This window comes from Callorhinus ursinus, unplaced genomic scaffold, assembly GCF_003265705.2.
Source record: "Callorhinus ursinus isolate GAN/ISIS: 27379988/994484 unplaced genomic scaffold, GSC_fseal_2.0 scaffold4, whole genome shotgun sequence".
In the NCBI taxonomy this organism is placed as follows: Eukaryota; Metazoa; Chordata; class Mammalia; order Carnivora; family Otariidae; genus Callorhinus; species Callorhinus ursinus.
In genome coordinates, this window is record NW_027397066.1 from 97,533,672 (window position 1) to 97,677,850 (window position 144,179).

Genomic DNA, 144,179 nt, shown 5'->3' on the forward strand with positions numbered 1-144,179 from the left:
CTTTGTGGTTAATTGTCTTATTTTAGGACATTTTGCAGAAGTCATTTCTGCAACGGCTGCAAAGCAGAATGTTAGTGCAGTCCTGTCTAAGCTGCAGAACAAGATGTCAGTGCTGTTTTATTTTAGCTGTCCTGACTCCATATTTTCCTGTTAGGGACCTTGGCCCTGATTACCAAACTGTCCAACTAACGCCTAGCAATATAATTATGAGTTTTAACATCTAGGTACCTAGGAAGCTTAGAACTAAAAGTCTGTTCAAAGAACCATAAAGCTCAAAATGTAAACAAACACACTATATGAGCTTCTGTCAATCACTGATTTGCAAACATGGAATGCATATAAATTATTGAAACTGTGCTTACTATGAAAAATATGCTTTGGTTTATAATAAAAGTGATAGCTAATGTGTATAGGACACTTATGGAGCAGGCATTTTCTAAGTGCTTTACATAAATAATGTCAAAGTAATTATTCAAGCTAGTACCATAATTACCCCTGGTCTCCAGATGCTACATTTGGGATACAAAGGGGTCAAGTAATTTGTTAAATTTACTATAACCAGTATGTGGTTAGAAACGGGATCCATTTTTGGACATAGGTGCTTTGAAAAGTGAACAGCTAAATAGATTTAAATTCCACTCTCCAGGTTTAAAATATCAATCTCAAAAATGATTCAAGGTTATATGAATAAATTCATAAAATTAGAGATAATCTTTCATAATTCCCCTCAGATGATGAAATCCCTTGAATAATTTCTACAAATCCTTTGAATTGTTATAAATTCCATTGCTATTTATTTTGATGAGGTCATCTTTCTAAATTCCTATGCAGCATATCTCCTCTTACTTTTCCAGACTTTTACAGAAGAATCCCACTTCTGTTTGACACTACTCGATCTTCAGTTTTCTTACCTGAGATGTGTTCTATAGACAGAGCACTTCAGCCTCTCCTTTGTAGCTCTTGAAATCACTAGACAATTGAGGTGATAGACAGCACTTATGTACCCAAGAAGAAAATGTCAAGCTACTCCTTCATTGTCAAAACTGTCAGAAATTGTTGAAGTTGAATCTGGAAGCTCAGCTTACAGTAAATGCGCTCGTTACAATATTCTTTTCCCAGCCCTGGTCTCAAGACCACACTCTGGGCTTGCCGCACTGCGCTGTACCCCACCGGTGTCCCCAGCAGTCACAGCAGAGAGAGGTTGAACATGAGGTGTTAAGAGTACAAAGAGGCTGGGGAAAGGTTACGCCGTCTCTCTAAAAGGAAGGAGCAAGCTGAAATAGCAATACATAATCCATTTTCATTAGAAGGAAGAGAGTGCCTATAGGAACTTCACTGGATACACGATTTGGAAAAAATAAAATAAAAATTCATACTTACCTTAGTCAGTCTCTCTTCATAAGCACAGTGCCATTGTGCATTAAACAGTTCCATTTTCTACCCTGGTTTTTGTATTGGTGGGAACATTCTAATCCTGTTACTCTTTGTTATTGTACAATGATAAAAATAGGCCCTATTTGTGAAGAAACAGTGACAATGGTGTATTTGATAGAAATGCAGTGACTCAGAAAGTCTCAAATTTATTGTCCAATAGAGACAAATTATTACTTAGGTAGCAATGGTAACAGCAGGATTAATATGGGTACTTGTTGTTTTAAAAGTTGGTCTATGGACCAAAACATTCCATGAATCAGATTTGCATTTAGTTTTTGTCAGTTTTTTTCTTTAATTTAGGAAAATACGTGATCAGATATGTCAGGGAGAGATTGTTACGTACTATCCTGATAGAGATGCTGGCCTCAGCATGCTGTGTGCCCTCAAATAAGTGTTCATAATATTACTAAAAGAAGTAAGTTGAACTCCTGACATGAAATGGGTATGCTACATGAAATGGGGAAGTTTGATTAGTTTATAATAAGACATTATAGTGTGTTTCTCCAGAATTTCTTTTTTATTATTATAATGTTATGTTAATCACCATACATTACATCATTAGTTTTTGTTTGTTTTTTTTGTTTTTTTAATTTTATATATTTTTAAAATTTTTTATTGTTATGTTAATCACCATACATTACATCATTAGTTTTTGATGTAGTGTTCCATGACTCATTGTTTGCGTATAACACCCAGTGCTCCATGCAGTACGTGCCCTCTTTAATACCCATCACCGGGCTAACCCATCCCCCCACCCCCCAAGCCTCTAGAACCCTCAGTTTGTTTCTCAGAGTCCATAGTCTCTCATGGTTCATCTCCCCCTCCAATTTCCAACCCCTTCATTCTTCCTTCTGCTATCTTCTTTTTTTTTTTTTAACATATAATGTATTGTTTCAGAGGTACAGGTCTGTGATTCAACAGTCTTACACAATTCACAGCGCTCACCATAGCACATACCCTCCCCAATATCTATCACCCAGCCACCCCATCCCTCCCACCCCCCACTACTCCAGCAACCCTCAATTTGTTTCCTGAGATTAAGAATTCCTCATATGAGTGAGGTCATATGATACATGTCTTTCTCTGGTTGACTTATGTTTCTCCAGAATTTCTTAAGGACACACTTTGGTTGATTTTTTTCCTAATCTGTACATTATTTCCTAATATATTTTCATGTCAGCATTTCTTCCCCCAAAATCCGAATATTTTTAAAAATTATGTGATTATAAATCTTTTAACTTAAAATCTGCTCTGCTAGTTGTGAAATTAATTGTGTAGGACACAATTATTAACCAGCATTTAATTTCTTTCTATAAAAATTCTGGATGACTAAGAGGAAAAAATAAATGGATTAAGGATTCTGTTTTAGTGCTTATAATTTTAATAGGGCATATGAAGTTATATAACTGATCTCTCTATCCGTTTAGTACCTACATTTATAATAAAATGTCAATACTTAAGAAGGAACTGATCTTTATGAAAATATCATTGTGTCGTGTGTGTTTTGCTGTTATGGTCAGCTCCTACTCTACGTCATTTTTACCCTCAAATGCATCCTTCAAAACCAAGCTTGATTCAACTTCTAGCTTCCGAAAGGACTCATCATCTAACATGAAGACAATCACTTTATTCTCAGATCTTCACTTCGTAATAAATTGCTGCAAGTTCTAGATTTGTGGCTTTATAACATCTTGCACATTGTTTCAAGAATACATGTTAATATGGTCATGAAGAACAAAGAGCAGGATTTAAAATTCTATTGTATTTGCCCCATAGTGACATGCTGTGCTTCTGGAAGTTGGAGCTCAATAAATGCTTTTTAAATAACCAAAATATATTTTCTGCTAGTAGCATGCTAGTTACGATTTCTCTGAATCAATTCATATTCCCCAAGAAATCAGAAACTCATCATTGCAAGAGACTCACCCAAATGATAAATATAACATTTCTGCAGAGAAAACCAACACAGTGATTAAAATCTGAAATTCTGCCCCAAAGCTGAATAGCCCCTTCTTACTAGATCTGTATAATCACAACAAAAATTAGTTTGGGCCTAAAGGTTTTGATCTCCCTGCAGCCCAGAATTCCTTTTACAGTGCATGTATGTGCCTTCTGGGTGCCTTGGTGCAGAAAACACTGAATCAATTATTTTACTTCTGTCTGATTTGGTCACAGTCGTGGGGCTGTGGACTAAGTTTGCTTCTGCTTTCTTTCTGAACAAAAATTATCCCTTTGACCAAAAAAAAAGCAGATATTACATTTATTTTTCTACATTATTTCTAACTATTAGTAGTACTAAGAGATAAATTAGCAAATCTGGAAGGAATGTTGTTAAATTGAATCCAAATAGAGTTAAAATTCAACTTATTCTCATTGTATTTTATAGTTAGTGATTTTTTTCTTCTCTTCAATGATTTCCTCAAAATCAAAAACATGTTAATTATCTTTGTGTCCTTAGTTTTATTTCTTATAATTGTGATAATAGGTATATTTTTTCCAAATTAGGAGGAGATATAATTCACACACCAAATGTGAGAAAGAAGTTGAAGAAAATTTAAATAATTTGGGCAATAATTAAAAATACATACTTGGAGTTCAGATTCTAGTTTGGCTATATAAAGCATGGCAGGCCGTTTGTAGCATTGTAAGAAGTAGAAAAAGGTATATTCAAACAAAGGAAAAAATTTAAGGCATCTGAGAGCTTTGTATGCAAAACAATCTAAACCAATTGGTGCTCTGAAAATTAGCAAAACTTGGCAACTTCTTACCTCCATGAGTTATTTCTAAGTATATGTGGGAGATTGTTCCTGCCACAGGTAAAGAACTCTTGAGACGTTAAGAACCAATCGGGAAATTTACTGGCCACTTAATCTGATGTGGTAGATAGGGACCTGGAGGATTTCCAAACTTAGAGCTAATTCTCCCTGATCACTGATTATCTGCCTTAGGCTTTAGCTGCGTGTGTGCCAGCATGAGAAGGAAAAGCAGACAGACCTGGCTCTCTTGCTACTTAGATCCCAAAGCTTTGCATGTTGCAATACACAGCGGACAAAGATTGCCATCATGTTTTGGGAATTAATTATTCCTTATTTCTGCCATTTTTTTCTTAATTCCATAATCAACATTTTCTTTAAGATGTTAATTTTTCTTAACACTAATTAGTCTTTAATTAAAGTATTAATACTGTTGGGGCCAAAGGCAGGCTACCCTAAGAGGGCCACTTTGGCATAAAGATTATTTTGAGTTAAAGGCCATCAAAATCCATCAGATTTAGGAAAAGTTCTTTCACCTCCCCATAACTGCCTAAAAAGAATGTAGAAGAGAGCTATCACTATAGATAACCACTTTATACCAGGAAATGTATAGTAGGTATGGTAATATGGTAGACAGGGAGGAACCTACCTGGCAAGGCCCAAGTTTGATCAAAGTCCTCTTTTGTCCCATGGTTTCTGAGTGGCCCAGTAAACATATTTTTACCAAACATTTTGTCTTTTTTTCATCTTCCTGTGAATTGAATTCCTTCCTTTTGAAGTCCCAGACTCCTACCCCTTCTCCTTAGTTGAAAATAAAATCTCCTTAGTTCAGAAAACCCATTTTGTCTGTCTTCGAAATTTCTTATCTGTGTGGATGCCTCCTATGTGGAAAATTAAATTTCATTTTTTCCTATTAACTTATCTCATGTCAATTCAACTCTTAGCCCAGCTAGAAGAACCTTGAAGGGGACAGGACATTCTTGCTCCCTGACAATACAAATTGCTACCTAGAACTTTTTAAAATTATGAAAAGTATTTCATCTAAAGTTAAAGATCTATAATTTTTCACTCTTATGTGAATTTTCCCCCTTTTTGCCTTGCTCTTTTAAGAATTTAATATATGATACTCATTAAAATCCATAAGTGTCAATCCTGAAAAAGGAATACGATTAGTTTTAAAACTAATTTCCAGAAATGGAAGAAACAGAGAGTAGAAGAATAAGAAAACACATTTTTCAATTATTTCAAAGGCTTAAATCCACAATACAAAAATCATGCTTAAAGATAATTTGCTTCTGGGGGCGCCTGGGTGGCTCAGTCGTTAAGTGTCTGCCTTCGGCTCAGGTCATGATCCCAGGGTCCTGGGATCGAGCCCCGCATCAGGCTCCCTGCTCAGCGGGAAGCCTGCTTCTCCCTCTCCCACTCCCCCTGCTTGTGTTCTCTCTCTTGCTGTCTCTCTCTCTGTCAAATAAATAAATAAAATCTTTAAAAAAAAAGATAATTTGCTTCTGGCACATTCTAACCCACAGACATCAAGATTATGGCAGGAAAATATTACTAAAGTAATTTAGAAAACTATGAAAAAACATTACAAAATAATCTGGAAGAAAATTTTACATAATGTAAAACATTTATATTGAAACTTTCAAGTAAAAGAATGATATATAAAAGAAATTTCTTTAAATTGAAATCTCTGTATACCCACAAATGTACCCCAGAACAGATGATAAAAAGGAACCAGATTGACACATTGCAAATAGCTGTGACACTTCTAATAACTTTAGAGAGACAATTGGCCTGTCACTGACGATTAGAAGATAGAAATTTTCTATCAGGAGATAAATTTTTCTAACTCATTTTCTCACTAGGCACTTTCAAAATTCTGGCACCTTCTTAAAACTCTTTTTCTCTTACCTAGAATATACATAGTATATGTTTGTACTCATCCACTATAGATTTTATTTTTTTTAATCCATTAACTTCCCAAATGAGGTGATGTTCCAATCTTTGAGGATCTAGAACAGTCCTATTTCTGAGGGAATTTCCCTGACCTGAGATTTTTATCATTTTTTGTTGTTGTTGTTTGTTTTAGTTCAGGTTTTGAGTTTTGGGGTTCTGGGGGTTTTGTTATATTTTTGCTGTAGGTTGTATTAAAAGAGCTATAGTCACTAATCAGGATACTTATAAGGACAGAAAATACACTCTCTGTCTTCCAACTTAGTTTTGAGGGTATTGGTAAAGATCTGTCATTTCCCTGAATGATGAAAACAGGATGCCAGCTAGAAGACCCTGATCTGAACCCCTGCCGTGGAGGGAAACCTCATCAACAGAGATAAGTAAGTGAGCTCGCCCCCCGAGAAAGTCTGCTGCAGAACTCCAGCTTGCAAGCAAACTTCATTCAGAGACAATAGCACCTGGGCAATGATAGGTAACTAACTAAAAGGTCTTATTGCAAGTACTGTTGGGAAGGAAGGAGCTTTCCTCTGTCTAAGATTTTTCTAGCTGGATGAAGAATCAAATTGACATAAGACAGATTAACAAGAGAAAATCAAATTTAATGTCCTACATATGAGAAATCGACACAGACAGGAAATCCCACAAACAGGTAAAATGAGGTAGATATATGTCATTCTAAATTAGGGAGACATGGGTAGGGGTCTGGGACTTCAAAGGGAAAGAATGCAATTCACAGGAAGATAAAAAAGAGTAAATGTTTAGTGAATGTTTGCTGGGCCACAGAGAATCAATGGGACATAGAGAAGGATTTTAACAAGCAGACTGAAAATTTCTCCTTGTCTACCACCCCTATAATATAGTTATCTGGGCCTCTAAATTCTTTTTAGGCAGTTGGTGGGGGGAAGGTCACAATAATCTTCATGTTAAAGTGGCCCATCTTGGGGTGGCCTGCCCTTGGCCTCTATACTACACAGCAAGTTTATTGCTTGATATAAAATCATGTATAAATAAATACATATTTACCAATTCTTAAGTAAATTATCTTTTGAGATGACATGACTATTGTACTTACAAGTGAAGGACTAGTTTTTCTCTAGATTTTGAGAAAACAAAACACACTTAGGGGCATCTGGGTGGCTCAGTTGGTTAAGCATCTGCCTTCAGCTCAGGTCATGATCCCGGGGTCCTGGGACGGAGTCCCGCATCAGGCTCCTTGCTCAGCGGGGAGTCTTCTTCTCCCTCTGCCACTTCCCCTGCTTGTACTCTCTCTCTCTCTCTCTGTCAAATAAATAAATAAAATATTTAAAAAAACACAGTTAATTTTTAGTGTAAACACTGTTTAATAAAGATGTTTCTTTTCCTCCAGGAAAGCTTTGCTCTGATAAGTAAAAATAAATGCTCTTTCTGAGTTTTATTAAATTCATACAGAATTGTAGGATTATTTTCACAAATAAGTAGATAATACTGATTGTTATGCCTCTGCTTCTCAATGGTCAGCTCATAAAAAACCTAAAATATGGGCTTGGGTGATCAAAGCCAGGCACTGTTAGGAGTCTGGCATCTGCCAGCACTGTTTGCTACAGTACCTATCACATTTAACATAATACTCTACCTGTTTATGTTGTTAATTGTCTCTCTTCTTAGAGGGTAATCCTGAAGTTCAGGTGTTCACATCTGTATTCTTCACTGTGGCATTCCTAGCTTCTCAAGCAATGCCTGCTTTATAAATATCTGTTGAAGGAATATTTAAAAGAAGGTCTGAGGTCATTTGAAGAGCTTTTTTTTAAATTTTTTTATTGTTATGTTAATCACCATATATTACATCATTAGTTTTTGGTGCAGTGTTCCATGATTCATTGTTTGTTCATAACACCCAGTGCTCCATGCAGAACGTGCCCTCCTCAATACCCATCACCAGGCTAACCCATCCCCCTACCCCCCTCCCCTCTAGAACCCTCAGTTTGTTTTTCAGAGTCCATCGTCTCTCATGGTTCGTCTCCCCCTCTGACATACTCCCCTTTTCTTCCTCTCCTGCTATCTTCTTCTTTTTCTTTTTTCTTAAAATATGTTGCGTTATTTGTTTCAGAAGTACAGATCTGTGATTCAACAGTCTTGCACAATTCACAGCGCTCACCATCGCACATAGCCTCCCCAATGTCTATCACCCAGCCACCCCATCCCTCCCACCCCCAACCACTCCAGTAACACTCAGTTTGTTTCCTGAGATTAAGAATTCCTCATATCAGTGAGCTCATGTGATACATGTCTTTCTCTGATTGACTTATTTCACTCAGCATAACACCCTCCAGTTCCATCCACGTCGTTGCAAATGGCAAGATCTCATTCCTTTTCATGGCTGCATAATATTCCATTGTGTATATATACCACATCTTATTATAAATACATCTAGATCATGACTGGGAGAAGTTCTTACGTGATCTAAAGAATCTCTCTAGTTACCTTCTGACTCAATGTTTCTTATGCAGTTACATTAATAATTCCAGATTGCTCCTTCTGGCATTTATCCCCATTTTGTCATCAAATAGCATTTGTGTTGCACTCCCTAGAAATTTTAAAAGAGTAAATAACAAATTAAAATCATGGAAACAGTATTTCTTGAGGTATCTGTCACATAACAACCAATATCCCTCCTCATTGCAGATCTTGCGTACATGCTGGGAAGCCAAATGTCAATATCTGACAAACTCTTGGGTGCAACAATATGCATCTTTCCTAGGGTTTTGAAGTCAGCCTCCATACTCACAATGGAGCTGAAATTGTGGAGGTATTAGTATTCACAGGTATATCAAGAAAAGGCCACTTTGTCCTTGTGCATCCCTACTGATGTGGAAATACTGGCCTTTGGAGCCAATGGCCAAGAAAGAATTCTTGAGATGTCTTTGGGTGAAAAAATTGTGTTTTCAATTAAAGCACAGGGACAGGACCTGTGGGCAGAAAGGGCTTCCCCGGGATTGTGAGGAGCAATGGATTATATACTATGGAGTTGGGGGAGGTAAAGACGAGGGAAGTTTCCAAAAGGATTGTCATATGCCAAAGAAGACTCACAGGATCCTGGAGGGCTAGCGATTATAAACTGAGGTTGTTTTTACCTCTAGCAAGCCATTAACATTAAGATTCTTGGAGGAGTGTTATACTCTGTTTGCCTCAAATATTTGTCAATGGACTGCATGTTATAAGGAAATTTAATATTATCTACATTTCTTTTGCTTTTATTCCCCACATCACCTATAAAATTTCATGTTGCTTTAAATGTTTTTCTTCAGTTCATCAGAACATAATTTTTAAATCTTGTGAATTAAACAGACTTTGATCTGATATCAAAATCTCAAGATTTTGATGGTCTAGTTTTATAAATTTTAAAATATCAGGTAATAAAGGTCAGGTGCCATCCATTTACTTATTTGTTTAAATCCAAGCATGGCAGATAAACAAAATAAATAACAAGATTGTTTTGAAGACAATTGGGCTGTTAAGTAATTTTATTTCCAAAAATTCTATATATGTAATTACATTTAGTTCTAAAAAATCCCTATACATTACACTTAAGGCAATTATTTTATTTAAAAATGTAACCATGGTCAACTAGGAATTACAAAGTTTTATGTAGCATGTTTCTTATCTTGTAAAAACTTAAAAATAAATCAGTGAACAAGATGTCAAGTTAATATCAACATCTTGCATGTCAAAATTTATTGACAAGAAAATGTTTTTGATGCATATCTAATAATCCAGGAGGCTTTATAGTCAAGGTTTTTTTTTTTTACTGTGTACGCAAACAAATACCATTTACAGTCCTACAATCTGCTAACTTTCACTTTCCTGTAAAATAAGTCATGCACAACACGTTTTTAAATATGATCTCTAATAGCAAAGTTTGACAAGGTGCTTGTTTTTAATCTTTCATGGGAGGTTTAACTCCAACCTGAAATGTTATTTACATTCAGCAGTGCAATCAATTCTATCACATTCTATTTTACTGGAAACAGTTTCATTGAAATGTGCTAGTGTAAATGGGTTTCAAGATATTTATTAAATATCTCATCAACCTCTTAGCCGTACTAGACTATAATATAGTTTTAAAATGTTTCAAAGCTGTGGGTCTACAAAATATAAAGTGAAATATTTGCAATTATGGTGAAATCTCACGTCATTTAAAATTTCTAATACTTTAAACTCATTGCTATTATGTCTGATTTCTTCTGGCTTCTGACCATAGTTTAATGGGGGAAAAAAAAGATTTTTAAGATTTATTTATTTATTTTAGAGTGAGAGAGCAGGGGGAAAGGGCAGATGGAGAGAGTGTCCCAGGCAGACTCCATTAAGTGCGAAGCCCTACACAGGGCTAGAGACCACGGCCTGAGCTAAAACCAAGAGTCCAACACTTAACAGACTGAGCCCCCCAGGCACCCCGGAAAAAAAAAAAATTTAAAGGAGAAGCAATTTACACATCTAGAATTCCTGACATTGTATTGCTGATATGGGAAACAAAGGCAAAAGAAATGTAGCTTAAATTAAAATCTCCTTACAGCTTGCCACCCACTGATAGATAACCCGAAACATGAAGACTGTGACCTTCCTCAAGGAAAGTGTGGCCGCCTCAGTGCCTTAATGTTTAAAAGTAACTTCATCTTGACAGCAGCGGCCCCTCAAGGTCCTGAAAGTCTTGCTTCCAGATTCCTTGGAGACTGGTGCTATCCCTCACCCCCACTTATTAAAAAGTAAACAATCAGTCATTCTTCACAATCCCAGTACAGCTCTTTCTGCCCACGGGTTCTGTCCTATGACTAGGGAAGGGGTTAAGTTCTAGGCAGGAGAGATAGGAGTCCCCTGAGTTCCCCTGACTGGGCTCTGGAACCATTCCCGGCAGGTGGAGACGCTGAGACAGAGAGAAACAAGAGATAAAGCAACAAACCAAGATGGCACAAGAATCTCAAGGCCAGGAGCTTCCCAGTCAGTTCTTAATAAAAGACTGCCACTAAAATTCCTCAGTGGCAACCCATTCAGGACCCCTCTCACTCTAGAGAGCTTTTTCTTTCCTTTCTGATCTCACCTTCACTTAATAAACTTCCACTTCACTTCACCCTTTTGTGTCCATAAGATTCATTCTTGGACTCTACAAGACAAGAACGCTACAATCCTGCAACATTATGACTACAAATTCCTGATTATAGAATTGTTAATATAGTTGTTTATCATTGGAAGGGCTAATTCACATCACTACTACTAAAGAAGTTGAGTTAGAGGCTGTCATATACAAAGCTAACATCTAATTCAGTAATTAAGAATTTTAATAGAACATTCTTAACGTTCTAAGAGATCCAAAACTCATAGCTCATGCCCAGATATAAAAGTATTTGCTTTCAATATTTAAAATTATCATATTTATGACTTATGGAAGAATTAATACTCAGATTGTTCTAGTATTCAATGAATTTATATTATACAGTTAAAATAAAACTCCCAGGTTGCATTATATATTTCCCACTGTTGCTATAACAAATTATTAGAAACGTAGCGAGTTAACACAATACAAATTTATTTTCTTACAGTTCTGGAGGTCAGAAGTCCACAATGAGTCTTACAGGGCTCCCATCAAGGTGTCAGTGGGCTGGTTCCTGCTGGAGGCTCTGTTGGAGAATCTGTTCCTTGCCCTTCCAGCTTCTTTGGCTCCTACTTTGCACTTTCCACCGTCAAAGCCAGCAATTTCGTCACTCCAGCCTGTTTTCACACCTTCTCTCACTTTCCTGCCTCCCTCTTTCCCTTAGAAGCACACTTGTGATTATATCAGGCCCACTCAGATAATCCAGAATAACCTCCGATGACAAAATATTTAACTTAATCATATCTGCAAAGCCCTTTGGCCATGTAAAGTAACATATTCCCAGATTCCAGGGACTGGAGAATGGAGCCCTTATTGTTTGCCACATACATAAAACTGAGTTGTTTTCTCATTTTTACTGGCCAGTTTTTTTTTTAAAAAAAGGCTTAGCCCTTTTAATTATACTATTAAATATACTGTCATATTTTATTTCTGCTCTGTTTTGATACTATATATTTTTTTCACAAATAGTTCTATTTCTTTCTTATCACTTCAGTTAATATAAGGTGAATATTATCATCCAACTGAGAGCAGAGCTAATAGCTATTTTGAACTGATACCGGACTTTTAAAATGTTCTTACCTGGTTGTGTGCACCATTTTCATTGTGTTTTTATAATAGTGTAACTTTTTTGTGAATCATTACCTTTCTCAGGAGAATAAGCCTTAGTAGTTCAGGTGAGACACTTCTTCCTCTTTTGCAGCTAAATCGCACACTTGGCCCCCACTTCAGATACCCCCTCCAGGTCATGTGAGCCTTGTTTTTAATGACATGAAAGAAATCAGGTGTTACTGTTAATTATTAAGACCTCACAGAAAATTCAGGTTTGTTTAGTGAGCAGTTCTGCACATTGAGTAGTGATCATTGTAAACTTTACCAAAAAATTAAATGTAAGATCTAGAGATGTTTTTCTCAACACAGTTATATGATAGCATAATGAACATTTTCCCACTAGGACTGCAAAGAATAAAATACTAAAGAAAACAGTCTATTATTGCAGAAGGAGGGAAAAGAAAGTGAAATGGTTTATCACTAAGTACAGTCTTTGTAGACAAGCCATTTAAAAAATAGTGAGAATTTGGGGCACCTGGGTGGCTCAGTCATTAAGCGTCTGCCTTCAGCTCAGGTCATGATCCCAGGGTCCTGGGCCCGAGCCCCGCAACGGGCTCCCTGCTCCGCGGGAAGCCTGCTTCTCCCTCTCCCACTCTCCTGCTTGTGTTCCCTCTCTCACTGTCTCTCTCTGTCAAATAAATAAATAAAATCTTAAAAAAAAAAATAGTGAGAATTTTATTGCTGTCCTTGTAAGAAATGGAATGCACCTCTTCTTTTCCTCCCTTGACTCTAGGTCAAGCATTACACATGGAAGAATACACAAGGGACAGCCTATAAAATTAGGATGTTTTATTGCTTTTCATGGTTCACTGGTTGGAAGGCAGTAGAAGATCCTGTACATAAGGACCACTGCCTGTATTAGGGAGAAGACTAGATAAGAAGTAGTCATTCTACTTATTGTTTATGCAAAGAATATTTGGAGTTATTTAGATTTCTATAATTCACATTGCTGAGAACAAACTTGGGCTTATGCGGTGAAAAAAAAAAAAAAAGAAAGAAAGAAAGAAAAGACAAAACTGTATCCAGAATAAAATTGAGAATCTGCACAGATCCTTCCCACAATTACACTTTCCTGCCACCCAAACTATTATCTGTGAGGATAAAACTATGCTTAGCTTTTAAATAAGCAGTTCATATGAAAGAAAACTTTATTTTTCAGTTGGCAACAAGTTCAAAATCCATTATCTTGGAGGGGAGGCTGCTAAAACTTTTAAGAACTTAGGCTTTATTTATTACCAGAAACATGTTTATCCAAAACAACAGATAGATGTATATAATATGATACAAAATAAATAATTTAACAAATCAATAATACTCTGTACTGGTCATGCCATATCTGGAGTGTTGTACTTAATACTGGACAGCTTTTCCCCCAAATCAGAGAGTATAAAGAAGATGAAGTCTATAGTATAAAACTTTTATGGTTCCAGAGCTCTTAATCCTTGAAAAGAAACAATTGAGTTTCATCATGGCCCCTGGGGGAAAGTTCTGCTCAGAAAAACATTTGAACAATTAGAGTTATTTGCATGGGCCACTCTGTAAACAAACAATTAATTAATTAATTAAAAAGCTATATTAAGTTCGCAGAGTTCTTAAGCCTCAATGTGTTTTAACACCTGCTGTTTCCTTAAACTTCTACAACTTTCAAAGAGATAGACAAAGCAACACTTGTTCCCATATTGCAGTTAAGGAAACCAAGTATTTAACAGGGAGTAAGTAATATGTCCAAGATCACACAGCGAGTGGGAGATCCACATCTCAAATATTGATATTCTCGTCCTAAGACCTGATTTCTTTCATGTCATTAAAAACATGGCTCACATGACCTGAAGGGGGTATCTGAAGTGGGGGCTAAGTGTGTGATTTAGCTGCAAAAGAGGAAGAAGGGTCTCAGCTGAACTATTAAGGCTTATTCTCCTGAGAAAGGTAATGATTCACACATAAGCAGTCTCTGTCACTTTTTTAATTGTTCTCTTAATATTTTTTCACCCCATATTTACCTCAGTAAATAAAAGGATACCCATACATTAGACACAGTAGTCTCTAGTGAGTGTGATATCATTGTGGGAATTAAATGATATATGTAGAAGCACATAGCATAATAAGAGACAATACAGTGGATAAAAACAAACACTGGACTCAGATTGCCTCAATTTCAGTCCCTGCCATCCCAATTTCTAGCTGTCTTATCATTTGTGAAATGGTGTTAATAATGCCACATATCCTACAGGGTATTTGGAGGAATAAAGGAGTGAGTATGTTGTAAAGCACTTTGTTGTAAGAGCTCTATCTGTGTTAATGACTATAAAAATCTATTATTGTCTGGCACATGAAAAGCACTCAATAAATGTTAACTGCATTAGCTCTCCAACATCAGAAGGGTTAATTCAGATGATGAATGATGTATTATTTGTCATGTTGTAGAAGATATTCTAGCAATGCAATTCTAGCAGTTCTAGCAGGGATTGGGAGAGAGTAGGAATTCGAATAAGCAATCTCCTGAGTTCCTTTGTAGAATTCTGTGAATCACTGCAATGTAGGGAATCAATCATCTGGAAGTTCTCTCCCACACCAAATATGTTCTTTTCCCATAAAGTTACATTCCATATGTATTGAATCTGTGTCTAATGTGCAATTAATTGAGTGGCTAAATATCAAAACTACCATAGACCTCAGTAAATAAAAGGATACCCATAGCTATAATTACATATTCATGATTTCCTGTTGTAGCAATTTCAATACCCGCCAATTTAAAGAAATTTTTGTCAAGTCTTATTTGCTGTTGTGTGGATAATGTGACCTCACTGCAAAAATTCTCCTAAAATATTCCGTTTTTTATTTAATATCATTTTTAAGTTTGCAAATTATGCTTTCTGTACTGGTGAAAATCAATTCCCCGTATTTGCTTGGATGTTCACACAGAACAAAATTCACAGGAAAAGAACTAAGTTTACATATTTCACTAGTAAAATCTAAACCAAGGTGAATTAGATGCATTTTTTCCCCCTCTAGGCACTGGAGCAAAGGCAGGCAGTAATTTAGTCACAGTACATCTCTAGAGGAAATTACAATTTGTAAATATGTCATGATCTGAGAAAAGGTGGATCCACTATACATATTTTACAACTATAATACTGTCCTCTGTGTGTGCAAATTTATAAACTGGATATACTGTGTTTTCTGCTGGATTCATGGTCTTATCTATGGTACAAATTTATTATTTTCCATATGAACTCAAGAATGATTACAGTAGGCCAAGGGAGTATGGCCATATATTCTGAAATAACTCTAATAAGCCATTACCATTGTTGGTGCCTTGAATGGTAAGTAATAAGTTTTTCAAATTGTTTTATTCTTTTGTCAAAAAAGGAAATTAATATTTAAGCTACTGTAGAAGAAAAAAGATGCCTACAAATTACTGACAATGGAAGATCCCTGTATAAATTTTACAAATCTGTATGATGTATTGAGCAAAATGTTTTCCATTTCCAAATTGCTGTTTTGTTTTGTTTTGTTTTTGATGGCTAATCCCTTTTTTCTTTTTTCTTTTTTTTTGTTTTTTTTTTCACATTATTCTTCCCAATTTTCTACTGCTTATAACTTTGTTGGTGTCTTACACACATGTATCTCTTTTTTAACAAAAATACTGAGGTACAATGTATATACAATAAACTACACACATTTAAATACTAAGTTTTCATAAATATACAGATATACTTTTTTTTTAAGGATTTATTTATTTATTTTGAGAGAGAGAGAGAGAGAGCATGAGCGGGAGGGGCAGAGGGAGAGAGAATACCAAGCAGACTCTGTGCTGAGCGTGGAGACCCAAGCGGGCTCCATCTCATGAACCTGAGATCAGGACCCGAGCCGAAACCAAGAATTGGACACTTGACTAACTGTGCCACCAAGGTGCCCCTGACAGATACACTTTTTTAATTGTCACTAAATTCAAGATACAGAAATTTCTCCCCAAAGTTTCTTTGTTCCTCTTTGCTATCCATTTCTCAAGCCACAGGTCCTCAGACAACTACTGATCTACTTTGTAAATCTGGATCAATTTCCATTTTCTAGAATTTTATGTAAAGTTTATGCTATATAAACTCTTTTTACCTGCTGTCTTTCACTTAATGTGATTTTAAGATCCATTCTTGTCATTGTATATATTAGCAGTTGGTTCCATTTTATAGCTGAGTAGTACTTTGTTATAAGGATTTACCATATCTTTACATATGCACCAGCTGATAAGTATTTGGGTTGTTCCCAGTTTGGGGTATTACAAATAAAGCTGCTATAAATATTGGTACACAAATCTTTATGTAGACCTATATATATATTTTTTTCTTTGTGGATAAATGCTTTGGAGTAGAATGGATGAGTTATATGCTAGGTAAATGTTTAATTTCACTAGAAACTGCCAAAATGTTTTTCAAAATAGTTGTACCATTTATAACCTAATCAACAATATATGAAAGTTTCAGGTTTCTATATCCTTACCATCTCTGAGCATTATCAATCTCTTTAATTTTCACCATCTAATGGGGATGTATCTAATTGTGGTTTATTTTGAATTTCCATGATGATTAATGATTTGAGCACATTGGCCATTCATAAATCTTCTTGAAGTGTCTTCTCAAATCCTTAGCTCATCTTTAATTGGGTTTATTATTTTCTTACTACTGAGTTGTAAACATTCTTCATATATTGTGGGTAAAAGTTCTTTGTCTAATATAAGTGTTGTGAACATCTTTCTTCAGTCTGTGGCTTACCTTTTTATTTTTTTAATGATATTTTTCAAAGAAAAATTGTTTTAATTTGGATAAAATACAGTTTATTATTATTTTTTCTTTTATGGATTGTGTTTTGTATTCTAGCTAAGAAATCTTTGCCTATCCCAAGGTCACACAGGTATTTTCTCATGTTTTTTTCTAGAAGTTTTGTAGTTTTACCTTTTACATTTAAATATGTGATCCCTTTTAAGTTAATTATCGTATGGCAGTGTGAAGTAAGATTGATCTTCATTATTTCTAGCATTATTTGTCAAAGACTATTGTTCTCATTGAACAGTCTTATTGTCTTTGTTATAAATCAATGACTATATATGTAGTATGGGTCTAATCTAATTCTGGATTTTTCATATTTATAAACATTATTTCTAAATATTTAAAATAGAATGGAATACTTAGAATGTAAATATATATAAATATATATAAATATATATATTTAGAATGTAAATATTTAGAAATCTATGTTTCTAAATATATATATATATCATGTGTGTGTTTATATATTCTTCTACCAATACCAACAAAATCCAGCAAGTAATAACATAATGTTCACAATGTCCATCAATAAAAAATTACTAGGCATGCAAAAAAAAAATATGATCTATAATCAGAGAAAAAAAACAATCAATAGAAACAAAACTAGAAACACATCGATAATTAAGTTTGAAGATAAGGATGTTAAACATCTAATGTAAGTACTCTCCTTATGCTTAAGAAAGTAGGGAAGCGCTGTGAATTGTGTAAGACTGTTGAATCACAGACCTGCACCTCTGAAACAAATAATACATTGTATGTTAAAAAAAAGAAGAAGAAGATAGCATGAGGGGAAGAATGAAGGGGGGGAATCGGAGAGGGAGATGAACCATGAGAGACTATGGACTCTGAGAAACAAACTAAGGGTTCTAGAGGGGAGGGGGGTGGGGGGATGGGTTAGCCTGGTGATGGGTATTAAAGAGGGCACATTCTGAGTGGAGCACTGGGTGTTATACACAAACAATGAATCATGGAACACTACATCAAAAACTAATGATGTAGTGTATGGTGATTAACATAACATAATAATAAAAAAATAGAAAAAAAATAAAACAAACAACAAACAGAAAGGGAAAACATGATTATGATGAGGCAATAAATGATATTAAAAAATAGTATGTCTAGAGATAGAAATAAAATGTAACTAATGAGATGGGATTAGCAGTGAAAAGGAAAATCTGTGTCCTAAGATGGCTGACCGAGCCAGCAAGAGAGTCCCAGTCCTTGCCCTGGGGCTCTTCCGGGTTCTTCTCCCTGCCCTGCTTCACGCACGTGCCAAAAGTTCCAAGTATGTGGAAGTAGAAGTGTATAAATTGCCCCCTTTGTGCTCAGGGCTCAGATTCTCCTCTGAGCCCACTGGCGTTAAATAAACCTCCTATCCTCCAAGATCTCCGGGTGCCGCTTGGTTCTTCCCTCGGGCGATCCAGTCCAGGTTCCGCAACGTTTGGTTCCCTGGCCGGGAAACCCAACCGCGCTGGCCCATTGTTGCCACCGGTTTGAGGAAATGGCAGGATGGTGACGGAACGAGGGATCATAACGGAGGAGGCGCACACTGCCTAATTTTCAGCAGTCTCTCACCCCAGTCACCTTGGGCCAGCCCTGCTCCACTGTTCCCACCGGACTCGAGGAGACTTGGCAGGTGAGGACCTGGTCCCAACATCAGATTCTGGTAAGGTCTGGGGCCCCAGGACCCAGACAGGCCCACCTGTCAGGGTAGAAGGGGAGCCTGATCACCTCCCAGAGACCTCTTAGAGGTCTCACAGGTAGGGATTGCCAGGGAGGGAACGTAATAACGTCTGGAGTGTGAATGTGTGAGTGAATGTGCAGTCCGATCCAGCTTGCTCAAGTGGACTGATTCTGTGACTCCACGGGCAGGCACCCTTAAGGTCCCCAGAAGCTTACAGTCTGAGTGGGCCCATCTGGCGATTCCATGGTGAATAGCATACAGTCTATGGCAGCATGGGAATAGTTTCCGATCATAAGTCACAACACTGAGACCGCTACGGCTAAGCCTCACCTAAGCTCCTTCAGGACACGGCCAGACGGGCATCTGATTGGTCTGTTCACCTCAGGAGGCAGCCCCCCTTTGTCTGTCTCTACATCACCACAAACAGGGACATCACCATGGGGTCAGGGCAGAGTAAACCTACGGTTCTAGAGACCATGATCAAAAATTTCAAGAAAGGGTTTTGGGAGACTATGGAGTCAGGATGAATCCCAGCAAGTTGGGAACCCTGTATGAATTAGAATGGCCCACCTTTGATGTCGGGTGGCCTTCAGAAGGGATATTGGATGTCCCAACGATTTGTCAAGTATGGCAAGTCATCACAGGAGAACCAGGACACCCTGACCATTTTCTGTACATTGACTCCTGGCTAGGAATGGCTCAGACCCTTCACCCGTGGGTGAGACTTGCTTGCAGTAGGCAGGGACAGGCCAGGGTCTTAATCACTTCATCCAACTGACCTAAAGAAAATCAACAAAAGCCCCAGTCTCCACAAATCCTAGCCAGAGATCCAGAGGACAAACTGACCCTGCCCCCACCGTATGTACCCCCAAGACCATCTACACCTGGCCCTTCACCTCCAGACACTCTGCCGCCATCAGTTTCACTGGTGCCCCCAGGCACAGAGGATCCACTGGTGCCACCAGGCCCAAAAGATCCACTTACTCCAGGACCAGCAGCCAGGCTGCGCCCCAGGCCAGGTGCAAGTGCCCTTCAAATGCCGGTACGAGAGACACGGGAACCCGAGAGGCGCAATGAAGATGGGGTGGTCCAACCCGGCCATTCCATGATGTAGTATCAGCCCTTCTCCACCACCAACCTCCTCAACTGGAAACATAACACCCCATCCTACTCTGAGAAACCACAGTCTATGGTAGACCTCATAGAATCCCTCTTCCAGATTCATCAGGCAACCTGGGAAGACTGCCAACAGCTACTCCTCACCCTGTTTAACACAGAGGAAAGGAGAATAATGAAAGGTATATGGCAGTACCTGGAAGAGCATGCACCAGAGTCATCAACCCTGCTGCCTAGGCTAATCCGGCTGCACCCGAAGACCACCCAGGATGGGACTTCACCACAACCGAGGGACAGGCCCACATCCACCGGTACCAGGAGGCCCTCCTCCAGGGAATCCGGGCAGGAGCTAAGAAACCCATAAACATGACTAAGGTATCCTTGGTCACTCAACAACCAGGGGAATCCCCCAGGGACTACTACGAATGACTATGTGAAGCCTACAGGATATACACTCCATTTGACCCCGAGGCACAGGAAAGCCAACAGATGGTAAACACCTCCTTCATGGCTCAGGCTACCCCAGACATCAGAAAAAATCTTCGGAAACTAGAGGGGTTTGCCAGGATGAACATCACCCAACTAACAGAGATTTCCAATAAGGTCTACATGAACGGGGAGGTCGTAACTGAACGGGAAGCCAACAAAAAGATGAAAAAGAAAGTCAGCCTCCTTGCCACCGCCCTGAAAGAAAAGGACAACACAAAGGCGGGGAGACCCTGCCCACTGAAAGGGGGGAAGCCCAGAACCCCCTTGGTAAGGGATCAATGTGCCTACTGTAAAGAGAAAGGGCACTGGAAAAATGAATGTCCCAACCAGGGAAAGGCTCAAAAGTCCAGCCACTACAAGGAAGAACCCCCAGAGGAGGACCTCATAGGCTTTGCAGGAATGCACTCAGACTGAGGGGGGCCGGGCTCTTTCCTCCTTGGCCCCCATGAGTCCACAGTCAAAATGAAGGTGGGGAGCCGATCAGTGATTTTATGGTTGATACTGGGGCCAAGCACTCTGTTGTCACCTCCCCACTTGCACTGTTCAGCAAAAGGCCTGTGACCATCCTCGGGGCCACTGGGATGCAGGTGATACAACAGCCCTTTTGCCAGGCTCACCAGTGTAAACTCGGGGGCCACAAGGTCAGACATGAATTCCTTTATCTGCCTGATTGTCCCATCCCTCTCCTGGGCCGAGACATACTCTCCAAGCTTGGGGCTCACATAATCTTTGAGCCCACTGGACACATTAGCCTCTGACTGAACCCAAGGCAAGAGGAGATGGGGTCTCTAATACTAGCAATTACCACACCAAGGGAAGAAGAATGGAGGCTATTCTGTGCCCAGGCCCAACTGAGCAGCCCGCCGGAGTTCAGACTCACCTTCCCTTCAGTATGGACTGAAAACAACCCATCCGGACTAGCCCGGAATTGGGCCTCTATCATTGTTGAACTGATCCCAGGAGCCCAACCTCAGAGGCAAAGGCAATACCCCCTTTCCACAAGAAGCTAAGATCGGCATCCAAGAACATCTGACCAAACTCAAAGAAGCAGGTATTCTAGTCGAGTGCCAGTCGGCCTGGAATATCCCACTCCTGCCAATCAAGAAGCCGGGAAGGGAATACCAACCAGTTGAAGACCTGCAGGCCATCAACAAGGTGACCATCTATCTGCACCCAGTGGTCCCGAATCCATACACCCTCCTTGGCCGAATCCCAGGGTCAGCCAGATGGTTCACTTGCCTAGATTTGAAGGATGCCTTCTTCTGCCTCCGCTAAGCTAAGTTTAGCTGCTTAGCTTTGAATGGTCTGAACCAGATATAGGGCGCCAGATGCAATTGGCTTGGACGCACCTCCCACAGGGGTTTAAAAAGTCATGAACCCTTTTTGGGGAAGGGCTGGCCACAGACCTTGCCAGCTTCTCAAGAGAGGCCACACAATGCACCCTCCTCCAGTATGTGGATGACCTCCTCCTTGCCAGTGACACACAAGAAGACTGCACAAAAGGCACCAAGGCCCTCCTACAGCTCCTGTCAGACTCGGGATACCAAGTCTTATAGAGGAAGGCACAAATCTGCTGACAAAAGGTCCGATACCTTGGTTTCCTCCTCACGCAAGGGAAAAGAGAACTAGGGTCGGAGAGGAAAAGGGTCATCATCTCCCTGCCACATCCCCAGACAAAAAGGGGCCTATGAGAATTCCTCGGGCCTGCAGATTCTGCTGCATCTGGATCCCTGGGTTCTTGGCAATAGCAAGACCCCTTTATGATCTCTTAGGGGGACCAGATCGAGAACCCCCTGCCTGGACTGAGGAAGCAAAAGCTGTTTTCACAGAGATAAAGACTGCCCTGAGGTGGGCTCCAGCCCTGGGCCTACCAGATGTAGAAAAACCCTTCAATCTCTTTTTGGACCCTGGCAACGGCCAGTTGCTTACCTGTCAAAGAAGCTGGACCCTGTGGCAGTGGGAAGGCCACAGTGCCTCAGGGCACTGGCAGCCACAGTCCTACTCATCAAGGAGGTGGACAAACTTACCCTGAGGCAAGAACTTAAAGTCAAGGTCCCTCTTGCAGTTGTGTCCCTCATGAATACACAGTGACACAACTTCCTTTCCAACTCTCGGCTGGCACAATACCAAGGGCTCCTCTGCGAATACCCATGGGTCATTATCGAAACAGTAAGGACATTAAATCCAGCAAACTTTTTCCCCACGGAAGAGGGGAAACCAGACCATGACTGCTCTGAGGTGACTGATGAAGTCTACACTAGCCGTCCAGATCTGCGGGATCAAGCCATAAAGAATCCAGAGCTCACGCTGTTCAGTGAAGGTAGCAGTTACCTACAGGAGGGTGCCCAGAAAGTGGGTTATGCAGTAACCACAACCACTGAAGTTTTAGAAGCTAAGGCATTACCAGCTGGGTGGTCAGCTCAGTGGGCTGAATTATATGCCTTAGTCCAAGACCTCACCCTCGGTGAAGGGAGGAGAGTCAACATCTATACTGACTCTCGGTATGCCTTTGCTACTGCACATATACATGGAGCCATCTACAAGGAAAGGGGCCTCTTAACTGCAGCAGGAAAAGCTATTAAGAACAAGGAGGAGATACTGAGACTCCTTGAAGCTGTCTGGCTTCCAAAGGAAGTAGCAATCCTGCACTGTAAGGGACACCAGAAAGGAGATGACCCCATAGCATGGGGAAATCATCTGAGAGATGAGGCAACCACGACCGCAGCCAGTGAGGACATGGACAGAGCCCCTTCCCTCACCATGGCCCTCACACACCCAGAAGAAGTCCCTCCACCCAGTTACACTAAAAAGGAAAAGGAATAGGCTGAGGGAGCCACCCTGACTGAAAAGGGATGGTGTATGATGCCAGACGGGCACATCTTTGTTCCAACACCAACTGGAGGGCATCTAGTCAAAGAATACCGCCAGCTCACTCATCTGGGAAAAACTGCATTAGAGGCCCTTCTCAAGAAGCACTACTACATCAGTCAGCAGCCAGCATTATGCCGAGCAATGAATGAACAATGCATAACATGTGCTAAAAATAATGTTCAGTCTGCACCACAGTCCCTGCCAGAGGATGGGAACAACCCCTTCCGAAGATCTAGAGGTAGACTTCACAGATGTGCAGCCAAGCAGGGGGTTCAGAAATCTCCTAGTAATAGTATGCACATACTCTGGGTGGGTTGAAACCTTCCTGACTAAGACAGAGCAAAGCTGGGAAGTAAGCTAAAATCCTCTTGTGGGACATCGTGCCCCAGTTCGGCCTGCCATTAACAATCCATAGTGATAATGGACCCGCATTTGTGGCAGACATTGTACAGGTCTTGACCAAATCTCTCAACATCACCTGGAGACTCCACACCGCTTACCGGCCCCAAAGTTCAGGGAAAGTAGAGCAAATGAATCGCACCCTCAAGGGAACCTTAGCAAAGTTTTGTCAGGAGACTAACCTCCCATGGCCAGAGTGCTACCCCTAGCTTTCCTGCATGCTTGCTGCATGCCCGGGACATCAGGTTTCTCTCCATTCGAATTAATACATGGACGGCCTCCCCCGTGTTTGGGAAGCCTTCCAGGAAACTTGCATCAGGTTGGAGATAAAGGGATAAAGGAGGAGCTTCAGGCCCTGGGGGCCACCCTAAATAAATTATAAAAGTACACCATTGAGAGGGCCCCAATCTCCTTAGGGTCTCAGGTACACTCCTTCCAGACAGGGGAGTCAGTTTGGGTCAAAGATTGGAAGAAAGACCCCCTCAAACCGCAGTGGACAGGGCTGCACACTGTTGTTCTAAATGCCACTACTGCCCCCAAGGTCTCAGGTGTCACCCCATGGGTCCACCACTCCAGAATGAAGAAAACTCATCATTCGGATGAGGAGCCATGCCAGTGGAGAGTCCAGCCAGACTTCGTGAACCCACTCTGGCTTCACCTTCGACAAGACCCACCTACTGATGGACACCTGCTCACCATGGTCCCCGGCTGTCATTGGCGTGATTACCCTCATCTTGGGAGTCAGATTCTACACTGTTGCCCCTCCTGACTGGACTTTCCCCCTGAGACTTACTATTGACATTGCTCATTGGATGTCCCTAGGGTTTATTACTGCACTTACTTGTCCATGGGTTTCATCTGCCGACGGGTTAGCCACGATGACTCCCTCTAACTAAGGTCATAGATCCCACTTTTATTGGCCCTCTGCTGTCTACTCCTGAGCACATTTCACCATGGTTTTCCTGGCCCCAGTCAGTCCCGGTCTTCTGCTGCCTGGTGTGTTGTTCATCCTCACTGCCTCTAGCTTGTCCAGCCTGGCACGGGGGGCAACTCTCATATCACGGTTACTGGCAAATGGACTTTCCAGCTTATTCCCCTCAATCCTGCACCAGCACCCCATTGGTTTCTTCCACCTGGGATGGCCACACACCAAAGGTTAACCTCCATTTTGATAGATGCCAGCTTCTTGATACCTCCTGGGAACCTCATAGATGGTGTTCCTACCATGGCCCTCACTCTGGTTACTGGCTGGTAGATATCTACATCTGTGGGGGCCCTATGCCTCAACAGCCAAACTCCTGCCCTCAGTTCTGCTTGCAAGCCTGGGGATGTGAGTCATGGGTGGCGACTTGGCTGTGAATGAAACAATGGCCCACCAGATGGCACCTCAAACAGCACAGTGACATCTGGATTTCCTTGTCACACAACGCCACCCCATCCTCTTGCCCCAACAATCACTGTATACCGCTCACCCTCTCAGTCTTAGAACCCAGTGCCACATCATGGGCTACAGGAATCATTCTCCTGTTGGGCCAATATCACTCTATGGGGACTGACCCCATGGCCAAATTTATGATTAAGTCCATGTTCACTCCACGCCTTACAGTCAAACCCCAGAGTCATACAAAAAATAACTCGCCCTGGTGCATCCCTGGGTCTCCCATCCATATGCAGCAAGCATCTAAAGCACAAATGTTAGGTATGATTAACGCCTCCCACCAAGTGCTTAACCACTTAAATCCACCTCTAGCATTTGACTGCTGGATCTGTATGAAGCCTGGTCCCATCCAATACCTAGGTGTCATCCTCAACCAATCTACTGGGTCACTTCCCACCTCGGCACCGGGGGCCTCAGATTATCCCTCTCTGGTCCTGGTACCGCTGTATGGCAAATCCTCCTCTCCCAACACAGGCCACAGTTGGGTCTATACACCTAACAACGCCTTTTTGGCTTGTGATCAAGGTGTATACATCTGCATCACCCCGTGTGATCAATCATGCATGCTTGTCAATCTCTTACCCGATCTTTCAGTCCTCCCCGGGAATGATACCCCACTCATATGGAGACCTCCTAGCTGACCTCAATGCTCCCCTGTGGCCATCCCTCTTATCGTAAGCCTGAAGGCCTCATCAGGCGTTGCCCCCAGCGCCACTGGCGTCAGGATGTCTCAAGTTTAGTACCAGGGGTTAACTCAACAACTCACAGTGGATTTTTCCACCCTCACTCAGTTTGCCCTGGCCCTACAGCAACAACTCGATTCACTGGCCTCAGTTGTCCTCCAAAACAGGCGTGGGCTTGACTTGCTCACGGTCGTACAAGGGGGGCTCTGCCTCTTCTTACAGGAGGAGTGTTGTTTTTCTGCTAATGAATCAGGGGTGGTCCAAGAAACTCTGACCCAATTACAGGAATGAGTACATCGCTGGTGGGAAACACTCCAGTGGACAACTTGGTGGGATACTCTCTCACAATGGTTCCCTTGGTTCACCCCCCTCGTCGGCCCCCTCCTATTGCTTCTCCTCATATTGGTATTTGGTTCTTGTATTCTTAATGCCCTTACTAGGTTTATTACTACTCAAATTGCTAAAATCAGACTCCAGTTACTCCTTACTCACTATCGCCCCTTAGAAGAGGAAGATGATGCCTTCTAAACTACGTGTTTAAAGGGGCCTCAAAGGGGGGAATGATAAGGAAAATCTGTGTCCTAAGATGGCTGACCGAGCCAGCAAGAGAGTCCCAGTCCTTGCCCTGGGGCTCTTCCAGGTTCTTCTCCCTGCTGCGCTTCCCACACGCACCAAAAGTTCCAAGTATGTGGAAGTAGAAGTGTATAAATTCTGCCCTTTGTTTGTGCTTGGGGCTCAGACCTTTGGAGACCACTCTCCTCTGAGCCTGCGAGAGTTAAATAAACCTCCTATCCTCCAAGATTTCCAGGTGCCACTTGGTTCTCCTGTCGGGCAATCATAGCAGCAGATTAAACAGTGCAGAAGAAAATATATTGGAATTGAAGATATAATAATCAGAAATATCCAAACCGAAGTACTGAAATAAAAACAAATATATATATATTTTTAATGAACAGAGCATTTGGAAAATAACTACTGATCTAGTAACTACTGGACTAATTTTACCAGAATCTCAGAAGAGAGGAGTGGGAAGAACAAAAATATGTTAAGACTTCATAGCTGAAAATTCTTCAAATTTGATGAAAAACATAAGCCCGCAGATCTAATAAGCTCAACAAACACGAATCAGAATAATAACAAAAATGCCTATGCACATTATAATCAGATTACTAAAGACAAATAAAAATGTACACATTAAGTGTAAAAGAACAAAGACAAATACAACAGCCTTACTGTCAGAAACAATGCCAGCCTGAAGACAATGGAGAGACATCTTTAAAGCAATGAAAGGAAAAGACCTGTCAACCTAGAACTTTTACCTGGTGAAATATCTTTCAGTAATGAAGAAAAAAGAAAGAATTTTTTAAATAAAAAATTTACAAATTTTATCCCTATTAGAACTAAAATACAAGAAATACTAAAGGAAGTTCCTTGAGCAGAAGGTAAATGATACCAGATGAAAATCTGGATCTACACATACGAATGAAGAGCACTAGAAATGATAAACAAGTATATTTTTCAACTAAAATGGTACAAAACTAAAGATCAGTAATAAAACAAAGCTGGAAAATCCATAATGTAAATATTTACATTTAACATGTAAATATTAAACGACACACTACTGCACAAGCAATGGGCCAAATAAGAAATCAAATGGCAAATCAAAATATGTCTCAAGACGAAAGAAAAAGAAAATACAATATTCCAAAACCTATGGGATGGAGCAAAAGCAGACTTTAGAGTGAAATTTATGGTATAAATGCTTGTATTAAGGAAAAAAGTTCAAATAAACAATTTAATGTTACACTACAAGGAATCAGAAAAAGAAGAAGCTTAGCTGAAATTCAGCAGAGGAAGGAAAAAACAAAGAAAACTCAGAAATAAATAAAATAGAGACCAGAATAAACAATAACATAACATTGAAAGTAATGATCAGTTTTTCCAAACAAATAAAACAAAATTGGCAATAATTTAACTACATTAATTAAGAAAAAAGAGAGAAGCCTTAAAAACCAAAATGGGAAATGGAAGAGAAAACAATACAACAGATAACCACAGAAATACATAGTGTGATAACTGTGATTACTATAAACAATTATATACTAACAGTTGGATAACTTAGAAAAAACAAAAACAAAAACAGACAATTTCCAAAGATGCATAAGTTACCAAGATTGAATCATGAATCTTGAATACAAGAAGTAGTAAATCTTCTTAAGCCAATAATAAGAATGAATAGTTGAATTAGGAATCAAAGTCTCCCAGCACAGAAAAGCCTAAGACCACATGATTTCATTGGTGAATTCTACCAAACTTTAAAAAAAAATGTAATTAATGACAAGCTTTAACAAAATCTTACAAATAATGAAATAGAGGGAACACATTCAAAATCATTCAATGAGGCCATTACTACCCTAATTCCAAAGCAGGATAAAAACAATACAACAACAAAAAAATCTAGGTTGTCCAATATACATATTATTACTCTGACTTTCTTTTAAACATCCATTTGTGTGATGTTTCTCCACCCCCTTGCTTTCAATCTACATGTATATTTAGGTCTAAAATGAGTCTCTGGTAGGCAGCATATAGACGGGTCTCATTTTTTTTGTCCATTCTGACACCCTATGTCATTTGAATGGAGTGTTTAATCTATTTATAAAGTAATTATGGATAGATATGTAATTATTGCCATTTTATTACTTGTTTTGTCATTTCTGGTGAGCTTCTCTGATCCTTTGATTGTCACTTTTGGTCTCTCCTTAGCACTCAAAGAGTACCCTTCAATATTTCTTGTAGGGCTGTGTTAGTGGTCATGAACTCCTTTAGTTTTTGTTTGTCTGGGAAACTATCTCTCCTTCTGTCCAACCTTGCTGGACAGAATATTCTTGGCTGCAGATTTTTCCCATTCAGCACTTTGAATATATCATGCCACTCTCTTCTGGCTTGCCAAGTTTTTGTTGAGAACTCTCCAGCTAGCCTTCTGGATTTTCCCTTGTAAGTTAATGATTTCTTTTTTATTCCTTCATTCAAGGTTTTTTCTTTATCACAATATTTTGAAAATGTAATTACAATATGTCTTGGTGTTGGCTTGCTTCTGTTGATTTTGATGAGAGTTCTCTGTGCTCCTGGATTTGGATGTCTGTTTCCTTCCCCAGATTAGGGTAGTTTTCAGATATTATTTTTTTAAACAAATTTTCTGCCCCCTTTTCTCTCCTTTTTCTGGAACTCCTATAATATGAATGTTATTATGTTTGTTGGAGTCACTGTGTTCCCTACATCTATTCTCAGGTTGCATAATTCTTTCTCTTTTGTTCAGCTTCATTATTTTCCATTATTTTGTCTTCTAGTCACTGATTCATTCCTCTGCTTTTTCCAACCTGCTGTTCATTGCATCAAGCCTGTTTCTAATCTCATTTATTGCATTCCTCATCTCTGATTCTTTTTTTAACTCTTTTATGTCTATTGTAAGGGTCTCACCGATGTCTTCTATTCTTTTCTGAAACCCAGTGAGTATCCTTATGATTGTTGCATTAAATTCTCCATCAGGCATGTTACTTATATTTGTTTCACTTAGATCTCTTGCCATGTCCTTATCTTGTTCTTTCATTTGGGATAAATTCCTCCATCTTGGCATTTTGTCTAAGTCTCTGCCTTCTTCTGTGTGTTAAAAAAGCCAGCTACTTCTCCTGCTCCTGAAAGTAATGGCCTTGTGAAGAAGAGGTCTTGTATTTCCCAGGGCCTGGCACTTCAGGGAGTGTCTCCAGTGTATGCTGCATATGCTCTGCTGTTGTGTCCTGGCTGCTCTGTCCTTCAGGCCAGTCATTGCAGAGGCTCTCCTTGCCTGCCATGGGTGGTATTTGGTCCCTGGTCTAAATGTGGTGAGTTTTAACTAGATGTGCTTTGGTCTGCTTATGAAATGAGACCTGACACCAGTCATCTTAAATTTGTAATATTTGTTATGTCTCTTTTTATGTGATTTAACTAGGGGATTCCTCTGTGTACTTGAAGAAAAAGTGTATTCTGTTTTTCTTAAATGGAATGCTTATTTATATATATATATAATCTTTGTGTATAAAGATACATATATATCTTTTAGAACCATGTATTCTGAAGTACAGTTCAGGTAAAAAATGTTTTTGCTGAAAATAACTTTAAGTGAGGGTTCTCATTTAAAATAAAGCATATCAGAGGGGAGGTGGATGGGGTGGATGGGGGGGTGGGTGAAATAGGTGAAGGGGATTAAGAGTACACTTATCATGATGAACACTGAGTAATGATGCATAGAATTATTGAATCACTATATTGTACCCCTGAAACTAATATAACAATGTATGTTAACTACCCTGGAATTGAAATACAAAGCTTAATTTAAAAAATGATAAACATGTCGGTAAATATAAAACAAAGTTTTTCTTGTTTTAATCTTTTTAAAGAGAACTATCAAGTCATAGTAGTTGGTGGGAGGCCTCAGTACCTTGCCAGATGGATCGCTGTGTGAGATTGCTTGAGTGTCCTCACAACATGGCAGCTGGTTTCCCTCAGAGTGAGTGAGCTGACAGAGAGTGAGACAAGGGAGCTGTAATGCCCATTATGAGTTCCTTCAAAAGTCATGTATACCTCCACTTTTAGCACATTCTAGTCATTGGATGTGAGTCACAAAGTCCACACACCAGGTGAAGAGAATATTTTGAAGAGGGAGTGTCAAAAAACTTATGGACAAGTTTAAAAACCACAGGTATGCGGGTGTTAAGCAGCTGAAAGTAATATTTTTTTTGTCACACAGAATTCAAGGTATCCTTTTGTGTCAAAAAAAAACCAACCTATTTTCCTTTTTCAAAATTATCCTTTACTTATCAGCTAGATATGGTAGGAGTATCAGCCCAATAGCAAGCCCTCCATTCCCTCCCCAACCCAAAGTGTAAATATGTGACCCAGAGGCCACTGGACAATACCATCACAACACCTCTTTTTTTTTTTGGATATCCAGTATCTGTCTTTCCAAGTGAATTATTGCTCCATCTCAAGACACACAAAGATCAGTTTGAGAGGAGGGACATAAATAATGCTGCGTAACCACAGACTTCTGTGCATCTATTTAGACAGAGGTCTAATAGAATGGAGTAGAGTGAGTGGAGTGGTAAAGAGCATTGATTCTAATGTGACTCCTTTGGGTTGGGAACCTGGACTTGCCACTGTGGAGTTGTATGATGTTGTGAAAGTTAGTTAAACATTTCTGTGTTACAGTTTCCTCACATCTACAATTGAGATAAAAAAAAAAATAGTGTCTACCTCAAGGGGTTGTTATGAATATCAAATGAATTAAGATATATCATAAGTTATGTTATACATTTATACTCATATATGTATGATTATATTTATTTACATGTAGCCACTGGGAGGATCTGAATCCGTGAGTGCAGGCACCCATTTTCCTAGCCATGTAAAAGGAGACTTCCTGTAGAATGAAACCAAAACAAGACAGAATAAAAATTAAAACATGGTACCAATATCATTTTTGAGCCCCTGAATCCAGCTGTGCCTAAATCCATACTGGACCCTGCTGCTTAGAAGGCCAATAATTTCTCTTCATTTTTGCCTAAGATAAATTTGCACTTGAAAGAGTCTTGAGAAATCAAGTATGTGAAGCTAATAGCACTGTGTTTACCACATAGTAAGTTGCCAGGAATGTTGACTTACACTGTCCCCAGGTATTGTAGTACATTTCAATATAATTTCAATGGGGAAAAAAATTGAATCTGATAATAAGCTTTGAATGATGAGTAAGTGATCATCTTAGTGTCCAGGTAAGTGAACTTAAAGGGGGTGAACAGATATTAAATTATCATTTATTGGATCACTATCTGAGAAGATTATATCCCTGCCCTGAAACAGAAAGGGTAGTTCCAAATGAAGCGAGGCCTGGGTCAATTGCCCAGAAAAAAGAAATTAGCAAAGGAAAATAATAACTTTTAAAACATCTACCAAGAGGGGTAGGGACATTAGTAAGTGGATGTTAATATAGGAAAATTATAAAAATTTTTACCTTCATTAAAATTGTGCCTAGAAGTAGTATGAAGCTGTTGTCTCACCATTTCAAAACTCTCTAATAAATTACGTTGAATCAACTCCCTATCTACCATCTCCCTATAAATCATAGCTTAGTTTATGCCAAAATATTCCTAAAATTATTTTGCTGCACAAAAGAAATTTAATTGCATATCTAATAGCTTAAATTTACTTTTATTATTTAATTATATAAATTATAACTTTCTATAAATATATAATTATTTTTCCTTTGAAATTGTGTGTGAATATGAATATTGTATATGAGAGTATATCAAGATACATAGGTATTCTCTAAGCAAATAATTTTCTGTCATATTATATATTTCCTGCTAAAGCATGTTTTAAAAGTGATATGGCATTCAGCCTATTGATAATTCATTATAAGAAGAAAAGGCTAGGAACACAATTTAATAATTACCTTCAATTGAAGACAATAGAAGTATTATTCACTTTCTGGTGCTCAATGGGAAATGCAAAGGTTCTTTTTAATTCAAATAAGGGACATTTTCAACAACAAGAAAAATAATATGTATGCTATATTTTTTAGAATTAGAACAGTCCAAAAAAATCACTTGGCAGAGTATTAGTATCAAAATGTTCTGATTTAATTTTCTAACCAGAAACTGAGAAGTGATCACAAACACTAATATTGAGGGCCCTAAAATTTAATTAGACTGGCTTTGCAGTGACAATAAGAAATGCCTATGAGGCCATTACATTTTATTCAATTAAGTCATATGCAAAATATAACCAAAATTAACCATAAATGTTGAAATATAAAGTGTTCAACACATCTAAAAATAAGGGATGTTTCAAAATACTGATGTGGCAAAAACACATTGAAATTTGGCAAATAATCGATTCAGTTTTTTATCATTTGCTCAAATGTGTAAGCCACACATTGACAAGGCCCATGCCACAATTTTATCAACATTATTTGTCAAAAGCACACAATCACATAATATCTTGATAGCGGTGATTGTGAAATGGAAAGTTAGAATTGGTAGCTATAGCCTGGGGCCGGAGTGTCATATTCCTCAGAACTTCATGGCATATTCAAAACCAATATTTTAAATTAAAATTTTTGTGAATTGGAGTTACTTGCCAATTTTCACCACATAGGCTAATTATTCTTTAAACATTCACGCCATGGGACATGTTCTAGAATTCTAAGCCACATAAGTTAAGCAGGTTTATCTTGACCGTAATTACAACTATGGAATTTGGAAAATACAACAAGCAAGAGATTTAAAGGAGAGAAAAAGAAAATGACCCCTTTTTCCTGAGTTCAAAGAAAGCATATCATGCAGAAGAGAACCAGAGGCAACCACAGTGAGAATTGACTTATAGTCATACCACATGCTAATATTTTCAATTTCACTGCTGTTTTTTCTCAGTGCAAATAGTTCACACTCTTGGCCTCATGTCGAGCAATACACCTGGTAGTAGGAAGAAGACCTTGAAGCAGATGATCTGCTACACTGCTCATAGCACTTGCTCTGTGGGGAAGGTGTGCTCATTTTGAACTCTGCTGTGGATGAGAAGACAAACCAATAACCTGTGGTAAGTTGAAACACATACAAAATTAACCTTGATAGGCCAGTAATGGAGAAACCAATCAAAAGACAACATATTAGCCAGTACACTAACTCTGATTGATTCACCATGCTTTTCTCTAACAAGGCATTTATGGTTCTTGTTAAAGTAACTGGCTTGCCCACTCTCCTCCAAATTCACATGCTTATAAAGCTAGTTCTCTTTTTAAAAATATTATACATTTTCTTTTCCAAATGTCACTTTGATAGTCTTCTGTGAACTTTTATAAAATCCTTATGTTTGTTCCTAGTTCTTCATAATTATTTAACCTTTGAATACTACTGTAATCATTAATAATCATCCTTGTCATATTAATGGATAATGGATAATCATCATCATCATATTAATTGCAGCAATGCCTCTGATATTGCTGTTGTTTTTGTTATTAATATTATCATTTTCTCAATAAATGGTCAGTATCAAAGGACCATTCTCAACATATCCTAGAATAACTATCCTATTCTTTAATAGGCTAACAAATGGGGAATCAGGATATGAATTACAGTTTTTGGGGGGTTTTTTTAGTTTTTGATGTAGTGTTCCATGATTCATTGTTTGCGTATAACACCCGGTGCTCCATTCAGTACGTGCCCTCTTTAATACCCATCACCGGGCTAACCCATCCCCCACCCCCTTCCCCTCTAGAACCCTCAGTTTGTTTCTCAGAGTCCATAGTCTCTCATGGTTCATCTCCCCCTCCTATATCCCCCCCCCTTTTTTTTTTCCTTCCCCCTATTTTTTTTTTTTTTTTTTTTAACATCTAATGTATTATTTGTTTCAGAGGTACAGGTCTGTGAGTCAACAGTCTTACACAATTCACAGCGCTCACCATAGCACATACCCTCCCCAATGTCTATCACCCAGCCACCCCATCCCTTCCACCCCCCACCACTCCAGCAACCCTCAGTTTGTTTCCTAAGATTAAGAATTCCTCATATCAGTGAGGTCATATGATACATGTCTTTCTCTGGTTGACTTATTTCACTTAGCATAATACCCTCTATTTCCACCCACATTGTTGCAAATGGCAAGATTTCATTTTTTTTGAATTATAGTTTTTAATAAGATAATAAAGGAATGGCAGTGATGGTATTTTTCTGTTTTGAATGATACATTAATTGAATTTTTAAATGACTGATATACTGTATATTAAGGCTAAAATTTACTTAACAAACACATACATTGCAATTATCATGTACAGGCATAATTATAAATGCTTTAAAATATTAACTCATTTAGCCCCATAACAATCCTTTAGGATACATTGGTTATTATCACAATTTTAGAGTTCAGGAGACAGTGTGCCAAGGTAACACTGATTGTAGTGGTAGAGCTGGGATTTGAACCCATGTAGTCTGGTTGCAGAATCTCTTAAACACTGTGTTGTGTTGTGAAAAGAAAAAGACAAAAAAAAAAAAAAAGAGGGCAGGGGAAGGGAGGGGACAGGGAGATTATAAGAGGATGGCTATGGTAATATGATTTTTGATTCTCATAAACATGGAGCAACTAGATAGTAAGACAAACAAAACAGCTGAAGAGTGTATCCATAACTCATAAGCAATATTTATAGAAAAGCAAGGTGGCAAGGTATCCCTATAAACTTCAAAATACAAGTGGTTGAGGACCAACCACCCATGACCAGAAGACCCATATTTTATCAGCTTCTGTGCATGAGGAAGCAGAGGAAAGCAACACGGTGTCTGACAGAAGTAAGAAAAGGAGAACCTCAAAATATGTAACACACCTAGACAATGGTAGTGCCATGTAAAAACAGTAGCTGAAACTGATCATGTTTTTGCCAAAACCAATATGAGATGAGCTGAGGGGTCCACAGGAAAAATAATGTAAAAAGGCCAGAGCACTTTGGCTCCTGGGAAATCTCAAGGTGACCAGTTAGGTCTCCTAAGCTAAGGAGAAACTGCCTGGAGCGAAATCAAAATTGAGCAAGACAATCACAATAAAGATGAAAGAAAGAAAACTTTCAGAGAAAAGTGAAGAGGGAGACAAAACCAGGAAATATTAGAAAACAAGTTTCAATAGTTTTGGTGTCAGATTAGAGAGGAGGAATTGAGAGAAGTTTAGGAACACTTCCAAACCTCCTACTAAAAGTTCAGAAAAAAATAATTTCACATCAAATTAGGAAATAAAAAGTATTGAGGTAAAATTCCATACAAAGTTTTTAAATGGAAGCATGGCAAAAAATATATCCTATATGGATATATGAACTGTTACATGTTAGTTCAAGATAAGCTAAAGTACATTAAAAATTATTTAAGACATGAAAAACACATTAAAAATAACATGAAAGAAAAATTCAAGCATATTGACAGCACTCAAGAAAAAGATAAAAATAAAAGAAACCGTCTTTTCAAAAATAAGAGAAACACAAACAAAAATGAACACAACAGTTTACACCCAAGGAGATATAGAGGGTAAAGAAGTGAAAATGTTAAAAATCCAGAGGTAAATGAAAGAGGTTGAGAGAGAGAGAGGGGAAGTGACAAATACTGAAGATAAGCAAAGAAAATCCAAGAAGGAAGGCTCAACAAACATTAATAGCAGCACAAAGAATAGAGGAAGAGTTAGGAGGGAAAAAACACTAACAATTCCAATTCAGGAAAACTTCCTTATATAAAGAAGCATTAAAATTACATATTGAAACATTACCACATACATGAGAGTATAGTCTCAAAATAAACAATGCCAAGAAATACTTGGCTTCAAAGAAAAAAAACAAACTTTTTGACATTAGGCACAGAAAGAAATTGAATTATAAGTCAATATAAGGGGGAAAATTAGCTCATCATCAGTCTTTTTTTTTTTAAGATTTTATTTATTTGAGAGACAGAGAACATGAGAGGGGGTAGGGTCAGAGGGCGAAGCAGACTCCCTGCCGAGCAGGGAGCCTGACGTGGGACTCAATCCAGGGACTCCAGGATCATGACCTGAGCCGAAGGCAGTCGCTTAACCAACTGAGCCACCCAGGCGCTGCCCGTCATCAGTCTTTTTGACAGTAAGAAAATTTTAACCCCAAAGGAAACAGAGTAACATATTTAAGATATGCAAGGGGAGAAATGAGGGTTTAAAACGAGCAAAACTATTTCAACTATAAAACTCCAAACTATTATCACATGTCAGAACTCAGGAAATATTGTTCCTCTAAGCCCTTCCTGAGGAATTTACTAGAGAATGAACTTCAGACAACTAAAATGACTGTATAACACTACCATAAGAATTGTGGGCAGCATTAAGCCTATGGATATTTGTGGATCTGGGTAAGACTAAACTGAAGGTTAAAATGGAGGGAAAATGGAGGGAGAGGGCACCTGGGTGGCTCAGTCAGTTAAGTTTTCGACTCTTGATTTTGGTTCTGGTCATGATCTCAGGGCTATGAGAGCGAGCTCTGGGTTGGGCTCTGTGCTCAGCGGGGAGTCTGCTGGAGATTCTCTCTCTTCCTCTCCCTCTGTCTGCCCCCCCAAATATATAATTAAATCTTTAAAAAATTTTTCTAAAGTGGAGGGAGTATTGTTTGACCAGCTATATATTCAGATTTTTAAAATCATGAAATAAATGAGGAGGGTTTTTATGAAAAAACATGTTTAACTATTCTCATTAATTATATTAGAGGTAGTAACATTAATATTGTTATTCAGAGAACACTGAATATCTAATGTTGTATAAAGCAAATAAGTAATTATGAATCATTCGAACTATATCATCACTTGTGATAATGAGTATTCTTTGGAAGAAAGGAGATGTAAATGTAATATAGAAGAGTTCATTGAAAAAAATCCTGTAGAACTACATTTGAATTAGAAATATATATATGAATTCATGCTATTGTGGTATTCATTTCTACTGTGTTTTGCTGACTGCATAGCTATGGAATGCAATCCAGTTACGAGCATTCCTAATTCCCAGATTGTAGTCTTTAATTTCCATTTAGCACTGAACGAAATAGGGGTTTCATGGAGAAATGGCTGATTCCGGGCCTAGAGCAGGAAATGAATAGGATCAGAGTAAAATATCTCCAACTCAGACAATAAGAAAGCCTTCAAAGATGATTACAGTCATGTCAAAATGCGTCAAGAGAGAGCAATGAAGAGGTGCTCATTGGCAATGATCGTGCACATTTATTCATAATATATTTAGAAAGTAATTGGTTCTGGGCTGAAGCCTTTATTTGTTGGTGCAAGACTCTAGTGCTTTTCCTGCCTCAGTCATGGAAGCCCATACAGAAAAAGGGGCCAGAAACTCAAAGTAGTTTGGTATGCTGCGCCCACTACCTGGAGAGCAATTGTTCTGGACAGTCCCACAGTCCTGTGATGGATATTATGGGAATTAAAAATAAACTTTTTTTAAACTACTGGAAAAAATAAAGTAATTGGTTAATGTTGAAGGATTATAGGGAACCAAGTGTCATACAAGTAAAAGGATAAATTCAAGCATTTATCACGGCTTTCCAATTTGAATATTCCACGGGTAACCAAAGAGTGTATCTCTCTAAAAGTACTAAATTAATTAATTAATTAATTAAAAATTAAATTCAAAGAAGTGATAGACTGAGAATATGACTTTATTTTGCAGCCTCCAATGAATTAATGGACCTGTGCCTTAAGGATAACTGCTGATAACATCACAAAAAAGACATATGCAGATGCTGGTATACTAACTCCAAAATCTAAATCATCAGATACTCTACAGGTCAAATACCCAACATTCTTCAACAGACTATGGATGACTTAAAATATAGCAAAATTATTAAATTATGTTAGCTAAGAATTCTCACATGGATGTAACATTATAAAGAAGTGCAAGGAAGTGGTGACCAGGATAATGATCACTTTTGGAAGGAGGGAGGGATTAGAACTGGTATAGGCATCATGGAGAGGTCTCTGAGCTCTATTTATTGACTTGAATGATAGTTACAAGGCTGTTCACCTTAAAATATCTCACTGAGCCACATATTTGTTTTGTGTCTTTTTCTGTATCTGCATTTTATTTTCTAGTACAAAAGATAAAAGTGATAACAGATTTATCTTTTATAAAACATTTACTTAGACATTAGCATATATCATATCCTCCAAGTATATACTCTTAAGTCAAAATATCTACTTCTTACTTTAAATCCCGCACCTTCCCCCCGGTTTCACACTTTCTCTCTCTAAAAAAAAAAAAAAAAAAAAAAAAATCTGTCTTAAGAAAGCAGAGAGATTTTGAAATTTATAATATAGAATAACTTCTGACTAATCAAGGAGAAAAAGTCTGAATAAAACCTATGACTATCAACATAGATATTAAGAAAAGGGTACCTAAGTCAGTCCCCTAACTTTCTACAACATGGAGAAATGAAATAAAAGAAGTGTTGTACCCAGTTTTTTATCTTTAATGTGAGGATTATATAGAGGAAAATTTTATATTTAAGGCCATTTTTTTTAAGATTTAATTATTTATTTTAAGAGGTGGGGAGGGGCACAGGGAGAGAATCTTCAAGCAGAATCCCCACTGAGTGCAGAGCCAACTTGGGGCTTAATCTCACCACTCGTGAGATCATGACCTGTGCTCAAAGCAAGAGTGGACACTCAACTGACTGAGCCACCCAGGCTCCCCTATTTAACTAATAATAAAAAAAAAAAAACATTAAAAGTTGCAGTAAAACTTAGGCTTTCAATGTGAGATTAACTAGTTTACACTTTCATTCCATAAAGGCAGCATTTCCTTTATGTTTTTTCCCCTGAAAACAAGATTTTTCTATTTAAAGTAAATTAAAATTATCTATGTTCCAACTTTAGAAATCATCTATCAGGACAAATGGAGTCCAGAATTTGGTCATAAGGAATTACATTTTAAGGATTAGGTATATGTACCAAATCAAGATGTAGAAACAAAGGGCATAACTTCAAATGGGAAATCTGAATTTCTACCAGAAAGATGAGACAAGAGTACCTCTGCTTTAGTTTCTTCACCAGAAAATGTTTTTCTTAAACTATGTAGCTAACAAATCCTATAGGCTTACATTAAAAAAAAAAAAATGTGTATCAAACATGAAAGACTGTTAGATGTATTCAAATAAAAGGAACAATTTGTAATTTCATACTATTTTTTATTTCCTTTTTAATATTTGAAATAAAAGAATAAAAGAGGGAAAATTTTATAAAATGACTCTTTTGTTCAGTATCTTTCTTAGCATGTATTAATTATTCTTTTCACAAAATCTTGCTTATATTCTGATTAGAATTCCATTATTGCCATGTATGTCAGATGGGCCATAATGATAAACTTCCTTCTTTCCTAGTGTATGCATATTAAATTAGCTAACCAGATTTAAGTATGCTTTTTATCAAATAAATAAGGACAACTGAAATTGAGGGCAAAAGCCCTCTAAACAATTGAGATGTTTCCCTTACTTTAAAGTTATAAGTACTAAAGGTCTGTTTTCTCTCCACTACCTGATATGTCTGAAAAAATTCATTCTTTATTTTGAGTAATCACACCAGGATGGCAATTCAATGATATCACATTTGGGAAGTTTTAAGGGACATTGTTTTAAAAAATGTTCACTGTCTTTGTTACTAATGTCAGTGTGTCTGGATTGCCAAAAGAGTTTTTAAAAAAGCTGACAATCTAACAATGTAATTATTTTCATTGTCATTTCAATAAAGAATTCATCTAGTCATCTGACTTTGAGCAATTTGTGTGGCATTAGCTGTAAGATAGAGAACTTTTTCTTTTAAGAAATAAATTGAGGGGTTCATCCATCAAATTTCTAATCAGTTCTTTTCTTTTAGAGCACTTTAAACACTATATGGGCAGTGAAGCTGGGAAGCTAGAAGCCAAGGATCTCTTTTGATTTCATTATTTCCAGTGGGTTCTTAGAAAATCAATAGTATTTATTTTAAGATAAAACTTTGGTTTTTGTAATCTTGGCTCTGCATTACTTTAAAATAGGCTACTTGATCAATATACAGGATATAATATAATGGGCATATTCATGCCAAAAAATAAAATGTGTCCTATTCCTAAAGTAAATGATTCTGATAAACTTATAAAAGAATATTAATTTTCTTTGTGAGATATTTGTTATTTATCTGAATAGATAAGGTAACACTAGGCCTTTGGGTTGGGCATTTAAATAAGTATGATTTTCTTTTTAAACATCTTGGCAAGACATCAGAACTACAACAGAGACCTTGACAGTTACAACTGCCAATGACTTTCCCCCGACATTGAACAAGAATAAAACAGATGCTTCAATGTACCATGTCGCATTGTTCTCCTTCTTTAAGATTACAGTCTAATAGCTATCTAATTAGTCATTTATTTTTCTGTTTACAAAATAATCTCAATATTTCTCTCCTAGATACTAAACATTTTAATATAGAAAGAAGCCAACACTAAAACAGATAATAAATGTATTTTATGTATTCCTCCTAATATATGCAATTGTTTTACAATAGAAATGTTACGGCAGGCTGAAATTATATTTCAACATAAATATTAACCAGTAATCCTTTGTTAAAATGTGTTTTAGGAACTGGGAAATAAAATGTATGGGAAATAGCAAAGGAACTGAGTTTAATCAACAAGCAAATTAGACATTTTGAATATATAATTTAATAATTTTCAAATATACAAAATGTCTAAACACAGGAATACTTGACAACTATACCCATCTCTACCTAAAGACAATACTAAATGAAGTGGGCTCAAAATGTAGCACGAGCAAGTTAAGTTGGAAATGCAACTATTGAGGGGTTTGGGGGGGAAAGTACGAAGTTCTCTTCACAGGCCTTAGCAGAGGGTTTCTCTTTATGAGTTACGATTGGATCCCTCATCTCAATTATTTCTTTCTTTTGGCTGTGACTCGTAGACAATATTGAGAAGCTATGCAGTCATATGTGGAAACAGTCACTTAAGGACCTGATTCTTTTTATTGGCAACTTAGCTTTACCACTTACTATAGACTATTACACAGAGTAATGCACAATTACTAATGGCTAATGAATAAATCAACTGAAGAAATGAATCCAAATAGAGTTTTCTATAAAACATCAGGCCAAGGGAGAGCAAAGTATCACAGGGGTTAACGACGTGGTATCTGGAGCTGCAGTTAGGATTAAAATCCTGGCTCTTCCATTTACCAGCTGTATGACCCTGGGCAAGTAATTTTATCTCTCTCTACCTCAATTTCCTCATCTCTAAAATGGGATATCAATAATTAGGCAAAAATTAAATATTTAGGTTAAGATACTGAAAGGAAGCAGTAAAGAAACAAATAGAAATGATAGTCACAGTGAATTGAGAAATGCATATGGCATAAGATTCTAGCCCATTTCAACATAATTATTTCTAAGCAATTTCCCATTCGATCCTCAGCTTATCATTTGGCATTTTATAGCCTTAATTTTCTTTATATGTGGGAAAGAATCCAGTAATAGCTAACACTTTAAAGCTAGCACTTATATAGTATCTCTTATGTATCAATCACTGAAGCATATTTTCACATTTTTTCAGGTTTTTAAGAAAATTTTGCAACATTTAAACACAGTATGAGGCGCAAAAGCAACACTTGGTAACAAGCTATCCACAAGAACCAAATCCTCACAGACTGGTCAGACATCAGGAGAGTGATTTTTCTTCAGTGACAGCAAAACCATGGGCTAAGCCACTGCATGTCTCCAGAAGGCAGTGTCTGGCAGGAATCTGCCCAAGGGTCTGTCATGAAGAGCAGATGGGCAGGAAAATGCTTCCCAAGGGGGACTCCTCTGTGCTTTGCACACTTTTCCACGCAGCACACGCTCACGACTACCATCAGACCAACACGGTGGCAGCACAGTCACACTTGACGTGTGGCTTCAGTGCCAAGAAAAGCTGCACTAGTCAAATTATTACCAGGACCCATTAAATGTCTCTAACTCTCAGAAACATAGAAAATACAGTTATCACTCTTTCCTCCTTTTCCTCAAAAAAAAAAAAAAAAAAAAGGTGAACCATGGGACGTGGCTATGAAAATTCCAAAATAATAATTTGAAAGATATAGGACACTTCAAATAATTCACCTACATGTTTTGAAATATTCTCCTTTAGCCAAAATATCGTAATGTGCAGAGACACAGCAGGAAGCTGATCATTACTAACAATATCAACATTTTATAAATATGAATCTTAAGAATGTTTATATGATTTTCATAGCAGTTAATAAAGATCAAAACAAAAAGATATATACTAACCTACTGATGTGTCTTTGGTAACAATTTGTGATTTAAGTGACTGTTAGTAAATCTAAATTATGTAAAATTTTTCATGAATATCTTAGGATGGCTGACATGTATCAGAGTCAACTTACTTGCTTTGCTTCCAGGTAAACTCAAATATCACTTTTTATTGACTTCTCATCATGATGACTTTCTACTAACTTATTTTTTATTCACCATTTAATTGAAAAATAGAATGAAAAACCCATAATAAAAATGACTTCCCATTTTGGGATTTATGTTTCAGACAGCAAAATTTCTAATTTCCATCAAGAAAATATTAGTTAAGTATAATTTTAGAAACTTATGGGCACTATCTTCTTATCTTTTCCTTTTTAAATATAAACTCTACCATAATCTGAGTAAAAATCTATATCAGCTTATTGCTTTAGAACTATTCTATTTCTACTATTAAGATCAGCTAGACTCACTTTGGGCAATTCAGTTCAAAATTCTCTGCTGAGCATAACTCAGCTATGGATAAGGAGAATTCATCTATGGTCTTAGGAAAAAAATGCCAAGGAAAGGCTTTGGATTTCTTATGATAAAAATGTGCTTTTAAAAAAAAATGTTTTTTTAGTCTTCTTTCTTTATAGTTAACTCAGGCTCTGCTTAAATCTGTTATAGTATTCTGCCCAATCATTATAAGAATTTTTTCCCTTCAAATATTTCCTGCAAAGCTATTTCTGAATCCATTGCAACCACAGAGAAGGAATCACACTAAGTTGCCTTTGAGTAAAAGAAAAGGGAGAAGTGGAATGACCACTTACTGAGCTTTTAATATGGGCCAGGCATTCAGTTGGGTGTTTCTTTCTAAACCATATAAATAACTCAATCTGTTTTAGAAAACATGGAGATATATTGCATGAAATTTGGAGGTTGAGATTAGGCAAGAGATAAAATAAGGGGAAATGATCAATTACTCTTCTTTTTATGTAAACAACAACAAAATCATCAAGGTCATCTCTTTATTTAAGGTTACATTTTATCTATTATTGTCATTTATTGGCACTTTCTTGATTATAAATTCGTTTTGCTTTCAGAGAAGCACAATCACTGGAGAAGGTATTTGTCTGTGAGGAAACAAAAAAGCCAAAAAAACAAAAAGATGGTAACACTGAAAATTGTCCTTAGGGAAACCATTAGCCCTCAGAAGAAGGAAATGATCAAATTGCCCTGTTAGCTGTGGTCTCTGTCCATGAATATGTTTCTGTTCATCTTCCTAAGGGGGAAATATTTGTTAAATGTCACACTAGAATCAAAGATGAAATCATTTGCAAATTCTGAAAAAATAAATTAGTGTGTTTGCATATATTGTTTGCCTATTTTTAATGAATGCATGTACTTCAGTACAATTATGCATCCTGATCTGCTGCCGTTTGGTGCCTTTCGCATACTTTGGAGATATCATCACCACAGATTTGGCAAGTGTTCTACAGTTGAAAAATAAATGTTTCAAATAATTTTTGAAGGGCAACCTTCAGCAATATACACTGAGCACCCACAAGTAGCCACACACCTTCTGAACCTTTGATAAATGATTCTTGTTCTCATATATAAAAATTTATTTTTAGTATCTCCTAACATTTTGGTTCAATACAAAAATGCATTTAGTTCAACTTAGCTTTCATTTGAAGAAATTACTTTAGCTGAGTATCTTTAAAAAATAGATGAGGAGGGCGCCTGGGTGGCTCAGTTGGTTAAGCGACGGCCTTCGGCTCAGGTCACGATCCTGGAGTCCCGGGATCGAGTCCCACATCGGGCTCCCTGCTCAGCAGGGAGTCTGCTTCTCCCTTTGACCCTCTTCCCTCTTGTGCTCTCTATCTCTCATTCTCTCTCTCAAATAAATAAATAAAATCTTAAAAAAAAATAGATGAGGAATTTGAAAGAGGGAGCATAAATCATGTGAAGAAAAGAAAAGAAAAACCAGAGATCCTTATTGTACACATAGAAAAGCTCTATACAAATATACACAGATTTCAATTTCCCTAGAAATTATGACTCCTTAAAGTTTTCATGTTTTTCTTTGCCAACAAATAAAAAGGTAGAGAATATTTAAAGAATATACAGATAAATAACTTTAGATTTTAATTAGGTGGAATCAATGAGAACAGAGTAGAAACTTTTATACCAAAGAAATTCATTCATTTCAAATGTTCTGGCTCCGTACAGTCAAGACACTAAGACTGATATTGGTTTTAGGTGGTGACAGCAATAACAAAGGAGTTGTGAACAAGAACTCCAAGGAACATATTCATGAGGGGCAAAGAATTATATAAAAGTCTCTCCTTTAATGTTTATCAATTTTAGAATGTGATAAGAATAATGAATGATATGAACATGAAAACAGTATCTGGAGATACCTACTTAAGATGGTCCTAAATGTTTACAATTAGACACGCCTTCTCTAAAAACTTACAATGATAGAAAATTTTAAAAAACGAACAAAAAAATAGCTTCTTTAAAAATAAGATAAACAGCTCCTTGGGTAAGAAACAAGACAGAAATCCAAGCAATGATCTGACTGAAGACAAAGGCCTACTGAAGGAGGGAGCTTAGAGAAGACAGCCATGCTCTACAATTTTGGCCGTCTGCATTCCAACTCAGAAGTAAATCTTGGTGCTCTACTTAGAGCCACTGGTTTCCCTGGGTTTCCTCTGCTTGTAAAAGGAGGACAGCGAAGAGAAACTACTGTGGCTAACACAGTCTGTGCTGTGGTTTTGAGCGATAAGAGAGCACTGGAAGGTAGGAGAACAGACATTACCTCCAGACTGAAAACTGAAACAAGCTGCACTCAGTTGTCTTCTGTGGTACATTCGTGTCACCATGAGGCCTGGGTCCCATATTACCAGATCCTAGAGGATGACCACGGACTGCTATAAGGCCATGGCAGGTGGCCCGAACTGCAGACAGTCTTTCCCCAAGATAATGTTAACTCTTCCACCCTCTTTCATAATATTGTCCAAAGGGACCTGGGGCAGCCAAATATGCTATAAAATATCACAATGACCCACAATACTAATAATATCCTGTTAACTGGACCAGTTAAACAAGAAGCCACAAATGTATCGGAGGCTTTGGTAAAACACATGCAACCCAAAGAATGGAAGACAAACCCTATGAAGATTCAGGCTGCCGCCAGTTTAGTAAAAGTTTCAGGGCTCTAGTGGTCAGAGACATGCCACACCTCCACTATGAAATAAAAAATTGTTACATCCAAAAGGAGAATCCAAAAAAGGATGCCCAATAGCTGATCAGCTTTTTTGGGATCTGAAGTCAGTGTATTCTAAGTTCCAGAATAATGCTTTGGCCCTTACGCAAAATCACATGGAATGATGCCTGCTTTGAGTGGATCCAGAGTAGGAAGAGACATGCAGCTCATTGAGGCTATAAAACAAGTAGAACTGCCACTTGACTCATTGTCCTGGGACCCTAAAGTGTTGGAGGTGTCAGTGGCGAAAAAAGAGTGTAGAGTATATGGCAGGCTCTTTGTTTCTGGAGCAAAACTATACCTTCTGCAAAAGACAATTATATGCCTTCTAAAAATAGCTCCTGATATGCTTGCTATTGGAACCTGACAGAACACTTAACATGGGTTCCATGTAATGTTGCATATAAAGTGTCCAATATGAGCTAGAATCTGACAGACTCACAAACTCAGAAATTTGGGCATGTCCAGGAGTAACCCATTATAAATTGGAAATGGTATGTCTAGTACTGAGCCCAAGACAACAGAGTAAACTACATTATTTCATGGTCTATTTGTTCCATCAAGTTGTACCAGCCCTGCTCCTTAAGATTGCACTTATGGCCTGATGAGTTGGGGTCCTTTATGACCAGCTGACAAAGGCAGAAAAGTCTGAGTTTGCTTTGTGAATAGGTCAACTTGGGTTGTGTGCACCTACTGAAAATGGGCTGCAGCTACACTAAAGCCCCACTACTAATGTCCTGAAAAATGTTAAGACAAACCTTCTCAATATGCAGTATATCTGCTCATCTACTTTGTGTGGAAAGGGAAGAATCCCAACATTAGAATATATAAAGGCATATGAGTAATGGCAAGTGGCCTGGCTGGTTGGACAAAGACCTCGAATATTTGAATAATGAGGCTAAGAAAGCCTGGGCAAAGGCATATGGGTGGGTATATGGGAGTGGACACCAATAAGGAAGATCTTTGAATTACACATTAACATCCCCCAGGAGAGTTTGAACACCGAAAAGGCCTGATTCAACAATCAAGTAGAGAAGAACATGCTAGTTGACTTTCGTCAACTACTACCATCAGTCACCAGAGTGCTGGCAAATGGATACACCAACTGAGTAGGGTCTGTCGTATGGTCTCTCATTTCTGAAGGCTGATCCAGCTACTGATGATACCAAATGCCCAATGAGCCAGCAAGAAAGATCAAAGCTGAGCCTCCAATGTGACACAGAAAACCTTGCAAATTTCCTAAGCTCTGTGGAAAACTGACTACATCAGACCTCTTCAGCCTTGGAAGGGGTAGCAATAAATATTCACCGGAATTGGCACATATTTTTGCCTTTCGCATTCACAGGATTTCATCCAGGAGATTTCATGTTTGACCCAACACTATGTCATTAATTGGTGTAATGCAAATGTCTGGGATCCAAGAGGAGGTAGCAGGAGTGGTCTTATTTAACATCACTCTAAATTAACCCACTTTGGTGAATTCATACTTCCTCTTGCTGTGACTCTTGATTCTGTAGATTTAGAAGTCTTAGATCTCAGAAAAGGGAGACTACTTCTACCAGATGACATGAAAATGTATTATTATATTTTAAACTACAGTTGCCACCCAGTTGCCATCTTGAAAGGGGTAATTGATCCTTCATTCAAATCTTTTTCTCAGAGTTTGCTTTTTAGGGAAACCGACCTGCTACCATTCCCTTCTCAGTGAGGCTTTCCTGACTACTATATTTAAAATTATATCTCCAACACTTCCCATTCCTCTCTTCTGCTTAGTTTTTCTCTTTGACACCATCTAACCAAGCTATTTATTATACATAGGTATATTGTTTAATAAAACATGTGGGGTAGAGAGTGTTACCCATTTTTTCATTCCTGTACCCCAAAGGCTCTGTTTCAGCTAACAGTTGCCACAAGAGTGCTGCTTAACAAACTAATCCAAAACTCAATGATTTCAAATAATAACTTGATCCACTCACAGTTATGCAGGTCAGTGAGATAAATCTATTACATTCTACATGTCTGCACCCCCTGGGGCAGTTACCAGATACGACATCATTCAGAGTCTTTTGATTTTCTACTGCCTAGTAACATTCTTTATGTTATCTCATCTATAATTTACCTCTTCTTTAATATATATCTTACAGAAATCATATTTCTTTTATAAATTCACCAAATTGATGCATCTAATTTTAACCTTTAACTAAAAAAAGTGCTACTTTTGGGGCACCTGGGTGGCTCAGTCAGTTAAGCTTCTGCCTTGGGCTCAGGTCATGATTCCAGGGCCCTGGGATCTAGCCCCGCATCGGGCTCCAGCCCCGCATCGGGCTCCCTGCTTGGTGGGAAGCCTGCTTCTCCCTCTCCCACTCCCTCTGCTTGTGTTCCCCCTCTCGCTGTGTTTCTCTCTATCAAATAAATAATGAAATCTTAAAAAAAAAAAGTGCTACCTTTGATCATACCTAAAATGTAGAATATGGAATATCATTTCCCAGAAGTTTCTTCTTTATCTATTAGGCATCAAATAAATTTCATGGATTTTGAGAGATCACAAGACTTCATTGTCAACTATTTTATACCCCAGTCCCTATAATTGTGATTTTAGGAAACTGCTTCTGAAAGAAACTTTTAAGAATGCTTTTTCACTTTATCTCAACGCACTAAGATTTTATTTATGAACATTTTCATATATTTATATGCAAATCGTGTTTCTTTGATGTTTCATTTTTGAAGGCAAAGAAGACATGTTTTGCTTCAGGCATTTCATTCCCATTATGAGCTTTATGGCAACAGGCAATAATATTGTAGGACTTTTAAAGAATTCTTGTAAAGAACTACATGGTAAGCCCATTCCTGTTTATGGAATTCTGATGTAGAAAAGAGCTTCCAAAAAAATCCATTATTAGAAAATTAACATGAAGGATTTGTGAACCAATATATTTATTTTAATATGTTAAGATTGAGATATACTGATTATTAAACAAAAGATATAGTGTGAAATATTTATAAAAGTCTGCTAAAAAAAAGGTGATTTGACTTTTATGAAAGAAATAGAATTTAAGCCAATTAAAACATTTATATCTACACACATATGCCATACAGATATCCACCTACATACATCAGTACACATATATGTACACACTCTATATGGGATACATTTTGCAAAAAAAGAAAAAATGTCTTGTTTTTCAAAGCTAATTTATTATCATCATGAAGTTGATATTCATTATCCACAAGGTTGTATATAATTATGATGTGTCATTTTTTATTAAAAATAGACATTACCTTCTCCCTCTCACTCGCTCTCTGTGCTCTGTCTCTCTCTCTCAAACAAATAAAGACAAAATCTTTTTTTTTAATTTTTTTTTTAAGGGGGCACCTGGGTGGCTCAGTGGGTTAAGCATCTGTCTTCAGCTCAGGTCATGATCCCAGGGTCCTGGGATCGAGGCCCACGTAAGGCTCTCTGCTCACAGGGAGTCTGCTTCTCCCTCTCACTCTCCCTCTGTGCTCTCTCTCTCTCAAATAAATAAATATAAAATCTCAAGAAAAATAAATATTACTTACATTTTAATTAAAGATAACATAACTTTCATACTTTGTTCCTTATTAAAATTTGTTTTTTTACTTTAATTGGAATTACATAATTATCCTTATTCAATCTATAGAAAGCTTAATATTATAAAAACATAAATATATAAAAAAACACAATGTTTTCCAAAAGGTCAGAACATACATTAAGGAAAAACAAACAAACAAACAAATGAAAAAAAAACACCAAAGGGGTGCCTGAGTCGCTCAGTCAGTTAGGGAGCTGACTTTGTATCAGGTCATGATTCTGGGATCCTGGGTCCTGGGATTGAGGCGGGAGGGGGGGGGGGTCCATGCTCAGTGGGGGGTCTGCTTCTCCCTCTCCTTCTCCTTCTGCCTCTGCCCCTCCCCCTGCTCATGTTCTCTCTATATATCCAATAAAATCTTTTAAAAAAAGAAAAATCCACCAAAATACCAACAAACAATGGAAATTAAAACAATAGAAGCAGTAATGGAATTGAAAGGAAAAAATCTGTGGGATCAGGATATAACGCATCATGTGCACACAAGAAGGGTTTGATCCCATGGTATCAAAAATATTTAGGCAAGTATCAACAAAGAAAACATATTTAAGAAGAATGAGAAAAAGAAAGGAAGGCAGTGAGGAAAACTATCTGTGAAATGACAACTTTTTATTTTCATAAAGCATTTAGCATATACATGAAACTGAGAAACAAATATCTTAAAGACATGTACGTGATATGAGAGAGAGAGAAAGAAAGAGAAAGAGGGAAATGCCCTCTAACTTCAGAAATTACTCTTAGCCTCACTAATGACATGGGCTCATCTCCGCAGATATGAGTGCACACCATTTAAGTTTCTAGTGTATAAAAGCAACTCGTTGCCTAAAAAAATCTTTAACACAGCAGAGTAATATTAGAAATATTGTGTTAAGAAGGAGGAATTCTCCCCCAAATCCAAGACTTTAATAGTCCTAAAGTCAATAGAACTTCACAATAAAATGCATTATCTATGCAATTTTGTATAAAATATATACTTCACATGTACATAAAAACCAAAACCACAAATATGCACTCACAACAATATACATTTTTCATAGGACCATAGAGAAAACTAAAACTCTCTGGTTATTAGCTTAGACTTGTTTCAAATAAAAGTATTAAACTCCAGCATCTTGACCTAGTTAGTTAAAATTTATTATGGAATTACAATTTTTCTACTTTGTAAATATCTACTTTTTGATTGCCCTAGGTCAGGTTTTAAATCTACATGCATATTCATAGCTATAGTATTTTGTCACAATACTAAAAATGATATTATATGAAGTTGATTTTTTTAAGTTTGCAAAAACATTCATGAGACATGAATATAACTCAAGCCAGATCTTGATATTTAGATATAATTTTCCTGATTTTTTTGACATCACCTAAGTACAAATATCAATATTTACACATACTATATATATGTAGTATGTTTTATACATTCATGTAAAGCATCATTAAAATAATAGATTTCTGTGGGCACCAGGGTGGCTCAGTCGGTAAAGCGTCTGCTTGTGGCTCAGGATTCTGGGATTGAGCCCCAGGGCTGACTCCCTGCTCAGCAGAGGTCTGCTTCTCCCTCTGCCCCTCCCTACACTCGTGCTTACTCTCAAATAAAAAATAAAATCTTTAAAGTAAGATTTTTAAAAGCATACTAAATAATGCTACACAAGATGAGAATAAAATTTCATTGTGTAGGTCTTTACAATTCTATAGTATTTGAAAAGGAATATCATACTTTTAGCTAGTGATGGAAAAATTTCCAGATGGTAAAAATGTGAATGATAAAAATAGACAAATTGAAATTAGAACTGTGATGGATTAATTTCCTTTTGGTTGTCCTTATGTTGTTTGTATTCATGCCAGGTACATGAGCCAATAGTCTCGAACAACACCTTCAGTAAAGGAAAGGAAAGGAAGATTTCTAAAGTAGTTTTCAATAACGTTTGCAATTTGAAAATCAAAATAACTACACACACACACACACACACACACACACACACACACACAATCTTGGTTTCCTTGCCTTGTTTGATTTTCCAAAATGTGTGCCTTAAATTTTAAAAACCCTTCCCTCCACACACTTTTGGATGTAAGTGCATATTAGATGAGTACTGGAAATAATGTGGTTAAAGGTGAAGCTTTAGCTTGCCTGTGAAAACAAAATGTTCCTCAATTGTCATATATGAACAGACAATCAAAACATTCCCAGATGTAACAGGCTCACCAATTTTCCTTGAAAAGTAAAAATGAATTTGTCAAACACTCATGAAACAAAGTGGGCAGGGATCAAGAAAAGCATAGTTCGACTAAAGTGAAGGTTAATTTTTCAACTGTCTCTTCTTTATATCTAAAATTATTTTTTTTCAATGAATGATAAGATTCCACAATAGCCCAAGAAAGGTACTAGCAATGGTCAGTAGTAGCAAAGTTTGGGGGTTTGAAAAAGCAGCAGTGAAAGCTGATTTTTAATCCTCCAAACCCCTACAAGGAATGTCTTTTTGGCAGTTATTTAGCTAAAGACCACCTGTGGAAAAGCCCTGGCATGTGCTGGATCCTTTTGTTGTTGTTGTTGTTCTAGAGGAAAATAGCATGAAAAATCACGCGACGATGCATGCAGTAAAACACAGATCAGTGGAAATGCTCTGATATTTGCAAGTCTTAACATTGAGCTGCAGAAAATCTTTTCCTTTGCGTTCAATATTTGTTATTGATAACTATTTTATTCTAGTATTTACCAAACATGTTTCAAAAGACCCATATATATACCAAGATTAAGGGTTCTGTGATTAAATACCTGTGACAAATGCTGAATGAACACACTAAACCCATGTCTTTGGCATAGGGATCCTCCGTACTAACACACTAGTATGTTAATGAGCAACGTGGGTCTCCAGAAGGGCATTCCTGACTGTGGTTGTTCCAATATATAAGCTTAACTCATACAATCTGCTAGAGTCCTCTCGTCCTTCAGTTCCTAGGTGATTGTCACAAAATCTGAACTCTCATTCTTTGGGTTCTGAAAGTCTCTTGCCTACTACCGAATTTTTGCAAACTCCCCGAAGGATCTGAGACGGCCTGAAGAAAGGAAAAGTTTTAGGGTCCTGAAGCTTATTTAATTCTGTAAGCAGTTCCTAAGAAAAGTAATGCAAAGGTACAAATACATAATAAGGCATAAAAATTAATATTAATATTCACTTGAGAGGAAATAAGCAATCACAATCAACAGTGCATACTTTTAAGCTGATAAATTCGGCAAAAGTCACAATATCTAGAAAAAATATTTTTTATTAATTGTCTGAAACAATTTTATTATACTTTTACTATAATTTTTAGCTATCCATTCTTTGATAGTTTCTTTACGACAACAATTTTGTAACAACTTTTCTGTAGAGAAAATAAACCCCTCTCCTAGCATAGGTGATTAAAATTTGGTTTTTCTTTTCAAAAATTTAGAAAAGTTACTTTCAATTTAACAAATTGTTCCTGATGATGTCATATAAGTATTTAGGACAGTTGTCAAATTTAGGGAAATTTTTACCAAATTTCGTTTATATATAGACTGTAATATTTTAGTGTGTATTCAATTTTTCTTGTGTATTGACCAGTATTAACTATTCTTTGAATTGATGATGCTCATTCACCACTTTCTCTCCGATGTCTGTTGAAGTGACATGTTAGAGTTATGTCTGTTATCATTAATGATATCAGTATTTTGTGTTAATCTAATAGTTTAATGTGTGTACTATAATCTATGTGATCTATCTTTATTTACTATGCATTTTGGTATTTAGTTTTCTTTAGGCTCTCAGCTTTGCCATCCAGTATTAACAAATGGGTTGTTTTGTCTGTGAATTTATGAATGCAAGTACTCTTTGCTACCAACTCTTAGAAAAAGGTGTCCACAGAATTCAGAAGGGAGAAAATGCTTTCTGCAACAGCAAGAAGAGATGCCAGTGCCACTTGGGATTATAAATTGAGGCCAGAGAACCTGCACTGATGAGATACCAAATTAAGATTAGTGACAAGGGTATCAATGTATTACTTTGTGGTCCTAGATACAGAATCATATAAAAATGTAAACTTTAACCATCCTTGTCTATTTTCTGTAATCATAACAAATGTAATTGCAATTTACTTGAAAAATAAATAAATTTTCCCAAGACCCTACTATGTAATGCTGATTGTTAGAGCTTATAGAACATCATCTTTAATATCAAATGGCCTTGCTTGTCAATTGGTTATCTTGTGTAATAATGTCCAAATTGGAATCTCTGATTGATGAAGACATGAATATCGAGTGTCTTTTTTTTTCATAGTAGGTGAATCTTAAGAATTTTATTTGCCTGGTTTCCTTTTGTGTGTAAAGGGGAATAAATGATGGCTCTGCTGGATTCCTCATATTAATGAAATCTATATAAGAGCATTTCCCATCCACAGTCATAGATTTTAATTTAAATGTGATCCTTTTTAGTTGATATTTAGAATGTTTTCATTGATATTTACTTATGACACAAATGAGACTGAGCTGTATTTTTCTTTTTGATGTTTTCATTGCCAGGATTGGTAACAGTGTAAAAAATTTCCCTTAAAATTAATTTAAAACTTTTATTTTTGAGACATGATGAAAAGCTTAAATAACATTGGAATTATCTAGACATTACAGCATAAATAGAACTCTGGGCCTTGTTCTTGGTTTGGTTTTGTTGGGGAGAGGAGGTGATGCTAAATCTTTAATGAGTCTGATTCTTCTAGATGGCTGTATTGAGTTCATCTCTCCTGGAGTTAATTTGATTAAGCTATATTTTCTTTGAAAACTATTTCTTTAATCCAGGTTTCAAGTTACAATAGAGAGGAGCAAATTATTCATGGTAGTCCCCGGTCAAGAAAACAGAAACCACTCTAGGTATTCAAACAGAGGACGTTTAATCCAGGGAATTGGTTGTGCAAGTGATGGGAAAGCTGAATGGCTACACAGAAAACAGTAAGGAATCCCAAAGGAAGCAACAGCAAGAAGCTGCTACCCCAGATGGATAGAGGAAGCAGGTAGTGTAACCAGAGCTGAGAAACCAGGGCTATCAGGTGACAAGAACCCAGCAGGAGAGGCCTCAGGGAAGCTGGGACAATGAAAGGGAGGGATTGTCTGGTGAGAGCTAGAATCACAGACAAGATGTAGATGGCATTATCTAAATGTGGGAGTCAGAAAATATCCTGAATTTTCCGTGGTGCTTTTCCTAGCCTATTCTCAGAAGACAGAGAGCTGGGGAGCCTGGGAAATATAGTTCCCACTGATCCGGAGCAGAACAAGGAAATCCAGGGAATGGATCTGAGACCAATCAGGACATGAATTTTTAATTTTCTTTGATACAGCCCCACCATTTTTCTTAATTGACGTATAAATATATATAGATAATACTTCATATCATGTTTAGGATAGGCTGAGGCTCTGTTTCACTCCTTTTTTCCAAGATGCAGACACTGCCTATTTCTAATAATACAGTGTACTAGATGCTGGAAAAGCTACTGCTTCAGAAATTCTGGATGCAATATGTGATTTCATTATGTACAGAGCTGCCAAGCATAGCCTCAGCCAGCACCACTCTCCAAATGTGTACAGTATTTGATCCATAGACAGAGAATCCACATAATATTGCTTGGGAGCAAGGCACTCACTTCAGAGCAAAAGAGTTGTGACTGTGGGCACATTCCCATTGGATTCACTGCCCTTATCACAAGACTGCACCACTCAGAAGCTGCCAGCCTGATAGAGCAGTCAAAAGGCCAGTTTGGAATGGATACCCCGAGAGCCTGGGGCCCATCTTCCAGGACGCTTATATCGCCCTATATCAACACACATTGTATGTTGCTGTGTCCCCAGCAGGTAGAATGCATGAAACTGGGAACCGTAGAATAGATAACGGACATTCCACTCTTATTATAAACTCAACATTGTCTTCTTGGGGAAATTTGTTCTTCTTAGCCCCTCAACTTTAGTCTCTATGCATTGGATGTGCTATATAAGTGCTCACTGTTATTTTTGTTTTATGTTAATAGTAAATTATTATTTGATATTGTAAGAAGACAAATGCAGATGAGTTATTTTTCATCATAGGCAAGAAAATGCTCTCGAATAAAAGGTCTGTAGCAAAACCCCACAATAAAAGGCACCTACATAAAATGTATATAATAACATGGAATGATCCAAAACATAATACTACATGAATATATGTCTTTCAGAGTTACCAAGAGTTCACAATTGTCCATTTTTTACCCTCTGCTTTGTCTTGACCAAATTTTTGTGTGTGTCTCTCTAAATAAGAATTTCTATCCCTAAATGCTTAAAAATCAACCTAAAATTTTCTTCAAAACTCTATCTTGATTTTCCTTACAATTCCAGTTGACAGATCGATACTCTTACCATCTAAAACATATTTTGTTTGTGAATTATAACTTATTATGGAATTAGGAATGGTCATTTGGCAAGCAGTTGTGGTGGTGAAGATACAAGTACTCTTAACAGCCATACCAGTATCATCAGGAGTTAAAGACAATACATATGTTGGAACAGAGTACATAGTTCAAATAAGTATTGTTGTCTGCCTCAACTGGAAAATAGGAGAAGCTTTAAATATATAACTTGAATAAGAAGACACGTTTTCAAGAACATGACATGCTAAAAAATAGAACCTCAAAAACCCACCCAGAGTTGGAAATGAACAAATAAATTGCCATAAGAATCATCTTTATCAATGCTGATTATTGCAGTGACGACTTTGTTCAAAAATAGAAAATATGTGGGAGGTTATAAAGGGAAATGTCTCACTAAATCTTAAGGCTGTGTGGAGTTTATAAAAATTACAGCAATGCTTAATATAAAGGAGGAAGAGGAGAAGGTGAGGGAGAGGAAGAAGAGAAGAAACAAGAAGAGCAGCAAGAGAAACTTTTTCTCTCCAAGGACCACAGACAAGTATCAGTGCCAATTTAAAAACATTACCCATTGCTTATCCCTTGACACAAGTAAAATTTCAGACATCAAACAGATCCATATTTTAAATAAAAATATAATAGAGCCTATAGACTCCTGAGAAATGAGAATTTCTTAAAATGTAATTGGTCTTCCAGTAAGCTTACAATTATACTATGACTTCTATCTAAATAACTTCTTTAACATGTTCTGTATTAAATATTTTGCCTCCCAGAAATCCATTACCCCAGATTAACCACGAGAAATTGTCAAACACAAATTCTCAAAAAATACCTGACTTGGCCCTCTTCAAAACTGTCAAGGTCATGAGAAACAAAGAAGGCTGGAAAACTGTCATAGATTGGAGGAAGCAAGGAGGAGACATTATGATTAAATGCAATGTAATATCCTGGATTAGCTCTTGGAACAGAAAAAGATCATAACTGGAAAAATCCAAATAAAGCCTATACTTCAGTTAACAGCATTGCAGCAATGTTAATTTCTTGGTTCTGACGAATGATTATGTAAAATACTATCATATGGAAAAGCTAGGGGAGGGATGTACAGGAACACTCCGTACTACCTTTGCAACTGCCTGTAGATCTGAAATTATTCTAAAATAAAAATTTGTGAAATATATATATATACACATATATAACACAATGACACATTAAGTGGTTTTCTTTGTGACATGTTTTTGAAGGTGCAACTGAAACACCAGTTTGGAAAGGATATCCCGAGAGCTTGGGCCCCACGCTCCATGACCCCTATATCACCCTATATCAACACACATTATATGTTGCTGTGTCCCCAGCAGGTAGAATGCATGAAACTGGGAACTATAGAATAGACACAGACACTCCACTCTTATTATCAACTCATATTGTCTTCTTGGGGATATTTCTTTTAGGACTGGATAATACTGTATTGCCTTAATGATTAGGACATTTTGTTCACTGTTTTCATTATTAACACTATTGGGACGGTTACAAAGACATAACACATACATAAACATACATATCATATCTACTGGATATCAAAAATAAATAATATTTGTGCACAGGAACAGTAGGTTTGATTCTCTCAAGCCCATCTTAAATTTAACAGAAACTGGTATGCTCCTGTTAATAATAATATAATCAAGAGAAATATTTCTCGAGTTTATAAGGCTTCCAAATTTTATAATAATAATTAACCAATAATACTGCATATCTGGCATTATGCTAAGCACTTCATTCACTGATTTAACAAATATTTGATAAAATGCATACAAGGTGCCTCACACTGTTCTAGAAACTAGAGATACACCAGTAAGCAAAAAAGATACCCTCTGCTACAGAACTTATACCCTAATACAGGAGAGAGGCAGTAAGTAAATTATGCAACAAATTTATAATATTAGGCAATGGTAAATACAATCAGGAAAAGTAAATTGGGGGAAGGGAGAAGAGCTATTTTAGACATGCAGCTGTTTTATGGAGATGACATTTGAAGAGATCTGAGTGAAGTAAACATAGGATGCTATAAAGATATTCCAAGCAGAGAAATGAACAAGTTAGAAAAACAATAATCAGGCAGGAGCATGCTGGAAAAATCATAAAGACAACAATAGCTGTCATTATCTATAGTTGATAAATAAATCACTAAACATAATACTTAGAGATATAAAGGTTAGTACTAAAATAATTAATTATAGAAAATGCTTGCAGATATTTCTGGGAGTTAGGCTATTACTACGGAAGTGAGGGAAGAGAGGATTCTTGTTTCACAATAAGCCGTCCTGAAATATCTGATGCTTTACCATATGCATATACCCTATTGCTTTGCTCAAGGTTAAAATATTATATCTAACTCTAAGACTTCAGTCAGTACTCCCATTCTTCTGCATTATAATTATCAGATTTATACCCAGTAGGAGTAGAACTATGCCTGTATAAAATACTCAATTTTAAAATAGGAATTGAAAATCCCTGCTATTAACTCTGCAAAGTTGAATATATGTTTTCCTTCTGTTCTCCCTTCTCTAGGAGCAACCTCTCAATCATGAATATGCTCAGTACATACATCTACTTTCTGTTCTTCAAACTTACTTAGTCTCACCTCTTTCTAAAATCTGAAATAATTTGTAAATTGTTGACTAAAATTCTCAATCCTCATCAGAACTAACAAACACTTTAGGTAACTTCAATCCTCAAGCATATTGCCCAGTTAAAAGTTTAAAGCAAGTTTCTGAACATATTGTGAACATATCAAAATGCATATTTTCTTTCCTCCATGTCAGCATTTTACAGAAGTCTCTTAAAGAGTTCTGGGGGAGATCAGTTTGTAATAACACATGGAAAATAGGACCAGGAAATACAAAAACATGTAGCATGATAAAACTTTGATGAGTTGCACATGTATTACTTCCTATGCAAATTTTTTGAAAAGAGTACTTTGGAGAAATTTGTCATAGGTATTGAAAATAATGGGTCAGGTTGATACAAACAAGCATTAAAATCTATAGAGCCTGTGTTTGTTTTGGTTCTCTATCAAAGGCATTATCAAACTGTAGCATCATGCTTAAATATTACCTTTCTTAATAAGTGGGAACACATCTTCCTCAGATACTCTCAGATATTGATAGTAATGTACTTAAATATTTGATTTTTTTCAGTAAATGTGTGAATAAGTTGAACTATTTGAGAACAAGAGTAAATTAAGTAGGACAACATTACATCAAGGATCAAAGGGTTGAAAAGAGCTATTTTTCTAAATATTCCTTTACCTTTTAAAATATGTTTTTCATAATCACTCCCTTTTTTCTCTTTCCTGAAGCACATAACGTCATATATTAAACTTCCAGTGTTCATGATCAAACTGAGTGTCTTCAATTTAGTTAAGTCCACATTAGCTTTTGCTAATTGTTAAAGTAAAATAATCAAATTGCTGAAGAAGAAATTGATAATAACTGGCAAGCTATCATCTTAGCAAATCTAGTGTCTTCAGTCCTATCAGAAAGAAAACTTTGGGGCACCTGGGTGGCTCAGCCGTTAAGCATCTGCCTTCGGCTCAGGTCATGGTCCCAGGGTCCTGGGATCGAGTCCCACATCGGTCTTCTTGTTCCGCGGGAAGCCTGCTTCTCCGTCTCCCACTCCCCCTGCTTGTGTTCCCTCTCTTGCTGTGTCTCTGTCAAATAAATAAATAAAATCTTAAGAAAAAAAAAAAGAAAGAAAACTTCATTCATAGCTATTTGGTGCACACTAAAGGACTACATTTTGTTTTAACATTGGTATTTGTAAAAGTATGTTCAACTTGGGTAAAAATTACTGGAGATTAGTATTTATGCTACAACGTGAAATTTAAATATAAATGGATATAGCACATAATCGGTGATGAAGCACTGTCACTTCTAGGAAATTCACATCCAAAGTAATGTGAAATTCTTAAAGAGTGCCTAAAATATGCAAATGTTATTTTTTTTAAGATTTTTTTTTATTTATTTATTCATGAGAGACAGAGAGAGAGAGAGAGAGAAAGAGGCAGAGGGAGAAGCAGGCTCCCAAGGAGCCGGGAGCCCGATGCAGGACTCGATCCAAGGACCCCGGGATCATGACCTGAGCCAAAGGCAGACGCTTAACCATCTGAGCCACCCAGGTACCCGCAAATGTTATTTAATGAAGATATTCATTTATTAATCAAGTATATATCACATATGTCAACTATGTGCCAAGCACTATCTGATGCACTGGTGATTCAAAGTAAATGGAGTAAAGGCCAGTGTTCACAATCTATAGCTAGAAATAATAAGAATGCCTTCGCAGAGGAGGGGTGATCTAAAATGAGTTTTTGAGGGATGGGGTGGCTGGGTGATAGACATTGGGGAGGGTATGTGCTACGGTGAGCGCTGTGAATTGTGCAAGAGTGTTGAATCACAGATCTGTACTTCTGAAACAAATAACGCAACATATTTTAAGAAAAAAGAAATAGAAGAAGATAACAGGAGAGGAAGAAAAGGGGAGTATGTCAGAGGGGGAGACGAACCATGAGAGACAATGGACTCTGAAAAACAAACTGAGGGTTCTAGAGGGGAGAGGGGTAGGGGGATGGGTTAGCCTGATGATGGGTATTGAGGAGGGCACGTTCTGCATGGAGCACTGGGTGTTATGAACAAACAATGAATCATGGAACACTGCACCAAAAACTAATGATGTAATATATGGTGATTAACATAACAATAAAAAATTTAAAAAAATTAATAAAATAAAATAAAATGAGTTTTTGAGAAGTGAGGAAGGAACAGCGTCCAGGCAAAGGAAGCACCAAAACATGAGTCCTGAGGTAACATCACACAGCTGTTTCAGAAACGGCGTGAAGGAGGACTTGGGTGAGCTTTAGAAGAGAATCCCGGAAAACATGGATGGAAAAGTGATCAAGAAGAGCCTTATATGCGTGGCTAAGTTGTTTGAACGTTATTGTATATACAGAAACTGGAATTGCCTTGAATGTTTTTGGCAAGAATTTTATATTCTAGAGCTTTCTAGGATTGAGGAAACTCTTATCTATGTAGATCAATAAGCTACCAATTTAAGATATTTCTTTTTATAAGCAAGTCAATTATTCTTCTTAAAAAAGGAACTCAGTTAATTCTACCTCTTCCTCTATTTCTCAGTTATTACTTCTGCAACATAAACTGACACGTCAATGTACCTATCTTTAAAATTACGATAGTTAGCACTCCGAAAGTCATTCCCCCTTCGACTGTCCCTTCCTAAACATTATCAGAAATCTAAATTGTATAAGGAAACTACAAAATTTTGTAATTTTCTAGCCACCTGCCTTTTCACTGTAAAGGTCTGGAAACTAAGATTGAAAGGAGAGGACCGCTTCCCTAAGTCCTACAGCTTTGCCCTAGAATGCAAGCCTTCCTAAAAAGGTAGAATTTTACTGTAAGTTATTCCTCAATAAACTTGACTTCCAAAAAAATGAGCACTGTTATAGGCATACATACAATGGGGGAAAATATTACAGAAAAAAATTATGCATGGAAATGAGGAGGAGACTACATACTTTAATTTGTGTACCATTAGGACATTATCATTCTGTTATCTTTTTTTTACATGTGTCATTCTTATAAAAACCCATGCAAGTAGGAAGAGAATATTATCTCATATTTACATGTAAGGATAACTGAAACTCTGAAGAATTAACACTCTTGCCTTATATAACACAGCCAGGAGCAGCAGAGCATGATCTAAACCCTGGTCTTTTAAATCTAGTTCAGAGCATTTTCAAACACGTCTTCTCTCCTCTACCCCACTCCCCATCCTTCCCATAGAAACTGGCAAAATGCAGTAAAAATTCCATTTCTAAAAACTGATAAACCACACGAACTCAATGAAATTACCTAGATACATCCTACATATCCTCTACTTTTTTTTTAATTTATAAAAATGAGGATAGCAATATCTCCCTCAGGAGGATTCATAGGATGAAGGATAATGAGATTATTATGTCCATGCTAGTCCCAGACTGTGACTGTCACACAATAGACACTCAATAGACTTTAGCTCCATTCTGCCCTTGCTATACCTTGGTATTAGTCTACACCCATACTTCTCAAATTGGGCTATCCCTATGAGTAGGAGGATGGCATATTAGATGATATGCAGCTGACAATGACCCCCTGGGTGCTTCAATTTTACTCACATTTTGGATGATATTAAATAATTTAAGTGATCCGTAATTGTACCTTTGTTGAAATAAACTCAGCCAAGTGAGAAAATAAAAAATAAAGCAGATGTATATTTTTAGGATTTCAAAGAAATTATATTCTTATAGATTACTTTGGGCAATGCCTGTATTTGTTCTATGCTGTGATGGGCATTTTACTGCAAAGGTGTGAGAAGCAAGCAAGAGAAAATTTTAAGATAAACTATATATAACCACTTTCAAAATCTTCAGCAGGATCTTCTAAATCTGAGCATATGCCTATCCTAAACCAGCTCTTCCATTCCTGGGTATATGCCTAGCAGAAATGTATACATATGTGCACCAAAAGCCATGCAATCAAATGTTGATAGCAATACTCTGCTATATCTCCAAACTTGAAACTACTCAAAATGCCTGCAAGAGTAGAACCAATAAATTCTGATTGTTCACAAGGAATGCACAGAAATGAGAATCAATGATAAAGTCATATGCAGCACAGGATGAATTTCAAGACATAACATTAAATGACAGTGACTAGAAACAAGAGTACACACAGTATAACTCAACTTACTTAAAGACCAAAAACAAGCAAAAATAATCTACGCCAACAGATTTCAGCATAACAGTTACTGTTGGGGAGAGGAAGTAATCAGTAAAGGGCGCAAGGGGCTACTGTTTCTTACGCTGTTGCTGGTGACACAGGTTATTCAGTTTGGGGAAATTCCTTGAACAGCACCCACTTACGGTAAGTGTTATTTTCAATGTGCATATTATAGTTTAGTAAGTTTTTTTTTAATTACAGAGATATAAACAGGATCCATCAGAATTTCACAGATTACTGTTCCATTATATTTAGAGGCTGTGACTGAAGATAGTCCTAGTTTTCATGGAGATGGATATTGCACTAGTAATTTCTAATACTAAAACATAGATTTTTATTCCATATTTGATTCTAAAGTTTTACTCTAAAAATGTACTTGAAATGATTTTTAAATATCTATAGAAAAAACAAACTTTTATGGTAATGAATAATATTTTGATCTGTATTTTTAAAAAAGAACTACATTATATGCTTGTTTCAGTGAATGTGATTTTACAAAAAGATATATTTAATAATTTACAAAGCTATATTTCAAGAACTCTGCTTTGTGTTCCTTTGTATAAACACACTCGGAAGTACTTAAAGGCAAGAGCTTGGTCTCATTTATTTTGCCATTTCCACTACCTCTCATAGATTGTGGTACATAGTAGGTGCCTGATGCATGTTCCTAAATCGGAGAATAACATGGTGATAGATGAGTTAAGATGCAGGGAAGATAAGTATTGTCTACCTTTTGTTTTTCTTTTTTTAATCACACCCCAGTCCATCTTCCCAAGGTGACATGCCATGAGGCTATTCAAGCAGCCCTCTAGAGAAGGCTTCATGGCAAGGAACTGAGGCCTTTTGCCAGCAGCCAAAGCAGCTAAACAGTTATGTGAGAAAGCTGCAGTGGAGATATACCTACCATCCCCAGTTAATATTTCAAGTGACTACATCCTGATCAATATCCTGGCTGAAGCCGCATGAGAGATCCCAAACTAGAATGACTTGGGTAAGTCATTCCTGAATTCCTAATCAAGAAAAAAAGTGAGCTGGTAAAACATTTTTGTTCTAAATCAGTTTTGAAGGTAATTGGTTACACATCAACAGATAATATACCAGATTTTGTTGACTATGAATAAAGCTGCTATAAAACTTAGTCTTTGTGTGGACATGTTATTCGTTTCTCTCTTGGAGGGAGATCTCTGGATTGTATGGTTTATATGTATATATATATATATATATATATATATATATATATATATATATATATATGGCTGTACAATGTTGCATTTCCACAGGCAACATGAAAGATCCAATGAGGTCCTGCAACTTTTCAGCTCTTGGTATTCTCAGTTGCTGTTTGAATTCTCTGTTGTTGCTTGCTTGTTTGTTTTAACTACCTGAATGGGTAGGTAGGGGTATCTCATTGGGATTTAATGTGCACTTTCTTAAGGAGCATCTTTTCATGTGATTATTTGCCAGTAATTTTTCTTCTTTGGTTCAATGTCTGTACAAGTCCTTTGGCATTTTGTAATGGATTGTTTTCTAATTTTTGAGTTTTGGGAGTTCTTGTTATAATCAAATATAAGTCCATATCAGACATATGTTTACAAATATTTTCTCCCAGCCTCTAGGTAGCCTTTTCATTTTGTTAAATGTCTTTTAAAGAGGATTTTAATTCTGATGCAGCAAAATTTATCAATTTGTTTTATGATTCATTCTTTTTGTGTCCTAAGAAAACTTTGTCTAAGCCCAGGAATTCTTTCTGTTTTCTTCTGGAAATTTAGATTTCTAGGTTTTAGTTTTAGGTTTATAATCATTTCCATAGCCACTGCCCAGAGATCATCTTTTGTTGAAGTTGAAGAACATCACTCTGACACCTCACGCTGGAAGTGCTACTCATCAAGCCAGATGACAGATGATAGAAAATTTGCTTGAAAGCATCCTGGATTCTCTCAATGGCCTACCCCTTCCTACTGAATTGCTACTTAAATGATTCTTTGTGGGCTGAGAATTTGGTGGAATGAAACAAGGCAGGTTGCGGCGGGGGGGGAATCAAATAAATAAATAAATACATACATAAATAAATAAAATCAGATTATCAGTTCCAACAAAAAGTCTGCTGGGATTTTGACTTGGGTTGCTGTAACTCTACAGATAAATTTGCAAAAAAATGTTAATAATATTGTTTTTTGGAGTGCCTGGGTGGCTCAGTCATTAAGAGTCTTCTTCAGCTAAGGTCATGGTCCCAGGGTCCTGGGATCGAGCCCCGCATCAGGCTCCCTGCTCCGTGGGAGGCCTGCTTCTTCCTCTCCCACTCCCCCTGTTTGTGTTCCCCCGTCACTGTGTCTCTCTCTGTCAAATAAATAAATAAAATCTTTTAAAGAATAATAATATTGTTTCTTGTAGTCCATAAACAGGGTATATCTCTTCCTTTATTTAGTTCTTCTTAAGTTGATCTTAGCAACATTTTACAGTTTTAGATATACAAGGCTGGCATATCTTTTGTTGAAGTATTTCACACTTTTGATGCTTTTTTAAGTTTTTTCTGTCAATTTCCACTTATTTTAGAATTTAGAAATACATTATTTTATATACTGATGCTAGCATTGAGATGTGCTAAACAACCTTATCATTTCAAATATTTTTCTTTTTTCTTTTTTTTTGCCTTATTACAATGCCTCAACACACTAGTGCAATTGGAGTTGGGAGGGTAGTTATGGATTAGTTACCAAAGTTAGGACACTATTTAATATAATTCTACCTGGTTTTCAAAAATGGTTGAAGAAGTTCTACACACACAAATCTGACAACTTAAATGTATTGAAGAAATTCCTTGAAAATCGTTATCTGCCAAATCTCACCAAGATGAAATACATAACCTGAACAGCTAAAACTATTAAGAATAATTTAAAAACGTCCCCCCGCCAGAAATCCCCAGGCTAAGACACTTCCAACAGAGAATTTCACCAAACATTAAAGAGGAACTATGACCAACTCTAAACCATCTCATCCTAAAAATAAAAGACAAAGGAACACTTTCCAATTTATTTTACGAGAGGAGTCTTTCCCTGGTACCAAAACAGACAAAAGACAGTACATAAAGAAGAAAAAAGAAAGGCAAAAGAAAACTACAGAACAATAGCCCTCATGAACATAGATACTAAACTGCTGAAAAATATAAAATCAAGTAAAATCTACCAATAAAGTGGGTTTTCTGGGAATGAGAGTCTGGTTATATATTAAGAAAACCAATTCCTATAGTCTACTATATTAACATAAAGAAGATCAACCTCATGATCATATCAAATGATGAAAAAAGAACATTTTATGAAATTCATACCCATTCATGACAACTCTCAGCAAACTAAAAATAAAAGGAAATTTCTCAGTCTGGTAAAGGGCATCCGCAAACCCTATATGTCACATTTGTTTTAAAAAAATGGATTCATAACTCATAGTATGACCAAAATAAATTCCAAATGAATCAGAGATTAAATGAAAAAGAAATATCTATACAAATATTATAGGTAAATAATTTGTGGTGCCAAATCCAGAAGCAATAAGAGACAAGATAAATGTGACGACATTTTTTAAAGTTATTGAAAGAAACATCAAAAGCCAAAATACAAATGACAAACTAGCAGACAATATTTGCAAAATATATCTAAGAAACATGTTCTTAAAATTCAGAAAAAAATAGCAAAACAGACATGAGTGGCCATCCCTCGGGAAAATATGTAAATGGCCCTTGAACACATGAAATATGCAACGCTTCATTCATAACAAGGGAAATGTGAATGAAAATGGCATTGCAGTGTCCTTGCTTGCCTATCGGAGAGGCCTCATCATGTTGGCAGGGCAAACAGTCTTCTGAAACACTGGAGGGGAATTCGGCAATACTCAATAAATGACATTTGCGTTTGAACCAGCAACCCAACTTCTAGGATCCTTTTAGGAATCTTTCTAAAAATTCACCCAGAATATATATGTGCCTCCTAAAATACAATACTTCAAGTGTATAAATTTAATTATTGATAGTAAAATATTATAAACCAGCAAATTGCCCAACCATAGAAGGTGAATAAATTGTAGTATATCTATATGAAAGTTCTCTGTAGCCAGAAAAAGGATGAAAATCATTCCTATAAGCTGATAAGTAGTTGTTACCTAGATAAATTGAACAAAAGCAATGACCTTTAAAATACTTCACCAATAAAATAAGCAAACAATAACAACTGGATAAAGCAAGAGTGGCAAAATCTGAGTTATTTTAAAATCTCTATTTCCATACTATTCTTGTTTCATCAAATATTGTCGACATTATTCATGCTAAAAAATTTAAAACTTAGGAAGCTAAAAAATCATATACAACAGTTTGTTCACTCTGGAATTTTCCTTGTATTTACATAAGATTCAATCTACAGTTTCAAGCAAAGGAATGATGACTGGTTACCCACTTTTCCTTCCTTGGGTTTCAAATGGAAAAGAAACAATTGGAAGATGCATACTTTGATACTCAGAGTTTAACTGTTTTCAATGTAGGGTGGCAGAGAATCACTCAGTTGAAAAAGCAGGTTTCACCATTTTTTTACTCACAAGAACCTCTAGAGACCACCAGGTATTACTCCATCAAGGGTATGGGACTGAGCATATCCACACCTAGGAATGACAGAATTTGCTGGCCCTGATAATGTGCTTTCTATTGGCCTGCTGTTGCCCAAGCATTAAAAAGCATTCTGTTCTGCAGTTCTCTCTTTAAAAAATTCAGTAACTTCACTTCTTTGTAAAAGGCATCTAATTTTAAAAGCACAGATAGATGGACTGAGTTTTATTCCCTTGATGGAAAAGAAAATGTACTCAACACCAAACACTGGGCAGTCATCTGTCAAGAAAATAAACAATAGACCTCCACCTCCAAATCAAGCAAAATCTATGACTTCAGTTTAATTTTGTAAACATAAAGGGTACTATTTAGAACTTAAACATGGAGAAAAATGGAAAAATATCTTGGACCTTACTACCTCAAAGGGAAAATCCTCTGAAATTTTCAAAATGGGAGGTTTTTTTTCTTTTAGTTCTATGCCCCAAGAAGGGGATGTTCAAATGCCTTGCTTGCACTGAAATCCTGCCCTCAGCCAGCTGCTGCTGATATCCTCAATCCTTAAATATGCCCTTTAATATTTAAGCTTTCACTTGTTTCTCTTCATCTGCCAAACACTGTGATTCTACTGGATTGAAGAGACAAGGAGGGAAGTATTACCACAATTCCTTATAGTTTACACCACTATATGTCTCATGAATTTGCTTTTATTGCTGAAGTGGAAAGTGTCACTAACTTAAGTCCTTCTAACCTAAGTCCTTCCTCCCCACCTTGTCTCCATCATGGCCTTACTATGTGATTCCATCACACACTTCTTTCAGTTGGTTGTCTATAGTGTTAGATTGTGAATCACTTGAAAACAAGTACTCTCTTATTTTTTCATCATCTACACTATCCACAAGGTGCTTAATAAATATTTTAAATACATGAGTAAATGAATGGCTGATAGAAACATCTACAGGGCTTGGTGTTTCCTCCTGCCCTCGGGTAGCTGCAGAGCACACCATGGCTGGGACCCATCCTTGACCCTTGTTCCGCTCTTCCTTTGCCATTCAGGGCAGGTGTGTGTGAGGAGGACTCATGTAAAAAGGTGGAAATAGAAGTGTGTGTGTGTGTGTGTGTGTGTGTGTGTGTGTGTGTGTGTGTGTGTGTGTGTGGGGGGGGGGGGGTGGGGAACAACACACAATTTGTTCTGGAGATCTCCCCTTTCCCCTGCCTGAGTGCAGCTGGTCTTCTGTTATTGTCAGTTTCCTTCCCTTATATTCCTTATCTCCTATTCTTTTCCACCTAGCTTAAAAAGTTGTTTACTTTGAAGTTGAATATTACTGCCTATCAATAAAACTGTTTGTGAAGCAAACAGAACTTGAGGCAGCATTCAAAAGGTAATAAACCTCCTGTAGAGCTATAAACTCCATGAGAGAGCAATTTGAGAGCTCACCATAATAGTAATAATTAACACTTATTGAGCACTTAATATGTGCCAGATATTTTGCTAGGCAGTTTATAGTTAACCCTTTAGCAATTTTTTGTGATAGGCATTATTACCTTTTACAGATGAGGGAGCAGTCACATAACATTCAAAATAGGTTTATCGGATATCAAAATACATTCACTTAAACACACAGCTAGAGGTGTAAAAAGTAATCATGGAAAAGAGACATGGCTTTGCCCAAATCCAGTGGAACTGTGGCATCCTTTTGATCCTAAGACATTCACAGGATGTACTGATGGAGGGACATGCTAAATACTTCTACACTACTGGAGTTGTTCTAAAGTGGGGGGTGGGGGGTGGGGGGGAGCCATAAGCCTTGGAACTCAGCACAGTGATTATGTCCCTTAAAAAACCAACACATGCAAGCAACTGAGAGGAGTCTAATGCTGTCCTCTACAATACGCAGTTACTTCCCAGATTTACTACCAATAACACCAGCCATTTTCTTGTATAGAGTAACACCCTTTGTGTTATCACAGTCATAATTGCTTTATTAAGATTAGCGCTAAATTCAAAAGTCCTTTCACTTCTTTAATTTTACACACTTGAACAACTAAGACACTTAACTAGAAATATTCCAGTACCTTCCAGTAGTTTATTAGTCCTAGTGCCACACTATTATAATCTTAACATGTAATAAATAGTCTATTCTTTAAAGCAAGTCTTAAATCCTTAAAAGAGAAACAAAACAAAAACTAAAAGAACTATACCACCTGTCTTTTTATATTTTTAACTGATTTAGATTAATATGAATATCAGGCTTATTGATGTCTATAATGCTTTTCTTCTATGATTCTCTAAAATGTTCTGAATCAATTTTAAAAACCCCAAGCCTCTCATCCTCCTCCAAAGCTCTTCATTATTTTTCAAGTCAATATCTTCTCTTTAAATTCCTCCCGCCTCGGCCACCTTCCTCTCTCTTTCTCGGCGCTGCCTGTGGAGGTGGCCGCCATCAGTTACTGGGCATCTTGGCTGCCCTCAGACCTCTGGTGAAGCCCAAGATCGTTAAAAAGAGGACCAAGAAGTTCATCCGGCACCAGTCAGACCGCTATGTCAAAATTAAGCGCAACTGGCGGAAACCCAGAGGCATTGACAATAGGGTGCGCAGAAGATTCAAGGGCCAGATCTTGATGCCCAACATTGGTTATGGGAGCAACAAGAAAACAAAGCACATGTTGCCCAGTGGCTTCCGGAAGTTCCTAGTCCACAACGTTTAAGGAGCTTGAAGTGCTGCTGATGTGCAACAAATCTTACTGTGCAGAGATTGCTCACAATGTCTCCTCCAAGAACCGCAAAGCTATTGTGGAAAGAGCAGCCCAGCTGGCAATCAGAGTCACCAATCCCAACGCCAGGCTGCTCAGCGAAGAAAATGAATAGACAGCTTGTTGTGCACATCATATTTGTGTTAATAAAACCATAAAACCTAAAAAAAAAAAAAATTCCTCCCGCCTCTCTTTTGGCATCTTTCCTGACCATTCTTTAAGTTCTTTTAAAAACCTCCCTTATGTCAGCATAGAAAGTCCTATTTCCCCTCCTGTGTCTTCCACTATGTTGTCTTAGTGTGATAGAAGAATGAAAAACAAACCATTTCTTTACACTGTGATGATTTACATTTCTTAATTAAGTGATATATCCCAGGGGCAGTGAGAACAGGGTATTTGGGGAGGGCAGGGAGAAACATTTTGATCTGAAAGGACCAAGCAGAAATAAACATAATGATGGCAGTTATAGCACAGTGCTGACTTGGGAGGGATTACAAGATCCGAAATGTTCACAGAATAGTCTGGCAAATAGTGCCATTAACAAATATTTCAGACTCATCATACACATAGCAATGACAAGGCTTTCAGTGGAGTTATTATAAATATTCAACAAGAGATATTTTTCTTCATTCCTGGCTAATAATTATCAAAATATTTTCTTATGGGCCCAAACTGATCCAACAGAAACACAAATATGTATTCATTTATTTTGCAGTTGGTTAAAAGAACGTGGACTATTTTTGTATAGTATATGTATATATATGTATATATGTATAACCAAATATATGTATATTTGGTTAAAAGAATTAAAGGACATTTATTTAAGGTAAGCATGCAACCTACCTACATATATCTTAACTATGTATGTAGAAGTTAATCCTATTGGCCACTAAGTATATCTGAGTATAAAATACTGGAATAAAATGAGTGTTGAGTAAATTATAAATAAGGAACATATAAAGAGGCATTAAGTGAATGTATCATTTTATTCATGTGATACACTGGATGATAAGTTGAGCACATTTCCAGAGCTTACATTTCTCATTAGATTCACTTAAAGGCAGAACATTCACCACTAGGTGAATTGGAACTTTAACGCATATGAAAGTTAAACTTCAAATTTCTTTAGCTATATAAATTGTAAAATTAAAATGCATCAACTTCTTTAAAATAAAGAACTCTATCATAAAAGATTAATGATGAAAATGCAATTAAAAAAACAAATACATTCAGAATAAATGTGCTTATGAATGATGCATAATCTTAAAAAGAATTTAAAGTAACTCCAAAGGTACTGATTTTATCCATTCATTTCATAAAAGCTACAAATTCATTTCCATCATATACAAAAGAAAAATGTTTTAAAATAATACAACCTAAAGGAGGTTTTGTGTTTACTGATTGCAGTAATAGACTAAATCCATCTCTTTAAGATGCCAGGTTAGAATTTTTTTCTTTAACAAATGTGTATATATCTTCAGTTCTTTTAACAATAGCCCTTTATTGACCTTCTAGGAATTTTTATCACTGCATTTTGATGTGTTGTATTAATAATGTCTTGATGTATGTTTCGGTTTAACTGGTATTGTTAAAGGTGACCTTTTGATTTGATTGTTTAGCTGACTTTGGTGCTAATAAGATAAAGAATGAGGTGTCTAATGAACCTTGTGTATGGAAATAATGATAGATGGCTTATTTGGAATTCTACAGACGTGGCACTGCCAAGCCTGCTGAGGAGTCTTTGGAACCTAACTAATTTTAGAGAGAGGTTTTATTGATTACACAGAGACAGGGCACATTTTAATCATTTTTACAGCACTGTATAGCCTGAGGTACCAAAATCCATTAAACAAGGATTATAAACTTTGTTTTAAACTGGATCCTAAATTGTTTCTTGATGTATAGTCAACAACAGCTCTGTATGATCAATCACAGTTACTAAGGCGTATTAAAATCAACTTGTTTAATTTTAATTGCTCATATGCCGGACCCTCTGAGGTGCAGCTGTTCATGAAGCTAAATTACTTTTTTCCCAGAGAGGAGTTTCATTTGAGATTACATTGTAATCACTTCTTTCCTAAGGCCACCAACATACTCTACTTTTTATACGGCAGCTTTTAATTTACTCTGCCTATCCTTAAAAAATATACTGGAAATGATGCCTAGATATGACATTTTGGGTCATTTTATACATCTTTTCATCTTTTTAGGGAATAAGATGTTTCAATGAAATTGAGTTGAGTGTGAAAATATATTGTGCAACTGTATAAGGACTTTGCAAAAGTTTCAAGTGGATGTATTCTTACAGAATCTTAATAGTTTAACTAAACTAGCTTATATCTGGGAGTAAAAATGTTTATTTAATGGCATGTAAATTGTCTTGTTTTAAATGGTACTTTATGTGTTTGATGTATTGCATAGATACAGTATAAATACATGTACATCTTAAGGATTTATTAAAATGTAAAAAATTATAAATCAACACCTTTATTCTATAGCATATGAGAAAAAAGGAAAAGAAAATAAACATGTAAGCATAACTTACCCAGGAATAAACTGACTTTAACAATCAGGAGACCTGACTTAAAGATCTAGAATCCCATTAAATAATGATGTAACCAACAAGTTAGTTAATTTCTTTGGGCCCCCATTTCTACATCTGTAAAACAGGAATAAAATAGAAATAAAATAAAGATATGAAAATTTGAATCTCACCATGCAATGCATCTGACAGTGTTTCAGAAATTTAAATTGTGGTACATGTGTACACATATCCGTATGCTCATACATACATATGATCATGTGATCATATGATATATATGATTACTCAATTTGCCAAAGGTTCAAGAAATATACAAATAACTGTGATAAGGAAAAAGGTGACAGAAAAGAGTAGAGGGCAGGGGCAATTAATCTAATTTTAAATTACACATATTATGTTAAATGAGCTTCATGCATTTTTAAAACTATGAGTTCAAAATAACTAAACCAACACTTAAAATTCCAGGCTTGCTAGGTTAATAGTGAGCTAAGCACTAAGATCGCATTAGTACAAAATGTATACATTGCACGTATATATAGTCAAACTTTAATTAACTTAATTGTTCTTTAACTCTCTAGCTTCAACTCAATAAAAATGTTTAAAAATTAACTTCAATGTTTTGAATTTCAAATGAAGTTGAATACCACTGTTGGTGACATATCCTTAAGCACAAATTGAGTGAGAAAATTACTAGCATTATATTTAGTAATATGTATATTACTTCATTTCTTAAACATAAAAATGTGCTCACTTATGCATAGATTATGAGTCACTGATTATTCTGATCAAACTATTTAAGGTACAGGAATGAAATGTCAATGTTAGATTCAAGTTTTCCCTTTTTTCAGTCTTTAGATGCATCATAAGTTAACATCAGTAAAACACTTTGTCAATTTCCTAAGGGAAAGAAGTAAGTATAGCAGGATATGGTGTATCGGTTTATGTTTGCTAACTGGTAACTCTCCACCCCAAAATGTGTCATGTAAATTACATTGTGCTACTTGGTGTGGTTGGTGAAGGCAAAATCCAACTGATAACTGAATAGCATTCCCTCCATTGACTATTCTGTTCTCTTTAACTTCCTTGATACTTTCTCCTCCATCCCCTGCTGTCTCTCTTAAATTCATCATCCTTAAAGATTTTGGCCTTCCTCCAGGTTTCCTTTTTTTCCCCCATCTCTATCTCCTAAGCAATCACTTACAATTATCACCAATGTGAAGATGATCCTTACATTTTTATTGGTAACTGGACTTCCTATCTAAGCTTTAAAATCATATATCAAATGATTTCCTCAGTGGTTACTAAGACATCCAAAAAGGCAGAGACTACAATTTGACTTTATTAAGTGTTATCTCCAACACTTTGCATAGTACCTGGCACATGGTAGGTAGGCATTCAATAAATGGATAATGAAGAAATGAGTGAATGCACATTTTATAAAGATTAATCTGATGTCCACATTAGATGAAGACACTGTTGGAGATTCTGATTTAGTTTGAAGCCTCTGGCAATCATTTTAAAATGAAATGATGAGGCTCTACAATAAAGTACTGAGTGCAGGACTAGAACAAAAGTTATCTAAAGAGCCATCATTTAGAAGAAAGGCCTTACATGCCTAACTTGCAGTTTACGCCATTACTCAATCTGGAGAGCCCTTCCCCTATTTAAATTATTCCAATTCTAGAAAGAGGCTTAAAGCTTATTTATTCTATTAAATTTAAGCTGCTTACCAGATCCCACATTATTTTCTGCTCTCAACTCTTACTAATAAATGAATAATCACACACACACACACACACACACACACACACACACACACACACACACTGGAAATGGTATTAGCTTTAGAGAACAGAGAATGTAAGATTTAGCCCTGTCAATCACTACATCTGTGGCTATAGGCAATTTTTTTAATGTTTCTGAGACTCGCCATCTTCATATCCTACAAGATTATTGTCAGGATTAACATTAATAAAAATAGTACATAAAATTTATTTTGTATAAAAGACACAGAACTTGCATTTCTATTGTACTTAAGATGACAGTCATACACTTGGCACTTAGTTTTTTTCTCTGAATACTTTGGGTTTGTCACTTAACAGAAAGATATTTAATGAAGGTTATATAGGTCTTTGTGGCCTCCATGGTACACTTTATACTTGATATATTCTTGATTATTATTTGAAATTTTTGCAACTAGCTCCATATTTATAAATATTTTATTCTATAGCATTTGATTTGAAAATGTTCAAAGTTATGCTCCCAGGCATGTAGGTGTTTAAAGCCATAGAGTGATGGAAATAATAATGCATGAATCTGGATCTACTAAAATCTTGCTTTTTCTGGGTGTATTTATTATGCTAGAAAAAATATCCAAATTCCACACCATAAAGACTAATTTTTGAGGTTCTAATAAATTTATTAGTTATTAAATCTGAGATTTTTTTCAGGTTTTTTTTTAGTGAAAGGTAAATAAAATGTTGACACTATCAAATATCAGTATACTTTAGTTCTTGCATGTACTTCTATAAATATTATTCTATAGCTACATAATTCAAACCCAAAACTTTTAAACATCAAGTTGGATGCTGAAGTTGATGATAAGTGATTGAATTTTGCTAAAAGTCAGAGATAGTAAAATAATCTCAATATATATTTTTTCAAAGTTCCTATGAATTTAGTATTTCAATAAAATATTCACATATAATTCCAAGATTTTAAGTATCTCATATCACACTTTCAAGGGCAGAAGCCATTATAAAGCATATTTGTATTTTGCTATAAACTACAAATGGTCTTGAGAAACCTGAAAGTTTCTGCGTTTTCCTAGTTGCTTGATGCTAATATTCATCCCATTATCCTTTAATTCACTCAGGCATTTAGGATTAGACTTCTAGTGAGTTGGAACCATGTTTCATGGCATTTTATCCGATTACTCTTTGCCAACATCAACAAGGAAACTTACGCATCTCGATAAATTTACCAAGTTAATAAACAGACAAGTAAGGTTAAAAATTGATAAATTGCAGTCACCTTTTCTTACAAATACCAGGCTTTACTATGTTATACTCTATGCTATTTAGATATTTTGAAGTTAAAAATTTTTAAAAATACATTGTGTGAAGCAAACATTCTGTGGAGTCTGCTATTTAGACTTTTGTAGAGAAATCATCCAAGTGAAAAATTGGACCATCTTGTTACTGTCACGTGATTTCCTATTAGCTACTAACCTGTATTGCCTTAAATTGAACACGTGACATTGTGGTACATTTCATGTCACATTTCTCTCAGAAGTTCAGCCTTTTCTAAACATTAAATGGTATTTGTTGCAAGTAAGGTCCTAAGAGAACCATGAGTTTGAGAACTTTGGCCAACATGAAAAATATGGCAGAAGGACATTTGCTCCTTGATGACCTGGTTCCAGGCACTTGTACCACACTTCCAGAATCCAAAGCTCAGTCATTACTTAGCAGCCAATGACAAAGCCCAAACTCAAAATACTAACAGAATATACGGAGAAGATATCACATGATTATATAGAATTAACAATATTTTTTTAAAGAGTTTATATCTTTGAGAGAGAAAGCATGCACGAGCAGGAGGAAGGACAGAGGGAGAAGCAGACTGTGTGCTCAACAGGGAGCCCAGCATGGGCTGAGATCATAACCTGCGCTGAAGGCAGATGTTAACCAACTGAGCCACCCAGGTGCCCCTAACAATATTTTTTAACTGTACAACTGTCTTAGTAAAAGATAGAAAATTGAAGATGATACAAAAATATCATTGGATATTTAAAAGCAAAACATTGGAATTATCAATTGGCAAAGAAGACAAAGAGCTTGAGTTTTAGCTCTACAGTTTATATTGCATTTTTAAAACAGTTATGAGCCATTCATGCTGGTATAGGGAGATAAAAATTTTCAAGAAAAATAAAGACATTTCTAAGTGTTCTAAACAGCATTTTCAGATTGTTTTATGAATCACCAAGCATTTATTTAGCACCTGTGACTTGTAAGGTGCTGTGTTCCGTCCCCAGTAGCAAGTCACATAGATACAGACCTGGACCGTGGACACTAAGTATACCATGGAAATAAGTATGAAAAACTTTAGTGATATTACAAAAGAAAAAAGTGTTTTAGAAGGAAATAACAGGGAAGCATTACAAACCTGTTATCCTTTGCCAATTAAATCAGCTATAATACAGCTTACTCTTATATGTTTTTGCACATAACCTCGAAAGGAATGCATATGCATCAGTGGGAAGAATGGCACACTGGATTGGTCAGGCAAAACATCCACATCAAACCTAGTCATTAATATGCTGGAAGTTGTTGCAGGCAGTAAGATTTAGGGTAGTCAGAAGGCAAATCAGTCAGGAGAAGAAAGACCACACACTGAGCTTGTAAATGTCAATTATGAAGTATGAGGACATATTAAGTGAAAAGATGTCCACAGGAAATTGGAGAGGGAGTGGTGCATTGTAAGGCACAAATGAGAGGTTGAAAATAGGTATATATATTCAAAAATCATCCATGAATAAGTAGATGGTAAAGCCACTGGTGATTTACCCTACTAAAAAAAGGAAAAGGAGCTGTACTTCGACATAAGATTTTCAGATAAGAGTCCCTTATATCTAATGTGCTTCCACTGAATATATCATAATTTTGAGATACTACTACCCTATTCACTGAATCATCAAAGATGAAAAGTGGTTAAATACCAGTATAGCAAAATATTCCTATTTCATAATAATGCTACTTCAAGTGCTAAAAACAAATTCTAACATATCACTACTTAGTAAGTATCTCTGAACCAAATTTACAGATATGCACATCAACATATACTATGTCTTTAGAGAAATAGCAAGACAGTCCATCTGGCTCCACAGTCTATTACTTTTTCTGTATCTAACTACCAATAGAGAAGTTATTTTGAGAAAATGAATATCAAAAGTGAAAGATAAGCTGTATAAAAAGAAGAAAAAGAATCATAGATGATTGTCTATGTTCTGTTAATAAACTTAATCTAGCTTTGCAATAAATTATATGAAATGTATAGACAATAGAGTTAACTGGCTTTATTTTTATAAAGATTAATCTGATGTTGACATTAGATGATGAAGATGCTATTGAAGAGTCTTGTTTTGTGGTAGAGTCGTAGCTGAATCACTTCCATGTGTCAGTCCAGATCCATCTAAAAATCATACAAAGGGCAAAACTGGCAGAAGCAAGTTAACTATTACTCTATATAAGAAGAGAACTTTTTAATATTCCTCCCCTTGATTATTATTATAACCTTAAATGTTATTACGGGATAATGATATTAGTATTTCAGGTACTTTTTCCCCCTTCTTTTGGTTTTCAAGTTTTCTAAATCCATTATATTTTAATAAACCATTGGTTTTAATATTATTTTTCTGGTCATAAGTCTACTAAGAGCTCCTCATCCATAGAATTTTTTTAAAATAATGCCTTGCACTGCTAAAACCTAAAAGTGGCCAGGAACATTGAATTTTTCTACTCAATTTAGAACCTGATTTCATTATTTCCAATCAAGATCTAGCCCAAAGCACATTTTCAATGAATGCAAGCAAAGTTATGGATAGGGTTAGAGGTGGGGAGTTATCCCAATTCTCAGTGGTTCACTATTATAACTTTAAATGAAGTGGCAAATACATTGCTTTAATAGACTTTTGTGAAAAGTTTTAAAATATTATTATTTTGATGGCATGAAGGAATAAGTTTTCAAAATATTATTAATATTCAAAAATAATTCTCAGAATATAGTTTTAACAAATTAGAATACAAAAAGACAAAGAAATATATTTAATAATTATAGCTGAAGAAAAATAACTTTTCAAAGAGCTCATTTTAATTACAGTTCAGGTTTCCTTGGCAGCCCTTTCAAAAAATGTAAGTGGTACTTATTTGTGGAAGAATTTCCTGAATTTCTAAGCTCACAATCATAGCTTGTGAGCTTTATATAGTAAGAATCCCTTCGGTTACTCTCATTATATCTTCTTAAGTTTTGATTTTGCCAGCAAATATCTCTCTGCAAATGGGCTGGCCCAAAACAATGGCACCATTAATTGCTAAGTGAGCTGAAAAACAATGAGACCTCCAGGCTCTTGTACGAAATGGACAGTCAGAGCCATCGGCCTAATCAGATACGGTTGTGCTCGTCTATGGACCAGTTGGACTCCTCAGAAATGTTCTCCACATCTGTCACTTTCCCACTTCTCACAATAAGCATATGTCAAGCTTTATAGGTCTACAGTCTTGTTTTCTAATAAATCCGTGCATATATGTAGGCAAGAATCATATTGGTTTGGCATAGTCCTCCAGAGGGAGCTCAATTAGAAGCCAGGCTCAGAGAAAAACATAAAAAATACATGAGTATAAGAAAGGTTCACTATTTGTGTGAGTTAAAGGGAATAATACAGTAATAAAATCTAAAAATCTTTCAAAAGCCATGCATGGATCTTATTAGCAACTGTTAGTTTTTTATCTAAGTCAATACACCACCATTTCAGAACCCCATGCATCCATTATTTCCCATCTTATGCAAAAACATACTAATCACATTTAATTTTAAGTCAAAATTAAAAATTCAAAATTGTTTGTGTAAGAATTTCAGTAATTATGAAGAATTGACACCCTACCTTTGGAATTAACATAAACAAAAATCATTGCATTGAATCCTTACATAAGAACGATTATAATTATTTCCCTCATTCTGACAGGAATGAAAATATTTGATAATATAAGCAGCAAAATAGTCTCATATAAGTACATGATTTAAAACTTATACATAAGTGTTGTTTTTAAACAAGGTGGTTTTGGAATCCTCTCCTTGGACTTGACCACTTCACTTTTTTTAAAAAAAATATTAGAAATTTATCAGTTATTGGGGTGCCTGGCTGGCTCAGTCGGTAGAGCATGCAACTCTTGATCTCAGGATCACAAGTTCAAGCCCCACATCAGGTGTAGACCTTACTTAAAAAAAAAGAAAAAAGAAAAAGATATTTATTAGTTACTACTCTTTTTTTTAATCATCTATCATTACTTCCCTTTCAGGGCTTATTATGTTTATCTTGCAAACCAAACTATCAAAGCACAGAGGGCTTGTTTATGAATAATAATAAATCCTCCACACAAAGGGTGATCAAATGCAAACATGTGTTTATTTATTTAACAACTATTGGTTGCACACCTAGCTCAAGTCAAGTCCTGGGCTAGCCTGGAGACACAGGCAGCAAATGAGAGAATACAGGTACAGCCACAGATCTGAGTCAACTTGATGAATATACCTAAGTTCATCAAGTAGTTAGCCTACATTTTGTTTGTCTATTCCAACCTATTCTTTTGAAACAAAGATGTAATCTATGAGAATGGCAGAGGCCTGAAATTTGGACTCTTATCCCTGACACTATTTAGCAGTTATAATTTAGGAGAGTCACTTAAACTTTGTGTCTTTGTTTCCTTATTTGCTTGTCATGTGTTTTTCTTCACAGCTCTGCCTTTGCAGAAGTTCACAGATACAGGGACACTGGTACTGTGCCTTATTTTTCTTAGATTTCCCTGTGGCTTAGTAAAATGTAGTAAGAGTTCAAATTCTTCAACCTAACTAAACTTACAGGTAAAATAAGAATTTGCCCCAAACTACTAAGATTTCTTTAATATACATATAATAATATATAGTTATAGGCAGTATTGATTTTAGCCCAAACTTTATGGAAATAAAATGAATAGCTCTTAAGTCTGGAATTTGTTTTACAGGCAGGCATTGTTCTATGTGATTCAATGCAAACATCTCATTTAATACTTTCAACTATACTAGTACTAAGGAGTCGTTATTAGCAGTAAAGATGCACCCAAACAATCCCAGACACACCTTCAGTATATCTAGGTCCTTACCATTAATGTAAAGTCCTCGCCATCACACAGGTGCACTACCAGTTAAGTCACTATCTTTGTCTTTGTTCTTTTTTTAACTTTTTTATTAGAATTATTAAACAACACACAAGAACATAGATATCCATATGCAACCATCACCAACCTCTTTCCCCTCTCTCCACTGAATTAGTTTAAAGTAAATCCCAGACACCATAGCATTCCACTCTAAGTACCCTCAAACCATTATCACACATAAAGAAAACAAAAATCATTTCTTAATATAATACACATCCACCAAGTTTCAAATGTCCCCAAGTTTCTCATAATTTCTTTTAATAACTGGCTTGTTCAGATCAGAATTCAAACAAGACATACATTTTTTTCTTTCAATATCCTTCTTGTAATATCTAACATATCAGTTAGGTCTTCAAACTTTTGACTCTACCACTTGTTTTGTTAATAACTCATTATTTTCCCATTTTCTCATTTCATACTTCCAAAAGCCCATTTATCCTAACACAAGAATGGCCAATTCTACTCTGATAATTTGACTATATTGTTACACAGCTGGAATCAAATATATTTAGGCTGGAGCTATGTCCTGTCACTATTAGAAAGAACAACAGTGTGTTATTTGATGATCATTTATCATTTATTTGATAAAACATTTATATTGTTGAGCAGCTTAAAGGAATGTTGTGTGACAATTAAGAATGCGAGTTCATTCATTATAGTGCATAGACAAATCTATTATTAATGCCTTCAGAGTGTGAACTGTGAAATGGAATTAATAATAAGGTATAAATGTGTATTTTATATGGAGAATTTGAGAGAGCCTGTGGCATTTTAAAAATGTATTAAAAAACAAAAAAAAACAATATTTCACTAAAGGTATTTCTTGTTTGAAATCTCTGATAATATTCCTGTCACCAAATTTTAAATATTTTAATAGTCATGCCTTCAATTATATTATAGGCTCAAGAAATGGAACAATAGTCATGTAAGTAACCTAACAATACAAAGAGCTCCCCTTGCTGACTCTGTTCACTTTGATTATTTTTAGCCAAACTAGTGACCCATTTGAATTGCATAAATATAAGTTAATGACAATTATCTATGATTTAAGGACACCTCTGCCACCATGTGAAATGAATATATATTACTGCGATCTTAACTAGGGGATATAAAAATAATTCTCTTCAACTTTGCAGCTGTCTAGATGCAAATAAAACATTTGAGATTTTGCACAACCTATACTCATTTTCAGACTTGAATGTGTCATTTCTTGTCCCTCCAGAGAGAGAGAAAACCAAAAAAATCTACCAAAAAATGCTTTGATTTTTATTGAAACGTAAGCAGAGTCAAAAGGTTCTCTTTGGGCCAGAAATAGTTATTTCCATAATCCAAAAGAATAGTCTCTCTGCCTTGATTATTAGAAAAATACTGTATCAGAAATTTGACACAAAATGGACATCTTTAGGATTTCACATAACTGCTTCTGTATTAAATTGCTTTTGTGTAAGGTCCAAGCAGAGTAACAAAAAATATTACTATAAATAACTGATTATTTAAAATAATTTTAAATGTAGTCCAGAAGAACAAAAGTAGTTTACTTTTAAAAAAAAGAGAGGCTTACAAGAAAACACTCCCAATACATTAAATTTTTTAATGCAACTTCAGAAAGCAATTCAGAATCCCAGGAAAGAGAATTTATGGAACCCTAGGGAGGAGACCCAGATATGACACCTCTGGTTTCCACCTGGACAGTTCCATTAACACATTTGAAACACAAGAGCCTCCTGAGACTCAGTGGAGAGGTTTTGTCTCACCAACTTTACCCTATCCATCTGACAGTCACCCTTTGAGATCTAGGCCTGGAATGTGTCCCAGCTACAACACAGTATTAGTCATGTTAACTGTGATAGAATAAAGAATGTACTTTAAATAACCTGGAATGTATAATATAATTAAACAAATATAAGAAATCCAAAAGATTTAGAAAAGAAATTAAAATTATCATGCTTAATGGCTTGAAATGAACACAAGTAGTGTCTTAGGCAAGCGTGTAGGTATATATGACTGAGCTGGGCAAAGTGGCTTATGCAGAAAGGGACACAATGTCAGGAGTGGTTGAGGAAGTAAAAAGGCTGCTTCATGAAATCAGCCACATCAGTGAAAAACCTGCAGAATTAGAAGGGAAAGCAGATGGTACACACTGGTTACATTTACAACAGCGATACCAATTCTAAAAGCCCTGTTTTTTCTTTTGTGATTCAGTCCAAACTATCCAGACATTTTTTTGCTATCACTGAGACAAACACACACAAGGTCTTTGCAAAAGTTTATAATACTTTTCTTCCCATTTACAATAAAAATCTAGGAATTTTCATTATAAAATAAATATTCTTACAATTAGAAACCTAATGTTTATTCTCAAATGTATTCATGACTTTTAGTGAATAATGGTATGTGAAATTTAGGGCTCCTTAAAGCTCACTTGACTTAATATAAATTGTTATGTGTTCTCAAAACTTTCATTCTGGGACTAAAGAGTATGGCGGCTTGTTTTAAACTTTTTCCTGGTGTGAATGTAAAATCAAAACTTTTAAACCTTCTCTAAAAGTAATATAATCATTCTCTTTTTCACCCAAGCATACACAGCAAAATACTATTGCAAAATAATGGTCTACTTTTTTAATTTTCCCATTGTGTTTTTCACAGAGACTCTACTTCTTCTCAAACATCTCTGATACTCAAATCTCACTGAAATATAGAAAAAAAAACAGTTAAATATGTGCAACAATAATGTGTGATAGAGTTTACATTTATATGTAATAGGAATTTCTACTTGTCTTTATGCTATTCATCTAACCCACATGACTCAAATTACACATCTTTTTTTAAGATTTATTTACTTATTTGAGAGCGAGAGAGAGAGCGCGAGAGCATGCATGCACACAGGTAGGAGGGGCGGGGTGGGGGAGAGTCTTAAGCAGTCTCCACGTTGAGTGCAGAGCTTGACACAGGGCTCAATCTCATGACCCTGAGAGATCAGGACCTGAGCCAAAACCAAGAGTTGGTCACTTAACCAACTGCTCCACCCAGGTGCCCCTCAAATTACAGATCTACTCTGAAGGACAGGTAGAAAATCAGGAAGAAAGTAGGCAATTCTATACTGTCATTGCACTGGTAAAGCAATAAGTGAAATCAGAGTGTTTTATAATCCTAGTAATATTGGGAAAGAGATAATAATAATTTATAGTAGACAGTATTAAGTCAAGAATGCTTGTTGTAACCTCTAAAATGACTGCTAAAAAATAGTAAGAAATGTATGACTAACAAGCTAATTTGAGTGTGGAGGGAAAGGCGGGGGAGACTAAATAATAAAATACTTGCATTTGGTTAATTTAAAGAAAACGAGAAAGGATGGAAGAAGCATTATAGATAACATATGGGGCAGGTAGGAAAACAGTTATTTAGAACTTTAAATAGAAATATTTTAGCGGTTATGGGGCGCCTGGGTGGCTCAGTTGTTAAGTGTCTGCCTTTGGCTCAGGTCATGATCCCGGGGTCCTGGGATCGAGCCCCGCATAGGGCTCCCTTCTCTGCGGAGAGCCTGCTTCTCCCTCTCCCACTCCTCCTGCTTGTGTTCCCTCTCTCACTGTCTGTCAAATACATAAAATCTTTAAAAAAATATTTCAGCAGTTATATTAATAAAAAATGGGCTAAATACTCCAAAAGAAAGAACATGAGACCTTATTAAAGAAAAATAAACTACTTATAAAAGGCATATCTTAAATATAAAGCTACATAAAGTTTGAAAGAAAGTGAAAATCCAAACAAAAAAATTTTATAGTTATATTAATAGACTTTAAGGCAACATGTATTATTAGAGAATGGTACTTCAAAACGTTTATAAGCTGGTGAGTCCACTTGAAAGATATAAAAATTCAAAATCTTTATTGATCTAATGGTTTAGCTTCAAAGTATATTCAGCACAGATTAACAGAACTAAAAGGAAAAATTGATGAATCCTCAATTATAGTGAGAACTAACATTTTTCTAACTGTTCAAATAAGCGGATAAAAATCCAGTAGGCACATAAAAGAATGACAATGAGGAAATCTGACCCAACTGATTGATATAGAATACCACATACCAGAATAAGAGAATACATCTTCTTTTCATATAAACATTTATCAAAATGAACCATATGTTAAGTTATAAGGGAAGGCTAAGCAAAGATTAAAATTATTTACAGTAGGATCTCTGACCACAGCAGAAATACAATATAAGAAAATCCCCAACTTCTAAAAAAAAAAGTCAAAGAAGAAATCAGAATGAAAAGTATAAAATATTTTTTAACTAATTGATAATGAAAAAAACATATGTCAAAGCCTGAGGAATACAGCTAAACACGTGTTTGGAGAAAAATTTATAATCTTGAACATTTATACTGCACACACTCACAGAAAAGAAAATCAATGATCTATGTAACTATCTCTAGAAATTAGGAAATAAATAGCAAATTAAACTAAAAGAAAAAAGGAAATAATACAGTAAAAGCAGGATATATATATATATATACAGCAATAAAAGTCAATAAAACCACAAATTCATTCTTTAAAAAGACAAAAAATGTTGACAAACATATGGCAAAACTGAGAAAGAAAAAAAAAGGGGGGGAGAGAAGGCAGAACTAATCCAACATGGGGAACGGAAATGATGACATAATTACAGTCTTTAAAATTTAAGAAAATATATATACAACTATATACCAGTAAACCTTAAAATTTAGATGATCTGGAAAATTTTCTAGAAAAACAATTTATCAAAACTTTACAAAAGAAGAAATTAAAAAATGTATTTCTATAACTGCTATATCTTTGTCATCTTTTTATAAGGAAATCTCTAGCTCCAAATTAACATACCAGGAAAATTTTCCAAATATTCAAGTAAAATCCTACACAAAGTCTTCTCGTAAACAGAAAATGGAGTAATTCCCCTATCATTTTATGGAGTCAGCATAACCTTGATACAAAAACCTGAAAAAGATGTTTTAAGAGAGGTAAAAAATCCTGAACAAAAACATTAGCAAATCGCAGCCAGCCATATAAAGTGAATTAAAATTTTATACTGAATATTGAGGGTTTTCTGTGCCTGAGAAATTGATGGCCACTAAAGAAATATGAATAATATTTTTTAATTATGGTTGATCCTAATCCAAAATACATTTCAAGTATAATATGATGATTTACATTTATAAATTAAGTGGGAGACTCTCAAAATAAAATTTAAGCAAAAACAGTTACTATTCTGGCCATAACGTACAGCATATTTTCCGATGTAGCCTTCCTCACAGTTCTTGGGACCCAAATAAATCAAAGAGAATATATGTAATGAAAGACTTCTCAAATATGTACTGTAGAATTCTGGTACACTTTAAGAGGAAAACACACTAGAGTTTCCCAAATTTGTTTGATCTTGAAACCACCATCTCCCTTTTTCTGGCATGGAACAGTACTCTTTGAATCATTTTGCTTTAAGTAAACTTTAAGTAAATTTGACAATTCAAAGAACTTTTTGAGGTTGGTATACCATGTATTACACCAATGAGAAAACTAAAGCTCAGAAAAGGAAGACTCACTCGCCTAAGGTCACCGGGCACGCAAGTTGGAGAAAGTCAACATGTTTCACTTTCCATGTCTCATGAAGTCCATATAGAAGTCTAAGATGCTATTTGACTCACTTAGACTATGCCAATTTTGTCACATCTTTACAAAAAACATTTTTAGTCATATGTCAGCAACTTGGGAATTATTTTAAAAATTCATCCCTCTTATCACAATATGCATGCAAAATATGAAAGGTAAGAGATAAATGACAAACTTTTATCCCTATTTTTAGTCCTGCTTTCTTTTTTAAAACATCAGATCAGTGGCAATGATATTGAATATAGTTTAGTTCTCCCATTCCAATTTTCCTTATCTGAATCTTGCTGGATCAATATCTTTTTACTCTTTGACTTTATACATCTGCCTTGCCTATTTCCAGCTATGGGTCAGCCCATCTGTCCATTTCTTTTGTTCCTTTTCCCAAGCTGCTAAGAGTATATTGCAGTGAAATCAACACCGCTATGCAAATTTCTTGCTGTTTTTAAAAATACATTTGACACTTATCCACTTATTGTCCCAATTATTTAATCAACCCTTAGTAGAAGATTTCAAATCCAAGTTTCAGAGCCCAGCAAATGTCCTTGTTTCATACTATCAGGAAATAGAAACCATTAGGAGCAAATATTTTCAACCTCCGCTCCACCTCAAAATTTACCTAAAAAAAAAAAATCACTTGTATCAATTCTATTTGCTCTTTTCTCAAAGAAAACCATGCTTTCTCCTCCAATAATTGATTCTCTATCAATTATCACCTGCGAACTCAACTCTTCTTAGAAGAGTCATTTGTATTTGCTGTCTCCTCCTTCTCACTTTCACTCATTCTTCCATTCATTATAATCTACCTTTCCTCTGATTACTCCACTAAAAATGTTCTTGGGGAAAAAAATCTCCTATTGCCTCATAGTTGTCAAATCCAGTGACTTCTTAGAAGTCTCATCCTCCTTGACCCCAGAATCCTGATGTTCTAAAACTGACCGCACTATCTTGCAAATTTCCTGATCTTTGATCTTCTATTACACCTCTGTTTTCATAGCTTCCCTAAATCTCTGATTATGCTTCATCCTCTTGAACAGCAAGTTCCCCTTTTTTGCTACTTAAATACTGCTTTTTCCCAAGGTTCTACTGCTACCCATGTCCTCTGCCGTCTATCTTCGTAGACAGAGTAATCTTAGGATTCACAGGAATTCAACTATTAGTTACACAGTCAGAACTCACGTCTACATCTTTAGTCCCAGCCAGTCTTCTGAGTATCAGAGACATATGTTTCAAAGACTGCCTTATCAAACTCACCTTACCGTACCTTCAACTTAACCTGTTCAAAACTGAGCTCCTCATTTTCCCTCTAAAGTCTGCTTTTCCACCTGTCTTCCCACATAATAATGAATCATCTTTTAATCAGTTGCCACAGCCAAAAATCCTACCATTCACAATGGTCTCTAAGCTGCTAATATTAAATATAGCTTTTGAGTCTTATTTTATTTAATTATTTATCTAAGGATTCCATCCTATTTCCATTATTCTGATGAAAAAGCTCATTATCATGCCTAGTTTTAGAGTTTGATGATACCCTTTGTCCACTTTCTCGCACAACAAAAATACCCTTTGCCTTGCTACCAGAGTTCTTTCAGTACATATTTTATTATTTTCATCTTCCATTGAAAAAATTCGTACCCATTTCCTCACTATCTACAGTACATAGATGAAAATCTTCACTATATAATTCAGGACCATTGGTAATGTAGCCCCAAACACCTACCTAGATGTTCTTCCACTTGCAGACTTCATCATTCTATGTTCTCGTCATACAAAGTAACCCAGTAACTTTAATATATCAGTCACCACACCCCCATGATGACGTACAAGGAACACCTACAATGTGATTTTTTAAACTGTTCTTTGCTTTTGAATTTTTACTTGCTTTTTACCTAGCCTTTTACCTAGCTACCTAACATGCATGCATAGTCAAGACCCAATTAAAATGCACCAAATTCTGTCAAAGCAAAACCAGCTCATCTCTTTCCTCTTTATTCAGTAGAATCACTTTACTTTTCCATCTAAAATTACATGGCCTTTAGTGAGACTTTTCATGTTATACATAGTTGTGAAGTAGTGAAAATAAAACCGTATATCATCTGGGAAGTCAGAGGTATCTTAATCTTCATCCCATCTCTTTTTTTTTTCAACTGTGAAACCTTGGAGAGGTCATTTTTTTCCTGTCTGAAACTTAGTTTCTTCATCTTTCGAAGAGGTGCAACAAACATAGCACAGGGATGTTAGAAATATTTAAAAAGGCATAGTGCCTAGAACATTAACTATTTAATTTCATTCACTTTAATAAAAACAAAAACAATGTAAAAGTAACATCTATTAGGTATACACTAATGTTTTATGCATTTTACATATATTGATTCATTTAATTCTCACAATACTACTGGATGATTTTACTACAATTTTCCCATTTTATATATGAGGAATCAAATACTTAAAAATGTTAATTAACCTGACCAATATCACAGATATAGTAAATAGGAGAGCCAGGAGTCCAACCTAGGGAGTCTGGTTCTAGGTTTCCCTCTGGCTAATAAAGGCAAACATCCTTTGATTTTTGTGTTGTTTGTCTAAACTGTCTCCCTTTCTACTTTGCTATCAGCTCCAATTCTGGCTTCATCCTGCCCGGCTTCTCCCAGATGGTTCATTCCTGCCTTTGACCTCTGACTTTGTCATTTAGACTGTCACTATAGTACTTGAACATCTGCTTTGCCCAGCAGATGCTTTGTTCGTTGATCCTTCTGCATTTTCAGGAAACCCTCAAACATCTCCCCACCACCATACCACCAGTTCCTTACCGGACCAGTGCCCCATATTTCCAACAATTCCAACTGTGGTCACATGGCCAGTAGTTCTAAAGATCAGTGCTTTTCAAGTCAGAAGGTATCATGATAGTACTTCATAAAAACAAACCAAATGATTCTCATTTTTCTTAAATAAGGATAACTGAAACTAAGAGAAATTTAATTTGATTTAGGTCTTCAAATTTCAAGGTAGTGTCTGAAATGGAAATAATTGGTAGTTTCGGTAAGAGAGTCTTATAATTGCTTGCAAACATGATTTTCTTTTATAAGTCTCAATCTTATTCTTCCTTGTTTCTGAATATGACCCTCCATTTACCATATCCTTTGTTTCTATACTTAGATCTTCATAGCCAGCTCTCTCCCAGCTTTTTAGATTATCTTCCTGAAAATATTCAAATGATTAAAGCAGACAACCCTAGTACTACATTACTGGCCTTGAAGCATTTTCTTTCTTTCTTTTTGTTTTTAATTGTTTGTTATAATAAATCTACAAGATAAACAGAATTTTCTTAATCTCAAGTAATTCTAGTTATAAAAAAGTTTCTCTTGTAGGAAGAGCTATAAATCATTAGAAATACAAATAAGTAAAAATTAAATGGATATAGGGGACTTGCAATATTTCTCTTTTACCTTTATTTGCTACAAATAAGTTTTCAGTAGAAATCATTAATCCAAGTAATTCAATTAGTAAAACTGAAGGGGTTGTAAGTTAAAATATTTATTAAGCTTTAAAGACGGATAAAAAGCGATTGCTTTTTTGGAGGTATGTAAAGGAAGAAATATTGGGATCCACAAAAGGAACCTGAGGAGTAGAAATGTCAACATGCTTAGCAAGCTATCCCTTTAGTACCGACATCCTAAGCTTGGATGTTCTAAAGATTGTATACCCTGTGGAAAACCAAACAAAGAAATATGATTGGTTAAATTTTGTGGGGATTTTAGGGATGTGTGTATTGCTTAAGATTCTGCTTCAATGTCTAGGAAGAAAATAAGAGGTAAGGCATTGTGGCTCACTGACCTAAAATTGATTCTAAGAATTGCATGATCGCAAAGACCAAGGATATATCTAGAGGTGTATAGCGTAGCTGACACCAGCATTTGGCACTTTATGGATACTGACTGTATGAAGAAGAAAGTTACTTATTGTACTCATCTATGTCATAGGAGAAAATATTTTTGCAGAAAGATGTGGTATTAATTATAGCAAATTTCTACAAAAGACCTATAGGTTTTAGAGAAGTCAAAAGCATTTAATACAGTCTTTAGCTGCAAATATATAAGGATCAAATAACAAAGTCATATCAGAAATCAAGTTTGAAATAAGTGACCACTGGGCCCCCAGTAGTAAACTTACAAACCCTATTTTTCACCTGTATTGTTAACGCTGGGCAACAGTAAGGCTATCAGCCTGTAAGGAAAATTAATAGCTGGGATCTATGCTAGGGAAAAGAAAAATGCTTATAACTGGGCCAAAATACTCACATAAACACCCTTACTCCATATTTAATCAGTGTCATTTTCCAGCATTAGAAATCTTCATCTTCATTTACAGCTTCTACCTTGGGGAGCAGAATATTCATGATCTGTTTCACTTGGAATGCTTTCAAAATTCTGTTTTTTTAAAGAAATGAGTTTTTTTCCAACATATTTCCTGTAATAAGAAATGGTCTTCCCTCTGGCAATAAAGCACTTTCTCAGAGGGCCCACTATAGCCCAACCATCAAAGTAGACTCCGAGTGGACATTTGAAATAAGGAAACTTATCCCATGCAGAGGGTATAAAGAAAGTCTATTAAGACTTTCTTCTATTCTCAATCCATCAGTGGTCCAAGCAGGTTCTTTTATCAAATTATCTAACTGTTGCCCTGGGAAAATGTAACTGGAAACACAGAGTCGGAATTGAAGGTTGGGAAATGGGGATCCAGGACAACAGCGCAAGTTCTATAGGCAACTGAGAGTATCACAAGGCAAGACAGACAACAGACATCTAGAATAGCTGCTGAATTGGATCTTTTAAATTCAAAGAGTTGTTTTTGTTTGTTTGCTTTTTTTTTTTTTTTTTTTGGTCTGGTCACAGAGAATTATGATTGGAAGTCAGAAAAACATTATTTTCTGCTGGCCTGAAGGAAAGAAAACTGCGGGTAGTCTCTAGGAGCTAAGAGAGGATCCCGGCTGACAGCCAGCAAGAAAAGAGGAATCTCAATTCTACAACCCAAGGAACCGAACTCTGCCAACAACAAGAATGAGCTTGGAAGTGAATTCTTCTCCAGAGCCTAGAGTTAAAACCTTGCCATGTGAGAACCTGATTTCAGCAGGGTGACAACCTAGGCATATAACCCAGCAACTCCGTGTTCAGACTTTTGACTTACAGAACTGGGAGCTAATAAATTAAATGGGTGCTACATTTGTAATAATGTATTACATAAGCTGCTACATTTGTAATAATGTATTACATAGCAAAAGAAACTAATACAGTTGGGAAAGTGGTGGTGATCCCATTAAGAAGCAACTATAAAGAATGGAAAAGCCACTCAGGCTGGCATTATACTTCAGGAGTAAAAGCAGTATCTTTTTTTTTTTTTAATTTACTTATTTCAGAGAGAGAGGGAGATAGCGCACAAGCAGGGGGAGTGGGAGAGGGAGAAGCAGGCTCCCCGCCGAGCAGGGAGCCCAATGTGGGGCTCGATCCCAGGACCCCGGGATCATGACCCGAGCTGAAGGCAGACGCTTAACGGCTGAGCCACCCAGGCGCCCTAAAAGCAGCATCTTATTAGGACTTAAACCTTCTGCAAACATGATATTTCAATTTGGCAATTTGGGAGCAGATGTCATAAATAAGGCAGAATATAGAAGCAAGATGTAATTGAGTTCCTGAGGCTGAATTGTTCTATGGTGTTATTCCTGACACTAAGAACAAATCTTTTTCCTTTTTTTTTTTTTTTTTTTTTAAATCACTGGCTTGGTTTTTGTTCCCTGTAACTGAAGAAAGGCATTCTCTAGAACAGTTTTCACACTTTGATGCACAATTACAGTCACCTGGGGAGTTCTGACACTGCTTGCTCACAGCATTAAGGTCTTTCTCCGTTCCACTTAAATCAGAACCCCTAGGAGTCAGATCCGGGCATAAATACGTTATTTTCAACTGCCCAGGAGTTTCCATCCAATGAGCAACCCAGTTTTTGAGAACCAGTGCTCTAAAGCCCATGATCCAAAAAGTGAAGACTTTATATTCAAACCCAATTTGGAGAGAAATTCAACTGAAAACTAATGGATTTTCATATGGGAAATAATAATAGCTATTATCTGACAAGTACTTACTGTCTACCTTTCTGTTTTAAGACTTTTCCAAGTAAAGAAAAGTCCTATGAGATAGGTATTGTTATTTCCATTACCCCAATTTAGATGAGAAAACTGAGGAACAAATAAATGAATAACTTGTTCACAGTGAGTTAGTTCACCACGGACTGCCCCTACAGTTCCCAGGCTAAATCTCCTCTCCATTATGCTTATATTCAACGTCAGTTATCCAGACTATTATGTCCCCCTTTATCAAATGCAGACAAAAATCAAATGGCATTTTCTGCAATTCTTTTTCCTCTGTCGTTTTAACCCCCCCTCCCATATGCAGAACAGAACAATTTTAGGCTTTTCTCAAACAGATTAAGTGCTAAATAAACCTCCTTGATTCTTTAATGTTTATTTGATTCGAAGGTGGCTATTAGATAATACAATTGACTTAGGGCCTATAATTAGAGAAGAATCTTTTCTTTCCTAGGGTGAGTCAAAATGTAATATAAGATATCCAAAAAATATTAAATATATTTCTCAGAAAATGATATAAGAAATCTGGGGTGACTACACTTAGAGAGTGTAAATAAGTGAACACTTCACTGATTATTGGATGGCTGATGAAATATGGCCCTCATATGCCTCCACCTTTGAGGAAATCTGTGGTGGAGAGCATCTTCCAGAAGCATTTTTCATTCTGTTACATGATGATTAGATAGAAACACTTTGAAGAGAAATTCATACCCACAAAATCTCCATGCGAAGTGTGCTAATTTCTGAATTTAATTAATTTGTCCAACAGATATTTATAGGCATCTTCTAGGTACAATGCACAGTGTTAACTGTTGAAGATAATAATAAATTAAAACCGAGCATCCCTCAAAGAAATATTGCCTGTAGAAGAAAATAAAAGGATTGCTTCTGATCAGGCAGGAATAAAGAATGGTCTATGCATATTTTTATTTAAGTCACTTGCACATATTGGAAAACCATCACCATGCTTGCTCTTGAGTAGAACCCCATGAGAATCTCTTCTGGCCTTTCATTAGTATTTACTTTTGGTTAATTATAACTTGAAGAGATTTTTTTGTAACATTGCAGTTTCATCCATAGAGCATGTGTCATATATACAGAGCATTACAGTGAGAAACAGCTATAAAGTTTTGTTTCCATATGATTTACATTTTAGGTGTCTGAAATTTTAATCTTTGACCAGCCCAATTACCATTGAATTTTATGACATTGTTTGCCTTAAATGTACATGTTATTTCATTGTAGTCCATCTTTCTTTCCAGCTCTCAGGCCTGATGTATCTTAAAGAGAATTTATTAGGTCCTGTTTTCCAAATGAGGAAACATCAGTGAATTTGACTTTCTAAAATAACCCAGTAAATGACTTAACAAGACTAGTGTCAAAGACCCTAACTTACCTGTATCTGTGCAATATGCAGTCCTACCCCTTCTCTTCTTTGCCCTGAGTGACCATGTAGATAACATTATAGAGGCCCTGAAATTGTTAATAAATCATCCCTACACTACTAATTTGCATTAAACAGAATGAGTCATGGAGAACAAAATGGTGGATCTGTTTTTAGCATTTATTATACCAAATAAGTAATTTTTACTCTACAAAAGGGGCAAAGTTATCTTTGCCACCACGTGCTGGAAAGAACAGGTTTTTAGCCAGGAGAGAACACTGCTTATGGCAAGGAGACACAGGTTGCAGTATAGTTGCTAAAATGAAAGAATTAAAAGGTCAAGCAAAAACAGTGAAAACATTCATAAAGGTGCTACACAAAAAGCTTAGATGGCCATCAGTTTTCAGAGCCTAGGAGGGTAAAAGAAAGATTTCCACAGGGAGCAATTGATAAATATTGGGTACTTAAATATTTAACTTGAAATTAAGTGTTTAAGACTGAGGATTTTCTATGATTTTTAATAAGGACTCTGAAGCAACCTAATTCATAAGACATAGATGACGAAAGAGAATCAGAAAAACTTGGATAAACAGATACCACACCAGACTGGAGACTAATCCATTAACCATTCTAATTAAGAGTTAAAACAAGTTCCTTTTTAATGTGAACTGGAAGTTGATATCAGAATATTACTAAATATCCTTTTACTTATTAAATATATTTATACCAAAATTTGCTATAAAGTGGATATCTTTAACATCTCAGAGTATGCTTTCAAGTTATTCCATGCTTTAAAACTCTCCATATATTGTTTTATTTGTTGTAAATAAGAATATATTTACATTCATCTCCTGACTTGTTCCCCCCAAAATTAATGTTGATTATAGAATTATATATAGACTGAAGGGAGAAAATATAAAAAATAATGTTAGATATAGGTAATTATTTTAGTTACCATACTGGAGCTCAGTGAAGATAAAATGAGTGACCAGCATTCTCATAGAACATGACCTTACCAGGGCTTAGGTTTCGTTGGATGTCACTGCCTTTTATATTTGGACATCAAAACACTGCAATAACTAGCAGAGAAGTTGTGTTTAACTACTTGAAAATTAGCATTTTACTACAGTCACTTGTTAATAGCATGGCCTTCTTCTACTACAGGACAAAGAATGGTAGCTACTTTATCACTTTATTCCTCAAGCTCATCATAAACTTAGTGAATGAGTAAATGGGCATAATAAAACTCTTCAAGGGAAATGGAGCAATTAATGCTATGAAGACAACAAGCATATGAAATGCATGATGTCACAGGTTTCAAAGTCAAATATTGCCTGTTTCAAATCATGTTAAGTATTCATTGTTATGAAAGCAGAATTCAGTCTCTGTGAACTTCAAAAAAAAAAAAAGAGTCCAGAACTTTGAAAGTTAAAAATTGAGGCAAATTAAATTAAAAATTAACCATATTATGCAGCCATCAAAAAAACCCCAAAATCTTGCCATTTGCAATGACGCGGATGGAACTAGAGGGTATTATGCTAAGCGAAATAAGTCAATCAGAGAAAGACATGTATCATATGATCTCACTGATATGAGGAATTCTTAATCTCAGGAAACAAACTGAGGGTTGCTGGAGTGGTGGGGGTGGGAGGGATGGTGTGGCTGGGTGAGACATTAAATGGAGCGTTGGGTGTTATACGCAAACAATGAATCATGGAACACTACATCAAAAACTAATGATGTAATGTATGGTGATTAACATAACATAATAAAATTAAATTAAAAAAATTAACCAACCTTACCAAAAAGTAAGTAGACTTTAATTCATAGAGTAATAGATTTTGAGGATGAAGAAAATGTATACTTTAAAAAATATTTTTTAAAGATTTTATTTATTTATTTGAGAGAGAGTGTGTGTGCACAAGCAGGGGGAGGGACAGAGGGAGAGGGAGAAGCAGATCCCCCGCTGAGCAGGGAGCCCAACACAGGCTCCATCCCAGGACCCTGGGATCATGAGCTGAGCCAAAGGCAGATGCTTAGCCTACTAAGCCACCCAGGCGCCCCTCCTTTAAAATATTAATAGAGACTTTTTTTCTTCTGGTCAGGATGGAACTAGATTTACCCTTCCACCTGAAACAAATTAAGAAAAAACAACAACAACAAGAGACAAACTACGAAGGCAAACAAGCCTCAAGGAAATGATATCAGGCAATAAGGACAAAGATCCCTGACAGAAGGGAAACAACAGAAGTGAACACTAAGATTGCCTGAATTTACTGCCTTAAGAAAAATTTATACTTTATGGTACAAGGAGGAGGAACCAGGCACGGAAAAGATAAAGATGGATAGCTGGAGGAGTCACAGTAGCTTGAGGTCATGGGACAGAATGCCAGAGAGGAGGAAACCCCAGACATTTACAGAAGCCCCTCCCTGAGTCTTTAGCTAAGTACCACTGAGCACATGCTTTTAAAAAAATTAACTTAGTATGGAAAAGAACCATTGGAAAGGAGAAGAGGGAGCAAAGAACATTCCTTGAAGATAGTACTAAACTAGAAATATTTCCTGTTCTTACCAGCCTGAGTAAAAAATTTAATTGGTCAATTAGGGAGGAATACTCAAAATGGTTTTGTCTCAGTAGGGGGATAATTAGACCAAATGTTCTGGACTACCCTAACAAGGCTTAAAGCAAGACCTGAAAGGATAAAGGTTTTTATTTCAGAAATACAAGTTGTATTTAACACTAAAAGCAAGCTACATAATTCATCAACATACTGCAGAAGGAAAACTACGTAATCATGTCAATTGATGTCAGATTTTATCAAATGCTTTTTCTACATCTATTTCTTATAAAAAACTCCAAGAATAGAAGGGAACTTCCCTCATGTGGTGTCCAGGGCTCCCTGCTCAGCAGGGAGTCTGCTTTTCTCTCTCCCTCTGCTCCTCCTCCCCTCCCCCCCTGCTCATGAGCTCTCTCTCTCCCTCTCTTGCTCACTCTCTCAAATAAATAAATAAAATCTAAAAAAAAAAAAGCATACAGTTAACAGCCTACTTAATATTGAAAGACTAAATGCTTTCCCCTTAAGATCTGGAACAAGGCACCTCCTCCACTATCACCACTTCCATTCGGCACTGTACTAGAGGTCCTAATCAGTGCAGATAGTTTGAAAAGAAATGAAATAAAAGGCAGACAGTTTGGAAAGAAAGAAAACTTTTTACTCTCAGATAACATGTCTATGTAGAAAATGTTACAGAATCTACAAAAATGTTACTAGAGCGAATAAGCTAATTTAGAAAGTGATGAAACACAAGATCAATATAAAAATCTATTGCATATCCATATAATATCAACAAATAATCAGAAATTGAAATTTTAAAATTATTTACAAAGCATCAAAAGTGACAAAATACTTAGAGATAACTCTGACAAAAGCTGTCTATGTGCACTGAAAACTACAAAACTTTGCTGAGAGAAATTAAAGAACAAAATAAATTGAAAGATATATGATGTCAATGAAACAAAAGACTAAATTTTGTTAAGATGTCATTCTCCTCAAAATTGAACTATAAATTTAAAGCAATCCCAACCATAATTTCTGCAGGGATTTTTTGGTAGAAATGACAAGCTGATTCTAAAATTCATATGTAAATGCCAAGGACAAAGAGCAGTGAAGAACCTAACTTTCAAAAAGAACAAAAAATCTGGAAGATTCACTCTACATTATTTCAAGACTCATTATAAAGCTACAGTAATCAATACAATAGTATTAAACAAATAAGAAAGAGATTTGAACAGAAAAGAGATTTACAAATACACTCAAACATATTAACCACTGATTTTTTGGCAGAAGCCATTCAATGGAAGAAGAATAGTGTTTTCAACAAATAGTGCTGGAAAAAAAACACATCCATGTGCAAAAACATAAACTTTAATACATACCCCAGACCATGCAAAAAATGAACTCAAAGTGGATCAGGGACATACAACCTACAGCTATAAACTTCTTGAAGAAAAGTATAATTCATTTTAAAAATGATATAGTTTGTCAAAATTCAGAACTTCTGTTCTTTGAAATTCAGATACTGTTAAGAGAATGAAAGAATAAGCCACAGACTGGAGACAACATTTACAATCACATATCTACCAAAGAACTTGTATTGGAAATTTATATTTAAGGAATACTCAGTGACTCCATAATAAGGAATACTCAATGACTCCATAATAAGAGAACAACTCAATAAAAAAAAAAAAAACCTGGGCACTACAGATATCAAGTACATAAAAAGATACCCTGTATCTTTATTCATTAGATAAATGCAAATTAAAGCCACAATGGTATACCACTATCCATCTATTAAAATAGCTGAAATTAAAAAAGATTGATCACACCAAACATTGGCAAGGATATGGATCAAAACTGGGACTCTCATACATGGTGATGGGAATGTAAAATGATGCAACCATATTTTAAAATAATTTGTCAGTGTCTTAAAAATTCAAGTATACAACTACCTACCACATGAGCTGACCCATTCTGATCCTAGATATTTCCTCAAGAGAAATGAAAACATGCCAAATTTTATGTCCTTTTATATTTAAGATATGTCTCTTATACGTACTTCATAGTTACTTCTTTAATATTATCTGATAATTTTCATATTTTAATTGAAATACTTATTCCATTTTGTTTTAATGTTATTGCTGACATATTTCTGTTTAAAGTTTCATGTTTAAAGTTTTATTAGTAACAGTCAAGTACTGGAAACAATTTGAATGCTCATAAACAGGATGAATGGATAAAAATTTTGTGTATATTCATACAATAGTAATAAGAAGACATACTTCAACAGAATGGATGAACTTCAAAATAATCAGGCAGAATTAAAGAAGCTAGACCAAAAAACAAAGTATATGTTGTACAATCATATTTATATAAATTTCCAGAAAATGTTAATTAACTCTATAGTGACAGCAGATCAGTGGATGCCTGGGAAGGGCTAGGATGAGACAGAGGGATTATATAGGAAAAGGAGGAAACTTTGGGGGATGATGGTATGTTCATTTCCTTTATTGAGGCACATATACACAGGTGTATATATATTTCCAGTTATTTAAAGCTGTGTACTTTATGTACAGCTTATTGTGTGGCAATCATTATGCAATAAAGCCATGACAATTTTTAAAATACTAAGTATCAAAATTATATTCTAGATTTCTGTACTATGGAAAGTACAATTTTAAGTAGCATAATCTTTCTATATGTTTGAAATGAAAAAGTTTTTGTTTTTAATTGGAGTATACCCCCTATATTTTGACTAACTGGAAAGATTTCGTCCTAAGAACGAATAATAAACTTGGTAAATAAAACTTCCCCAATCAAGATTCAGCCTAAAGCAAAGTTTTACAAGGAAACATTCAAATTCTCAAGAAAAGTTCTATAGTTGTAATTTTTGGCCACAAGTCACTCAAGTTGAAAATTACCATAATTCTAATCATATTGGCCAAGCTTATTTGCATCCCAAGGGAGAAGATAATGACCAGCCTGTAAAAGATAGTCATTGCCATCACCTGAGCCATTTTTTCGAAGAATTATCTGGCAAGAGAAATAGAAAAAAATGTCTTATCAGCAGCCAAATATCCCCATCTTCACCTGATATACAAAGCTGCATCATTTATTTTAAAAACCATGCAATTACTTGGTATTGTCTTTTATATCCTCATCAGATGTTTCTTACTTTCTCCGAGTAGTACTGAGTAGAAAGTCATAGCATCCTGCCAATTATTATAAATAAAATACAGAAACAGAGAGGGGTCAGCTCTCATTACCCATGTCCTCCAAGATGTGAAATGGCTGTAGGTTTATTACTTTTTGTTTCACTCTTCTGAATCATCACCTCATTCTTAGACATATCCTCTACAATGTGGGTAGGGGTCAAGAAATTGAATAACACAACTAATGATAGTGTACTTACTATTTCTAAGACCCAACAGATTATTTTGACTTGTAAAGTGGCAAACTATCAGTTAAGCTTGTAGTAATCACCTTCTCTATGAGTGGTTTCATAAAGATGTGTTTCTGTAGGTTAATTCCTACATAATGCTTTCTAACTCAGTGTCATTTAAAACAATCAAACAAAAAAATCAGAAAAGACCCCAAGTCGCTAGGGGAATGTTGAAAAAGAAAACCAAAGCTAGCGGCATCACAATGCCTGACTTCAAGCTATATTACAAAGCTGTGATCATCAAGACATCATGGTATTGGCACAAAAACAGACACATAGATCAATGGAACAGAATAGAGACCCCAGAAATGGACCCTCAACTCTATGGTCAACTAATCTTCAACAAAGCAGAAAAGAACATCCAATGGAAAATAAGGGAGTCTCTTCAATAAATGGTGCTGGGAAAACTGGACAGCCACATGCAGAAGAATGAAACTGGACCATTCTTTTATACCATACACAGAGATAAACTCAAAATGGATGAAAGACCTAAATGTGAGACAGGAATCCACCATCAAAATCCTAGAGGAGAACATAGGCAGTAACCTCTTTGACATCAGCCACAGCAACTTCTTTCAAGACACGTCTCTAAAGGCAAAGGAAACAAAAGCAAAAATGAACTTTTCAGACTTCATCAAGATAAAAAGCTTCTGCACAGCAAAGGAAACAGCCAACAAAATTAAGAGGCAACCTATGGAATGGGAGAAGATATTTGCAAATGACATTTCAGATAAAGGGCTGGTATCCAAGATCTATAAAGAATTTATCAAGCTCAACCACCAAAAAACAAATAATCCAGTCAAAAAATGTGCAGAAGACATGAACAGACACTTCTCCAAAGAAGACATATAAATGGCTAACAGACACATGAAAAAATGTTCAACATCACTAGCCATCAGGGAAATACAAATCAAAACCACAATGAGATACCACCTTACACCAGTTAGAATGGCAAAAATTAACAAGACAGGGAACAACAAATGTTGGCAAGGATGCAGAGAAAGGGGAACCCTCTTACACTGTTGGTGGGAATGCAAGCTGGTTCAGCCACTCTGTAAAACAGTATGGAGGTTCCTCAAGATGTTAAAAATAGAGCTACCCTACAACCCAGTGATCTCCCCACAGGATATTTACCCCAAAGATACAGACATACTGAAAAGAAGGGACACATGAGCCCCAATGTTCTTAGCAGCAGTGTCCACAATAGCCAAACTGTGGAAGGAGCCGAGATGCCCTTCAACAGATGAATAGATAAAGAAGATATGGTTCATATATACAATGGAATATTACTCAGCCATCAGAAAGGATAAATACCCACCATTTGTATCGACATGTATGGAACTAGAGGGGATCATGCTAAGTGAAATAAGTCAAGCAGAGAAAGACAATTATCATATGGTTTCACTCATATGTGGAACATAGGGAAGAGCATGGAGGACCACAGCGAAAGGGAGGGAAAACTGAATGGGAAGGAATCAGAGAGGAAGAAAAACTATGAGAGACTCTGGACTCCAGGAACCAAACTGAGGGTTACAGAAGGAAGGGTATCCCCCTGGGAGGGGATACCCAGGTGATGGGTATTAAGGAGGGCACATGTTGTGATGAGCACCGGGTGTTCTATGCAACTAATGAATCATTGAACACTACATCAAAAACTAATGATGTACTATATGTTGGCTAACTGAACATAATTAAAAAGATAAAAGTAAAACAAAAAAATCATGATAAATTTTTAAAATCACTTCCTTTTAACTCTTAGCATAGTTGGTATCATTTTTCCTTTCCTTTGTGTTATATGCATTTCTGTTTTCAGGAATGTGTATCAATACATGGCTGAAGAAATATAAAGATACTAAAGTATAGGCAATTTCATCCAGAAATGTTACTGATTGAGTTACAGTGAGTCTGAGACCAAACACAGTACACTCATATTAAGGCCATTGACTTAAGCCAAACTGTACCCAAAGGTTTTCTCCAAATGTTTGGTACCAGTGCAGCATGTCTTATTAATGTTGGCATTGCACTATCTGAATATTTACCTATATAGAATTGACTAGCTGGAGAATAGAGTAACATTGGAATCAGGAACTGACTACAGTATATGATTTTATTGTAGAGTACATTATTTTTACACTATTTGAGGGAAGTGCACATGCAATAGGAGACCATTTTTGCAGGCTCAGAGAACAAAAAACCACTTCGGATGGCAAGGGGTGGCAACACAACCCGCTAAAAGTCTTCCCTGGGCAGATCAACCACCCAACTGGCTGACATTATTTTGAGAAATGCTTACAAGTCATGTAATATTCACGGACATCTAAAACAAAATCTAGGCATACCTCTTTGTTTTTAGAGTTTAGAAAGTAAGTGGAAAGCAAATTAACATAGACGTAATTCTGGGTGAATAACTGTGAGGAGGGGGTGCTCCCCAGAGAGCTGGAATAAAAGAAGAGAGCAAGGCTCCCAACAAAGCTTCCAGGGATAAAGAGGAAGAGAGACCTGACTGAGCATGCAGACCTTGGTTTCAGCAGGAGCACCCACTGAATATACAATGTGCCACTAAGTTGTGCTCCACATCCTCTGCAGAGGGGGAGGGCCAGGAAGGAAGAAACCAGGACGAGAGGGCAGTACTGCAAGAGGGGCCTCAGCCTGGGACCTGTGCCTTATCAACACCAAAATTATTACAGAACTCTGGATGCCTGGGTTACCCAGATTGTGGCACTCACTGTTGGCACCCCACAACTGTAACCCCAAATATCCATCATCAAAATGATAACATTCAGGCCTTAGGGAATCTCTACCTGGCATCTCTTATGTTAGGTCCTCAAAGCAACAGCAACTACACCCCAAAGCTGAGCAAATCGGTGTGTCACCGCCAATATAGACTCCAGTTCAGAATGCAGGGAGAATTTTGGGAACAGTGGAAGTGCTCAAGCAAAAATAATTATTTTAGAACGATAAAAAATGATTGCAATAGATTCTTGGATGGTGAAACATAACTCATGGTAGTGCCATGGTTCGATTTCCCTGTTTCTAATCTCTTCCCTTTTGCAGTTTGGAGGTACTTTCAAATTAGCAAGCGCTTTCCAACATTGCCCTTGAAAGCCAAGGACCACAGCATAGTGTTTGCATCATTTGCTCTTTATTTGTTAAAAGGCATATTTGTTGATGAAGAAGAATGGATTTAAGTCTGCTCATGTAACTATGAAATATTTAGACAATGGCATGTGGACCTGCATTTGTACACTCACCCTCAAGTCTTAGAGGCCTTTAGGCTCTACCAGCACAACAGCTCTGCAACAGGAAACCCCTCTGACAAGAAGTGGAGGGGATTTCCCTATCAGCGTAAAAGAAAGAAGAGGGACCACCATCAGGAATTGATGGGGGAAAGCAAAAGGGCAGTAAGGGCATATGGCATAGATATTAAGATCATAAAGAACTACAGCAGCAACTCTACTTGTATGTGAGACCACTCTATCCACCAAGTACTTGACAGGGAAAATGACTGACGTCTACCCCCATACCAGGAGTGCCTAAAAGCTATCTAGGTAACATGTAAATGTGTATGGGAATTCTTAAAAATATTCTAGGAGGAAAAATATATATATTTGAGGAGGAGATCCTGAAAAAGGTCTAGAACTGCTGACAACCAAATAGTAAGGAGAACTGAAATCAACAAGATTTGAGAGATTGCTGTAAATTAGACATATTTTTAGTTACCATATTTTTAGCAAAGCTGGGGACATACCAAAATATTTAGCCCTGATAAAAATGCATAGGTTATATATTTTATAAAAGGAAATCTAAACACTTCACATGAATGTTTTGACTGGAATTCAGAGTGTCCATATGCATTAAATGTTGAGGAAAAAATACTTTTTCTGTAGGAAATCGCACCAGCATATATTGAAATGGAAGAAGTTGCCCAAGAATCCCAGTTCCTTGTAAATGCAACTGAATGTGCTTATTAGATTATGCTGTGCTATTTACATGATTGATTGATCGCACTTTTACTTTGAATACACTTATCAGAGTCTATTCCTTCTGAAAGCTCCAATATGGTGAATCATATACACAAAACAATTTTGAAATTCTAAGGTATGATAGATATGAAAATTACTATATTATTATTGACACTTAAATAAAGAATTTAATAGGATACGATGACACCATGCTGATTTCTTGCCTAGTGAAGTTATGATTGTTTAGTTTTTATTTGGGGGCAATAAAAATATTAATAATTTATGAGACCACAAAAGACTTCTGGAAATATATTGCATCATTATTCCGAGTCACTACTGCTCCAAAGCAGAGCAATCTAGCATCTATTTATAAAAGAACAGATTATATCTGACACAGATATAAGTTTTTTGTCAAGATTCATCAATGTTAATTTGAAAAGATTATATACTGAAAACAATAATCTTTATAGGGAATTTTTTAAAGAATTAAGTGTGTTTACCAGAAAATACTCTTATTTTTAAACATAGCATGATTATGGATAAATTAAGCAGAATGAAATGGTGATGTATAGTATTTTTCTGAGGCATTTTAGCAGAAAATACTTGTGTTATCTAATTACTAAATATCTTTAGATAGTCAGAAGTTTCCAATAGTTCTTTCTAGTATCTGAATGAAACTATAAAATTGAAATCTTGTCACTGTACAACAACACCTTAGTTTTTGTTAAATATCAGATTTAGGTTTCATTCTAGGAAGAGATGAAAGTAGAAAATACTTCAGTTGGGTTGGCTTAACTAGGTATACAAATATTTCATTGAAGATCTAATAGTGTACACATACCCTCTCTACCATTAAATTTGCTTTGTATATAAAACCTATCGTTTTCACCAGTCCTGAATTACTTGACTAGAAATACTTGGTTGACTACTGGAGTTGTTTTGTTTTGCTTTTTCCATCCCTACATACCATGTACAGATTATGACCATAAAAGAAAAATTTAAAAACTAATGTCCGTGTACAATTTTAGTCTTTGTACTTGCCCAGAGAAAAAAATTAACAGCTATGAGTAATAATATAAATAGGAAATCACACCTGAGAACCGTGGCTGACACATGTAAGTTAACTGCCAGCCTATTGATAACAGGACATTTCTCAGGTTTTTTTTTTTTTTTAAAGGCAAGCAGTGCCTAGTTTCAATTCTTATAACTCATCATTCTGAGTAGTTGGCTTTGCATAGGATTAAAGAAAAGCTGAAATGTCACAAGGAAAAATAAGTAGCATGCCACTTCTCAGCAGCATATCAAATGTTGGGACCTATTCTCTGCTAGCAGGAAGTCCAACATTGATTAGATCTTCACCTATATGTACTCAATGTGAAATGCAGTCTTTACTTAGGCACGGTAAGAAAGTAAATGTTGACTTTTAGGAAGGTATGAAAAATGAAATGCAAAATATTGCAGAAATTGTTATGATTAAAATTAATACAGCCATATTCAGGCATAAGTTCCATATAATATGTCAGTCCTTAATATGCAAGCTCCATGAGATCAGGATTTTGCATCTATTTTACTTTCTGGGATGGAAAGGTAGAGATTTTTAGGAATTCAGAAATAATCACAATTTGACCTCAAATGACATTAGGAGTACCTTTACATACAAATTTCAAGAGAAATTTAGAAATACACACACACACACAGCTGACCCTCATTATCTATGGATTCTGTTTGCACATTTGTCTACTCAAAATGTATCTGTAACCACAAAACCAATACTCAGGGCATTTTCATAGATATGTACAGAGCTGTGAAAAATTTGATTCGTCTGACCTGCGTGTTCCCCGCTGAGATCAAACAACACTATATCATATTGTTTCAGGTCTCATATGTAAATAAGTGGGGTTCTTTTTTGTGGTCTCTTTATTGCTACTTTTTTTTGTGGTTTTTGTACTTTTTCTGGATTTTTTTTAAATGCCCCACCAGCATAGTGATAAAGTACTGTCTAGTGTCCCTAAGCACAAGACTATGATGCCTTACAGAAAAAAACATGTGTGTTGAATAAGCTTTATTCTGAGATATATTATAGTGCTGTTAATCATGAGTTCAATGTTAATGAATCAACAATATAGTACATTCAAAAAAAGAAAAAATGTGCCCATCAATATGTAAAATGCTCCAGAAAGTGCTAAAGTAACAACTAGAGTATGTGATAAAGCTACAAAAAAACAGCTAAATTTGTGGATTCATGAGATGACAACTGAATAATAATAATGATGATAATAATCAATGATAATGATAATAAACAATAATAACAGAAAAGCATAGTGGGCAGTATTATTGTGAGGCTCAAAACTAAAGAAAATGACAGTCATGTTATCCAGCAACATATTAAATCCTCAGCTAGTGAGGGCTATCTCACACGTTTCAAAAGGTGATATGGTATAAAAAGTGTTAAACTTGCAGACAAGGCAGGTTCTGCAGATCAGAAGGCTGCAGAAGAATTTTTGTTTAATATTTGCTAAGTGTTATGTAGAAAAAGTTATGTGGAAGAGATTTTCAATGCTGATGAGAATGGCTTATTTTACCTTAGCTTCAAATAATTTAAAGCTCATGCAAGTAATTATCCATAATAAATATAAATTAAATAAGGCTTATGTTTTATATATATTTACATATAAATAAGGTTTATGTTATATCTATATATATCTATATAGATATATATAGATATGAAACACATAAAACAAGGTTATATCTTAATGAAAATGTGACCAGATGCTCACAGGAACATAACCTTCTATTTCCCCTAGGAGCAATGGTTTAGTGTGAACTAATTCAGTGTTCAATGCCACTTTATGGAACAGAGCTACCAAGAATAACAAGAATTATGTGTATATGTATAGATGTATATATACAAGTATATACAATTGGCACTATATATATTATATAGTGTGTATATAATATACACACACCCTAGACCTTTATCAATAGAATTGGATATTTAAACTATATAAACAATTTTATAACAATTTACTATGTCAAAGAAAAACAAAAAGGAAGCTCACCTCTGTGTGTGGTTCTTGTTTTGATCAGTAATTCTTTGGTGCTGACAGTCATTTGCAACTTTCCAGATATCCAGTTCCCCTTTTGTGTGCCCCTTGACTTCTGTGGTAAATGTTCATGGCTAATGGGGCAGGCTTGCCCCTTCCAGGGTGTTGTTACAGCTGCTCAGAGAGACATTATAAAGTTGGCTTAGTGTACTTTCTATATTTTCTGCCTTAATCTGTATAAAGCATACTTTTGATGCTGCCAAACCTGTTTTAACACCCTTTACATGAGACTCAACATGATGAAGAAATTCTATCTGCAGTGTAGAAATAAAGACCACCAAATCGTAACAAGCAGAGGTTATTTGCAGAGCTTATTCGCATAGCAAGGGAGTCAGCCACCGTCACTTGTGTGGTAGGCCAAATAATGGCACCCCCAAAGACCTTATATTAGTTAAGATTCTCCAAGAGAAACAAAACCAATAGGAGATATACATCTAGAGATATAAATATTTATCATAGTATATATAAAGAGATAATCATAAGCAATCGGCTTTCTCAGTAATCAAAAGATTGTTATAAGGAATTGGCTGAGAAGTTCCAAGATCTGGAGTTGGCAAGCTGGAGACTCAGGAGAGCTGATGGTATAAGGTCTAGTTTGAGGACAGAAGACTGATGTTCCAGTCAGCAAACAGGTGTGAGAAATTCCCTTTTACATAGCCTTTTTGTTCTCTTCAGATCTTCAATTTATTGGATGATGAGAGTCTAACATATTAGGGAGGACAATCTGCTTTACTCAGTCTGCTGATTAAATGTTAATCTCACCCAAAACTTCTCACAGACACAACAATGTTTGGCCACATGTAGGGATACCCCATGGCCCAGTCAAGTTGACTTATATAATTATTCATCGCAAATGTCTATGTTTTAATCTCTGAAACCTGTGAATATGTTACCTTACAAAATATGTTATCTTACCAAAAAAGACCCTTACAAAAGGGACTATGCAGCTATGATTAACTTAAGGTTCTTGAGATGAAGAAATTATCCTGGATAATATTGGTGGGCCAAATATAATCACAAGGGTTCTTATAAGAGAAAGGCAAGAGAGTCAGAAGAGATGTGACAACAGAAGCAAAGGTCAAAATGATGCAGCAACAAGTCAAGAAATGTAGACATGCCAGAAAAGACAAGGATCAGATTTTCCCCTAAAACCTCTAGAAGAACCACTGCTCTGCCAATACCTGGACTTTAGCCCCATAAGACTCATTTCAGACTTCTAACTTCCAGAACTGTAAAATAATAAATCTGCGTTGAGTTGCTAAATTTTTGGAAGTTTGTTACAGTAGCAATAGGAAACTAATACAACTTTCATTTGGCACAAACTCAAAGGCAGGCAGGGAAGTTGGGAAGTTTTTAAGAACAAAAAGGAGGGCTATATTCTTTGATTGAAGACTATTGGCATGCGAAAGATAGAGGTAGGATGACTCAAAGTCAGGCATCATCTGTAATTGGTTAGGTAGCTGTCTAGTGCCCTGACTGGTCCTGAGTTGGAAACAGGGGCAAAATAGTGAGGCTGGCAGTCATAGATCAAGTCCTGACTGTTCTGAACCAATTGTTTCAGAGGTTGTGGTTTGGCTTTCTGGACTGGTTCCTGCAGAAATTATTGGTCAAAGCTCTATTGTCATGTTTCATTGTGAATACAATGAGATTCCCCTGGAACCTCAAGCAATAGCCCCTCTGGAGTGTGTTGTATACTACTATTGTGTTGTTTCTGATGAGAAGTATGTACATATTGCCTTTGTGATGAAGGCAAGGTCTTCTTTCTCAGCTGCATCTCATTTTCTCTTCTCTGCTGTCTCTAGATTTCGTCTTCACATGTTTGACAATGATATCTCTAAGTGTGATTAAATTTGTGTTCATCTTCCTTCAGGTTCACTAAGTTTCTCGGATAAGTGGATTGATACCTTTTTAAAATTTTTGTAAAACTTTTAGCTACTATGTGGTCAAATGGCCTGGCTCTCTCTCACTTCTCCTTCTGGAACTTCAGTTACACCTGGGTTAGATCCTCTAGGATCGAGGTGTTGTCCTTTAGCCCCTAGGGTTCTGTTTATCCCTTTATTAATTTGCCTTCAGGTTTTTATGAAATTTTTAATGAATTTTTTCATTAGAAAAAAGAAAAAACAAACAATTAACATACGGAAAAGTGCTCAACTAATTAAACATCAGAGACATACAAACTGAAAGCAAAATTAGATACCTCTTTACACCATCAGAATGGTTATAATTTAAAAGGACAGAAAACACCAACTGTTAGTTTTGATGTATAACAGGTAAAATATCTTGCTCCTATATCATGTTAAGACTTCTCTCTGAGATCTAGATTCCACTCATCTCCCATTATTCCAGCAGTTGCCACTATCACGTCATGATGGGTTTTGTTTTGTTTTGTTTTGTTTTGTTTTGTTTTCATTTCCTACTGGATTATACTAATCAGACTGCAAACCAAAAATAAAATTTTTATCTTAATCCTAAATCCATCTTTGGTAACTGCCTCCCTTCTGCACTTGCATTTACAACTCCCTTGGTGACTTCATTCAGAATCATGGCTTAAAATATATCTATAGAGTGATGGCTTACAAACATATACTTTTAATTCTGGTCTATCTCGTAAACTCCAAATTCATACATCTATCTCCATCTCCACTGAATGTCTTATAGGTATCTTAAACTCCTTCTATCCCTACCACCCTGAAGAAGAAGAAGAAAAAAAAAAAACTGCTTCTGTTAGTAAATGACCACTTCATCCATCCAACTGCTTAGTTCAGACACCTTGAAATCATCCCTGACTCTTCTCTCATACCTTAGGAGCTAATCCCCCCAAAATGCAAATTTTACCTTGAAAATACATCTAAAATATCTCATCCCAAGCCACAGCCACTCACCCTGTTTACATCTTGCATTCACACAACCTGTTCCAACACAGCAGGCAGAATGATCTTTGCAAAACAAGTAAGATTCTGTCCCTCTTCTGCCCAAACTCCCCAATGGCTTCACATTGCTTTCAGAATAAAAGCCAAGGTTCTTACAATTTCTCATAAATCTCAAATGATTGAGTCCTCATCTCCCTAATTTCATGTCCTGTTACTCCCCTTTATGTTCTCTATGATCATTAAAAATTTCATTATATAAACCAAAACCTCAGAAAATATATTATCCTGAAGCAATACCAGATAAGGGAAACCAAAAAACATTGTTCTAGTAAAAAATAGTGAGGACTTTTGATTATATCATTTTAACTGCTCTTTAAAAATACGAAATAAGGATGTTACTGGTTGATATTGTTCTTGATGGCAAAGATCAAAACATTACAAAATGAATTAGCCCTTCATTAGTTACTATACCTCCAATCTCTGTGATGTGACCTCAAATCAGGTCTGAGACTGAAGTCTTAACATCTTTAAATGAACAGGGAAATATCTTTTTTGCAATATCCTCGAGTCCTTAATCATATGCTATTTTATATGGATTATAAACAATATCACAAAAAATCAATATTATGTTTTTACCAATATTCTTGGGCAGAATATATAAATTGTTTATTGGAATGATTTTGCCATTAAAATCAGAGCATTTTAGTAGTGGTATTTAATTATTTCACCTTAAATCAACTGTGTAAAATCCTAGCCATTTCTCAATGTCCTTTATATGGGATGTTAGCAATAGACTATTGATCACATAAATAAAAAAGTGTGTATGAAATAATACATACATATATATGTCTTTTCCCAGTTCTTGACACAGAGTTGCTAAAATCCTTGTAATCGCCTGAGTACTAGGGGTACGGGAGCATCTTTGGTTCTACTATTTGGTCTCTGACCTTGGTTCCTGACAAAAGAGTTTCTAAGACTATTGGAATCTCCAGATTGTCTTTTGTGTATGCTAAAGAGATGACTGATGACTGGGGGCCCCAAGTAGTTTCAGGATGGAGGCCAGTCACCAGAAAGACCAAGCCATATTTAAAACTTTCAGCTCCCTACCCCATCCTCCAAGAAGAGAAGAAAGGCTGGGGATTGGGTTAGTAATCAGTCATGTCTATGTAATAAAGACTCTACAAAAAACTTTGGGGTTTGAAGAACTTCCAAGTTCACCCTGCTAGAAGGTGGTGCTCTCTAACTCCACAGGGACAGAAGCTCCTGTGCTCAGGACCCTTCTGGACCTTGCCCTAAATGCATCTTCATCTGGCTGTTCATCTGTATTTTTTATTGTATCCTTTATAATAAACCAGTAAACATTAGTATTTCCCTGATATCTGTGAGCCATTATAGCAAATTACAAGATTGCCCCCTCCACCTCAGATGTCAACCATAAGTAGTGGGTCTCCAGGTCACCTACACTTCTGTCTGACTTGGCTACAAATCAGGGGTTCTACAACCACCTCCTCAAAGTTTGATAATTTGCTATAATGGAGGTTCCCAGAGAAACTGTTTCCTTGCATTTTCTATTTCCTAGAGGCCATTTGTTTTCTTCCACGTTCAAGGCAGCAATTCAGGCGAAGTCCTCCTCAAGCTGCCATCTTTCTGGTTCTCTCTTCCTATTCCTTTTTTCACTTTTTAAATACCCTTGTGATTATAATGGTCCCCTTGGATAATGCAGGATAATAGAACTATCCTAAAATCAACTAATTTGCAAACTTAATCCCATCTGTAGCCTTATTTTCCTTTAACTATGTGACCTAACATATTCATAGGTTTCATAGACCTATGTAGGGAACTATTATTCTGCCTATGACAGTACTTAATCTTCAAATTTCACTCTTAACTTCCTGGCAATCAAGTCCATAAGGGAAAAAAATAAAAAAGGAAGGGGATAGCAAGATAAATTCTATATTCAAAAATGATAAAATATGCCTAATTCTCAGAGAGGAAAGGTCTTTCCTAACCATATTTGTTGAAAAATATTTATTAGAAAGGTCTTTAATATAAGAGTCTGAGAGTTATAGTGTAGTTCACTACACTACACTACGGCATCACAGCTCTGTTTTATTCTATAAATGGAAAATGATATTTCACATGGCTCTTTTTGGGAGGGGAAATGATGCTTGCAAAAGCATATCATTAAACACTATTTAGAGATTTCTTTTTCTCATTTAAAAAAAATTTCATGCTGAGAACTTGCCGCATTCAGGAAATGCATGTTGAATTGCTTAGAGCTCTAGTGACAGGCATCTTGAAACAATCAGTGGAAAATATCATTAATAAAAATCCTTCAGCCACAGAAAATTTCAGCAAATGCAATGATTCTTGATCTTTCTTTTCTTATATTCTGAAAAAGTGGCCAGCCCAATAGGATTTAAAAACAAAAGTTCACATCCTGCTTCATCAGAGAATAGAATTCACAAAATAAAAACAGATGCAATTCATATGTCCAAATATTACTGTAATACAAAAAGTTCATGAAGTGATCTATTTTTGCCCAGTAAGGGATCTACAGATACTATACAAAATAAAATTTTCTTAAAATGATAGTTTCTTTCTTTAATGTATGCTACTTTTTGTTACTGCTGGGCTACAAAGAAAAATGAACATATAAAACAACCCATATAAAAGGTTAGATTGATATGGAAAAGAATGATCTTCTTAAAGACGATTGTCTATAAGAAGCCTTTAGGAAATATAAGTAACTAAGAGGCATTAGCAAAATAGTTTCTTATGTGCTTGGATCAATAAAATGACATTTTTTATAATTGTAAATTACATTTTATCTTGCTATATATCTAGAAAGATAAAAATAAATCTTGTCACCTAACTCTGTTGAGAGGTTGAATTTTTTTCTAAAGCAAGCAAACAAAAATCTTTGTTCTAAAAATTTTTTAAAGGTAACCAAGCATCCAAAGTTTTACTGTTGATGTGTTTTTGGCATTTTTTTTAAATTTTTTTCTTCTATAACTAGAGGTCCAGGGAAGTGAGAGGTATTGGCTCCCAGTGTTGTTTTTTTTTTTTTAAATTTAAGACAACCAACATTCAGAACCACTTATTTTAAACCTAATTTTAGAAATTAAAAATCACACCTACCAGAAATTAGTAGCTTCATAAAAACAGGTTATCTATTTTTATACCAAATATTTTAAGTGAAATGTTTGGACTTCCAGTTTCTAGTCTGGCATGTAAGAAGCTTATAAGTCGTCATTCTATCCTCACAAATAAAAATCCAAACAAAATGAAAAATCAACAACTCTTCTTGGATCCATCAGAAAGTGAGGTCGCAGAGCTAACAGCCTCCCCCAAAATTGGAGAAACAGAGAGGTGAATACAAGAATGCCTTTATTTAAATGCACTTCATAGAAGTTGTGCTTTTTTGTTTTTACAAATTGAAATTTTGTGGCAATTTTGCATTGAGCAAGCCTATCAGCACCTTTTTTCCAGTAACATTTGCTCACTTCATGACTCTGTATCGAACTTTGGCAATTCTCATAATATTTTAAAATTTTTCATTATTATTTTACTTGTTATGGTGGTCAGCAATCTTTGATATTACTACTGTAATTGTTTTGAGGCACTACAAACCACACTCATGAGACTAGCAAACTTAATAAATGTTGTGTGTGTTCTGATTGCTCCACGGACTAGTCATTTCCCTCTCTCCCTCTCTTTGGGCCTCTCTATTCCCTGAGCACAATAATATTAAAATTAGGCCAATTAATAACCCTACAATGGCCTCTAAGTGTTCAAATGAAAGAAAGAGTCACAGGTCTCTCCCTTTAAATCTAAACCTAGAAAATGATTAAGCTTAGTGAGGAAGATATGTTGATACCAGAGATAAACTGAAAGCCAGGCCCCTGGCATCAAATGGTTAGCCAAGTTGTGAATGCAAAGAAAAAGTTCTCAAAGAAAATTAAACGTACTACTCCAGTAAACACACAAATGATGAGAAAATGAAACACACTTACTGCTGATATGGAGAACGTTTTAGAGATCTGGATAGAAGACCAGACCAGCAGAGCATTCTCTTAAGACAAAGCATATCCGAGAGCAAAGCCCTAATTCTCAATTCTATGAGGGCTGAGAGGGGTGAGGAAGATACAGAAGAAAAGTTGGAAGGTAACAGAGGTTAGTTCATAACATAAAGTGCAAGGTGAAACAGCAAGGGCTAAGGTAAAAGCTGTAGAAAGTTATCTAGAACTAGTTAAGATAACACATGGAGGTGGCTACACTGAACAACAGATTTTCCATGTAAATGAAACAGAACAACAAAGCCTGGATGGCAGCACATCTGCCAACAACCTAGTTTATTGAATATTTTAATCCCACACTGTTGAGATCTAGTGCTCAGAGAAAAAAAAAAAAAAAAAAAAAACCTTTCTTTCCAAAGATTAGTGCTCATTGACAATGCACCTGGTTACCCAAGGGTTCTGATTGATATATAGAATGAGATGAATATTGTTTTCATGCCTGCTAACACAACATCCATTCTGCAGCCCACAGGTCAAGGAGTCATTTTGACTCCTGGGTCTTATTATTTAAGAAATATATTTCATAGGGTTTTAGCTTCCATACATAGAGATCCTCTGATGGATCTGGGCAAAGTCAATGGAAACCCTCTGGAATGGATTCACCATTCTAGATACATTGAGAACATCTGTGATTCATAGGAAGAGGTCAAAATTTCACCATGTACGGGAATTTGGAAGGAGTTGCTTCCAACCTTCATGATGACTTTAAGGGGTTTAAGACTTCAGTGGAGGAAGTAACTGCAGATATGGTGGATATGGCAAGAGAACTAGAATTTAGAAGTGGAGGCTGAAGAGAACAGAAAATTGCTGCAATCTCATGACAAAACTTGAGCAGATGATGAGTTGCTTCTCAGCAAAGAAGGTGGTTTCTTGAGATGGAATCTACTCCTGATGAAGACACTATGAAAATTGTTGAAATGACAGCAAAGGATTAGACTATTACATAAACTTATTTGACAAAGCAGTAGCAGGGTTTGAGAGGACTGACTCCTATTTTGAAAGAATGCTATCAAACAGCATCACATGCAACAGAGAAACTATTTAGGAAAGGAAGAGTCACAGTTGATGCAGCAGACTTCATGTTTTGTTTTATTTTAAGAAATTGACACAGCTTTCCCAGCCTTCAGTAATCACTTTCCTGAAAGGTCAGATGATGGTTAGCATACATATTGGTTCCTATATAGTGGAAACATAACTTTCATATGCACTAGGAAACCGAACCAAAAAATTCACTTGACTCACTTTCTTGCAATATTTGTTTTATTGCAGTCTTTTGGAGCCAAACACATAATAGCTCCAAGGTATACCTGTACCAACAATTGCAATTTGCTAGAGTAGAAATCTCCACAGGAATCAGTGCCGGGTACTTTTACCCAGTACATCATTTCTGACTGTCAAGACAAAATTACAAGGCATACTAAAAGGCAAAAATACAGTATTAAGAGGCAGAGCAAGCATCAGAACCAGCGTCAGATCTAGCAAGGATTTTGGAATCATCAAACCGGGAATTTAAAGCAACTATGATTAATATGCTAAGGTCTAATGGATAAATTAGACAGCATTCAAGAATAGATGGACAATGTATAAAAAAAATCTTGAAAGATGGCAGAGGACAAATATATCTTACTTATAGAAGAACAAAGATAATTATATCTTTCTTTTCAGAAACCATACAAGAAAGAACAGAGTGAAACATTTAAAGCATAGAAAGGAAAACCAACAACACAAATCTAGAATTCTATACCCTACAAAATTATCCTCCAACAACAAAAAAGAAAGACTTTCTCAGAAGGAATTTGTTGCCTTGAAACTTGCCTTGAAATAAATGTTAAAACTTCTTCATAGAGGAAGAAAATTATATCAGTCAGAAATTAGGATCCACATGATTGGAGAAGGAATAAGTAAAGATGAAATTAAAACTTTTAATTAAAATTAAAACTGTTATTTTTCTTATTCATATTTGATCTAACATTTGTTCAAAATAATAGCAACAATGTATTCACAAAATATGCATATGTAACTATATATGCTTATATATAAGAGAAATGAGTGATAGCAATAATATAAAGGTTAAGAGGGAGGAAGTAGGATTATTTTGTCATTATAAGGCACTCACTATCATGAGGTGATATAGTGTTATTTGAAAGTGGGCTTGGATTAGTTGTAAATGCGTATTGTAAATTCTAGGCCAACCACTTAAAAATTTTTAAGTATAATGGATATGCTAAAAAAGGAGAGAAAATGAGATCATATAAAATGCTAAAATAAAACCACATATGGCATAAAAGAGTGGAAGAGAAAAATAGGAACAAAGAGAAAATGGTAACAAATATAGTAGCTATTACTTGAACTATACCACTATTCACTTTAAACATCAATGGTTGAAATGTGTCAATTAAAAGACAGACATTATCAGAATGGATCAAAAAACCCAACTATATGTTGTGTAGAAGAAACCCACTTTAACTTTTTTTTAAGAAACCCACTTTAAATATGAAAACATAAATTAAAAATAAACTCATGAAGAAAGATATACCATGTTTGAACTAATCACAAGAAAATAGGAGTTGCTATAGTAATTTCAGTCAAAGCAGACTTCAGAGCAAGTAAAGTTGTTGGGGCTAAAAAGGAGTATTACATAGCAATAAACATGTCAATACTCCAAGAAGACCTAGCAATCATTAATGTGTCTGCACCCAACAAGAGTGTCAAAATATGTAAGGCAAAAATTGATAAACCGTAAGGAGAATTAGGTGGATCCACTACTATAGTTGGAGACTTCACCCCTCTATCAGAAATGGACAGATCAGCAGGCAGAAAATCAGTAAAGACATAGATGAACTCAACAGCACCACCAATCAACTGAATATAACTATCAACTGTTTCATTCAATAACAGCAGAATACATATTCCTCTCAAGTTCACATAAAACATTCATCTAAACTGTATTTTGGGCCATTAAACACCCCTTAACAAATCTGAAAGAAATCATACAACATCTGATCTTAGACCATAGTGGAATTAAACTAGAAATCGGTAACTGAACATATTTGGAAAATCCCAAAATACTTGGGAGGTTAAATATTTGTAAATAATATAGGAGTCAAAGAACAAATCTCAAGAAAAAAATTTTAAATGTTTTGAATTAAATGAAAATAGAAATATAAACTCATCAAAACTTGTGGGATACAGGGGAAGCAGGGTTTAGAGGGCAATTTAGAGGACTGAATGCATATATTTTTAAAAATACAGTTCTAAAATCAGTAATCTAAGCTTCCACTTTAGGAAGCTACAAAAAGAAGAGCAAATTAAATCCAAAGATAGATAAAATAAAAAATAAAAATTACAGCAGAAATCAATGAAATTGAAAACAGGAATCTTAGAGAAAACCAACAAAAGCAAATGCTAGTTCTTTGAAAGACCAATAAAATTGATAAGCTTCTAATTGGGATAACTGAGAAGAAAAGAGATAAAATAAAAATTATTCCTAACAGAAATGAAAAAGGGGCCACCACTACAGATCCCATGGACATTAAAGGAATAATAAAAGACTATTACGAACAACCCCGGCCCCAAAATTTTATAACTTACATGATACAGATGAATTCCTTTGAGAGATACATTTTCAATATTCACACAATATGAAATAGACAATTGGAGAAGACACAGAGAAAATATTTGCAGAAGATATATCTTACAAGACCGTTATCCTAAATATAAAAGCACTCTTAAAATTCAACAATAAGAAAAACAACCGAATCAGAAAGTAGCCTAAAGGGTTGACCTTCATCAAAGAAGATATACAGGTGGCAAATAAGTATATGAAAAGATGTTTAGCATCATATGTCATTAGGGAATTACAAATTAAAACAATGACATACCATTAAATATCTATTGGAACAGCCAAAATCTGGAACACTGACAATATGCTGCCAAGATATGGAGCAATAGGAACTCTTATTCATTGCTGATGGGAATGCAAAAATAGCCACTTTGGAACACAGTTTGGTGGTTTCTTATAAAATGAAACAAATTGATATCATATTATCCAGCAGTTGTGCTATGTGGTATTTACCCAAACAAGTTGAACACTTATGTCCACACAAAAACCTGTGCACAGATGTTCACAGCAGCTTTATTCATAATTACCAAAACTTGAAAGCAACCAAGCTGTCTCTCAGTTAATGAATGGGCAAATAAACTGTAGTACATCCAGACAATGAAGTAGGAATATTATTCAGTTCCCAAAAAGAAATGAGTTATCAAGCCGTAAAAAGAAATGGAGAAACCTTAAATGCATGTTACTAAGTGAAAGAAGGCAATCTGAAAGGCTACATACTAAATGATTCCAACTCTAGGATACTCCAGAAAAGGCAAAACTATGGAGACAGTAAAAAAATCAGTGGTTGCCAGGGGGTAGGGAAGAGAGGAATGGATAGGCAGAGCACAAATAATTTGAACAGTGAAACGACTCTGTATGATACTAGAATGATAAATACCTGTACTTATACATTTGTCCAAACCCACAGAACATACACCACCAAGAGTGAACACTAATGTAAACTACAAACTGAGTGATAATGATGTGTAAATGTAGTTCATTGACTAACAAATGAATCACTCTGGTGTGAGATTTTGATAGTAGGAGAGGGTGTATATGTGGAGAAGTAGAGAATATAAGAAATTCAGTACTTTCCACCCATTTTTTCTGTGAACCTAAAACTACTCTAAAAAATTAAGTCTATTAAAAATTAAAATAAAAATATTTTAAAGACTTCAGTGCTTGCTACAGATGGACGTGATGCATATGGATTAATGTAATAGAATCTTTTTAGTTTTATGTTTTCAATTAGTTAAATTTTCAGCATATGTTATTCTGTGAAATAACAATTCAATAATTTAAAAAAAGCATTGCTTCTGATTTATATAAGATTCTGCGTTATTTATTTTTGGATGCCTGTAATTTAGAAAGATAATTAGTAAAGTTAAAATAAAAATATTGAGACTAAAGAGATTTATAGGTCTCACCTCCTTTCATACCCTAAAAAGCAGAATTTTCAAAAAAATTTTTTTTCTTCTATACACTTTTAAAGGATATTCTGAAATAATCTGCAAGGTCATAAAAGGATTGAAATATATATTTCATTATTAGATGCTCATGAGATTCACAAGTAAAAGAAATGTTATTGCTCCTGAGGGCTTCATGTTTATATGAATACAGGTGCCCCATCCTAGAAGGTATCAGATATATTACCAGTAATTATTAAGCATCTACCTACTATGTCCTCAACCATCATAAACATTGATTTGATATAATGAAAAAGAAGGTATGGCCCAGTAATATTTCAAGGAAAAGGAGGAAATAAAGAAAGCTTTAATATGGAGATAGTATATGAATTGAAGAATGGGTAAAGCTGGGAGCAGAGACATTAGAGTTTATTTAAATATAATGATTTTTCCTTATTTTTTGTTTTACTGTATGTATAGGGAAAGAATATTTTTGTAAAAGAATAAAGTAAAAGTTTAAATTAATGTCATGGCTATCTTCTCTACCTACCCATAAAGACTGAAGTTTTATCGCTTATTCCTAATTCCCATAAGTAAAGATTGGTTTATGCTATAAAACCTTTTGGGATAATATAGGTACATATGTTTACATGTAAATACATATATGATAAATACATGTCATTGAATATATCAATAAATAGAATTACATTGATATTAATAAATATCTAACATGGAGGTATATTGGAAAAAAGTCTGGATGTATAGATGAAAATCTTTAATAGTTGTTATTCCTAAGTGGAGAGACTTAGTTTTATTTGAGTAATGGATCCTCCTATTTTGTAGAGTTTTGTTTTACTTTTGTTTTCTGGTGACTATCCATTATGCTCATAATCACAGAAAATAACAAGTTCATGAAAATATTCATTTCTAAAATTTTAAATTTATATAGTAGTGAAATAATCATAGTCCACCATGAAATTTACAGTAGTATCTATAAGAAAAAGTAGTTAGGGAAATGAAAGTCTCCAAAACATCATATATATATTTATGATTTTATTTTTAAGTAATCTCTACACCCAATGTGGGGCTCAAACTTAGTAACTCTTAGATCAAGAGTCGCATGCTCCACTGATTGAGACTGCCAAGCACCCCACTAAAAAGTATATTTTTAACATAGATCTCAGATTCTTTCAAGATCAGAATACATAATCTTGAACTAACTGTAATAATTTCTAAAAACCCTGTTATTTAGAAAAAAAGATTATTATACACATTGTGTGATTACAATAATAATTATAAAAGTGTAATTTGGAAAAAATATGAATTACCTATTAAGGTTTTTCCTAGGTTTGTGAATACAAGAAATAAAAGGAAAACAAGGGAGGGAAAGGTATTTTGTTTCATGGATATTCATCTACTATTTTATTTGTAACTCTTCAATGATTACAAAAATCAATTTTGACCTGTATAGTTATAATGGATCACTTCACAGCAGGAAGTTAATCAGCCTCAAAATCCATCCATCCCACTTTAGGAAAAAAAATTAAGCAGTAACTTTCTGTTCTTTATTATTTTGACAGACTTAATGCAGGGGAAACATTTGTGGAAATGCAAGAACTACTCAAAGATCATGATACAAATTTTTATGAGCTGCATTTATTTTTAAGAGTTTGATAATAGTGCCAACATCTGGAAAGTGTTTTCATCCTTAATAATACACATCACTTCATTCTCACAAGCACTGGCTAAATAACGAGGCATGTTAACAAAAGATTTAATTTATTTAAAAGTCTTTAAATGTTTTGGGGTTTTTTTTTTTTAGTGTGTGTGTGTGTGTGTGTGTGTGTGTGTGTGTGTGTTTAGAGACCTATTAATAAAAGTCATTTTACTGAAAAATTAATTTAGAAACAAAACCTTATCCTTGATTTTAAAAATGTGTGCATATATATTAATGACAGTGAAAGGTAAATAGACACACATATTTAAATAAAACTTGCATGCATGTACATTAGCTCTCTACAAATTGCTAGTTAGTTGCACTTTAAATTACATATAAAAATGTAGTAGCTCCAAAAACTGTTCTAATTCACAGCAGAGATTTTGTGTTTCACAAATCAGAACGTTTTTTATCCCTCATACATTTTTATTACTCTATTAGGCATATAACAGGGTGAAAGAGTATACAAGCTGTTAAGCTCTGTTAACAAGCCATGGCACACTTGTATTTCAGCTCAATGAGGCTTCTGTAGTTTGGGCTTTTATCAAGCCCTGTGATATTCTGTGCATCACAGACCATATTTGATTAAGAAAAGCATATTTTTGAAACATCTGTCTGTTTGGTTACATTCAAACTGTCCCACATGAACACGATATTTTCTTGGAGTCTATTCCTGATGGGTGCCAAAGGGGAAAAATATACTCTCCAAGGTCATCAGAATTCATAAATACAGCTGACAACATTATAGTAAAAGGGGGAAAAAAAATCTTTCCAAGTCTGTATACAACAATGAATTCACAAATGTTTGTTTACTCTTAAAGAAATCAAGCAAATACCAAAGGAAGAACATGGTTATAAATAGTGACAGGTGCTTCTCAGCTCGTGTGGTTCTTTGCATCATATGGGTGACAGAATAGAAATCTGGTAAATCCATCCCTAAGGGCATTGAATAGAAGCCAAATCATGTGGCCAGGCCAAGCAGGGTGGATTTAATTAGGAAGAATATAGCATAATACTCACATAATCTCCTAAAATTTCATTTTGGCCAGTTAAGTACTTGTGATTTTCAGAACTGACTCACCAGTGGGAAAGAGTTCCCAAAAGATTACGTGATCTTGTCCCATCAATTCAACCCCAACAGCAGGGCTGGGACTCTACAGGTCTGGTCGTTAGTACTAATGCTGGACAAGGCTAGAATAGGCAGAGGTAGCACTGGCTGAAAGAAAAATCCCCAAACATTTGGCCTTCTTAAAACAATGCAATAAGACAATGAACACAGTTTTATGGGAGTAGCAGATAGTCTTTGAATATAGGGATGACTTTCTTTTTTTTTTATTACTCACTGTCGACTGCTCAAGGATGCTTACCATGAGAACCCTCTTTAAAAATTACAATTCTGATGCTTCACACCCTGATTTTTATATTAACTTCTTACCTCATACTATAGCATTTAAGCATTACTTTATTATCCATCTTTTCTTCACTAGAATTGTGGAATTTTGTGTTTCATTTACTAATTTATCTTAAGGTTTTGACACACAGAAAATCAATAAAGATTTGTTAAGAGAATAAAACTTCTGAATTTCTAATAATTTCCCGTGGAATTTCTCCATTAGGAAGAGAACTGTAGTGAAAATTTCTGGAGATTTATGAAGTCCAAAGAATGTCTTCCCTAATCATGTACACCGACCTCTGTACTCTTAGCATGTAAGGAAACCTTAAGGTCAATGGCTCACCACCTTGACACTAAGGACAATTATAGCTGGAAGGACCATGGTGTCCTGAAAAAAAAGCAAGCATAGGAGTTCAAAACAGCAAGTTTTACCAACTCATAAATATACACATTTAGGCACATTTCATAACATGTCTTACTCTCCATTTTCTCAAAATAAGGGTATTACCCACATGACAGTTTTGCTGTGAGAATGAATGAAGATTATATATGTACAACATTTGTTGAAGTGCTAGGCACGTTCTAAAAATTATCATTCCCTTGAACTCAAACTCAAGTCCACAAGAATGAGTTCCTAGCCTTTTCTACTATAAATAAGTCCTGGCTTAGAATCTCAAGGCCCAAGCCTCAAACACTGACTTTCTAACTGGGTGTCAACACCCATCCCCTATGTCCCTGCTACAGACCATCCACCACCCTGAACCTCTTCCCAATACCATTGGGAAGGTTTCTACATTGCTTGTGTAGAAGCAGGTTTCTACATTGCTTGCTGGCCCTCTGCTCACACAGACACATTGCTCATTTCTTGAACTGCTTAAAGAATCCTAGCCTCAGCTTCTTGGGGGACCTGACCTTTCCCCTAAAAACTCATTCTTCAAGCCACTAACTCTTAGCATTGCCCCCATGTTTCTGTACAAGATACCAGTTCAATGAAAGAATGACCCCTCACTTTCTTTCAGCCCTACAGGCATCCTACCTTCTTCAGCCCAGCCAGTCTTGCTACTATGTGAAACCAGGCTCTAAAAGGGGCCTCACTTCAACAAAATGCCTAATATATTTTGAAGCAAAAAAAAAAAGTTTTTGATTTAAGAAGTACGTAGATGGCAACTTCTGAGATAGATATCTTAAAAAATTAAATTTAGGAGGAAAACAGAGCAAACAATCACAGAGAGCTATTTTAGTGGAGCCGTGGATGGGAGAATCATGTTCATGGGGCCAAGTCAGTTGTATTTCCTAAGTGTTTCTCAAAACCATCCATCTCACTTTTCATTGTTGTATCCACAGTCTTAGTCTAGGTTCTAGTAATCTCTTGCCTAGCCTACTGTCACTGATACATAATTGAGCTCATTGTAATCAGTCTTGCCAGCCTCAAATCCATTCTCCACAGAGACACAAATATCTAAAATGCTAACCTGGGATGCCTGGGTGGCTCAGTCGATTAAGCGTCTGCTTTCAGCTAGGATCATGATCCCAGGGTCCTGGGATTGAGTCCCACATCAGGGGCCTTGCTCAGCGGGGAGCCTGCTTCTCCGCCCCCCCCCCCGCTTGTACTCTCTCTCTCTAGGACAAATAAAATCTTTTTTAAAAAATAAAAATACCTTATAAAAAAAGATTTAAATAAAATAAAATAAAATGCTAACCTGACCATCTGAACGGTTAGAGAATATTTTAATTCCACCACAAAGTATAAAGTAAAACATATACACCAATGATAATCAAAATGGTGTTCCACCAATTGCTTGCTACCAATTCATGATTAGGGAAATACAGAAATTGAGAGTAAGCATTTAGAATCTTTAAAGTAATTTAAGATTGCCTTGATACCCATGCATGTGGTTTTATATTTTGTAAACATATCAGTCCACATCATACTGGAAATCTTAACCGGCCCCTCACCGAAGATAGTTGAAAAGCCCTAATCTTCTGAACAAGACATATAGTCAATACCTACCACCCATCAGTCTCTCCAGCTGTGTCTTCTCATTTCCAAAATTAGGATTGTTATCCAGTAATTTTTACTCACTTATAATTCACTACAACCATCAGTAAACTATAGCAAGATGCTATATAGTACGGTGCTTAAAATATGGATTCTGGAGTCAAACAATATGGCTGTGTCACTTACTGGCTGTGTAACTTTGGGTAATTTACTTAAACATTCAGTGCTTCAGCTTTTTCACACATAGAATTAGAATAGTAATAGCTGCTTCATATATTTGTTGGGAAGATGAAATGGTTTAATGCATCACTTAAAATAGTACCTGAAGTATGATAAACATTAAATAAATGTTGGAATTCTTCTTTTTTTATTATTATTTTAGCCTCCATTCCTTGCTGGTGTATTCCCTCTGCCTTCCTCGAACTTTGCATCTGGCTAATTTCTAACTATTTTTTTAAGATTTTTTTTTTTTATTTATTAGAGAGGGAGAAAGTGCACAAGCTGGGGGGAGGGGCAGAGGGAGACAGAAAGGGAGCGGAATCTCCACCAGTCTCCCCACTGAGCACGGAATCTGACCAAATATTACTGGGGCTTGACCTCAAGACCCTGAGATCATGACCTGAGCTGAAACCAAGAGTTAGATGCTTCACCAATTGAGCCACCCAGGCGCCCCCTCACCAATTTTAAAGACAAATCAGACTGTCTTCTCCAAGAGGACTTTATTAATTTTCCTAGGATTTGTGTGCTGATTTTGTGCTTCCCTATCACTCTGAACCAACTCCTCTATCATGGCATGTACTACATGGCATAATAATTCTCTTTATGCATCTGTTTCCTCTACCATGATGAGAACTTGATTCATATAAAATGCTTAATACATATTAACAGATCCCATAAACACTCTATTTAACTGATTTCATTTTGATCCTTAGAGGGACCCATGTTCCACTGTTTACAATTTCAATCACGCATTGCTTCCTGAAAGAAAAGCTGAATGAGGAGAGAAATCTCTGGTGCCCAAGTAAGCTAACTTGGGATGAGAGCTTTTGGGTTTGCCCTCCCTGTACTTAGCATTGTAATATAAAGAGTGATGAGAATGAGACACAGTTTTCTTCACAATTAATCCATGTTCTGCTTCTTATTATGTTTAGACTATAAGTAAAATTATTTGGGGAAACAAAGAAAAGCTCTAGATTTTAAATTAAACTGAAAAAACGAATCACCCATTACCAATAGTTACATCATGATGTAATTAATTAGACTCAAAGATGTCTGTTTTTGAAGACTTCTATTCTCATTATAAAATAGCTAAAACCCCAATTATCAATGACCATATGAAAAAAAAATGGTACTCAAACACTTTGTAACAATAATAAAATCTCAAATGATAGTGCTACTGCAAGCCTCTTCATAATTTTCATTAAATAGAGCATAGAAAAAAAAAAACAAAGATTTGTCTGGCTACAGATTTCTCAGAAATGGCTATTTAAGACCATGCACATTACAGCAGATCAACAGGTCCAAGGCTATAAGGAAATCAGTCCTCTGAGGAAAAAAAATTAAAAAATGGAGAACATAATTAACTGAATTGATTAAGTCATGCAGAAGGAAGGGGAGAGAAGAGTAGAAACATGAGTGATTTAAAATTGCAGACACTCTAAAATATTTTAGCACATTATTTCAACCTTTCTTACACCATTAACCTACTTTTTAAAGGCATCTGAGTTGGAGTTCTTTCCTGTGGTCTTATTCAGTGTATGGTGAGGTGACAAGAGCTATAATATGACCAAAAGTGTGAGGGGGAAGCAGGATGAAGAAGTCCAGAGGTCTGGCAGAGCCACAGTCTGAATGTTGTGACTTAAAGACATTTTCCTATCTAAATGCTTACAGGTTCAAGGCCACATATACAACATTCTGTAGGAAAGTTTAAGGGAAAGAAAAATTTGGATAATAACATCTAAAAGATAGGCTGGTGATGGGTATTAAGGAGGCACATACTGAATGGAGCACTGGATGTTATACGCAAACAATGAATTATGGAACACTACATCAAAATTAATGATGTATTGTATGGAGACTAACATAACATAATAAAATAAAATTTAAAAAATTTAAAAATAAATAAATAAAAGATCGTTAATACTATGCACAATTTTAGAAAACAGGTTCTTTTAATTGCTACTTAATTTGAACAATTTCCCTAAAATATTTAATGCTGCCCACTTAAAGATGCAAACAGCAAAAACACAAAGTCAAATAATTTTAATTTCTCATTCTGGAACATATGGTAATGAAAAAGTGAAGACAGTCAAAAGGAAAGGCCTCTGAATAACAGGAAAATCTTACAGGTGGTGGTGAAGTCAGAAATTATTCTTCTCCATCTATATATAGGAAAATTTATTAAGCTCCTTCCAGGGCAGCAACACTAAAAAAGCATTTTTCCACCACTCTTGCAGACAGCTGATGCAAATGTCAATTTGTGCTTCAGGATAATCACACCTCCAGGGTTTTAGCATTATGTGGATCTGTGCAGATGTAAATAATATATCATCTAGAGAAATAGGAGTGTGGTAGTTGAAATTTGATGAGATCAAAGGGGGAAAAATAGCGAACTTTAAAAACTAAATGAATGCAGAGAAATTAAAAGTGAAGAAACCATGCTCTTCTTGAAATTAGTTTCACAATCTTAACATCAGTAAGAAACAATATGTTACCAGTACAAGTTACCGATGTGGAGAAGGCCATCATTCAAACAGAAATGAGATCCGACATGGGGAAAAAAGAAAATATCAACCAAAACAAGAATGGAAATACAGTTCACATCGTTCCTGAATCAGGGTGTCACCCCAAAACTTGAGGAAGGGAGGCAGCATAATAGCAAGGCGATCACTAGCCCGTTCTCTCTTATATAATGAAATACCACAGTAATCCCCTAAATCAGTAGATCTAATATAGGATTTCTTTTTAACAGTTGTATAATAGACCATAAAAAAGATGCATCACATTTATTCGAGCATGCTTCTATTGATAGACATACAGAGTTTCTAGGTTTCTTTTTTGCTGGTATTCTCAACAGGACATTCATCATTCCTCTGCATATACATTTAAATCCTTTTACTTTTGTTTATATAAATTTGATTCCACAAAGTGGTTCAAATGGTATGTGAAATATTATTGCTACCTTTTTTATCCTGAACATGTATGTGTTGGAGGGATGGTGGATCAAAAGAATTAAATTAGTAATGACGGGGTGTTATTAGAACTCAGCAATTTCATGAAATCGGCCTCCAGAGAAGCACTATGTTCAGCAAATTCCATTTATTTAGTGGGACTTTCCTTATTAAATTGGCGAGTGTGTTTTCACAAAAAAGAAAAAACTGTTCCTCAGATCAAGGTCAAGGGGCAACAGTTACAACCCAGCACATAAATTTTAGGATGTCATACAGGGATTTTTACAAACTTGCTTCTTTCTAACTCTACTCCCATTTTTCTTTTCTTCCCCAGACTTATCCTAGGTTCCAATCATTAATCCACTATAGTTCAACAGATATCATACTTTTTCACAAGCCCACAGAGCCTGTGCAGAAACTGTTTCCTCTGCCTAGAACATTCCCCTCGTTCCACCCCGACTCTGTTTCCACCTGGTAACTCTTCCTCAGGCATTCGAAACCAGTTTCAGGTGTAAAAGAATTCTAGTACCAACTGAAGCTTAGGATCACTCAATTAGGATTCTACTTTAAATTCTATTTGTGGTGGTAGGAGGTGTCCCTGGGTATCCAATAATTTGACTAAATTCTGACACTTTCTACCCTGAGATGGCATCAGATCCACAGGTTAAAGGCTTAGTTCTATAAGACTGTTCCTCACCCCGCCCCACCCCCTGCACTTCAGATGCCAATGGGAAGTACCAGCTATCGATCAGAGATTCCCAGGACCCCCTCCTCTGGTTCAATTAATTTGCTAGAGCAGCTCACAGAACTCCAAGAAACATTTCACTTACTCGATTACTAGGAGGAGATAACTTGGAAACAGCCAGATGAAAGAGATGCTTGGGCAAGGTACGTGGGAAGGAGCACAGAGCTTCAGTGCTCACTCTGAGCATGGCCACTCTCACCAAATCTCCATGAGCTAACCAACTCAGAAGCTCTTCCAAACTCCTCCTTTTGGGTTTATATAAAGGCTTCATTACATAGAAATGACTGACTAACTCATTGGCCAATGGTGATTGAACTCAAGCTCCAGGCTTTCTCTCCTCCCCAGAAGTCAAGGGGGTGGGACTAAAAGTTCCAACCCTCCAGTCACATGGTTGGCTTCACTGGCAACCAGCCTCTAAACTTAGGAGCTTTCCAAAAGTCACCTCATTAACATATCAATACACCTTTTTGGCTGTCATCACAAGAAATGCTAAGGATTTTCGGAGCTTGGTGTCAGAAACAGGAGGAAGACCCAGGATATATTTCTTACTATAAATCATAGTATCACTAGGTGTCACCTTTAATAGAATCCACTGGAAACAGAAGGGATAAAGCCTCCTCCTGGATTCCCATACCTAAATATACCTCCTCTTCTAGATGGCACAGAATTGCACTATATTTTAATGTTTTAATGTCTTGTCTGTCTTCCTCACTGGATTGTGACTCATTGCAGGCAGGACCATATCTTCTGTTTCTTATAACACAGTACTTAATGTAGTGTTGGCTTTCAGAAACTTTTTACTTAGGGGCACCTGGGTGGCTCAGTCGTTTGAGCATCTGTCCTCGGCTCAGGTCATGATCCAGGATTCTGGGATCGAGCCCACATGGAGCTCCTTGTTCAGCAGGGTGCCTGCTTCTCCCTCTGCCTGCCGTTCCCCCTTCTTATGCTCCCTCTCTCTGACAAATAAATTTAAAAAATTTTAAAAAGGAGTAAAAAGAAAGAGGATGAAGAACAGTATCTATTTCAACACCTACATTTAAAGGGTATGTGGGGGGGATCCTAAGTTGATCAAAAACGAGTCCTTAATGAAGTAGAGAAGTAGGAAAGTATAAAACTGTGGGATATTACAGATTAAAAGTGAAGTAGTAAAACTGCCAAATACTACAGAAAGAAGCTGAAAGAACCAGAAAAAGAGAGAGAGAGAGAGAAATATTAAAGAAGGCCCGGGGTGGGTTCATTGAGCATATTTAATAGCTTTAGTTGGCCAGTAAGGCCAAGGGAACAGGTGTTAGCAGCTCCTGTGTCTTGGGACAGGAGGCCCAATTAGAAGAGTTTTAGAGAGGATACTTAAGTGTAAGGACGAGACAGATTATCTTAAGAAGGCGATAATGGGACTCCTGGGTGGCTCAGTCAGTTAAGCATCTGCCTTCCGCTCAGGTCATGATCCCAGCGTCCTGGGATCGAGCCCCGCATTGGGCTCCTCGCTCAGCGAGGAATCTGCTTCTCCCTCTCCCTCTGCAGCTTCCCCCTGCTTGGGATCTCACTCTCTCTCTGACAAATAAAGAATAAAATCTTTTAAAAAAAAAAAGGGGGGGGATAAGAAACTGAAATAGAGGCTAATAAACAAGGTGGATGTGAAGTAGATGCAAGATGGAAATGAGAAGTGAAGTGTGGGCAGGATTTTCACTTCCTCTCCTTTTCCCCACACCACACCGCCTCTACCCATGGTTTACCTTTAGATAATAGGTATTCTAACAAGATTGAGCTTCAATCTATCCGACACTATTTCTAGACACGTTCTAATCAATGGGGATTTCTATCCCAACAAATGCTTATTCATCATTACTATTCACTATGCTCAGGTTCATTTGTTATAAAAATTAAATAAATAATAAAATACAGTTTTCCAATGCAGCTATGCGTGATATACTGTGCTTGGGAAAACAGGAATATTTATGAAGAGTTAACTGAAAGATGAATTTATGTAAAACACTTCATTTATTCATATGTCAAAAAATATATACATAGGTACAAGAGAATATTTTATAGATGAAATGAGATCATTTTCTTTAAATGTGACATCATTCTTAATCTCCCTGCAGGTGTTAAGAAGTGGCAAAACCACAACATAGAGAGAAATCCTCACAGGAAGTGATCCCTGATCAAGAAAACTAATTCTGCTAGACAAAGTATAAAGTTATTCTCTTTAATTATGAAGTTCCATATTTTATAGAAAAGAATGCTTTACATAGAAATGCAGCTACATAAAAATGGGAGTACTCCTATATCCTATAGAAAACAACATTACTGCAAATTCTCATAACCAGAGCTTTCATGCTAAGTTTGGTATGTTATTATTAAAATAATCATAGTATAGGGGCGCCTGGGTGGCTCAGATGGTTAAACATCTGCCTTCGGTTCAGGTCATGATCCCAGGGCCCTGGGATCGAGTCCCGCATCAGGCTCCCTGCGCCTTGGGAGCCTGCTTCTCCCTCTGCCTCTCTCTCTCTCTCACTCTCTCATGAATAAATAAATAAAATCTTTAAAAAAAAATAAATAAAATAATCATAGTATAGTTTTTTTAAACCCTCCTTTTAGAAAGAACATAAGTCAGAGACCATCATTTGGTTTCTAATAAGCTTTACACACCACTAGCTAAGATTCACATCAGTAACCTAAAGGTGAAAGCTTCCACATACCATCTCCAGTTTGTCAAGCATTCTAAGCTCCCTTCATTTTCTGTAGAACAATTTGTTCTTCCTAAGTACAGGGTAGCTTCATATGACTTGGTTATTTGACATCTATGGTAATAAATGTTAAATAGCAAGTGCATTTTACACTTAGTATCTGTCAGAAAAGCTTACTACAATTACAAATTAAGTAGCATCTTAGGATTCAACGTCTTAATAGCACACCAATAAAGAGGGACTGGTTTTAGTTAAAAATTAAAATAATGATAATAATAATAATTTCTCTGAAATTAGCAAATCAAACAAATACATTGCAGAGCAGTCCAGATCCTAAACTGAAGATTTGTTTGATATCCACCTAACTCTCCCAGTTTGCTAAAGAGAATTCAGAAAATGAATTTTAAGACAATTATCAATTTTTTCTACGTCACACTAGACATTTTTAAAGTTGACTGAGAATTTAATTGATTCATTATTCCCTAGAGCATATTTTCCAGTTACAGTACCATTCTTGTGAGATTCTTTATTTTTTAGAGCAGTTTTAGGTTCATAGCAAAATTGAGCAGAATCTTGTGAGATTTTCATGACCTGGATCTTCTCTCTCTAGCTCAGGAGAGTTTTAAAATTGTGCTGTTCTGAAAGGAAATGAAAAAAGACTCATTTTGCCTTGTTTTCCCCCAGGTTTAGATCTTGCTTGAAATGGTCAATTTTTTCACTGTCAACACATTATATATATGAGACAGTTTCTTGGAATCAAAGAAACCAGAGAACCTTAGAGAGAATTATCATGAAGCTCCCTTCCACGTTTTGTCTTGCAGAGCTCGGGCAACAATGCATATAGAGCAATAACTCTCTTCCCTTAGAGAATTAGGCTGCTATTGAAGAGCGGTGATGCCACTAGAGTTTTACTGAAATAACTTGTATCATAGAGCCACTGGAAATAAAAATAGGCTGACGTGTCCCCAATACAGGCCTGTTTGTATAATTTAAGGGTTGGAGAAAGGGGAACCAGCCAGTAAGACAAAAATGGAAAGAAAGAGAAGTTTGAGGAAAGCACACAGAGTTGGGAGGCAGATGTGAAGGACAAAAGGAGTTTTGGTGAAGGAAGAGAGATTTGGTCGAGACAGATTGAATCAACCAAAATTAAGCTTAAAGAGATTATTAGCATTGTCATTGACAACTTCTGTGTGGAATAGTGAAGAAAGAAGTAAGAAAGGTGAAAAGTGAAGAGACTATAAATGTGGAGAAGAACTGAATGCGCCTTTTTTCTGCTTCATCTAAATAAATTAAAGAAAAAAATGTTTTAAATTAACAAACCCAGAAGAACAAAGGGACCTAGAGAGAAGATGGCCACAGCAGAGAGTTGTCAACAAAGTTTTGGACAACAGAAAGCAGATGGATGAGGGGTAACAGATAGCACAGAGAAAGCTGTGACCTAAGCACATGTTGAGGAGAATGGCCAGATGAAGCAGCTGTCTGGGCTGCAGAAATCTCTCTAAGAGGCCCAGAATTTGAGGCACAGAAACCACAGAGAGGCAGGATGAATGGGGGCAGCCACAGTTCAAAGTTTATAAAAGAAGTTAGGTTGTCCAGATCCCCTCTCTCATCCTCCAGAGACAACTAATATCCAAACTAGGTGAGAGATGAGTGGTTTATTCCCCAGAAAAAAATAAAGCAACAAATTCCAAGTCTCAGAAAAACTGGAAAAGGGGGGAGGGGAATTAAAACCACAATGTATTTTTAGTCCACATCAATTAGAAGGACAGAAATTTACAAGATTGACAATACCAAGTGATGGTGAAGAAACCAGAACTTTCATACACTCATGGGAACATAAATGTTACAACTTTGGGAAACATTTTGACAGTTTCTTATAAGTTAAGCATATATAATCTTATGATCTAACAATCTACTCCTAAATTTTTACCCAAGAGAAATAAAACATAAATCCACATAAACACTTGTATCATATTTATAGCAGCTTTGTTTATAACGGCCCAACCTGAAAACATCCACATACACCCAAGTATCCAATGACAAGTGAATGGATAAACAAGTTATGATATAACAATATAACGGAATAGTACTCAGTAATAAAAGGGACCATACACACAACAGCATGAATAAATCTCAAAACTGTTATACTAAAAAAGATGGCCGACACAGAACAGTATATATTATGTGATTTCATTTATATGATAAATATATATATATGAAATCTTAAAAATACAGGACTAATCTACAAATACAGAAAGGAGATATCTGGTGTTTCCTCTGGCAGGAGTTGAGATGGGTATTGACTGAAGATAGGCATGAGAGAATTATTGCGGTAAGTCTTAAATGTGTTGGTGTGTGTATATATATCTATATTTATATGTATATATGTATGCGTGTGTATATGTATATGTAATGTGTGTATATAGATATGTGTATATATGCATATATGTTTGTGTATATATGTGTGTATACATATACATATATGTTTTTCACCAAAACTAAGCTTTGCTTAAAATGAGTACATTTTATTATGCAAAAATCATACTTTATTAATGTTGATTTTTTAAAAATAGATCAGGTTAAGTTGCTATATAGCTATATCTATCTATATCGATATATGCATGTATAATTGGTTTTTGACAGAAGCTATGTAAATATACATGAAGACTAAAGGAAAGATACCACTGGGAAACATGTTGATATGAGCAAAAGGAGGGAAAATTGATAGAGCATGGCCTGGAGTTGATGGAAAGGCTCAAAGTCATAAGAAGCTGGTATCCTCTTTAGTCACCATTCATCTTGTGCCAGAATCTGTTCTTAGCCCCTATATACATTATCTCAATTTATCATTATAATCTTACAATACAGGAATTATGATTCCCATTTTACAGATAATAAACCTGGAATTCATACAGATTAATAGTTTCTTCAAGGTGACACATCAATTAAGTATGGTTATTTCAATTACTTAAAGAATCACATTTTACTAGAAAACAAACAAGTTATTTATTGCATTTCTCTTTCTTTATGTACACCCAGTAATGGTTCCCCACAGTCTCATTCCAATCAGGTATAAATCACACTCCCACTATAAATGGGATCTGGATTTAAAAGTCCAATCTAATTGTTAATGACAGGGTAAAATTGAGACCACATTCATTAATAACTTTTGACAATAACAAAGTAAAAGTAATTAATATGCATCCAGGTACCCAAGTCCTGAGTTTCAAGCAAAAATATGTTGCTACTTAGTTTGACTGGAAAGATGATATAGAAAAATAAAAACATTCAATTAACAGAAATCTGGCATTTACAAATAGTGACTGCAAAAGACAGTCTATTACTCCATTAAGTTTAGAATGACAAGTTCTCTCTAATTCCAGTATAGATAAACAAAGGTGACTGCATAAAGATGTAATTGATTATTTCAATAGTATGACTATTGATTTAGATGCAATGCAAAAAAAAAAAAAAAGAAAAGAAATGCCCAAAGGATGGGTTTGTCCTCAAGACTTAAAACAATTAGAGCTATGTATATTATACACTGGACATTTGATCCGTACTGAGGGGCATAGAGCATGCCACCCCAGAGTGTGCCACTTGGCAATTTGATTATTTAATGAATTAAAGTAACCCAAGGAACAGCCAGAGTAAAGACTCTTTAACCTTCCTTTGCACTATGCCTGCAAGGCATTAAATAAATCTCCCATACGAAAGGCACACTCCCTATACTAGGAGAATAGAAGACATTCTCATAACCAGAGACAGAGAATTTAGGGTTGAGAAGTCTCTATAAACAAACCTTGTTACTTCTTCACTAATTTACTGCCCCAAGTCCAAACCCCTTTGTCTTGTCAGTTCCTCACAAATTTATTGTTTTCTTGTCAAAAAGTTAAAAAGCTGCCTGCTTTGGTCACTTCTTTGAGCCTTATATTTTTGGGGCTCTTATACATACAAAATTACATTTGTTTTTCTCCTGTTAATCTGTTTTATGTCAGTTTAATTATTAGGCAAGCCAAAGAACCTAGAAGGGAGGAATAGAAAAGTTTTCTTCCCCTATAGTACCTTTCAATGAGTGCCTCGTAACAAATAAAGGAAGAGACTGTCTCCTCCCCCACTTTTTTTATGACACATTTTTTATTATGTTATGTTAATCACCATACATTACATCATTAGTTTTTGATGTAGTGTTCCATGATTCATTGTTTGCATATAACACCCAGTGCTCCATGCAGTACGTGCCTTCTTTAATACCCATCACCAGGCTAACCCATCCCCCCCAACCCCCTCCCCTCTAGAACCTTCAGTTTGTTTTTCAGAGTCCATCGTCTCTCATGGTTCATCTCCACCACCCCCCGCCCCGATTTCCCACCTACCTTAGAAAACCTGTAATTTCTTCCTGTGTCTTTTTGAAATATATATAAATCTCTTTAAAAGCTAAATAAGACTCCTGCCAGCATTAAGAACCAGGAATGCATTTCTCAAGGAGCTGGAAACTATCTCTTTGAAATGTTAAAATCAAGAGAGACAGTCTTCCCCAGTTACTGTGGATGTAGAAGCCTAACTTAGTGGGCACTGTGATCCAAGCTCCAAAAATTCCCTTTGTTGTAAAGATAGGAGAGATTTATTTTTCATTTGAATAAAGCCAATTAGCTAACACAGATGGTCACCCCAATTACAAGGTGAATCGAGGATGAACCATGTATGACAAATGGTACTGTCAAGTCCTTTCACTTGAGGACTAGGTATTGTTTATCTTGATAATACATATGCAATGGATTGTATCTGCTTGGCTATATAAAAAGGTGAAATTTCTTTCTGTCTATAACCTTTTTGCAGATTGCCTTCCCTGCACATCCCAGTCTGGCTTAATACTTCGTCCATAATTAAATTGTTTTCTTTTTCTTCTACCTTTGTGGAGTTTTTCCGGATGAGGAAGAGGTTTTGTTTTTAATTATATTTTCCCTACAGGGGTTCATAATTACTTCTATATTTTCTACATCTGGATACCAGTTTAAAAATATTTATTTCTCATGGGGCGCCTGGGTGGCTCAGTCAATTAAGCCTCTGACTTCCACTCAGGTCATGATCCTAGGGTCCTGGGGTTGAGCCCCATGTCAGGCTCTCTGCTTGGTGGGGAGCCTGCGTCTCCCTCTACCTCTGTTTACCTCTCTGCCTACTCGTGCACTCTCTCTGTCAAATAAATAATTAAAGTCTTAAAAAATAAATAAAATAAATAAAAATATTTATTTCTGGATTTCTTGCATTTCCAGTTAACTAAAGCAAGTACTTCTAGTTAAATTCACTCTCAGAGAGAGGGAGAGAAGCTGGAATGGAAACCCAAAAAAGAAATGCCAAATGTTTGACATTTCTCTTCTGATACCAACCAGATGATAGAGAAGCTTGCACCTCAACTACCTGGCACTGATTTGAGTTACTTTTTAAATACCCACCCCCATCTTGATGTTGCTGTGTATACCAAATATTTAACAATCATTCATTTCTTAATTTCTTTCTCAAGTGTCAATACAATAAAGAATGAACCTATACAATCCACTGAAGAACAAAGCTATGTAAAACATTGCTAATAAGTTACTCAATGTCAGCAATCCACTGCTTTCTTGCCTCTAACTCATTTGGTATGTAGATTATATCCACTTTGTTGATGAATTAGCAGCTTTTACAAATGAATGGATAGACAAGAGAAGCTAAATAGGCTAATAAACTGTATACACATGTGTGTGCACACAAAGCTAGCAAAGGCTGATATTTTGTTCAGTGAACAGGGATTTTTTGATATTGAAAATAACAAAATAAATTATACACATTGTTGTAATACAATATTTGTTATTGGTTTTTAAATATGCAAACTACACTTTCCCAATGCTCAGTTTCCAAGACACCCTACCATTTTAGTTCAACTCAATTAAATAGTTGCTATCAGCAGCTCCTTTCATAAATAGATTTGTTTTCTCCAGTACACAGTGACCTGTATTGACATTACAAAAATTATCAGGGAACCACAAAGCATATGAACCTGAAATTAATTGTGAATCTAAATCCTAGCTTTTAATCAGGCCCCAGGAAATGAACCTTGACTTTGGATTTATATCAACAGCATTGTGCAATAGGAAACAAGAAATGTGTATAAAACATTTGGTCCAAGAGTAATTATACCTGGATAATAGGAGTTGCCATTCTACCTGCACAGGAAGAGTCTGCCTTACTGAGCTGAGGTCACCAGTCTCTCTAGCAACATAAAATCAGTAATCTCATGGGGAAGTTAGAACCAACTCAACATTGTGCTTCCTGTGGAAAAGAGGCTGAGCTGAGACATCTGACAGCTATGTGTCAGCTTTTCACATTACTAAATTACACATTATTCCTCTCTCACACTCTGAAGGAAATGAGAGGGATGTGGCATTGTCAGACATTTGGGACTTAGCCATTCATCAGGTAAGAAGTGTTATATCAGATCAGAGATTTTGCCCGCCTGAAATGACCTAGAGTCTGAGCAATCACCAAGGAGTGTGACAGCCATCACGTCTCCGCCTGTTTAACCCGAAAGTCAGGTTTCATCATTGTGACTATTATCTGCACTCAGGAGTGTGTGTGTGTGTGTGTGTGTGTGTGTGTGTGTGTGTGTGTATTTTTATTCCCTATGTTTAATAGTTCACTTCCAAGCAAAATTCACAACAAAATTGTCCCATATCTCAGCAAGGGGAAAATATTTATTGAAAAATGCTATGCACAGCAGAAAATTGTCCTTGGCAGAGAAACAACTCATGCTTTTTTGTTCATGATTCACTAATCATTTACTTGGATTTCCAGGAACAAATAGGTGAATGCCCTCTACCAAGAGAAAGCAATAGAAGGTATTGGCAAGGCTACATGCCATAGAGTCATGGAATGCACACTTATGAATGACTATTCAAAGCACACCTTGTAAAATTAAAGTATGGTTTACTGGATATTTTATTTTATATCATGCTCTCTGCTAATATGTCTCAAAAAATAAGGATTGAAATTTTATTTATATTTAAATGAGCAATTCATATTAAAACTGAATCTTCCTTTTAGCGCATAAAAAGCTAACGTACTGTTCGAACAGATAAAACAATCAATCTAACTTACTCACTGAGTTTTCTCCTTCACTAATTTGCTTCAAAGGAGTCCACCCTTGGAATGAATCAGAAACAGGATTTCTAGTGACCTTTTCATATGTCAAGAACTGCAGACTAAGAATTGAAGATCCATTTTGGTCAACAACCTTTTGCTATTTTTTTAATAAGCTCTATTTCTTACAGCAGTTTTATGTTCACAGCAACATGGAGCAGAAAATACACATAGTTCCCATAGACCTCTCCTCCACACACCTGCACGGCTCCTGTCTTATTTGCATCCTCACCAGAGTAATACATGTATTACAATTGATAGATCTATATGAACACATCATAATCATCCAGTGTCGACAGTTTACATTACCGTTGACTCGCAGTGTTGTACATTCTATGGGTTTGAACAACTTTACATTTCGCTATTTTTAAAAGAGAGAAGGTGGGATTGTAGCAATAAAAATAGTGCCATGGTCTTCTCAGTGCCTCCCTCTGACACATCTTCCTCAGATTCATTTGGAGACCACAAAAACCTCTCTGCATTGAACTGTGCAGGCTCTTGCCAAGGAGACGAGCTTCCCAATGCCTCTTTCCCTCTAGTGTGAGGGCCTTCAGGGCAGAGATGGGGAATTATATCTTATGCAGATTTTTTTCATCCAACACTTACTGAAAATCTATTACATACAAACATGCTCACGGTCATCTGTGGCTGACTGGGACACAAAGGTAAGGAAAACAGTTATTATAATATGACGTGATAAGTATTTTGATAGATGTTAAGCAGAGGGGCACATAAAACTGTCCCTTCCACTCAGATACCACCTGATTTCTAGTCACTAGTCTCGACTCTAGCCCCTGTTTTGAGCCTAACAAGTGCTTGGAATGTAGCAAATTTACTTCTTTTAGGTTCCATAACCTCACTTTTAAGAATTTTAAGAATGTGATTTCATAAAAGGCTGTATCCATCTTCTGCCTGAGAGTCACTGTCTACATGTATATGTAGTCACATCTTAGTCACTACACAAATATTATCAGAAATGTAAATCTAAAAATGTCATCTTGATGTTGCATATTTTCTTCTGTTTAAACTTTCCATTTCAGTTTTTTTCCCAACCTCAACACAGGACTAATTCAAGCTGTGATCGCCTAGGTTCTTACATCAGCAACATCTGTCACCAAAAATAAATATTCTGCAATCAAAACTTAACTGGCCTAGCAATTTTGTTAGTGATGCATGAGGCAGAACAGAATTCAGCTTCATTCTTCCTCTGCTAAATTGGCTTTGCAGCACTGAGAATAGGAAAGATTTATGTGTTAGTAAATTAAGCAGAGATGGCCCAGAGAAAACAAAAGATACAAATACATGAAAGCCCACAGTATTCTTTAATAATCAGTTTTACTCCTGTACAATGTAATATATTTTAACAAGTTGAAAAACATAGAGAAGAGACAATGCTTCTAGTTAAAATGAAATCTGAATTTCAGATGTAAACTGTTTTAAAGGCTGAACAATGCAATTTCTGGTCTTATTAAATCAAGAAAGAATTATTGTGTTATTAAACATTTGTGAACAGTAGCAATTATGAAATCCCTAGCATGGTTTCCACTTCTTAAATAAATTGTGCTTACTGCTCCTGTTTTAGCATTTCCGTTTACAAAGCAATCTTACACATATTACTTCATTTAATCTTTAAGACAATAGTCTTCAGACAATAGTTCAAGGAATTATCATTTTTATTAAAGAAATGGAGAAACTGTAGCCTAGAAGTTAAATCCAAGATAACAAGCCTAAGGACTGTGATGAGAATCTGGGAGAAAATTAACTATTTTTTCTTATTATTCTTGACCACATATAGTGAATTCTCATTATTCACGGTAATCATGTTCTATACAGTTGCCATGAACACTGAATTCATGAACTGTGAACGATTGCTTTTAGGGGAAATACACAGTTAGGTTCCTATTAGCCTCTGGTCACAACATTTTCATCAACCAATCAATACATAATGTTGTTTCATGTGTTTCTGTTTAAAACACTTATTTAATATGTATTATTGAGTAACATTGAACTCATGGCCAGCAGCACTATAACCCATGCCTGAATGAAACTTAGGTAAACGCACTCACATTCCCCATATGGCACATCACAGCTTTCTTGCACTTAGAGACACTAGAGAGAACTTCAGAACTATGCTTGGGGGGCATTTTATACAGTAGAATCAAAGAAAAGCATAAAAATACAAAAAAAATGCACTAAATAGATCACAAAAGAACACTTGTTTATAATAAAAGAGCAGAAACAAGAAGGCAGAGGGTCTGTGCATTGCATGACTCAAGCTATTGGCCACTCTGCATTTCTGTACATTTTCTGCAAATGACCGAGAAAGTGCCTCGAGTATTTCAATTTTGGGTTATAAATAAATTTTAGTAAGTAGGCAAATTTGCATTTATAAAATCCATAGGTAATGAAGATCACCTCTATATTACCATTTCATATCTTCTATAGATGTTTATATATCCATGTTAAACAATAAATTTAGAAAGAGGAAAGTAAAGGCTGAAAATATAATCAGTTGGGTACACTCCAAATGTTAACAGCAACGTTCCAGGGGATCATTTGAAGTATAGATGAGGGATCAGGACTGCCCATGAGGATGTTGTATGTCTTTAACCCTTTACTTGACCTTTGACTGTTTTATACTGAGGGAAACCTGGAGATAAAAGATTCATGGGTCTTTTGGATCTTTTAGACAAGGGGAGAAGGAAGGATTTGGATTTAGGTTTACCCAATTGTACTCTGACTAAACTGCTTAGGAAGGCCATGATTATGTATTAGTCTAGGTTCTCAAGAGAAACAGAGCTAATAGGAGAAAAACATATATATATTAAATTATATATTATATAATAAATTGTATATAACATATTATTATATATTATATATTTACATATATACATGATATATTTTACATATTTTAGATATATAATATATTGATAACATATATATTATTAAAAAGAGTTGGCTCATGTGGTTTGAAGGCCGAGAAGTCCCAGGAATTGCAGTTGGAAAGCTGGAAACTCAAAAAAACAATGATATAGTTCCAGTCAGAATCTGAAGGCCTAAGAACCAGGAGAGTGAATGGTGTAATTTCCAGTATGAGCCTAAATCCAAAGGCAGGTGAAGATTGGTTGGTGCCAGCTGAAAGACAGTCAGCCAGAGAGAGTAAATTCACTCCAACAGCCTTTTTGTTCTATTCCAGAGTGGGCAATCTGATTTATCCAATCTACCAATCCAAATGTTACTCTCAACCAGAATCATCCTCACAGACACACCCCAAAAAATGTTCTATCAAATATCTAGGCATCTTGTAGCTCAGTGAAGCTGATACATAAAATTAACCATCATAGATTATATTTTCTTTTTTAGAAAGATGTGAAGTATATTTAAATACAAGTCTACAGAGAATGGTAAACAGGAAATAATGAAGCAGGAAGGAAGAATGGAATCGACATTTAACTTCCAACATTAACCAGTTCAGGACATTTAGTTTGAAATAGTGTGCAGCGTCAAAATATCATAAATAACAATTTGCAATACACTACATAACCATATTCCACTTCCAGTGGACTTATATATATATATATATATATATATATATATATATATATAATTATACCATTCTTTCTGTCCGTTATCATGATTTTGTTTTTTAAAATAGAGAAATCTTCTAATCACCACCATTTATGACTTTGATTTTTAACCTATGAACTGAGTAGTAAAAGAAATACACATTGTGAACCTAATATGTTCAAGGCCCCAAAATTGAATCACAGATAAAAGTTAAGTATATTATTAGCAGGTTATCCTTTAAAAAAATAATAACTTTTTAACTTTACCTTTTTCCTTTCATCTGACCAACTGCCTAAAGAATTTACATAATTAAATCCTTATTAATTAAGCAAAATATACAACAACAACAGCTAATTTTTTAAAGGGTGATGATCAGTATGAAGATTAGTCTGTTATCATGAAGGGTTAAATCATCAGCCACGAGCTACTGGGTCTTCTACTGAACTACGGATAGGACTTTGCTAAATGCTCTTTGGAACTAAATTAAATAAGAAAAGTCTAACTTTCCACTCCACTGAAGTAATTTCCACTTCAGGAACAATAGTGACCTAGTCAGTGACCATGTTATAGAAATTATACTTCCTAGAAACTTGAAAAAGACATGTAAGTAACAAGGAACAAAGAAGAAACCTGTCACTTTCAGTGAAACTGTTACTTGAGAAGATAGAATTACACTATCCATGAAGAGAAAAACCTCCAAGGTGAGAAATTTTCTTTGCAACCGATATCTTCAAGGACCCACAAGGAAGCTATAGATAAGTGAAATATCTAAGCAGCACCTATTATGTCAAAAACATGAAGAAATCAGCCAGGAAGTCATCTGTGATAAAATCACAAGAGGTACAGCCTACACAGACATTTAACTGAAAAATCAAATATGATTCTTATGGAAAATTACTAGAATGGTCAAAAGTCAGCCAATATGACTTGGAGTAATCAAGAGACAAGTCACTGTGACCAGTGTTGTGATTAAGATTTTGGTAGCATGTCTTATTTAAATACCTTTATTTCATGTATTTAAAAAAGCAATTATCCCTATCTCAGGTTTGTAACTTTCATAATAAGCATTATCTATAAGAAAAAAATTAAAAATTTGATTTGTATTTTATTATGCTAACATTTTAGGTAAGAAAAATGAGTTAAATAGAAAAGCTGTATGTCTCCTTTTAAGGACCCTCAGAAGTCAAATTAAACAGGTTTTTCTATTTAGGAACATACGTGAGATTACACAGGACACAACAGTAAACAGCTGAATATTGACAGAAGATTTTAAATAAATGCTTTCATCCCAGTACAAGTGCAAGGAAAAGAAAGCAGATCAATGTTTGACCCTCACGACTTTTTTTTTTAATGAAAACGTCAGTAAGTTACTATTTTTGTTTCTGAAAGAATGTAAGTAGGAATCCTTTCAGAAGCTTTGATAATTTTTCCATTACAAAAAATTATAAGATTTTGTGTATAATCATTTGGAGAATTTTTTAAACTTTTGTTTTAGAATATCAGGAAAGCAAGGTTCTTGAGATTTTCTTAGTAATAATGGCAGAGAGCATTACAAAAAGAAAAGCCATTGGAATTACAACTTAAAGTTTAAAACTGAATGGAGATTCATTTTTTGAAAGCTAATATAAAAGTAAGTTAGTACTGGCAGGGAGGAGCAAGATGGCAGAGGATTAGTAGACCTAAATTTTGTCTGGTCCCAGGAATTCAGCTAGATAGGGATCAAACCATTCTGAACACCTATGAACTCAAAAGGAGATCAAAAAAAAGAATAACAGCAACTCTCTGAACAGAAAAGAGACCACTTTCTGGAAGATAGGATGTATGGAGAGTGAATCTGAGGCAATATTCGGGAAGATAGACCACAGGGAGAGTGAGCCTCCGTCAGCCACTCCCGGCAAGTGATTGAGCAGTGGAGCCCAAAATCGGAACATTGAGAAGTCTGCTCCACTGAGGGACGTCGCTCCAGTGGTTAAGTGGGGGTGGTGGAACCCTCGCTGGGACAGTGTGGTCTCAGGACCCTTGGGGTCACAGAAAGCCCGGAGGTGCCTGAGTGCAGCAGAGCTCCCAGGTATCAGAGCAGGGAAGCCGGCTGCAGAGATGGAGTGGAGAAGTGGACTCTCAGCGCGGCGTTGCCGTAAACCGTGATCCACGGCACAGTCGGGCCACTGCTCTTCCAGCAGGGACCCAACAAGCGGCAGATCCAGGGAGACTCCCTTTCCTCCCCCGGGGAGGAGCGGTGCGGAAGTGCACCGCAGGGATCTGCTGGGTTTGGAGACTCCACATGGGTCATGTGCCAGAGATAGAAATGCACGGTCACAGGCCGGGTGAGCACGGAGTGCGGCTGGAGACCGGGGAGACGGGAGTGATTGAATGCTTTTCTCTAGGGTTGCACTGAGGAGTGGGGCCCCGAAGTTCTTGGCTCTTCCAGGGTGGATATTGGGAGGCTGCCATTTTCACTCTTCTCTTCCAAAGTTGTAGGGAAAGCTTGCAGGGAACAAAAGCTCCGGAGAGCAAACCCGAACAGATTACTTTGCCAGACCCCAGCAAGGGCCGGGCAATTCCACCTCCAACAAAAACATTTGAGAACCACTGCAACAGGCCACTCCCCCAGAAGATCAGCAAGAACAGCCAGCCAAGACCAAGTTTACCGATCAATGAGACCCGCAGAACGCCAGGACTAGGGGAATACAGCACATAGAATTCATGGCTTTTTTCCCCCTGATTCTTTAGTCTTTCAAAGTTAATTTTTTTAATTTTTTTTTTGAATTTTTCTTTTTCCCTTTTTCAACCAACATCTTATCAATCGCTTTTTTAAAAAATCTTTTTTATCTTTCATTTTTAGAGTCAT

General features: G+C 36.0%; 1 pseudogene; it reads left to right on the plus strand.

Moving 5' to 3' along the window:
* The first annotated feature begins 69,701 nt into the window (after positions 1-69,701).
* Positions 69,702-70,357, plus strand: LOC112825970 (large ribosomal subunit protein eL32-like; annotated as a pseudogene).
* Positions 70,358-144,179: the final 73,822 nt, after the last annotated feature.